Source organism: Puntigrus tetrazona, chromosome 25, assembly GCF_018831695.1.
Source record: "Puntigrus tetrazona isolate hp1 chromosome 25, ASM1883169v1, whole genome shotgun sequence".
Lineage (NCBI taxonomy): Eukaryota > Metazoa > Chordata > Actinopteri > Cypriniformes > Cyprinidae > Puntigrus > Puntigrus tetrazona.
Window position 1 is genome coordinate 15,451,198 of NC_056723.1, and position 130,691 is coordinate 15,581,888.

At 38.7% G+C, this 130,691-nt stretch overlaps 6 protein-coding genes across 10 annotated transcripts in view; 3 read left to right on the forward strand and 3 right to left on the reverse strand.

Moving 5' to 3' along the window:
• Nucleotides 1–4,875, forward strand: part of dusp8a (dual specificity phosphatase 8a) — a 36,314-nt gene extending 31,439 nt beyond the window's left edge. Inside the window, 5 exon segments of the mRNA XM_043227717.1 lie at nt 576–685; nt 687–743; nt 866–1,025; nt 1,263–1,386; nt 1,659–4,875. Coding sequence (XP_043083652.1) covers nt 576–685; nt 687–743; nt 866–1,025; nt 1,263–1,386; nt 1,659–2,712 — 1,505 coding nt within the window. The 3' untranslated portion in view covers nt 2,713–4,875.
• A 5,957-nt stretch (nt 4,876–10,832) lies between these two features.
• Nucleotides 10,833–45,738, forward strand: mob2a (MOB kinase activator 2a). 4 transcript variants are annotated; one of them, XM_043227654.1, is made up of 5 exons: nt 10,833–11,128; nt 40,004–40,167; nt 41,019–41,112; nt 43,365–43,489; nt 44,758–45,738. In XM_043227654.1, the coding sequence occupies exons 1-5, from the start codon at nt 11,112–11,114 to the stop codon at nt 45,030–45,032; spliced, it is 675 nt and encodes a 224-aa protein (XP_043083589.1). In that variant the 5' UTR covers nt 10,833–11,111; the 3' UTR covers nt 45,033–45,738. The 4 variants fall into 4 exon arrangements, with proteins under 4 accessions (XP_043083589.1, XP_043083588.1, XP_043083590.1 ...); XM_043227653.1 differs by lacking the exon at nt 10,833–11,128 and adding an exon at nt 23,336–23,487; XM_043227655.1 differs by lacking the exon at nt 10,833–11,128 and adding an exon at nt 25,741–26,126.
• A 1,381-nt stretch (nt 45,739–47,119) lies between these two features.
• kcnj11 (potassium inwardly rectifying channel subfamily J member 11) lies at nt 47,120–50,553 on the reverse strand. Its single transcript, XM_043227651.1, has one exon. It carries the CDS (start codon nt 50,222–50,224, stop codon nt 49,085–49,087), a length of 1,140 nt encoding a protein of 379 aa, XP_043083586.1. The 5' UTR covers nt 50,225–50,553; the 3' UTR covers nt 47,120–49,084.
• An 870-nt stretch (nt 50,554–51,423) lies between these two features.
• LOC122331105 (ATP-binding cassette sub-family C member 8-like) lies at nt 51,424–99,606 on the reverse strand. Of its 2 annotated transcripts, XM_043228562.1 has the most exons (40): nt 99,025–99,605; nt 95,690–95,852; nt 93,609–93,750; nt 93,075–93,196; nt 92,352–92,518; nt 91,052–91,294; nt 89,733–89,921; nt 88,817–88,981; nt 88,542–88,697; nt 86,227–86,361; nt 85,911–86,073; nt 82,008–82,048; nt 81,773–81,918; nt 80,245–80,353; nt 79,279–79,395; nt 79,104–79,176; nt 78,241–78,346; nt 73,286–73,318; nt 70,889–70,921; nt 69,724–69,822; nt 67,793–67,877; nt 67,297–67,377; nt 67,088–67,225; nt 65,182–65,307; nt 64,475–64,571; nt 61,557–61,804; nt 59,791–59,957; nt 58,583–58,652; nt 58,304–58,461; nt 56,213–56,305; nt 56,031–56,133; nt 55,804–55,917; nt 55,607–55,727; nt 55,349–55,479; nt 55,130–55,208; nt 54,940–55,048; nt 54,536–54,639; nt 52,757–52,890; nt 51,789–51,851; nt 51,424–51,681 (listed from the first exon to the last, which is right to left on the reverse strand). In XM_043228562.1, the coding sequence occupies exons 1-40, from the start codon at nt 99,046–99,048 to the stop codon at nt 51,544–51,546; spliced, it is 4,785 nt and encodes a 1,594-aa protein (XP_043084497.1). In that variant the 5' UTR covers nt 99,049–99,605; the 3' UTR covers nt 51,424–51,543. The 2 variants fall into 2 exon arrangements, 1 of the variants encoding a protein (XP_043084497.1); XR_006248130.1 differs by lacking the exons at nt 51,424–51,681; nt 54,536–54,639 and having other exon boundaries at nt 99,025–99,606.
• Nucleotides 99,607–108,670: 9,064 nt separating this feature from the next.
• On the reverse strand, nt 108,671–111,484 carry LOC122330390. Its single transcript, XM_043227339.1, has 6 exons — nt 111,326–111,484; nt 110,759–110,943; nt 109,871–110,025; nt 109,378–109,772; nt 109,093–109,295; nt 108,671–109,015 (listed from the first exon to the last, which is right to left on the reverse strand). The coding sequence occupies exons 1-6, from the start codon at nt 111,339–111,341 to the stop codon at nt 108,839–108,841; spliced, it is 1,131 nt and encodes a 376-aa protein (XP_043083274.1). The 5' UTR covers nt 111,342–111,484; the 3' UTR covers nt 108,671–108,838.
• Nucleotides 111,485–118,934: 7,450 nt separating this feature from the next.
• LOC122331306 lies at nt 118,935–121,142 on the forward strand. The gene is made up of 6 exons (XM_043228869.1): nt 118,935–118,950; nt 119,104–119,267; nt 119,874–120,028; nt 120,224–120,687; nt 120,786–120,990; nt 121,073–121,142. Exons 1-5 carry the CDS (start codon nt 118,935–118,937, stop codon nt 120,950–120,952), a joined length of 966 nt encoding a protein of 321 aa, XP_043084804.1. The 3' UTR covers nt 120,953–120,990; nt 121,073–121,142.
• The last annotated feature ends 9,549 nt before the right edge of the window (nt 121,143–130,691 follow it).

Genomic DNA, 130,691 nt, shown 5'->3' on the forward strand with positions numbered 1-130,691 from the left:
GTGCGTACATCACTGTCCAGACACCCAACGCCCTAGAGCTATGAATCAAGGGCTTGGTCTGCACCTGTGACCACCCTCATTCTCTAAGCCTGACGCAATTGTTCAGTTGAGGATATTAGGTCATCCAGGAAAAGGAGCTCCAGCAGACAAATGCCAAAACTGGAGCCACCCGCCTCTTAAAGAAACAGAATCCTTCTTTAGGCCAACTGGCCTTTGCTTACTTGATGGCTGTGTTTATACATGTACTGACCTAGATTGACATAATATTGTTCATCTGAATCATCTCTTGTTTAGGTTTTGACAAATGATGTGTGACATCACCATGCTTTGTGTTAGTATGAAAGGTTTTGACTTGAAATATGCCTCTTGTTATTACAGGTTGCTCTTTGTTAAGTTCTTTGTCCTGCTTGAGAGATTTTGAGTTGTATCTCTTGCATAATGACTTGTGTTACAACAATAACAATGTTGACAGTCGCCAAATCCAGCATTCTTGTTAGTCTTGTCTTTCTTTTATCTAATAGGTAAGGGGTCATTTTGTTTCCTAACACATTCTCTTTTTTTCTCTGTTTCTTTAGGTGGTTTTGCAGCATTCTCTTCCTGTTTCCCAGGCCTGTGTGAAGGCAAGCCAGTGGCCACTCTGCCTATGAGTTTGTCTCAGCCATGTCTGCCTGTTGCAAACGTTGGTCCCCACACTAATCCTGCCCCATCTCTACCTGGGCTCCCAAAAAGATGTTCTCAACAAGGTACAGCTCACTGTAACTGAGGTCTTGGAATGTTAGAAACTTCTAATATGTTGAAACTTCCAAAACTGGAGTAGTCACATTGTATAATTGTAAAATTGTAAAACTTGGTTCTTTCCACTCAGGATCTGATGGCTCAAAACGGCATCACATATGTTTTAAATGCAAGCAACACCTGCCCAAAACCAGAGTTCATCTCCGAAAGCCATTTCATGCGCATTCCTGTCAATGACAACTACTGTGAAAAACTCCTGCCATGGCTAGACAAAACCAACGAGTTTATTGGTAAGAACCAACTTGTGACAGTTGTAAGAGTTAATTTAGCTTCCTTTGACTGGTTGATTTCAAGTTGACATTAGCATGCAAAGTGAGTAGCACCCTCTGTGATGGTATCAGGAACAACTAATTTAATCCTCAAAACATGTTTGCAGAAATTTTTTTTGGGAGGCTTGTCACTGAAGAGGTATTTAGTTGTCTTTATATGTTTTGTGTTTGCTCACGTTTTTCCCTTCTCCTTTTCAGACAAAGCCAAGGTTTCCAACTGTCGAGTCATTGTCCATTGTTTAGCCGGCATCTCTAGGTCTGCTACCATCGCCATTGCTTATATCATGAAGACAATGGGCTTGTCATCAGATGACGCGTACAGGTAAACTCACTCAGACACCCTGCAGCTTAAATTGCACTGTCTCAGAAAGACATTTTCTGCTAGCTGTAATTTTATATCCATTTCCTGCAACATGTAAAATGGATCACATAGAAACAGTTGTAAACAATACCCATCGTGGCCTTCCTAAACACATATTTTTGTTCAGGCCCTTACAAGCTCACATGATGCGTCTTTGTGCTGGAGATGTCTTCCTTTCCATATATGCGGATTTGTCCTTAGGGTAATTGTTCTTACTCATCTTGTGTTTCCAGGTTTGTGAAGGACCGCAGGCCTTCAATATCACCCAACTTCAACTTCCTGGGACAACTGCTGGAGTTTGAGAAAGGCCTGAGATTGCTAAAGGCGCTATCCTCAGGTCAGGAGAAGTTGGAGCAGTTGAAGGAATTGTCAGAACCTAGAGGAGAATCTTCCAGTGATCCTGAAAAGGGTCGTTTGGAGGCTGAGAAGGACGGCACAGAATTAGACACCAAGCTACCTTCTCCAACCTCACTCCAGCAGGGCTTTAATGGCTTGAATCTGTCAGCAGAGCGTATTCTAGACACCAACCGGCTGAAACGCTCTTTCTCACTTGACATCAAATCGGTCTACGAGCCCAACCACTGCCCTCGCCTCACGCCTGCGCATACCGAAGATGTTCCCAAACTCTGCAAGCTGGACAGCCCAGAGGCCGGAGATGCCAATGGCGTATGCCAGTACTCACCTGTCAGCCCCAGTTTAGCTGAATCTACAGGCCTCTTTCCTGAGAGCAGCTCTCGACCTCGTTCGCGGAGGAAAAGCAAGCACAATGGTAGCAGCGCTGGAAGTTCTCCTGTGCACTCGCACTTCGGACACTCACTCCCCGCACACAAAAGTCCCAGTCTTGAAGACAATCTGAAGCCCTCCCTGCTGCTCAGCCTTCCCACTGTGGGCACCGGGCCCATGTGGACCAAGCATAGAGACACCGTACAAGCCACGACCCCCGTTACTCCAACAGGCGATGCCCCTTGGTTCTACAGCTCGGAGTCAATGAACAGTAACGGCGGTGGAGGAGGAGCGGTACACTTTCCTGCACTGGGATGCAGCAGCCTTCCTGGCCCATGCGAGGCTGTGCGACTGCGGGAGAAGGTGGGGGAGCCGCGGGACTCGAGGGGCAGCTGGCACGAGGATGCCCCCACTTCCAGTGCTGCCGATAAGCAGTTCAAGCGGCGCAGCTGTCAGATGGAGTTTGAGGAGGGCATATCGGAGACGCGTTCGAGGGAGGAACTGGGAAAGATCAGCAAACAGTCCAGCTTCTCTGGAAGCATGGAAATCATTGAAGTATCCTGACATCACCTGCACAGCCACTGGGGACTTTAACGCACAGACGGACAGGCGCCACTTATGAGCAACGAAGACTAAGAGTGGACCTGACAAGGCTGTGGAACATTCATATTAGTTCATAGACTTGTCAATAATGCCTAGTTCTCAGAAACTGGACTTTTTTTGTTGTCTTTTTAAGCCGGTGGAACCGGACGCAGATTGACTTTGCTTTGTCTTTCTACTGTTTTTAAGCCATAGCCATCCCCAGATGACAACGAGCTGAGACTGCGGTGGCAGAATCCCTCGTTTCCTCACTCTAGAAACAGTCCACCCTATTCCTCATAAAAGCTTTACCCAGCCTTTTGGTGTATTGAGAATCAAGCATGGCTGTTACGCTCACACTTGTTTCTTTTATTATGCCGCCCTGGACGTTACACCGCCACAGCACAACGAGTCAGCACAGACTAAGCCTTGGTGGTACATGCTTTTACTGGCTGAATGAAGGCCTCTTTGTGCGGTGCTCTTGTCCACCCTTGCTCCTGTATCCCAGCATTCACGGAATCCTGGAGGAGGAACCAGGCATGTCATGAAGGAAACGCATTGTGGGCGTTTTCCCATAATGTTCTCTGTCATTCTTTTGTTACCCAGATTTCAGGGTCTTGTCCTTCCCCTCCTGTTCCCAAGTGGTGATGCGCGAACTGTTGTGCAACCCACGTTCCTCTCACTAAGCATGCGTCAAGGCTGCTGTTTTCCTTACAAACAAATGGTATATGGACTATACACAGTGATTTCAATGGACGTTTAAAGTTTTTTTTTGGTCATTTTATTAGTTACAGTTGTAATTTATTCTACTGGTTCATTCTGGTAATGAGAAATAATATAAAGATTGTGGAGTTTTTATTTTTCCTCTTTTTCAGTGTTGATCTCTCTTTTTCTGTGATATTGACAAAAATACACTCGCAAAACTGATACGCAACTACAAGCAATATGTGTTTTTACTTTTTTTTGTCCTCCTTTTCCTTTATAAGGGAGTGCAGTTATTACCAGGAATTATCTGATGTTTAAATGCACTTTCTGTTGCTTTAAGAGGGAAGTTTTAGAACGTTCTCATTAAAAGGGTACCACAGCGCTTTACAAAAATTCATGTGTAACCATTGATGTCCTGCAGTGTGTCACAAACTAAAGCATTCGGTATGGCTTTCGTTTGTCTCTCCAGCCTGCTGGCTTGAATTATTAAAAGACTTTAATCCAGCATGAATATTCTAGAGGAATCTAGACAAATATGTATGATACCCCAGCATTGTAAAATGAGTAGCGACTCATTTTGATTTTCAAGAATTTGATTTTTGTATTAACAAGCACACAAGACGAAATGAAGGGAAAAAAAAAATGACAGGGACTCTAAAGGGGTTTGTCTGTGTCCCCCATTTGTTCTGCATATTTATGACATTATTTATTGTTTGTTTGGGTCTGATTGCGGGAGGATGTGTGGATGGATGTTGTGAATGACTGACAGAAGGACCCTTTGCAGATGCTCTCAGAAACTGGCGTCTTGGAGCGGCGATAAACCCCCTAACCTTTTCGTCAGCAAAAAAAGGATACACAACTACATGCTTTTGAACCTGGCTGATGGTCTGACAGTATAACTAGTTTTTATTGGATCATAAACTTTATATGAAAGACCAGTAACCGATAAGAACAGAATCTGCACTATGGTGACAATACATTCTGCTTGCTTTCTTCTCAGGGGAGCTTTAAATGAGTCAATTACATGTCTGAGCTCTGAGCTTTCTCTATTTATCCCTTTTCGTCATCTCTCTTTAGCACCAGTTACTCTTTCTCTCCTTCACTCTCCTTTTCCCTTCATCCTCTGTTTCTCTCAGATTGCTCCAAAGGTTAAATATAACACAGAAAGGGTGTGTGTGTGTGTCTGTGTGTCTGTGTGTGCGTGCAAATGTGAATGGGATTTCCCTCTCCATGGGAGATAGTTCAGCAATTTATTTATGTCTGTATTTTTCAGTTAGCTTTTCTGTATGGCAAATCTTGTATTTGTGCTGCTGTAAGTTTTTTTTCCTTGTGTGAGACATTACCTGTATTTCCTTTTCCTTCCTGTACTATAATTTTAAAGACATTGTTATCATTATTTAAAACATGTAATAAAAAGATGCAGGCTGTCCTTTTTTGCTGAAATTGTTAAATAGTTGGCAACATTATTATTATTATTATTATTATTATATTTTGTGTGAATAGCATCGTATCAACAAAACTAATTGATTTAGGATTTTTTAAGAGAAAATCTTGATACCTTAGGCTGCTTGACCTTAAAATACCTCAGGTTCTTTTGAAAAGCTTGTTCCTCCCCATGTACCCATTTTGTGACGATGAAACAAAATACAAACATTACAAAATATGAAAGTTTTGTGATTTCTTTTCTTTTGATTTTTTTTTTTCTTTTGTACTAGCATAGTTCAGATATTGAAAAAAAGATCAGATATTGAAAAAAGAGTTTCGTTTATTTTTGCATATTGTGAATAATTATTACTTTTATTATACTACTATTACTATTATTATTACGCTGATAATGTTGTTTCCACCACAGGATGAAAAATTGGTAATTGTTATATTTTATCTCAATTTATTGTAATTCATAGTTTATATTTCATAATAGCAATATAACTTGAGAAAAAATTACCTGTTATACACACACACACACACACACACACACATATATATTTATTCTCACATTCTGAGTTTATATTGCATTTATGATTTTTGTTTTGTATCTTGCTTTTATTGTTTTCTTTATATATATATATATATATATATATATATATATATATATATATATATATATATATAAAATTGTGATATATATAACACACACACGCTAGTTGTTATATATATAAACACTGATAAAAATGAATATTCTCTTTAAAGCCATTGTTTTCTAAAAGTGTCCATTGTCTTACAAATACTGATATTTAAAATTATTTAAATAATAAAAGATACTCTAAATGTGAAATTAAAACCACCAATAGGTAGCAGTAAGTCACTGCAAAAAGGAGCCATTACGACTGAAGCGAATCATTTAACCACTGATTCATTCAGGAACGAAACATTGATTCACTCAGGAACTAAACACCATCATGTTGCTCAGAGACGCAAAATAATGTTTTGGTTTTGTTCTGAATAATTTTTGGCGTCTAAAACATAAGTCTCTTAAATCAACTCCCTGTTTATGGAACTTTTTTTTTTTTTTAGGAAGAACTGATCTGAGACATGCAGTGGTTTCGCATACCTGACCTTTGTTGCAGTTCTGCATATACTGCACATGCTTCAGAGGTCTCTCGCGCTGTAACTCCTCGCCATTGTTCTCCTCAATAAAGGCCTGTCTTTATCGTCTGCCCCTGTGAAAGAGGAGAAGGTGGTATAAAACCTGAGCGAACACAGCACACTTAACAGCGCCGAGACCAAACCCAGCCGCCTACTTACAACACGCAGAGAGCGGGGTCAAGGTGAAAGTCAGCAGTAAGAAAGGCCTCCGTATAACCAGGAACGCTAAATCCATTGGGAATAGGAGGAAAAATTCCCCAGCTTCCCACTCGAGAATACCATTCTGTTCTCACTCGGCCCGGGGATTTTTCTTTCATTCCTCGCCTTGCTTTCGAATGCGAGCGCAGGGAATGAGAAACCGTGTGGGCCTCTGCGGCTATCGGCCCGTCGAACGCGTTAACAGAACAAATTTGACTTCGTGCAAACAAATGAAGGCATATGAAATGGGCCGCGGGTGATTCATACACGTAATCAGATGTTTGTTGAGTAAGTCGAGCGAGGCAGTGTTCGGAGGGATAATGATTACGGAAGCCCAGCTGACGATGAGCACATGATGACATGCAGTCGACACAAAAGACTCTCCTGTCTTTCCCCTCACATCACCATCAAAGCGTTCAGCGTGAATGCTGTGGCTAACGGATTTCATTCTAAGTGCTGAATGGCTTCAAAAAAATATTAACTAGTACAGTACGAAATAAGTGTAATTACAACTTTGAAATATATTTTTACAGTGTATATATTTATACAATATTTATACAAGTTGTAATTAGTTGTAATTATTTGTACATTTACTATTAATTTGTAAAAAACAAAACAAAATTAAAGATAACTGATGAATGTAAAAATGGTACAGTAAAAATTACGGTAAATGTACCGTTTTTTTTATCTTATATATATTATTTACACTAATTTTAAATCTTTAATGTACACATTTTTGTGGCCCTTCACGTTTGATCGTTCATTTTTATATTTCTGTTTCTTACTGTTTTGTTATATAAATTAAAATACCTAAAAACTAATAACTATTCAAATGTCTGGTAACGCTTTACAATAAGGTTCATTAGTTTGCATCAGTTAGTTAGTCCATTAGTTAACGTGAACTAAAAATAAACAAAACTTCTCCAGCGTTTATTAATCTTAGCCAATGCTAATTTCCGCATTTACTAATGCATTATTAAAATCACAAGTTGTGTTTGTTAGCATTAACTCACTGTGACATTAACTTACAATGAATTACTGTATTTTTATTAACTAATGTTAACAAAGATGAATAAATGAACCAATGTTAACAAATATTGTTTTCAAATATTTTCAATAACCTTTGAGTAAATTGTGTGCCAAATCGTGCTCTCGTTAAACTTCGTGATTAATTTCTTAAATTGTATTTTTTTTTTTTTTTTTTTACATTTCTAGTTCAGCCGGAAATATTCGTAAAATAACATTCGTGTGTGTTTATTCGGTCACTTCGCACCAAATATTATTTCTATTCTTCTAGCTGTTCTCATCAGTACAATGATTATTAATTTCGCTCATCTCTCTCTCTCTTTCTTCCCAGATCTGGAAAATATCTATTTCCGACATGAATATTAATAATAAAAAGGTTCGTGTGAAAGGCTCTTCAAAACCTGCTTCAAATGGCGCTGGTTTCTTTTCAAAGACTAATGGTGCATTATGCTATAATTTAATAAACCGAAATGAGTGTAGTTACAAGCTATTGGATATGAGAGTGACGGGTTCCACCGAAGCTGATTGTTCCCAGATGCAGCCGTGTTTTGTGCCAGACTGAGTTTATATATGGCAACTTATAAAACTGTTACATCATTGCAACAATTCTCTTCAATTGCGTTAGCTGGAGTCGGTAGGTAACTTTCCGTGGGATTTCTTGCCCCATTGCCTGTGTCCTCGAACGACCGTAAATCAAAAGCATGTGAAAATGTCTCTACGCTATAAAAGAAAAAAAACCACGGAGACTTACCATAACAAATTTTATAAACCTTCGGTGCCACAAAATTATGTATTCGTGCACTTTATAGCATTTTTACGCTGTGTTACTGTGGCTGCCTTCCAGAGTCAATTTAAAAAAAGGTTTTGCCATAATCTGAAAACAGCCACTACAATTCATCACATACCTCTTTACAAACCCGTGCAGTTATTTTAATAAGCGTTTGACCCTTGAGCGCAAAGTAGCAGCTTTCGGGTGCTAATGCTAATTGCTAATGCAATCTGATTTGGAAGTAAAGTGTGATTGTGTATGCATAACCGTTTTCGTATGCATTATTTTGCACCAAATATTTCATTTATTAACGCGTTTTTTAATTCAACCTCATTTAAAGCAAAATGATTTTTCTCAAATTCACTAAACTGTAACGTTTCTTCAAATCTTGACTTCAAACGGGGTCTTGACCTTCGAGATTGTAACAATTAAAATAATAGAAAATTTTAATCATTTTGGCCATAATAAGTGCATGAAAATGACTTAACTTTTAATTATTAACAAATTTAAATTAAACGTTTTTTTTTTTTTTTTTATCTTAAACATTCTTTGGAATTTAGACATCAAAGTAATATAATTTTCACTTTGGAAGATGAGCAAATTTTTTTATTATATTTTCTCAGTTTTTACACATACTACTGAACTCTGTTACCCGAGATATTGTAAGAAAAAAAAAAAAAAAAAAGATTTCACAAATATTTTCCTTTACGGTAACGATACATTTATGAACATATTTTGCTGCAAATTAGATGTTACCCATTCTGGCGTAGGTTTTATTATTATTATTATTATTATTTACACGCAACGTTTAACTAAAATGCATTTATTTCGCTTCGTAATTGACGTTTTTTTCTAGAAACCCACAAAATCGCCCAGATCCGCGCTGTATTAAACATGTTCCAAATGTTGGTCACAGGGTTGTTAAGTTATATAAACCTCAAAGAAATTAATAACAAAGCTCATATATATAATTTAGTTTGACCTAAAACTGGGTTAGGCAACTTTCATAGGGCATTTATTTAAAAATATGTGATGCAAGCTGCGTACTTAAGTTTTCTTGGCCTTTATATGCCGCTGCCATCTGTTGGTGGTTGGTAACCTTGTTGTTCCCGCTTTATTTGTCACCAAGGAGGCCGCACGGCAGTCATGCCCTATTCAGAGCACCTCTTTCTCCTTCCACACGCGTCAACGTCTGCTCTCCTGTGATTTCAATGATGCCGATGAAAGGAGACACCGTTTATAATTGTCAGGTGGGCCAGATGTGCTCCTGAATCGCAGGTAGCTCCGAGTCCTTCGGGCGCCGAGGCAGGAGACGGCCTGTCTGGAATCGGAGAGATGTGTATTGATTTGTGCGGTATTCACACGAGGTGAGCCTCCAAAGGGAATCAACCCCGTGCGCTAAGATTTCACGTAAGACCTGCTCATAACCTTAAAGGGATGGCTCTGTCATCTTCTACTCATCCTCACGATCAATACAAACCCACGTGGCTATCAAAAAGAGATGTTTAACGGCGTGTCCAAACTGTTCTTCTCCATATAACGACGACCGGGCCTGTCAGTCTCCAAAATAAGCATTATAAAGATACTTATTGGACTTTTATTATAAGACCTATACATGTTCTCGATGGTTTTTCGCACAAAGCTGTCAAAAGAACTTTATATGGCTACATTAATTACGCTAACTACTTTACTGGCGCCGATCGCCATTAAAACGGTAGCATTCCGCTAGTGCTAATTGAATTTCGCGGTTCACCGAGGTAGCCTAAATCGCGATTAGCAGAAATTATTCTGTGAGATATGAAGTAAATTTCGAGATTTCCTTGCTATTATTTCTAGCCTTCACCCGTGCGACTTCTTCGGGAATTGCCTCGGTCGTAAATCGTTTTATTTCGCGATTCTACTTAAGTTCCTCGTGCTTTAAAGACAAAAAAACATCTATAAAAGTGACTGCTTCGCGAGTGAAAATCTCTTTACAAACCACATGTTACGTAAAGACCGAACATCTGTTAAGAGGGAGGTTTTAGTTGGCACTTCAGGCAGGGATAGAATACGGTACTGAAGTGTGAAAACCTGCCGCAGAGTTAGCATAGAGGCTCTTCAACCCTGTTTAGCTAATTAAACACACCCATAGCCCCTAATTAAGCTCCTCAAGACTGCTTGGGAATACAGCAGGTGTGCTGGAAATGAAGTTTGCAGGACAGCGGGTCCACGGGAGCAGGGTTGAAGTAAAAATTGGGTAATAATGGAGTTTGCGATGACATAATAACAATTACAGCGCCATCTTTTGGTAGGATGAAAGATCGCTCTTCATTCCTTGACGTGACAACTTTGCTAGAGATGTTGAAAATATAATAAAAGAGATCAGTATGAAAAGAAACGCGCACACGCACACGCACACGCACACGCACACACACACACACACAAACAAAACTGTTCTGGAATATGCATAATTTAGTCTGACTTTAGTCTCAAACGCACGCCAGAAAGAAATAAAAACGAGATGAACGGTTAGAGTATAGCAATAAATCAAGTGTATGAATTAAAATATAAACGGGGGGATCCGAGGGATAAGAAGAGGTGTAATTAAACGCGCGCGTGTCTTTTGCGGGATGTTGTGTTTATTTCTGACAGCAGCTGAGGTGAACAATGACAGGCACGGAAGCGACGGTGGTCGTGTCTCAAACCCTAGTACGCTGCCTAGCTAGACAGTTTAAAAAAAAAAATTATTTTGGTTAATTCCGTTTTGCAACGCTGACAGTCGTCTCGCCGGGGTTTTGAAACACAGTCCGTGTTTACTTCCGGATTCCTGTAATCAAGCAGCAGCGGGACCGAGGCTTCGGACACCGAGCGCGCTTCATGTCTGCCTCGCAGACGTTAAGACACGAGCACCGGAGCACCGGCTCCGCGACACGAGCAGCGCGGTCCTGACAGCTGAGCACCAGATCGCCAAACCACAAATCAGTCAAAGTCCACGAGGAGCAGCTCCGCGGACAGCACCGTTAGGCTCCGCTCCAGAAGAACCGAATCCAGCCCTGGACATCATTTTATAAACAGCCGGTGAAAGTCACAGCAGAGCTGGCGCGGGTCGGCTCCCGGCAGCATGGACTGGTTGATGGGGTGAGTTCGTGTTCGTTATTTCAGCCACTTAGGAATTATCACGTGCACTTTTTAAAATAAATAAATAAAAATAAAGGTTCTTTATTGAGTTCCAAGAAGAACTTTGAACACCCGTGGAAGCAGACAAGCGTTCTTTAGAATTTCGTTTTGATTCAAAACGGTTGTTTAACCGTTCACTGTAAGGTTCTTTTGGGAGCCCGAAACGAACACCCTCTCCGGGCCTTTATTTTTAATAGCGCGCGAGACTTCACATTTTTTGAATAAATGCGTTTTTCCTAAAAAGCGAACAAGCTCCGAGACACGGTGGAATCGGCTCGCTGACTGTATTGAACCGCGTTGGCCTTGAACACGGGATGTTTTCTGCCGCCGTGTATAACTTTAAGTGGAAGCCGGCACCTTGCTGTAGTCGTGTGGTTTTCTTCACGACATCCTGCCGCGCGAGAAGCTACACCCTGACCTGTCGGGTTATTTCAGGTCGAGAATCAGTCGCCGGATGATCTATCGAGACGTTTGCTTTTTCACGTCCAGTTAGTTTTTGAGATTTTCTCGTTATATCGGCTAATGGTTGGGCGGGTGTCTATTAGGAGGTTAGTTTCACGTTAACCTGATGCTCTGTGTAAACTTCACTTTGAGTTATATCTTAATTTAAAGTACTGTAGGCTTGGTGGGATTATCTAAAAAGGGACGTTCACCAAAAATTAAAATGCATAATCGAAAATTGCTGCTTCTTTTTTTTTTTTTTTATCCTTTTGTCCAAAACAACACCAAACCCCATTGGCTTTCATTGTATGGGCAAAAACAAGAAATGTCTTCAAAAATATGCTTTTAGAAGAAATTCATACGGTTCGTTGATGACATGATTTTCACTTTTGGGTGAACTAACCCTCTAAAATGTAATTTTAACGAATTTAAATAGTCATTTTTGACATTTTAAAAGACAAAAAAAATTGTTTTTGGACAGACTTTTATATTTAATGTGATGGTATCCCGCAGGAAATGAAGACTATTCATACTGTGATTAATTACAAGCTGTATTGATATCACATTACTTCCTTACTTTATCTTATTATTGGGCACTTTTGGTTAAAGAATCTTCTGGTATCACATTTATTTTTTTTAATAAATAATTAGTTCTTTTAAACATAAAAATCATTTATTTTATGAGAATGTGTTTTATCTTCATGATGCTGTACTGATAGTGTATCAGGTCATTTTATACATTGTTTGATAGCATGCCTTAAGTTTTAGTTTAGTTGATATATTTTCCTTCAAGCAAGTCTGCTTTTCAATATCTATGGTTGTTTCATCTCAATTGCAGGTTCAGATCTGCTCAGAGTATATTTTTTGGGTTATTATTGCGCTTTTATCTGCCTTAAATTCAGTAATTATACCTCTGGCATCACATGTGCAATGCAACTCTGTGAGCCGTTTAATGCTAGATTATTGGTCTAGTTATTTGTTGATATACTTGTATTGAATTCTTTTTTTTCGTGCAGGATTGACTAATAAATGCTGTTCAGAGACTTCTGTGTAATATTTATAATAGATTAATAATAGATTTTATCTTGCTATTCTGATAAAAAAAAAAAAAGTCCTATTCATGACTCAGCATAAACAATATATATATATATATATTAATATAATATATATATATATATATATATATATATATATATATATATATATCAATACAATTCTAAGTTTAAAGTAAAAAGAATAAACAAAAGAATGAGCTTGTCTTAGAACTAGAACGATTAAATTAGGACTTTTTAGCATTTTTAAGTTGATTTATTTCTATTTTTAGTTTTCTTAATTTGTAAAGCAAACTTCTGACTTTATATTTCAAAAATGAAAGTGAAAAAGAATAGACAGAATTAAACCAAATTTTGTCTCTAAATGACTCAGAGAAACTGTACTATATACTCTAAGATCAATCTAGCTGCAAAATATCTATACACCACACACACCGTTCGAAATGATGGGGCAATTATTATTATTAATATTAGAAATGCTATTTTTAAAATGTTGTATTTATCTATTTATTTTCTCACATTTACTACTCATCTATCGTCTCCTTTTACTTTGATGTTTTATATTTAAATACTGTAACAAACGCCAAAAAAAGAAACTTGAACTTGATAAACAATGATTGATAACATCAAACATAATTTTTTTCGGTTTATATCTTGCAATTTTGTCGCGCGAAATTTGAGTTGTTTCTCACAATTGCGCAGAAAAAAAGTCAAAAGGTGCAATTACTGTTTTTATTTCTTTCCACGGCGGAAATAAGATTTTAATGCGGTATGTTTTAGTATACAGTGATCTGTGATTAATTTGATAACTTTATATTGAGGTGAAACTTATTAGCATGCATATTACTAGACATTTAACCATTTATTAGTGCTAATTAAGTACATATTAACGCTATTAATAAGCACCAAATGAAGAATTTATTGAGGGGGAAAAGCCGTAATTAATAATTAGGATTGTTAGGATTAATTTTATATCAGTATTTAATAATTTTTTTTATTTTTGCAAAAATCACCAGTAAATACTGTATATACCAGACGTAATTTTTACGAACTTTAGTATATTTCTTTTTCCTATTGTATAATATGGAATGTTGTTTAATCATATCTTCTAAGCAAAGTCAGTGTCTCGGAGAGTTTGGTAAACTGCCGTCTCCCATTGGTTGCGCGCCGCACCGCCGCTGCTCATTTGCATAAAGTCGAGGCTATCTGTTGCTCGTGCGGATCAAATCAGGAGCTCTCGACTTGCGACGCTGCCGAGCGGACTTCTCTCACCGACTCCCATATGCAAAAAGTAATATACTGTCATTTACATACACGACTAAGCACGTGCGAGATAAAACGTGCAGCGGGACGTCATTTTAAGAGCATCTCTCGGCTGTCTGACGGCGAGAGGTCACATGTGGCTTCAGCCTCTGGTTATAGACAGAAGGTCAGGCATTGTCCGGCATTCCTGTGGGTTTATGCCATCGTGCAGCTGGTTTAACAGGTCCAAAGACGGCGACCATACATTCACATTCCTATCTCATTACATAAGCATCCTCCGTTGAACCGCTGTTGTTGTTTTTGTCTGCTCTAACCACATAAAGCATCATGCTGGCCGTTGCAGACTGGTAGGCCGAATCCCTTCCTGTTTTGACGTCTCGGAAGCCATTTTGGCAGAGAAAACGGATTGAAACCCGCCGGCAAATTTAGCGTGAGAGATGACACGAAAGTCATTGGGTAGAATGTAGTTCAGGTCGGGGCTCGTTTTTACCTCGCTCTCAAAAGCCAATCGAATGTGAAGACGTAACTGTTTTATAAAGCGGCAGTTGTAAAAATCACTTTGTAGGTATTAATAAGGAAATCTGAATTTCGTTAAATAGGTTTTTCAGAGACATACGAACGAGATTAGTGCGGAGAATTTCAATAGTTATTATTTTACACGTTTTTACACTGAAGTTTTGAGTAAATGTTTTTTCATTTATTAAAAAATTGTACAGAATTGCTATGGCGACAATTATCATCTTGCCATTTACCAGCAATAAAACGTCATCTTTCACTTATCTGCAACTTTGATCTTATTTATCGCAATAACTTGTCAGTAATTATCATTTGTCAACAATAATGTCAGTTATTTATCATCGGTTATTATCGGTTTATTGGCAGTAACATAAATAATTATCATCTTATCATTTCTCTGCAATACATGTTATCGGTTATTGGCAATAACATCAATAATTACATTCAATAATTTGTCATTAGCATTGTATCGCTTATCAGCGTAATCAATAATCATCATTTTATGAGTTAAGATGCTAATTACCGACTTTATTGTATTATCGGTTATGGGAAATATCGGCAATCATTTTCATCTTAAAGGTTGTTTGCAATAACATGTCAATAATTCATATCTTATTGGTTATCGGCAGTAATGACAGTAATTATGATCTTATCAGTTATCAGCAATAATTATTAGCTTATCGGTTATCGGCAATAGCAGTAATCGGCAATTTCCGGTACGTTAATAACCATGTATTCTCTGTCAGGTTGGACTTCATGTGATCTGCTCAGGTCAGGTTCTGTTAGCATAGTTTTATAGACTTTGGAGGGCACTTGACACACATAGGATGGAGTACAGAACTTTTATCGGAGTGGAGATTTCCACTATGTAGAAAAAATAGCGATTACAGAAAGGCCGGAGGGAAGGAAGTGCTCTCCACTGGGTGGAGGGAGCCATTGTTTTCAGAGCAGTGCTTTATGGGAACCGTGTCAGTTTTTACAATAGCCACGACGTTTATTATTCCAGGTCGGGATTTTAGGACTGGTCAGCTTCGGTTATTAGTTATGTATTTTCGCTATATTGGCGCATGTAATGATGAACCGCGTTTAGGGGCTGATGAATGAAACTTTATTATTTGCGGTCTTCAGAACTGTATTTGACTTTTGTTTGGTGAATTATGGCCGTGTTTTTTCCTTCTGAAAGGTCCCCGTCTGTCCTTGGGGTTTGTACTTGTTTTACTTGGCATTGCTGCTTACTTGCTTGTTTGCTTGCAAATTCTATACTTAGTGAGGAACTGACAGCGCCAGTACGTTTCAAAACAAGACCAAAGTTTAGAAATATTACGAAATATTAAGCTTTCTACTGTATTTAAAACGTCTCTGAACTACAATAGTTCAATTAAATAGAAATAAAACTGGTGTGTATATTATGTATATACATGTATATGTCTGAAAAAGTTGAAAAAAGTATTTAATTATATATATATATATATTGATATATATATATATATATATATATATATATATATATATATATATATATATATATATATATATATATATATATATATATATTAGTTGTCTGATCATCATTTTTCTTCCGTTTCTTCTTTCAAAAACAAAAATCACAAAAATTCACTGCTTTGCTTATAAACGTAGAAAAATGGTTGTTTGCCAAAAAAGTCACGTGGTGCAACCACTGCAAATAAAACATGCTAATAATAAAACCCCAGCAAACCCCAATGACTCTCAAAATCCAAACTATTTTATAACAAAATAAGGGTTGTTCAGGTTGTAAAATGTCATGTGGTGCAACTGAAAAACATTTGAATTAATATGTGGAGATGTATGTAAAATAAGATTACCTTCCAAAAAGACGTTTATTGAAAACTACACAAGAAAGCCTTTTTGTTTCCATTAACGTCAACACTTTAATTTGTCATTCTCTAACAGATGTTGAATCAGTAACTAGAATCTGTATTTGATGTAGCTATAAAATACTGTAGACGAATCATTTGTGTTGTGGCCCGTGTGTATTTCGGCTGGTTGTGCAAGGCTGACATTTCTGTTAAAACCAATAACCTTTTGTGATTGTGTTGACCTATTTTTACTTAAGCGAACTGCTAGCCCGTAAATTAACATGGTTACTAGCACTGTAAACCACACAAAATGTCAATAAACTAGAGGTAGCTTGTGTAATGTTGGCTCAAACAGACTCTTCACAGCCTCCATCAGTCTATTAAAATCGAAAACAAACCCTTATGCCCTGACCTTTAGTGCGAGACTTTATGTCTTTGTTATTGGCTGCCGAGGAGGAATGTCCGCTGCCAGCCAATGAGCTCTGATTAAACAGAAGGTCACATGATCCTGCCTTTCTTTAATTTGATTTGGCCTGACTGAGTTACAGTATGTCTTGTCCTTCCAGTCATTCGAACTATTATGCTGTCATGACTATTAAAACATGATTAATAAAAGACAGGTCCTTTTGATGTTTTTGATAGTGGTTTTGTTAAAATAGTTACCCTTTGCGGTCAAATTCTCTTTTTGTCGCATTAAAAGTGATTTTAAGGCCTTTCCGGTGTAATCAAAAGCGTAGATTTGCAATTGACTACAGTTTAATGATTCAGTGAACTTACTGTACAAAAGTGTTTCACGGGTTTCCTTGTTTTAGATATTATTACATGAGCGGCATCTTCAGACTGGATCTCGTTTATTTTATTTTGTCTGTGCAGTGCGTTTCATGTCCGCAAACGTCACTGTCATTGAGCTCATTATGTCTTATATAATATAATATATCTGTGCGTTTTAGTTTAAGTGTTCTGGATGTTGTACTTGCATGTGTTGCATGTTAATTTTTTCATCAAGAGTTTCATTTTTAAACATCTTTTTTTGACTTCAAATTAATTTGAATGATACGATTTTAATTGTTTTTTGGAATCCAAGTCAATGCCACAAGTTTTTCTTTTTGGATGCCGTACTTATTCAGTAATTATTTCTCCCACGTTAGCTATCGACCTAAACCGTGATTTCGTAATCTGCAATCGGGCCTGAATTTTCTATATTTTGTGCATTCCCTATTAACGTTCATCCATAACGAAACAAAAACAGCTTGTTTATTGCGCAATATCACCTTTAGCTTCTCTGACTTGTGTGCTGTGTAATTATTAAAAGGAGGACTGCAACGCGTCCAGCAACTGGACGGCGATGTCAAGGTCAGATCGGTTCACATTCCTGCGCCGCTGGCACCGAGTCAAACCCGGAGCTCATTCACACAGCTGCAGTCGGGAGCAGAAGATCCCAGAGGTGCTGATATTACTGATCCACCCGCAACCTCGTACCATTCAGCACAAATAAAAGATTTCAGTCTCAACATAAATGGGTCTGCATTCGGGCGTCGTAGTATAAAGAGTGAATGGATGGCCAATCAATAAGCCGATGAGTAATTCGTTTCAATTGTGCATTTATTTATTTATTACTACATTTTAGTCATTTAGCGCACGCTTTTATGCTAAACGAAGACAACAGAAGCATTCGAAAGTAACAACATGCCAACAGGCTCGTAAACGATGGTTCTGTGTATTAACTCCCGCTCCTTTTGAAAACAGGCGATGGAGGTCGTATGAATATATTGCGCGATACAATGCCCAGCTTAAAGCCATCGTCAAGGTTATCAGGATGGAATGAGAGATAGAGTTGAGTGTCATCCGCATAGCAGCGATATGAAAAATCATAAGCTAGAAGAGAAGTTGTCCGAGAACAGAGCCCTGAGGCACACCACTAGTTCAAGATACCTTAAAGGACCTGTGTGAGAAGAGTGGAGTGCAGTTCCTGACATGGCTTTTCTCAATAGTTTTTTTAGTATATTATATATTTCAAGAAACCGCTTTGGTTTAGATACTACTTGGGCGATTAAATAAAATGAGCGCGTTTTCTTGATTTCCCTTCCTTACGTCCATTTCCACTCTTTGTAGAAGCGAAGGAATTCATAGCTAAGCATCTGAAAGGAAACCGTTTTATAAAAAGAGTGATAGGAAATGTCGAATAGGTGCGTAACGTCTTTTTCGCGTCTCGCTGTGGAAGTGGCCTCCGAGCTGTCACTATCGACGACAGATCTTGCTTTTTGCAGACAGGAAATATTCCACACAATAAGGCGCACTTAGCGAGTCACAATACGAATCCCGAATGAGCGAATAACACGCTGACTTTAAATGTAACAATACCCCGGCCTTGAGACAGAACAGACGTCCACGTATTGCATAGATCTACGTCAATGCTTTTTCACTTGATAACTCCGAATAAAAAACGCATTTACAGGAACCACTGTGCAAAATGTGCAGTGTTTGTGGTTTTTACTGCAGAACTGAACTTAATGTCTTTTTTGGGCAGTTAGTGTCTTTAGCAAGTAAAAGCTTGACAGCTGCAGAATGCCCCGAAATGACCTCGGACAGACCGTAACAACAACTGTGCATGTCTTGTTTTTTGAACCTTGAGGTTTCTGTTCTCTGTTAACTTCTTTGTGGTGTGATTTAAGTTGCATTTTCAACGATTAGTGTTTGTTAATCGGATGGTCGGCCATAAAATTGGTGTTCCTTCAGGGGGAATTATTTTTCGTGGACCAATTTATCGTGTCATTTTCTTTTTTAATCTAGCTGCATTTTAGTATTAGAAAAATGTGAAAATATGATTTGATATAAATAACTTTTTAAGATTTAGTATGTAGTAAAATTTCACAATACGAATGTTTTTACTGTATTTTCGATCAAGTAAAGGCATCCTTCAGCAAGCAAGAAAGTACTGCACATTTAAAAACGCAATGGTAAAATTATAAAAATAAATGAATCTAAATAATTACAACAGATAAACACTCTATATCAAAATAGCAATAATGACAAAAATAAACATTTTTACAATACAATCATAACATGTGATACTTCTTTTTGAACTTAAAGTCTTCTTATTCTAACTTTTACATGTAATAATTTTAATAGCGATGGACGTGGCACTGGTGGAAATGTGGTGGAAAAAAGCAGTCTATTTTCAGACATTTCAGTCAAAATCTTTCTCATGTCTGAAACGTGTTTTGGCAGAACCGTGCGAAACTCCTTGTGTCAGATGTTCTTCAGCTTATGATACAGAAATGAAACCATACGCGGTATAATGACTTCAAGTGTGATTCTCCAGATTGCAGGATATTGCAACGAGACAAAACATTTACGCTCAATTTACCCACAAAAACCCCGTAGCTCAGAAACATGAAGAAAACCACCTGATGCGAAGTTTCGTAATCATTCATGTATATGTTGGGAAGGATATTAAACCGATCGTTCACCCAAAAACTCATGTCACTTCATCCATACGATTTGTCTTCAAGCAAATCGATACGATAAAAATATGCAATATTTGCAACATGTTTGTTCCCTGCCCAAAAGTGCTATGTACTCTTCTGTACACCAGATGGAAGCACTTCACCTCCAATCATAGCTGTGTTCTCTCTCTCCGTTACTGCTACTGTAAAAGAAGTTCCATGCATGTTTTAGTCACCCGTTTCTCTTGTTTGACGCTTCATCTCTACGTTTCGAAACAAAGCAAAATACAAGTAACGGCTCCTCTCTCGAGTGGAACGTTCCAGAGGAGTGAGATGAACGCAGCCTCCCGCTGATGTTAACATTCAACTAATAGCGCATTCTTCAGCTATTTATCCGAACATAAATCGAGTTACATGAGTCGGCGAGCTTCCTCCTGGCGCCTCATAGCTCGCTGGGTCAGTCGGGGTTCGGAATCGGTCGCTTCGTCATTGCGTCCACTCTGAGGCCAAAATCTTGTTACGTTAATTAGGCCAACGAGGCAACAAATAGAAATAACATTTGACGTATTATTCTCGATCTTTCCTGCTGTAATTAGGCCTGTTGTGAGTCTGGGGTTCATCCGGGGCTGATGCGGATTGATCTGATTGTGTGTGATGAACGTCCAGCAGCGGTCAGTCTGGGCAGCGACGCTTCCGACTGTTTTAACGGCAGATTGTAAGATATTTTTGATGAAATCTGAGCCCCTTCTTATACGTCGAGGGCACCTAACACAAGCAGTGTCCAGAAAGGTAGTGAAGACTTTGTTAAATGCGTTGGGACATCAGTGGTTCAACCATGGTTTTTCAAAACTATGCCCAAAAAAAACGTATTCAGCAGTTCGAACTATCCCTTTAAGACCTAGGGGGCTTTGACTAGACTATACACGTATAATCTATATTTATATAATTCTACGTACGTATTTCTTCAAATATGTGACCCTGGACAACAAAACCAGCCATAAGGTTAAATTTTGCGAAATTGACATGTATACATCATATACGCTTTACATTTTGGAGATTTGAAAATCTGGAATCTGAGGGTCTGGAATCTAAACTTTAGTCTTTAAAGTTGTCCAACTAAAGTCTTACAAATGATCGAATTTACAGAAAAGCATCATGGAGCTTTACTTTACTTCCTTACGATCCTAAAAATCCAGTACAATGCATTGTTGGCTATTGCTACAAATATACCTGTATAAAGACTTGCTTTGTGGTCCAGGGTCACACACACACACACACACACACATCTTCAAAAGTTAATTGTCATTTTTATACATACCTATATAGTAAATAAAGATTTACTTCAGATGTGATGAAAGAACTTTTAACTACGCAGTGTTTGCTGTAGGTTGTTCTTTAGATCTCCCTGAGATGCATTTTTTGATGGGGACTACTAAAAATAACAAACGGACCTGGCAACCCTGGCCCTCTGTAGGATTTCTTGCGTGTGTTCATACTTTCGAGTGCCGTTGGATTTTATGTTATGGAACATTCGACTTCATCCTCCCCTGAGCTTTTGTCTTGGTCTTCCATCTTGTTCTCGAACATGACATTTACCTCATACCCTAGTGATGGATGGTGCTTGTGGGAGACTTGCGCTTGAGTTTTGTAAGAGTTTGGCAGACAGAATTTCCCAAATCCGTCTCTGAAATGATTCTGAGCATTGGTTCAGCCAAAAACTTGCCCTGTTACCCAGATACAGAGCAAACAGCCTGTGACATGCGATAAGAATAACCATCTTCACAGCTATGAAACCCGATGCATTGCCATTAAAGCACAAGAAACATCTTCCAACAGTTTAGCAGTAACCACGTGTCTTGCATTCACGAAACCGCTAAGTGTGTGTGTGTGTGTGTGTCCATGCCGCACAGTAAACACGGCTGGTCCGTCCTGGTGCACTGATGGATCTCGCTGAGGATTGCATAACTCTTTCGCAGACTGCAGCCGCAGGGATCGATCACTCGGGACGCAGCCGGCTAGCTGTAATTATAACGGCGGTCCCGCCAGCCAGCCAAGCTCTCCGCAAAGAGACTCACCTACAGAGGAACGCATTCGTCGTATTCTGTGCGACCGCCGCAAGACACGCACTGCAGGGTCGGTAAGATCACCCACGTAAGACCTGGCGCCCTTTCAATTCATGAATGGAGTTTCACCACACCCTACAGGATGCTAAATAGGAAACCGAACTGGAAGAACGGGAAGAGGATTTCATTAAACGGCATTCGATTCGAATTACACGCAGCAACACATGCAAGAGAACTTCAAGGGCCCAGTGTTTTATTGCTTTATTTGAGGTAATAAATTGCGTATACATTTATTACAAATCCGTGGCAAATCTCCACATGCACGATCAAATAAATGCATGGGGTTGATTAAGGCCGAAAGACGAACCGCATTCTTTAATAAACAGGCGTTAAGTAATAAATTCCATTTTAATTCATTTCAAATGCACGCTTATTGTTGACACCAGAAGTGAAAAAGTCATGAAAAACACGAACCTTGAAGGGAATAGTTTAACAAAAACAAAATGAAAATGTGCCGAAACTTCGCTCACCCTCGGGGATTAAAGAGGTGGATTATGATGAAATATGTCATTGCCAATGGATTTTATGCAAGTGAATGGGTGCCGTCAGAACGAGCAGCTGATGAGAAACCAGCAAATCCTTTCAAACATAAAGCGGCTTGTAAGAAACAAACGCGTATCTATTCCTAATATTGCTGTTTTGAGTGAACAAGTCATCTGAATGAGGAGGGACATATGCACTGCAAAAATATAGGCTGTGTGGTAGGATATGAATGGTGTGGCTTGTTCATTGGGATGTTTCTAATCAGCTTTTTGGACCGAGGATCCATTGGCGAACAAGTGACGCAATGCTACATTCACACAGATCTGTTCTTTTATATACGTGCATGTATGTGTGTATTTATATACATATACAATCTCTGCATTTCCTCTGAATATACAAAAACATTCTTCTGGTTGCTTCCAGAGCCCTACTGCTCTCACTTTTGGTCTGGGTCTATTATTAGTCTGGCACTTTGAGTTAAGTGGAACCAGTCTTTGCTGCTGTATCGGGTGGGGTCTGGCGGCTGAGACCAACCTAAAGTATATCATTATGGCTATTTTTAGCCCTCCGCCGATATGTCTTGGGAAACGGCGAAAACTTATCTCGCAGGAGGATCCTGTGAGCTTTCACCGTTTCGGAGGGGGAAGACAAACGATTGGAAGTTGGTGGCGTGAACCCCGACACTTTTCTTTCTCTCTCGCGTTACACGCACAAGCACGCGCGTTTGGCAGCATCTTTAAACGCGGCTTATTTTTTTCTTAAAAAAAAAAACGTCTGTCTGGTAAAACGTTCGCTCTTTGTTTGCCAGTTTCCCTCGCGCAGCCAAGCGTCCTCCGCGCCGCGGTTTCGCCAAAAGAAACGCATCCGAGACTAAACATAACGGGTTTTTTTTTCGCCATAAATAACTTACCGGGCACACAATGAAGAGTTGTTAATCCCCTTCTCATCCCCCTGTCTGATTTTAAGCCAGTCCTACTGAGGCAAACGGACATTAGAGGCGGTCTCGTGCTCGGGACTCCCATCTCTTTGTGTTTCAGCGGTTTACTGTAACACACTCCGTTAGCAGCTCAGTATTTTTTTTACAGTTCTGGATTTCATCGTCAAACTTTTATCGTCCAAAATGAGGTTCAAACGGAACGGCTCGTACACCTTAAATAGGTAAGCACTTTAAACGCCGGGCTGGCGTGCTCGCGCGTCCGTTGAGTCGAACGACTTCAAGTTTGTTTGTTTTCTCGCTGAATGTCGAGTTTGATTCTTCTGTTTATTTGTAACCGTTCGGAATTCATTGTCGCGTTCCATTCCGCCAGAACCACATGCGTTACGCGCTTCCGCGAGGTCACGCTGGGCGTTCGTGTAGTCCGCGTTTCCACCGCAGGACACTTAAAAAAAAAAAAAAAAAGCGTTTAAATTGACCGCGACCCGACAAACGCTCACTTTTAGTCGGGCTCGTCGCGGAACGCACGCTAGCATCTGCACGCGGATTCATTTCGCGGCGTTTGTTTAGTTGACTTAACTTATTGCGTGGTTTAAAACGCTTTTTTTTAAACCAACCATGGCACCCAGGCATTGTTGGGCTTGATTTTGTGGAATAAACCAGTAAACCTGTAAATCTGGCTTTTTTAGCGGGGAGGGTGTTACTTTTTCTTCCATTTCCATTGAGAAACCGAAACGAACGCATAGCATCATCCGTTCCTACTGCCTCCCGCAACTCTTTATTCACTGGATTCAGTGAGTCCAGCATTTGGGCTTTGAGTGACCAGTCCATTCACACTCGGATCATTAGGACACAAGACGCATGCACTCCCTCAGCTCTTTGTTTACCACGTTTCCCTGCTCTTGAAGAAAACGCAGTAGTCGTTCACTCATGCACTCTTATTCTGGGTTTGAATTGATTGCTTTATTCAGAAACGCTGAGCGCTGCAGGATTATTTTCTTGCCAGGTGAACATTTTCCTTGTTGTTGCTTCTTCTTGAAAAGGTCTTGAAGAAAGCGGTTGTTCTCTCTGCAGCTTTCTCGTCACAAAGGGAAGGTTCATATCACACGGGTGCTGTAGTCTCCAGAGCTTCTGCTCCGTAATCAGTCTGTGCTGCTAGGGATAACGTCATCGAGTCTGAGAGAAGATCACTGTGGTGGCTGCTTTGTTAATGCAGAGAGAGCTAAGATTTAAAACTGATGCTTGAGGTCTAGCTCCTCTCAGTGGTTTTAGATTGACACAATGGATGACGTAATGCATTTCTGTGGTTAGGTAATGGATCATCTTTGTGCATATTTACATGTATGCTGCAAAAATGCTTTTCTTAGATTTTTTTTGTCTTGTTTCCAACCAAAATACCAATGGAGTGACTTTTTGCTTAGAACAAGCAAAATTATCTACTAACGGAGTAAGCAAAATGATCTTATTTCAAACAGAAAACACAATTATTTTTTTTACCCCACTGGCAGGTTATTTAGTGCGCTATTATTTAGGCAGTTTTTTTACTTGTCTAGAAAAGGTATTCTAAAGAAACATTGAAGTAATTTTCTGACCGATTTAACTTATGTCAGGTATGTTGCAGTTTGATGTCATTTAATGATGCACGCGAGTACCGGTGGAGTTAAAATACTTAACAGATGTTCAAAAGTGATTGGTTGATGCATGAAAACCAATGTGTTCGTTTCTGAGAACCAGAGAGAATTCCGTTTATTGTGATGTTTGGCCTATTTGAAGCTCGACTGACATTGTTCCTGTCCCTGACTTTTGGGGGTGAACTAATCATTAGTTCTCTTGAGAAATAACCACGCATTTGTGACTAGTCTAGGCTCTGCAAATGAGAAAAAACAAAGCAAGACTGTACATGCTAGCCAATCAGGATGTGGCTCTCTGCCAGCCTCAACCAATGCTTTGAGTTTAGGACTAATTGTTTGTCTGAAGGGGAAATGTTTGGGATTGAGCTTAGAGTAAAACATTATTATATGCTAGAAGACCAGAAACTACTTTCTTTGATTTGTTTTATATTTATAAGAGTTTACGTCATTCTTCTGTTGTTTCCCTGTAACTCCTTATGCCAGAAGATTATCTATTTAATTTTTTAATAGCTTCGCCCCCAGAGTTGTATTTTTTCCCTTTAAATTGGTCACTTATCTCCATGTACCGACCCATGGCGAGTGTGTTTTTATTGACATTTTTCTTTAAGAGCGCAGAACGGGAAGAAAATTTCCCTAAAGGCACCGTTTGCAGGGGCTGTTTGGGCCCTTAAAAATTTCCTGGCTCAGAATATTCCTGCAGTGGGCCGTCATCGGTTTGCAGCGAGTCTATTTGCCAACCCAGCGCTCCCGCCTCAAAGTCAGAGCCAACGGGAGAGTGAGACAGGGAGGAAAGGAAGAGAGAGACAGCGGTAGAATAAGAGAGAGAGAAAGACGAGATGGGAGGGGGAATCTGAGGGTATCAGCAGAGAGGAACACACAAGTGCTGAGCAACTGTACGCGTTGTGCTCGCCTGCTGCGGACGCTTGTGTTTGTTTGCTGACTGAAGTGTTGTTCTGTCTGCACCGCGCCAAGGGAAATCGCCACCTAACAAAGCTCCGACTGTGTGCGGTCCAGCGACTGGAAACAGGAGAGCGAGTCAGAAAGTGAGAGGAGAAACAGTTTGGGGCTCCACTGCAGATCTGCGAAGATGCAATGCCAAGAGTTCACGCTCTGACGGATGCCGCTTACCTGTAGTACGTCTTAAAGCCGGCGCAACAGAGGACGGGACGATCTGATCGCTGACTTCACAAGCTGCATGGGGTTCTAGTGTGTTGTGACTGCTTCTTTTACAGGTACCGGTTTTTGGGATGTTTAATCTTCCTCTACTCCGCATATTTGTTCTCAGAAGTGCCTTGGAGTTGAGGATGTTATCGAAGCTTTGTTTATGTTGGGGCGATCGGTCCTAAGATGACAGCTAGAACTCTCTGTGAGAGAAAGAGCCATTATCTGAAGTTCAAAATCAATGCAGCTCGAGATTTTTTTTTTGTAGTGTGTGGGGGTTGCAGACCAATGTTGGTTGGGACACTGTGTTCCCAGCTTGCTTTTTCCCAACTGCTAAGGGCAGACTTTGCCCTCTCCAACGTTAGTTTCGACCTCTACCTCGAATTGGAAAGTAAAGCAAGCGGGCTGTTCAAAAGTTAGTGAATGCTAACAGACCAATGCTTGCTATTCACATGGATGGCTCGAGAGGTGCTGTTTCCTTTTTTTCCTTTACATATGGTTGTAGTTTTATTTTACTGCGGTGCTGCTATATATAACAAAAAGTTCCAGGGTTTTTCAAGGTTGCTCGTCAATGTGAAAAAATCCCAGATGTATTTGATTAAATAAGCTGAGATTGGTTTTGCTGATCTCTCTGTCCTTTGTTCTGGCCTCTTCACCGTTTCCGTCTCCTTTTAGACTCTTGTGTTGATTTACAGTCGGTATTTACGTTTGGCAAGCAAGAAAACCATCAAGCCATGCCTGATTTGGACGTGTATGTTGTCTGCTGTGGCTGAGATGTTATTGGTTGGCGGGTGTGGAAGGAGTTCACGTCTTTGTAGTTCAATGTTTTGTTTTATAACGCTGCCGTCAGGTGGTGTTGTTTAGTCTTTAAAATTTACGTTGCCAGTCGTAAGTGTCCTCAGGGATGTTGGTTTTAGACACACCTGCTTTCTGCAAAAAAAAAAACTGTTTAGCCTCCGTAGTGTCAGATGTTTAGATAGCAGCTTGTGTATAACCAAAGCTATACTCAATTGCAATAACAGCACTGATAAGTTGGCTGTGTGTTGACGGAAATTGTTGTACGTGACCACGCCAGGACTTGGATGAATGGAAAATGCATCCTTGCAAAGCACAAGCTGTATCAAATATAGTGTTGCTAAACTTGTTTAGGCGAAGTCCGACTCCCAAAATCCGTAATCACATCCTGTTTGGGATTGTGTAAACAGTTTTGAGTTATACTGTAGTTTTCCATTTAGCTTTTTCTCATAGGTGGCGTAGGATTTTGCATGGAAGTGATTTGTTATGGGAGTGTAAGTTTAAAAATATTCCGCCACTGTCTGGTTTTGGAGTATGCCGTTATCTGCTAAGCCATCTGACAGGGGCGTCTATTTAATCTCATGTGCTTTAATTGCCCTGTGTCAGCCAGCGGTTCCTTACTGTCTGCATTCTTCTCTAGCTTTGGGCCAATCTCCTGGGACGATCGTGTCTTGGGGTAGAAAGGCCAGACTTGAAAAATCTAAGGTCCGAGTTCATGGTCTTTGAGGTTTCCTTACAAATAAAATTGGCACTGTGAAGAGTAATTCATGTGCTATAAAGTAAGTTTAATTTTGAATTTGGAAATTTTGGTTGTTGGTATTGTGTTAATGTATTGGTAGGCATATTTGTGTTGTCTAGAAAGTTTGTTGTTGTGTCTTTCGACCATAAAAATAAAGACTAGGTAGGAGATACAAGATTGCACTTCAACGCTACTGTATGTCTTATTTACATTCAAACTGCATTAGTTTTTTTTAAATTATTAGTAGCAGTTTAAGTAGTAGCTTTGATTTTTGAACACTGATAAGCTTATGTGTACCAAGTTCTTGAAGGCTGTCATGTTTTGTACCATATTCTTATACCAAGTTTCTAGATAACATCTACTAAACCCATTTTATTTGGTGATCTCGATTAAACGCACAATTCTAGATGCTATACACTCGTAAAGGTGCTTAAAAGGTTCTGCACAGCGGTGCCATAGAAGAACCATTTTGGTTCCACAAAAAACCATTTAGTCAAAGGTTCTTTTAGGAACCATCTCTTTCTTTTTTAAAAAGGTTCTTTTTGGAACCTTTATCTTTAAGAGTGTCTAAATGCTACTTGAATGATTAATCTATATAGAGTTTTACTTTCAGGCATAAAATTGCATTCGAATTGCCTTTTATTTTTGTTTTTCTCCAATAAAATTGCACGTCTGCCAGTAATTTATTCCATAGTTTGTTGTCACTGAGGAATGTATTCAAATGATCTGTAGCCACCTCAGACCTCCTATTCCCCCCTGTCTTGCCCCCTTCCGTCTCTCGTGTGAAAATTACGTAAGCGCCTCCTCCCACTGCAATAGATGTGCTTGCAGTGATGCCTCGCTCTCTCGTTCTGCCTCAGCATCCCGAGCACCTGATAATGCTTGCTCAGCGTCATCGCCCAAGGTCACTTCATTCGTTTCTACCTCAACTGGAGACTCTGCACACATCCAGCCGTTTGACACTTAATCACATCAGCAAAGGATAAATGAATGCTTAAGCGGTGTAGGGCATAATCTGTTTTGGCAGTACTCCGCAAACCGCATGTCCACCCCTCCCAGTACCGTTTAATTACTCTAGAGATGTTGTTCGTTCTTGACAGATGTGCCCCTTTCATCTCTTTTGTGATTATCTTTGATTAATTGTGTTGAAATGGAGGGAGGTTACCACAAGACCATCGCCACGGAAGTCCTCGCCACTCCCTTGGCTTGATAGCATTCGCATCTCATAACGGGAGTGATGGGTTTTTTGCAGTGTTAAGCCTTTCTATATTTAGCTGAAAGGAGCTTCTTGTTGGAGGAGAATTACAAGGAGGAACGCAGTATTGCTCATCACAGCAGGTTCCTATTACGTAACATCCAGAGGTCGCAGCTGTGACGTCGTCCGGCTGGAAATGCCTCATTCAGGTGCAGTTGCATTCGCACAGACGCATTCAGCTGCTTTTGCGTATCAAGGTCACATCATGCGCAAGTTTTAAAGGTTAGCTCGTCTTGAAATCAAGGAATCAGTTGTGTGAGAGTTACATATTTTGAAGAGAAGTTAGCAATGAAGAGATTGATGGTCCTTTCATTGTTTGGTTAAGTTGGCCTATTGTATTTCTCTTTTTAATTATTTATTTTTTCGAAAAGAGCTTCATTTCTTTTAATGTAGGAGGTTTTACTGGAAGTGGTTTAGCCGTCTGTTGTTAGGCCAAGTACTTATGGAAATAGACTATCCTACCCCTTTCTGAATATTTTTAATCTCAAAAGGCGTGCCTATGGACCATTTACAGAACACAAATGGTCATGAAATGGATGAAACCACCAGTTCCAGTTTAATTGGATGTGGTTTATAAAGTTTGTGAGCCAATGTAGTTTTTATCTCTGTCAGGAAACTGTTCTAACAGAGATATAATCACAAAAATGTTTAAACCAAAAAAAAACATCACAGAATTTGCTAAATGTTTTTAAGGTAAGTGGTCGTAATCAAATCATTTAAGCTACATTTAAATAAACAAGTTTAGGTTTTTTTAACATAATTATTGCAACCACCATCATTGTTTTCAGTGTAAGGGTCATGGCTTCAAATAGTGGCAAGATACACTGAGTACACCTGGTTGGTCACTGACACTGAATCCAAATGTTCTGTGAATAGAGCAAATCATAGTCTGAAGTTGAAGTCTGAGCATCACACACCACACAATTTTCTACAAAATTTGTCAACACGAATCTGCGGACTGGTTCTGACTTGCGGCAGCCAGCATTGACTTTCAGTGGCATAATAACTTCATCTGTTTTATCTCTCACCAATTTGTAGCTGTGCCATCTGTACTTCTGCTGGAAAGCATGGCTGGCTAGAGTCTCAAGAAGGGCAACTTGAAAATGGTTAGCAAGACATGTTCAGGAAAGCTATTTTAATGTGACGTGAAGCTCTGAACCACAGCATTCTGTTGTTGTGGACTCAACATCCTCGGGGATGATACCAGAGGGCTCTACTGAGGTCTGGCTGGATGGGTTTCTACGAAACGGCCTCCTTCCCAAAGGCATCTAAGCTGCTTAAAAGTTTCCATGAGCCTCACACCTGAGCTGGGCTGCTGTTTACATTTCTACAGCCAATAAAAACATGAGGCTGAGCCCTTCACGTGACTATATGTATATTTTAGCTGAGCACGTACCACAGCGATGAGGGACTTATTAAATTAGGATTTAAAAAATGAAGAGTATAAACGGTGTCTGCGAATTGGAAAGCACTGAATGAATCTTTGGTTGCCAGTTTGTCTCTGTGAGGCTAAGTGGAGATGTTGGCGTAAACACCGGAAAACTGTCTATGATAGTGAAAGACCTGCTTGAGCAGAATCAGGAAATCATCACTTAAGGGCTGAATTACAGCTCCTGGGTGGTTTTAGAAAATGACTTGCCAAAAAAGGAGTTGGGACTAGAGTGAAACTAACAGCAAAGTGATTCGTGATAGCATCAAAAAACATTTGGAGTGCTTGTTCTGATGCTTAACCCCTCGAGGTCAATACTCATGAAAGTTGCTGTCTGAGAGACCCTGAAGGTCTTGTGCTGTGTAGCACAAACAATCATATGGCCGCTTTTCTCAAAAATGTTTCTTGTACAAACATGGCAGAAACACCACAGTTTATTTATTTAGACCCTAACATACGAACTTCTGTCTTGGTCCTTCTGTTATTCGGTTTAGAAAATATTAGCAAAATATCGGCCCAGTTTTGACTATTAGCCTTTCTTGATGGTCTAAACCCTCAGCAAGTTTTGAATGGCTGGAAATTGAGGAAAAAATGCTTTTTTGTAGTCAGTTGGTGTAGTTACTGTATTTACCAGCAGGCGCTAAATGGACCATGCTAACCAGCAACTTTGGTTGATGTACTTCTGTATCTCTCCAGTAGAAGGCAGTGAACTTAAAGTAAAAACAAGACTCGCATTCACTGTTTGTATCTCTTTGTGCTTTCAGATGGAGCTTGTGGTTTAACCAGAGCAATTTAGCATCACATGGTCTTTTTGTCTCTTCTTTTTTCTTTTTTTTTTTTTTTTTTTTACTGTTTTTGTTTCCTAGCCCACAGCTATTTTTTTTCTTCTCAATCTTCTAAAATCCTTCCTGGAACCTATGCCATCCATTTTAGAAGAAGCATTGGTGTGTGCCTGTGCACGTTTGTGACTTTTCATGTATACCTCATTACTTTACATAATGGTTGTCTACACTGATGAAGCTTGTCTCATCATCTTTCATCTTTTTGTGCTTCGAACAAAGACCTTGATTAGCTTTTCCCACCTCCTGAATCCAGGGATCAAAGGCTCTGCCTCCGTAATTACCAATATTCAGTGGCTCTTTACAAGCTGAATGAAGATTTTTTTTTTCTACTGCTTTTATTTCCTAGTCTCAATTGATATGGATTAACATCCGTATCCCATCTTTAATACTATAATCCTAATCCACTTGAAATCCTAATGACTGTGTTTATTTAAATCACTGTAACCGAAGGTGACAAAACGCATGATTAAGCCCATTTTTTTAATGACCAGTATTGCTAGCATGCATTATTAAAATTTTTGCTGTTATGTGATAATCGTTTTATAACCAGTGACTAATAAATGGCCAATCTTAAAATTCTATGTTAATATGCTAAAAATAAAACTTTAAAACTGCTGAAGAGAATTTTGGCATCAAATCAAACAATATTCCATTTTGAGATGTGCTAAAGCTTTTAACAGTGTTATTAAATAACTGTTGCTAATGAACAAACAATGATCAATTTAAATGACGTTTAAATTAACTGATTAGGCGGCTTCTTTTGTTCATTGGTTGACTAGTTATAAATGATCACTGTAATATAGAAGCATGTATACGAAACTGAAAAAAAATAAATAAATAAAACGAGGTCATTGTAACTTTTCTAATTCTGACTTTTTTGTAGAATTGCGAAGTATAAACGTATTATAAAGTCATAAATCTCGCAATGACACAAAATAAAGCCGGAATTGACAAAAACTAGCAATTCTGGCTTTTGTCGCAATTGGTAGTTTATATAATTTTAGTTTTTATTTTACAACTGTGATTTTGTGATTTGACTACTTTTCTCCAAATTAAGATCAAAACTTTCCTACAATTTTGGGTTTACATCACACAATTCTGAACAAGCTATTGTACAGTTCATCAGTTTAAACTTTCTTTTTTGCATTTTTCATTGCGAAATTTATTTATTTTTATTCGGTGGCAAAAGGGAACTTCCATATTACTCTGTAAGGATTCGAGGGTTTTTATTGGACAATTGCTGCACAGTTTCTTTAGAAGTCAGAACTGCAGCTACGAGCTATTTAGAGATTTTGATTAATCTGTTGAGACTCCAGGGTTTGTTTGTAGATTTGTTTGCCCCGTATCAAGATTTCCAAACCGAACCTGAACCTCCAACCGCTGGAATGCTGTGGTGTGGTGAAGCCTTTTGAACACGCCACAACACGCTTCCAGCTTCTTGCTTCGGATCGCCGTTTCCTTCATTTTCTCTTCGGCTCGCTTTCCCATTTTTTGCTTTTTCGCTTCACGTTCGCAGGACCGTTTTCTGTTTTATAGTACCCGGAAAGCTCTATATGTCATTTTCAGGGTTGTAAATGGGTATAATAATAGTCACGCTTGCACAATCGGTTTCAAAATCCGATTTTACACATTCCCGGAATTCGCGTACGCATCGGCCAAAAATGAAACGCAATCTCTCGAGCGAGATTTATTGCATGTTTGCACTAAAAAAAAACAAAACAAAAAAACAGATACGTTTCCTGAAAGGTTTTCTTCCTCATCCATCCGTCTCTCTCTCTCGCTTTCACTGCTCCCCGCCATGTGTTTTCTTAGCCGAGAGCAGAGCATGTTGGTGCATGCAGTCGCTTCGCAGCAGGAATGCGCGAAAGGATGCAGGACCATGTTAATAATGGCAATCATCCAAAATCTCTTCAGGACAGCGGGGGGGATGAGTAGAAAGACAACTTATGGTGTTGCAATAACTTGCTAAATGGTCAGTTTGTACCAAAAAAACCCCCACCTCTCTTGAAATTATTTTAACATTCAGAACAAAAAATAAAGCAAGTTTGGAAAGCATTGCTTGTGTGATCAGGCGTGTTCTTACAATGCTTGGAACGATTATTTTAAATGCACTAGATCATCAACACTGATTAATGAAGGATCAACTTCTCTACTCTTCAGCTACTTGAAATGACATTAGCAATCACAGTGGAAGTTCTCGCAGAGTTTAACGTCTTTTCTCCCACTGCGACAGGATTGTGGGTAGGTCCTTATCTATCTTGTTCATCTCGCGTCGCCCTCGGCATTTCAGCGGGGCTGGATTACTCATCTGCTGGATGCTTTAGCTCCAGGCCCAATGTACTGTGTCTGAGGGGATATTTTTTTCTGTTTGCTTTGTGTAAGAGGAATGTTCGTTGACTTTCTTACCGAACGAGTCGAGCGAGCCATGTGACCAATCGTATGATCAACCTTTTGAAAAAAAAAAAAAACAATGGCACAAATTGTAAATTCAACAAAAAAATGTATTTTATTTTATTTTACTGGACCTACTACTTTTATTATTTTTATTTCCCCAGCCTTCTCTTATTGAACGACTTTGGTAATAGCTGTTACTCACACTAACCTGATGTCACCGTCTCAAACATGATGTCTGGTCTTACCGAGACATGTTTTGTTCTATAATTGGTAGTTGGACACATAAGAACATGACTTAATGCTTAAGATTGAAAATAAAGACTGAAGAGGAAGCGCGCCCTGTAAATCAGTGACTTAATTGTGTTATCAGACACGGCAGATGCGGCTGGTATGTTGTTTCAGTTGCCGTGAATCAGGTGGTGAGTAAACATCTCGTGAAGTGTGTGGGATCAGACAGAGGTTTTGGCTGGGCCTCAGCTGACAGATACCATTTCACTACGCACCTCCAGTCCCCCGTGCATTTTTCCAAAAGAGCCACTTGCGTAACATTGAGATAACATGCTATTTTTACATTGAGAAAATTCGTAAATGTCGTAATTTTACTTGCCGTCTGTCGTCAGAGTACGTCAGACTAAGTCAAGCACTGGCTTCTTGGTTGTACGTTTTCACTGAAAGACAAACAAGAAGCCAGTTTACCAATAGCTTTTGCAACAACTAAGTTATGACTATGTTTAATGAGGTAAAAATACTTTTTTTTTATCTGTGTATTATCTTTTATTTGCTGGGAGTTGGGCTTGGAATTTGAAAACATCATTAAATAAAGATTTCCGTGGGTAGTGGGAGTTCATTTTTGTCTCTGACAAGAAGGCTTTTAGAGCTTAACGTGCCGTTTTGAATGATATTGTCGCTTTTGTGAAGGTTTTTCAAAACCACCACAACAAAGGAGGAGAAAACAAGTTGCACACCGTCATGTCACCTCCTTGTAATTACGTTTGCGCTTCCTCTTAAGCGTAACCGTGAAGAGGTCCCTTTTATTTGGAAGCTGCTCGCACCACATTGGCCGGAATAATAAAACACAATCTGACCGAGAGAGAACTTCAAACTGCACGTCAACCGCAGCACGCCCCGCCCACGCGCGCATATCATTGGCCGTCTTCAGGCGTTAACATATTATGCCCCGCCCGCCGAGCGTTCCGATTGGCTGGCCGTTTGGTAGAACGAGAACTTTGCAGCAAGAACTTTATATTCTCTCTCTGCCTAGTCTTTGAAAACATCCACGGAGGGGAAAAGGGAAAGACCGGTCAGTTCAAAACGCCTCGGACTCTCAGTCCGTCTTCGTCGTTAGCACTTCGGATATGCACTCACAGAAAACTCCCAGAAGCGGATTAAGTTGCAAGATGGTTCTTCAGGCTGTCGGTAAAGTTTTAAGGTAACGTGGCTTTGTTGTTTTTTATAAATCAAGGGGCTTCGCATGTCTGTAACAGCTGCATAAGCCTAAAGAGTGGCTAGATCATGAATAAAGCAACAATATTACGTTCATAAATATAGATGCGTGCTTGATTTATACACGTTTTGAGAGCAGATGTGCGGCACACGCAGCGAATGCAATTTCTTAACGCAGTTTTTAATCATTTAAAATTATTAGTCCACATTTAAGATTTTATACATATAGACGGTGATTATAGGAATGCATTATTAAAACTCTATATAAATAAAGCATCTAGTATTAGAAACCGCGTCGTACGCGAAACACTTTCATCGTAGGGCAGAATAAATATTTACTTTTTTTTTTTTTTAATTACTAAAATGGTTCACACAAGGCTCTTAATTATTAGAACAATGAAACATTAAGCTGATCATTGGTAATGGTTATTGTGTCATAGTGCGCAGATGATAATGCATTCAGATTGCCGTTATCCGATTGGTCGCGAGATATTGCGTGTTTGATGCATATTCATTAGCAAAGATGAAAGGCTTGCAATGATTCGCCGCTCATTTAAATTGTTTGAAAACTTAAAGTTGCTATTATACCCGGGAAATTTAGATATTGAGTGATTAGTGGGAAAACACTAATTAACTGATTTACTTTGGTGTATAACGGGAAAGAAGAAGCAGTACTGTAAATGTACTGTAAATGTATTAAATTATTGCATGCCATGGTGTTTTTTTTTGTCTTTATAGTCTCAAAAAAATGTAACGCCGGAAAAATGAATTTGCAAAGTTTGTGTTTGAGCGGGACGGTTTGCATAGAGCTCTCTTGAAGCCCCTCTTTGTTGTGATGCTGACGTCCCCATGGCGCTGCGGCTGTGTTTAACACAATACCGTCATCTCAGTGGCTCTTCACACACTCCCGATGCCCATGAGAACTAGGAAGCGCAAACATGGCTGGACGCACTCAGCTAAACACCAGCAAGTACTTTTAGCATCAATGCTGAAGGTCACCCTGTTTGTTCGAAACCGCTGTAAACGCTCCAATATAAAGTCGTCGTCTTGATTGTACAATAAAAATAGGCGCTAATTTTAATAATACCTAGAGAGCAGGATGGTCAATGTCCGAAATGATAGCAGTGTTACCTGATGAATTGTTCTGCACAGTTTTGAGTCACTTAGTAATTATTAGTTAAAAGCCAATGTCGATAATCACGCTTGCCAATGTTTTAATCTAACACTACCCGGAAACCAACTTTATCGATGATACCTTTGTACTCCAAACTTTGATCTCCACCAATAGAAAGGTTGGTTTCCTTTATTTATTGGATCAATGTTTTCAACGTAACTTATCCTTATATGATGAGAATAAACTCTATGGCAATTTTGGGAGAAACTGGCGAATTGGCGCGTTTCCATTTTTTTTTAATAAGGAATAACGTCTCCCTAAAGAGCAAAAAAGCCCCTAGGTGCTGGATTGTTTTACCACTGTTTACTGATTTCCAGATCGTAGTTTTGGTATCCATATGGCAGCTTTTGAAGTTTCCAGCCCTGTTCTGTTTGAGTCAAAGTGATTTAGGGATGTTTAGATGTTTTAGCCGCTTGCAGATGCTGGATGACAATGTGCACAGTGTGTTGCATAACGTCAAGACTCATGCGTAGCTCATCTTTGAGGTTCTGAACAGCATGCTGCGTTTAATAATCGCTTTTGACGAGGTGTTTACCTGGCATTGCTTTCAATTTTTTTTAATTGCTGAAGTTCCAAAAAAGCTCGTAATCGGTTTCCACACCAAACCAATGAACGCTTCACATGCTTTAAGATAAACACACGCCGTTTTAATGTTTTCAATTTAGTCACAATATGACATCAGGTCCACGATTCTCCCGTTTGATTCTGATAAAACCAAAAAAACAATAGAAAAGCATGAGAGTGCATTTAAGGATCCAGAACGCAATGTTATGTCAGTACCCCAATATAGCCGTTTTTACATGAAAAAACAGTTTGTGCGTCCAAAAATCTGAACGCACATTGTTTTATTTTAGCCTTCACGGGGTTTCGTAATTTTCCAGGAAGCACCGTTTTCGTGAATTATGTGGTGGAGGGCAAATTCTCAAGCCATTAGCTAGTTTATTTTAGGAGAAAGAAAAACTTTCTAGCTGCCAGCGGCCCTCCTGTTACACACACACACACATTTCATGCCCACTCATAGCAGTTTCGCAGATATCTTTGCCATAAAAGGTATTGTAGTTTCCAGACTCTCAGGCCAAGCCAAGGTTTTGACCAAAGACCTGTATCATCCACTTAAAAACCCATCTGTGTTTGTGTATCATACACGAAAATCACGTTTCTCAACCTAGCTTTACAGATTAGCGTTCTTGGCTTCACCTTGGTAGCGTTCACATTTGAGTTTAATCTGGTGTCACTGCACTTTTTAGGTATGCGCTATGATTTATTTGCAAACAAGCGTAAAATACGACAACAATAAGCTGTGAGAGGTTTCTAAAACGTTGACTTTGTCATCACTGCGCGTTCTGAAGCGAGCAACTCCTACATTTATTTAGAGGTCACTCCCAAAAATTTTTTTGGTGCGTATGTAACCTTTAAGAAATTGTATTGTCTTTCAATTGTGGATATTAAAATATGTTCTTTTATTAGAAGAGGGATGGGTTTCGCGGGAAGCGGAGTATTTGAGCTCAGCTGCGCGGATCCATCAAAGGATCTGGGAGATGTTCAGATCTTCCAGCTGGCTCAAGCCTCAAGTTCATATTCCTACCAGCTGGACCTGACAGCTGCCCGCTTGCTTGCTGGCATCACTTTCACTCGATAATGGTTGATCCTTCAGTGTCGATCCTTTTTAGCGATCCCGGAGCGGTTGTGCCATATTTGATCATGCATTTATATCAGGACAACTCTCTGAGAGTTTAGCATGATAACGTACATAGCAATGTTGAGGTGTTTTGTCTTGGAAGACCAGATCTGCTACACTGCTGCTGCCAACATATCTACAGACAGGCTGCTGCGAGCATGTAGGAAATACTGCTAGACATGTAACATTAAATAACCCCCATATATAGCGAACACGAATCGCCCTATAGCAGATTTATATAAAGGTGGAGCTGGGGAAGGAGGAGGGTTTCTGAAGTGTGCTACTACCAATTATTTGAAAACATGCCCAAGGGTTCACTTCAGGGTAGCACGTAAGAGGATTGTACGAAAACATGCAAATGAAATTTGTATAATTTACCCAACAATTCTCCAAAAAGTAAAATGGGGAAACGGTTCTGGTCGCTTGCTTAATTGGGACAATTCAAAAGATCCCACCCATTATTCTGGTTTCTAGATACTTTGGGTCCATTTTTAGATTGCGTTCACTGGATGTCGTTTTATTGTCCACCGTGTGCTGTTCTCATCATTCAGCTATTTTTTTTATGTCTGAAACACAGGTGCAAGAGTTCTGTAACGTTTCCTATTGTTCCCATTTTAATAATGAGCTGGCTAATTGTTTGGGGACGGTGTCATTGTTGAAAGAGGATCAGGAAATATCCTCTTTTTTTTTTATCATCTTGGACCACATTAGCAGTAACTTGCCTTATAGTGTGATTTCCCGTAGTGATTTATCTCTGCCTCTTTCCTGTTTTACAAGGAACACTAATACGGAGTAGTTAAACGAAATGACGTTCAAATAAAGTTGAAGTTTACCAGACTTCCCACGCTCCGACGATGTTTGATCGGACCGCGCTCCGTGATTAACCCTTTTAGACCTTTGACACGAGTCAATTTAAGACCTCGATATGGATGATAAGATCTTTCCCGCTCGGAAGCAATCCAGAATCCCAGACAAACCCTCAAACCGCTCCTTTGTCTTGGCTTCAATTCGAAAACAATGTTTATGGACTTTGGTCTCCGAGATGAGTCTCCTTCCTGGTCCTATGATGGATCGTTGCGTGTGAAAAGAGGAACTGGTGAAGTTGGTTAGAAATCTGAGGTTGGGAGTGAGCCGTTTACAGTGCGGACACGCTTTAGCAGGAAACCGTGTTGGTGGATGAGCTATAAATTTAGGGAGTTTCTTTTGCGTGATGGAAAAACAGCACTCTCTTAAAGCTGAAAGGAAGGAGCGAGCGGTAAAGAGAAGTCCTCCGTAAAAGTGCCTTGTTTATTCGCATAAACATTAATAAACCCAGCAGGAGTGCAAGGGAAGGATGCATTTTCTTTATAACCTGTCTTTGCCTGTACTCTTGTTATGAGCTGTTTAATGCCCCTGTAACCTTTGTCCCAGCCAGCTGCGGGATCTGCCACAGCAATGCGATTCTGACATTTACATGTAAAAACTCGCACTGGAAGTACAAGTCTGTTTTGACGCCCGAGTTTGAGGCCGACGAGAAATGTGTGTTACTCCAAAGAAGACGAAGAAGAGATTAGAAACTAGACTAGGAAACAGTTTTTTTTAAAAATCAGTTTTCTGGATCTATTAATTTATTCAGATTCAATCTAAAAAAAAAAACAATTCACACATACAGGAACTCTTTTTGACACGTTTTTATTTTCTAAAATGTAAATTATATATACATGGTAAAGTGTAAGTGGTGCAACTTTACAATCAGCATTTTGCTATTTTTTGTTAGGGGAAAATATTAAAATAGTGTCACTGACGTTGTCTACAAAGTCATGTGGTGCGACTAACATGCAGGAAAAAAAATCATAAAACAGGAAATGACATCATAGAGATCATTACAAATTGAATGAATTATTATTTATTTTTTCGTATTATTATTTGTGCATAAGGCCAGGTTAGTTAATTTCAAAATGTCATGTGGTGCAACTCCCCCAAAACTGAATGAAAAGTCATGATTTAGTTAGGACTCAAATAAATGAGTTTAAATTATATTTCAATGCGTTTTTTTCTTTGTTTGTACACGTACATATTTTACCCGATAATTGCACTAGGTGACATTTTTAGCCATTACATTTTTAAACATGTTCGCAAACAATTTGTGCATAATAACAGCAATGAAAAACGCACTTTACTTCACGCATCGCTTCTTAACGCGTCCCTCTTCTCTGGCAGGAAATCCAAAACGAAGCCCAATGGAAAGAAAGCACCCGCGGAGGAGAAGAAGCACTACATGGAGCCAGAGTACACGAAAGTGCGGGTCATGGACTTCGACCTGAAAGATTTGGTGTCGCTTCCCACCAAAGAGATCGACCTCAACGAATGGCTCGCCAGCAACAGTGAGTTCCCAAGCAAACGTTACAGCCCCTACGAGTGTTTGCCTCGTGTTTTGAGGCTTAGAGTCTTTGTCTTCAGAAATACCCTTCTGTCAGTCAGAGCGTTTTAGAAAACAGTCACATTTTTGTGTGTGAGCGCAAAACAAGTAAAATGTGCAAACGGTTTTATTATAAAGGAAAGTGCTGCTAGCTAACTAATGCTCATCTTCAGGGTTAGTGATTTGAACAAACCCCTACACATACGTATATGTTTCTAAAAAATACTTTTCTTCATGGGTTAGTGTTATTTGAACAAAAAAAACACAAACGTATATGTTTCTAAGGAAAAAGGTAACATTTTTTAAAAATAAATAAATAAAATGTTATTTATATATATATAAATATATATATATATATAATATATATTTGTATAAATGTGTGTATTTGGTATGTATATGTAAATATATGTGTGTATATATATATATATATATATATATATATATGTATATATATATAGTGTGTGTGTGTGTGTGTGTTTTTTCATACCAAAAATCATTAGGATAATATATCATGAATTTATTTCAAATTTTACTACAGTAAAAATTTGTGCGCCCTCAGCTCAGCTGCATCTGATAATTTGTAAGGAATTATCTATGATTTTAATCGTTTGTAACCAACATTTATAATCGACTCCACCATCTTGGATTTTTTTATTTTCGCAAAGTTTGGCACGGTGCATTCTGGGATTTCCCGATTCAGAAAAAAAAATTGAGCCATTTATAACTGATTCGAGAATACACAGATTGTGAAATGTCAAGGAAAAACTTTCTCGGATGTCCCCTTTTTTAAAAACCGTTTCTTTCTGTCCTTCGCAGCAACGACCTTCTTCAATCTCATTAATCTACAGTACAGCACAATCTCAGAGTTTTGCACTGGGGACACATGTCAAGCCATGACGGCCTGCAACACGTGAGTCTCTCTTTCTCTTGCTTCCTCCAGACGTGTCCTGGGGCGACAACCAGAGCCCTCTTTTTTCTTTTTTCTTTTTACGAGAAATGCTGCCGTATCAGATATTTTCCATTTTAAGACCGGATTCCAGATCGGCGTTTGTGTGAATCTGGGTTTGTGGGTCCGATTGGGGTTAGTGCATGACTGGAATGAAAGCTGACACACATTTCACCGAGGCCAGCGCTCGTTTGGCTTTCAGATGTGTTTTGAACGAGAGGATACAAGGGGACTGTTCTCAGAATCCCGGGGTTTTGTAAGTTTCTTTGGAGGTGGAACCAATTAAATGACCTTAAAGGCCTATAGTTAATGTTCTCACAGGCTGTTTGGGACGGTCAGGGGCCCAGACCCGGGATAAAAGAGATCACTTATACAGTTACGTTAGCAACACTTACCTTGCAGCTTTAGCCTCGATCAGCTCAGTGACATTATGATTTACTCATTACTTTAAGAGTGCGATTACATTTCTGAAATAATGTAATCTGAACATAGAGTATTTAGTATTAGTACAACAGTACTAATAATTATAATAATAATTATTATTTATAACATATAAAAAGCCATTGTAATTAATAATAATAATAATATTAGCACTTAAAACAATTATGTTATAAATATATGCACGTAAAAACAAACAAATATAAATGTAAAACAAATACATGCATTACTAAACATTTTTATTGATATAAAATACATATGCAAATATTTAGTATTTATTTATATATATATATATATATATAATATTTTTAATATGTAATAATATTTAATTATTTAGATTATGTCAGTCATTTTGTGTTTATTTGCTGTTCCCAAAACGGCCGTCATTATTATCATACAAAGCTTTTTAGAAAACTGACTTCCTATAAACTTGATTATGATGGAAATGAGCAACAGCATAGTAAGAAATGTCATTTATTTTAAGATTTTATTATTATTAATATTTATTTTTTATGACGCGAGAGCAGTTTTATTATCAAAGCGCTCAGTATTCGATCATTAAGGTCTTACCGTTTAAAACGAAACAGTCTGAAGGAGGTTTTCACGTAATTGTAGAATCATGATAGAAGTCAAACGGAAGGACGTGCCTCCATCTCCACATTCCCACAAGCAGCCGTGTTGACTTTAAATATGGCTGCCGGACTCGTTCGGCCTGTCGGGCCGGAGTGACGCCTGGGTGTGAATCTCTAAAGACCGACCCTGTAGAACCAGATGCATGACTATTCATCCTTAAAGGACGTGTGTTACCGACAACGGCAGCTATTACACGCTCACCTCAGGCATTCCTCTCAGGGCAGGGATCATCAAAACACCGCCGCTCTGACCACTGAGGAGTCACGTACTGGTGAAAAGGAAAGGGAGGGACAACTTAATAATTTTTTTTGTTATGAATTAATAAATGAAACAATAAATGAATAAAACAAATATTCAGCACTTGTTTTCTAAACGCATACGTATATATATTAAATCAAGTATATCGTCATTGACACAGGGGGGCGAAAATTTAAGAAAACCGTTTTGATTTGTGATGAATATTAAAGTAAACATCATTTGTGAACGTGCTGTGAACATTGTAACATTTTTAAATCTAAAATGAGGCATTTTATTTAAAATATTTAATATTTTATTTAAAATAAAATGCTGTAAAAAAATTCGATCACATTTTTGTTTACTTAATATATGTATATTAATATTTAAGTGTATATAAATACACACACATGCATGTATTTTTATATATATATATATATATATATATATATATATATAAATGTATATATAAAAAAATAAAAATAATATATAATAAATATATAAAATATATAAATATATAAAAAAGTAATATATATAATTATATATATATATAAATATATATATATATATATATATATATATATATATATATATATATATATATATAGAGAGAGAGAGAGAGAGAGAGAGACCCATAATTTATTTCTGGTTATTGCTTCTTTTGCTTGTCTTTTTTGCTCCACATTTCACAATATTTTTGTGCATCATGTCATTTCTTTTAAGCATCTCTTTAAGTTGACCGCTCGTCCGTTCAGTGGTTTGCGGTCAGTCCTGCGATCAGTCCTCTTTCCTGGAGGTCCTCAGGTCTGCAGCCCCTCAAAGCCGCTGCCGCCATCAGCACGCTTTAACCCGCAGAGCGCTCGCTTCGTCCCGGACCGGATTTCAACTCTCCTTCGTCTCTTTCTCTACAGGATATACTACTGGTACGACGAGAGGGGGAAGAAGACGAAGTGCACGGCGCCGCAGTACGTCGACCTCGTCATGACGTTCGTGCAGAAGTTAGTGACGGACGAAGAGATCTTTCCCACGAAATACGGTGCGTGTGAGCAGCGCCCTCCAGCGGCCGCAAGAGAGAAGGACCGGGGCGGAAATCTGTTAGGGGCGCCCTCTGGCGTTTGTTGAGAGGAATGGCGTTCATTTCAGAAAATACAAACACGTTCAAGTTTTGGAGATGAAAGTGAAACAGAAAGTAACAAGTAACGAAAATTTAAATCATATTGTTTGATTTAATGTACAGATCAGGGTTATTTTGTTTTAATGAAAAATTAAAGCTTAAAAACGAATTGTACAATGAAATAAAACGCACACATTTGTTGGACCTAGTTGCATTAAAAGCTTAAATAGTAAATAAATTCGATACAACGCAAGTTTATTTGTAAAGCGCTCTTCACGATTTTCAAAGTTTCTGCATTTATGTTTGGTCGTGGCTTATTAGTTGTGATTATTTTTGTTATAAAAATGCAATGCAATTGAAAACAAACAGCTAAAGTACGTTTTCTTTTCGACATTTGTCGAAGTGTTTGAAAAAGGCCTGCGAAAATAGCCGCGCTCGTAATAAATACCTTTTATTATTAAAAGATCATTTTTGGGGGTGAATATAGAAATAAAAAAAATACACATACGGGTCAAAGACGACAGGAAATTCACAAAGGTATATTTATGCCAATAGAAAGCACTTTAAATGTAAGTAAGGTGTCACTTTTAGGATTTCGAATGAGTTTTGGCAAAATAAAATGTCAAAATTTGGTTGAAGTACTGTTACATTGTAAACGCGGTATTTATGCAAAAATCAAACAACATGCTTATTCGGACTTGTACATAAAAAAACATAAAAAAAATAAGGGAGCATATTAAATTTTATTGTGTTTTAAATGTCTAAACAATTCTTACTGACAAGTGGGCCAATCCTAGGGTAGTGGCAAATTTAAAAAAATAAATAAAATAACAACTAATTAGTATTTGAGGTGAAAGTAATTCATCTTTTAATGTGTCATAAGTTGATTTTTGTTGACAGGATTGTTACATTAAATTATGTTTAATGGGTACATTTCGTAAATCGTAAAAAAAAAATGTGTGATGATTTTATTTTTGGCTCAGAAAAACCAAAACAAAATTGCATTTAATTTAAAACAGGACACTATATATATATATATATATATATATATATATATATATATATATATATAATTATTTTACATTTTTTGGTTTAACAATAAAACAATTAATTGTGAATGCAAACAACATATTTATTATTATTATTGTTATTATTCAGCCATGCTAAATGACACCTGTGTTTGCTTTCAGGCAAAGACTTCCCCAACTCGTTCGAGTCTCTGGTGAAGAAGGTGTGCCGGTATCTGTTTCACGTCTTGGCTCACATCTACTGGGCTCACTTCAAAGAGTCGGTGGCTCTGGAGCTGCAGGGACACTTGAACACGCTCTTCGCACATTTCATGGTGTTCGTCAGAGAATTCAACCTGATCGAGCCCAAGGAGACCTGCATCATGGACGACCTGTCGGAGGTGCTGTGCGCCCCGCTGCCGCCCCAAACACACGGCAACCACGCGACCGAGAGATGAGCCTCTCCTCCCGCAGGCGACTCTCCTCTCGACGGGGCCCCGAGGGGGCCCTCGTAACCAGCACAGATCGCTGTGAATGTTTCCCACGGGACGAAACCATCCGTCTCCGTTCTCGTTTATACAGGAACTCTTTGTATTTCACTTCGCGGTTTTATTAAGTTTTTTCTCGCGCATGCGCTCTCGGAGGTTTTCGTCTTCTTTTAGGGAATGGTGTTTCAGCTCGGCAGTGCCTTAGATTTGCAGCTAAGGTATTGTCGGTTTATATGCAACAATAACGTACGATTGACCTCTGGCTCCCCCTTGTGGAGGGAGCGACGTCCCGCGCCGACTCTTCGTCCTCCCCGCAGCCTTATTTCGCCTAAAACTGTAGCGGACTAGTGCAGAATCCTTTTTTTTTTCATATCCTAGCCGTCATAATCAGTGTCTTTTGTGTTTTCGAATCATTTCCGATGTACTAGTCGGCCTTCTACGATGACGTGTGAAGGTGGTAGGTTAGCGACAAGGATATCAGCGGTATCTGCGGACCGATGGTCGCTGTGTTGCATTGATGAGCACATCCTCCAGCGTCACGACCTTCATTATTTTTTTTATTTCACTTCTTCTTTTAAGTTATCAGAGGTCATGAATATTGTGGCAGCCCACGTGTGTAGAAAATGCACATTAAGTTGAAACTAAATAGATTGAAACTATATATATATATATATATATATATATATATATATATATATATATATATATATATAAAATTAAGAAAATCACAGTAATTGCCTTTTAGCGAGAGAGAATCTCTCCTTCTTATTTTATTTATTTTTACCTTTTTTTTTTTAAAAAAATCTATTTGCAGAGTTCTTCAGTTCTTGCTTTCTTTTTATGTATTTTAATTATCTAAGTTAAAAGCCACTTAATATTTTAAGCTCTGCGAAATATAATCGAATAAAAACAGGAAACGCCACATGACTTCGGTGTGTTGTGCTTATTTCGTGACTGAGACGTCTTTCTACACATCAGGAAATAAGTTGTTTTGTAAAGGAGTCGTTTGAATGGTATGGAAGTCCGTTTCAACTGCGATATGAAAAATAAAAAGATAGCTGCAACTTTTTATCTCAGAGTTCAGACTTTATTACAATTTTGCCTCGAAATTTTTGCAATTCTTTTTGTCTGAATTCTGAATTTCAATTTCTGAAAGAGTGTGTGTATATATATATATATATATATATATATATATATATATATATATATATATATATATATATATATATATATATATATATATATTCTGTTGTTTCCTGCCTTAGAATAAAACATTTGTGAGTTTTATTTCACAGTTTTGTTTTGTTTTCTTGTGATTTAAAGTTTCTCTTAAAATGTTTAGAATTTTTCTCAGAATTACACTTCTATACTTAAATTCTTTTAATCGCTATTATCTTTTTTTTTTTTTTTTTTATCAGGCTATTGCAACAGCTTCCGCAGAATAGTTTACACTGAAATCAGATGAAAACATGAAAAAAAAAAAGTGTTTAAAAAGTGTCATAACTGCGCGCGTGCCCGTGTTAAATTTAAATAAAACGCGCGTTTTTCCGGCGTCACGGAGAATCCTCGCGCTGATTGGCTCCCGCCCTTTAGACGCGTCATCATAGTAGTGCGCCGAAAAGACCACGCGACAAACCTCGAAGATGAATCAAGTTTCTACTTGGAGCCGAGGAAGCGGCTTTTCTGTCGGGCAGGTAAGATAATTTTCCTGTAAACCGTCTCAAAAAACAAACGAATAACAGTGCTATTAAACTGAATAAAACTCAACCAAACAATTAATATGTAGGTCAACTTAACAACTTCAAGTGGCGTAATACTGGCCATGACCACAAGATGGCAACATTTCTCAATTAAGAAGCTGTCGGGTATAAACCTGGAGTATTTAAAAGGCTCGTGAATATTGATTAAGGTAAGGCACCTGGAGGGTCAGGACGGTTGCCAAGCAACATCAGGATAATTGCATTCAGGTAAAGCAGAGTCGCCTAATTAATATCCATAAGGATAAGCCGTACTGCGGGAGAATAAGTGTTTGAAAGCAGTGAATGTTAAACGGGAAACGCGGTACGAATGAACAGGCTTGGTTTATTTCTATAACGAGGCAGGCATTAAACAGGGCGTTCATACGAGACGTCATGCTCGCTCGACGCACGTGCAGCCGCTCAACCCCCTGAGAGCTTCATTCAGACGTGCGTCTCTCAACAAGAGAGCTTTAGAGAGAGAAAACGCGTGCTTCCGTATTTCTTATCCTCACTAAAATATACAATATCAATATAGAATATTGCTCTAACATTTGACCGTAAATACAAACGCGGTAGTGCAGCATTAACCTCCTGAGACTTATTAAAGTGGACTTAGCTAGTTTTAGAGGTACAAAGACATCTCCGATTATTTAAAAAATGCTATTAAAATATTAAACAAATAGTACAATTGTTATTGAGTGACTATATAGAGAGCAGGCTATGTAAAAAATATAATTAACATTCAAATATTTGTATTTAATGTTAATTTTCATATATTTTTTATTTAATTGTAATAATACTTTATATCGATTTCAAATTAAATGGATGTTAAAAATGGATGTTAAAGATTACAGTAAAATAATAAATTGTTAGCTAATAAGCAGCATATAAAAAAATATCAAATAGAAAAATATTTCAAAAAGTAACAAATATTAAATGACATAAATTAATATTACCTATGTATAAATTAAATGTAATGTACTGCATTTACGTACCATGGTGGACGAATTAATTTGTTGATTTAGTTGAATTGGGCATTAAGAAAACTTTGAAACTAACTAGTTCCCAGAAAACTAACCTGCCACGGGAGGAATCTACTGAAGCATGAAAAATGATGGACAGACCTCAACCCCGTCAAGCAAACTGGAAAAATAAACCGGAACCGATCTGTACATTCAAAGAAAAGCCTTTGGCTTGAGTTGCAGAAGATATCGTTGCTACAAAAGGCTGACATACCAAAAGTTAGCATTAAAAGTGGATAAAAACAGCATCTTCATCTGATTTTTTTCCTGTGCTCAGAACAACCATCTGCAGGTTTCATGAGCGTTATGAACTGAAATCATGTTTTGAAGGCCAAAAAGGTCCATATTTTCAGGTCTGTAGATGTTCTGAAACTCTTGGAGACCACTATGTGTGTGTAATATAAACACACACACTATACTGCCAAAAGTATATGAAGGTTTCCGCTTCCAACCAACAAGTTTGAATACTTCAGTAATTCCCATGAGTGTGAGGTATGAAGCAAGGCTGAACAAGAAACCGTTCAGTCAGGGTGGAAGAACTTGCCTGGTCTGCAGAAAGCCAGCTGAACGCTCCACCGAATACCAGCGACCACTTCAGACGCGTCCAAAACTCTTCGACGATGGAAACGCAATTTTTAAATGCATTTCAGAATTCCGTTTCCATCTTTGTTGCCAGAGTTTTAGAAGTGCCTTTCTGTTTTGAATGAATCCCAATGTGTTTGTCCATATATAGTCCGCGTTTAACTTCACTCCAGAGGTTTCCACGGACCGCTCGAGGTCTTCCACGCTGACTCGATCAATCATTCGCCTTGTACGCAGAGAATAGAAACTGTTCCTATGAAATTAGAAGATTGTCCAGAACATGAAGTCATTAGGATATGAAGATGTTTCATGAAGATATTTCCTATCATAAATATGGTATAAAAAAGTGCATTGTGAGTAACTTCATTCAAGGCGATTTTCTCAATATTTCACATTTTTCAGATTCAAGATTTTCCAACAGTCGTATCTCAGGCCAAACAGTGTCTTATATTGTCCCAACAAACCCTAAATCGATGGAAAGCTTACTTATTCAGCTTTCGGCTGATGCGTAGATTGACAAAACTGAGCCCTGGTGACTGGTTTTGTCGTCCAGGGTCACATTTGCGCTCATGGAACTTACTAAAGAAGTCAAACCTGTTCATTAGAAGGGGGCGTCCCGATACGATATATATACACACGCCCTTTGTTTGGGTCTCAGGAGGTCAATGGCAGAGTTCTTTCACAGTTCTTTGGTGTTCTGGTGTCTGATTCTCCTCCTCACCGACGCGCCGCTGGTCTCCAGCGGTCTGAAGCTCTCCATCCCTCCCGCTTCATCCAAAGCACGCGCGCTGCAGCTCGGCGTCGCCACCTTCACCGTGTTCCCAAACTTCGAGTAGTCCACGGCGTACATCCCGTCCTCCTCGGACACCGTCGGCACGAACCTCTGCCCCCACAGGATCTCCTCGGACAGGTAGGAGGTCCGCGCTTGGGTGGTGATGCCGGTGGTCTCCACCACCCCCTCCAGGACGACGATCACCTCGATGTCCTCGTGCAGCAGATCCGCCGCCGATAGATCATACAGAGGGCTGCTTTTATCGATAACGTGGCTGATGATGAGGGGAGACACCAGGAAGATGCTGTTGGTGCCCACCGGGTTGTCCATCTGGATGTCGATCTGGTCCAAAGGCACGATCTCTCCTTCGTTGGTGACGGTTTTGCGCACCACCTGCATGTGCACCGTGGCGCTGATGATCATGCTCTTCCTCAGGTCCCCGAGGCGGAACATGAAGCACAGCTTGTCGTTCCTGACGGTGATGACCGCGTGCTTGCTGAAGATGAGCGTCTCCGCGCGCCGGTTCGCCTGCGCCGTTTTCATGAAGATGCATCCCAGCATGATGGCGTTGATCACGAGCCCGACGATGTTTTGGAGGATCAGTATCACGATGGCCGACACGCACTCCTCCGTGATCATCCGCCCTCCGAAGCCGATGGTCACCTGCACTTCGATGGAGAACAGAAAGGCGGAGGAGAACGAGTGGATGTCCGTTACGCACGGCACGAAGTCGTCCCCTTTCGCGTCCAGATCCCCGTGCGCGAACGCGACGAGCCACCAGATCATCCCGAACAAGAGCCAGCTGCACAGGAACGACATGGTGAAGATCAGCAGCGTGTGAAGCCATTTCAGGTCCACTAGAGTAGTGAAGACGTCCTGGAGAAAGCGTCCTTGTTCGCGGATGTTCGTGTGCGCGACGTTGCACGTCCCGTTCTTGGCGACGAAGCGCGCTTTCCGCGTTTTAGTCTTGAATTTGGGCTGCAGCACATCCTCCGCCAAGCGGGTCAGCAGATAATCCTCGGGAATGAGTCCTTTTCTGGACAACATAGCTGGTCCATGCTATAACGACTTCGCTTAATAACGGCCGCGTTATTAAGCCGTAACGCGGCTCGTGCTTTTTTTCTTTACTTCGCGCGCGCGCGCGCTCGCGGGAGGTGAGGAGGTCCCGCGGGAAGACGCCGCTTTTAGTGCTCCGGCTGCCGCTGCCTGTCAATTGAAACCTGATATTTTCTCGCACATCCTCAGATGTGACTTTGGGCCGGACAGAAAGACTCGTTCAGCACGGGGCATGCGTGCTAATGCGAACTTTAGCACAGTTAGAAACCGCTCTGCGTTAACAATTAAACGACACGCTACACTACAACCAGCGCTCCGGCTCGGAGCACACTGATACAAGAAAGGCTATCATCAACAATCATGTGCTGGACAGCTGTCTCATATTACAGCGTTACTTCTAACTTCTCATCATAAAGAGCATTATTAATATAATACAGTAATATAGATTTTTTTTTCTTATTTATTATTAACTTTATAGCCCAGTCTTTTAAAATTCTAATCATATTTGAACTTTTTTTAACCAGTCTCTAACCAGCATTATATCAGCTTTTTAAAAAACTATTTTTACCTAGGTGTTTTTTATAAAGCTAAAACTTATTTAAAGTGTGGAAGATATATTTTGTTATATTATTTATATTATTATTTACCTTCTTTAAAAAAGAAGAGTGTGTTAGTGTGTATATATGTATATGTGTGTGTGTGTATATATATATATATATATATATATATATATATATATATATATATATATATATATATATATATATATATATATATATATATATATAATTTTTTTTTATTTAATTTATTAGATTTTTAAATAATTTAAACACATTTGACAAAAGCATATATTTTAATTTTCAACTTTTTAACCTATTCTATTTACAAAAAGTATATTATAACCAATATTATCCAATAACATATATTATATTAATGACATTTTAACCTAACCTATTGGACATTAAACATACTAGTTAAGTTTTAATAGTTTTTATCTTTTTAATAGTACTAAAATTTTTCTATTATTATATAATCAGAATTATTATAGACAACAATCCTTTACTAAAGCACTTTACTCTGGATTGACAAAAAGTAATAATAAATCAGGATGTATACAAATTCTAATGCACTTCAGTTTCCAGTACTATAACCAGCTGACAATAAAAGGGGAAGTCATGAAAGCATACAAGTTGTTTATATATTTTTATTAATAAATGATTAACATTTTATTTACAAATGTGATGATAATCGCAGTAATAAATTATTCATTATTCGTGGTACAATTGCACTTTCAGTGGAGGGTCGGTGGTTTATTTGTCGGCTCTCACGAACGACGCAAACACACTGTCCTCTCGATTGAGGAGAGCCTCTGGTTTATCAAACTCCAGAATGACGCCTCTCTTCATCACAATCACCAGGTCTGCGTTCAGGATGGTGTGCACGCGGTGCTGCGGAAACACACACACAGGATAAATCACCTCTCGCTCACTAAAAGCATTCGCTCGACTTTAACAACAAGCAGACTGTAAATATTAAAATCAGTAAGCAAACGTACAGCAATGGTGACCACAGTCCTGTCGGCGAAGGCAGTCATCACTACTTTCTGCAGAATGCTCTCCTATTAAATAAAACACATTATTAGTATATAACACAGCATAATATAGCAATGTAATATATGATTTTTTTAAAAAATACTTTCATACTTTAGAACTAACCTAAACTTTATATTTGAACATTTTTATAATGTCATAACCTATTAAAAAGAGCATTAGTAATTTATTATATTTTGTTTTTAGAATAACAAGCTTTTTAGCATAACATAAAAAGAGCATTATAAATATTTCATTTTTATTTAGCATTTTAACCTTTTTTAACCTAACATTTAAAAGAGCACTAATATTATTTTTAAATAATTTAACCTTCTAACCTAGACTAACATTAAAAAGTATGTATATATTTCTTTACCCAACCTACTATAAAAAAACATTATAATATATGTATAATATTCCTTATGACCTTTGTTGATATTTTTAAAATAATTTCTAACGTTTAAACAAAATACCACTGTAATATATTGTAGTGCATTAATATATATCTTTTTAATTGTATTTCTCCAATATATGTATTTATTAATTATTATTACTACCATTTAAGTGAAGATTTACTTGAAAAGTTAACTTTAGTATATATTATTTTACATATTAGTGCTTTAATGACGGTTTATGTTCAAGCTAGCATGGCATTTTTCTGCTGAATTTTTGATATCAGTCTGTAGGTGGTGCATAAACACCAGCACTTCTCACACAGACGCTTTCCTTTCGGTATGAATCAGTCAAATTGACCATCACTGTGTGTCCACTCCTCTGTTAAAGTCAGTCAGTGCGTTTAGCAGAGCCACGCTTCATTTATTCAGAGAGATGAAGGCAGAGGAGAAGAGTGCTGGAGCATCGAGTGAATCGAGGTCTTGGCCTCTGGGCGGTTCACTCTACCTCTCAGACTCTCTAAACACACACACACACACACCGTAGCCATGTCTATGGAAGCAGTGGCCTCGTCCATTATCAGAATACTGCTCTTCCGCACGAACGCTCGAGCCAGACAGAAGAGCTGACGCTGCCCCTGGCTGAAGTTCTCCCCACCTTCAGTTATTATAGCATCTGAAACGCAAGGAGAAAGACTGAAATCAGAACTTTAGATTCACAGTCTAAAGGGTTTTATGTGTTCAGAGCGAAATGTTGGTGCAGCTGGTTTAATGTCTGGAGGTGATGTGATTACCAGCTGACCGCACAATTTAATGTCTTTTTCTGTCGAGAGGGGTACACCAGGTCATTCATTCATAAAATCTTACCCCATAACCCTACAACATTTGGCCAAATCTAATTAGTTTATTATCGAGTCAACAACAACATGAACTCTTTTTCATTATTAACCTAAAGAAAATAATTTTGGTCCCACTTTCTCTGAAGTGTCCCTAGTTCCCGTGTACTTAGTATGTAGGCACACATTGGTGCTTCTACCCTTCTGGGGGTGGTTACAGTAGAGCTATAGATACTATGTTACTAGATGTTTAAAGTGGGACCCTTTGGGGAAAAGATCCGTAAAAGACAACTACACCTTACTAAATTGTCCTATTACATATACGTTCAGAAATAATACAAGAAAAGTGCTGTAACGAATTCTCAAAAGTCAAGGTAGTAATAATGTTATAATACCAGCCGATTATATAAACTAAAAATATTGAGTTAAAACAGTAAACGGCAGCTTTCTGCCCATCACCATGATGCAAACACAAAATATCAGACACACAGTAGAAGTTCTTTACAGGTTTTTTTATTTGATTGCGCTACTTTTCCATAGTTGTTTTTTTTTTTTTTTTTTTTTTTTATGTAAACATGTTTGGTGCCTCACGCATGAACTAAATGTCTTTTTATTTCTATTCCACTTGTCACAGCGCGAGCGGTTAATCACAAGCGCGGTGGGATAATTTTCTCTTTTCATATTTTATTATTGATTTTATTCAACATCGCGATTCCTCAATTTCTAAACAATAAAGCGCTACTGTAAACCAACTTCTCTAGAAGCCTGTGGGCTGGGTGCAGGCCAGAAGATGATCGGGCTGATTTCTAGGTAATGTCCCGGATATCTTGGTGGTTGTAAAGATTATCTTATCAGATTTTCCCGTGGTGTGACGTGTGACTGAATCTGCTCGATACGATCTGGAGATCATCGCGTGAAACTAAACGATATCCGATCAGAAAGCACAGAAGCAGCAGAGATTGAAAATCTTTTGGTGTGTACCCAGCCCAGGATATCATAATTTAGTACAGGGACCGATTCTCACTATTATATAGTTGCTTATTAGCATGCCTGTAATTATCGTATTGGCTGTTTATTAGTAACTTATTAAAGCACATATTGTGCACAATCATATTATTCTACATCCTTAATACTTAATATAACAAAAACCTTACTAACAATTAATAAGCAGCAAATAAAGAGTATATAGAGGGAAAAATAATGGTTTGTTAATATCGATAATCATACCTTAAAATAAAGTGTGACTTTATCATCATGAATATTTTTCCATAGAAATATCAGCATCTGCACCAAATTGCATATTTCTGGGCTTTTTGATAAAATAGAGGTGTTTCTTCCTCCGTATTCTGATTATATTTTATTATTTGAGCCTGAATCAAAATCAGACATGAATTCATTCATTAATGACAAGATGTCCAGGTTTTAAGTGAACAATCTCTTTAACATGTCCTTTCTATCAGTATCTGGTGTGTTTCATCGTCTTACCTAGTCCTCCCGGCAGGGTTTTAACTACCGGCTTGAGCTGGGCGATTTCTAACGCCTCCCACAGCATGCTGTCTGTAGCCTTCATCTCCGGGTCTAGATTAAAACTGAAGAAGACGAGGTATTAAAAAAGCTCATTAAAAATTCAGCTTGCCCTAGAAATCCTACAGTGTTGAGGCTTTTAAAAACACTGAAACGAGACAAAAAACTGAGCTCACTCTGCTGCCGCTCTGGTACCCGAGAGAGAAACAGCCGTAATAAATAATACACGAATGCTGCTTTATGCTTGTCTGTCTTCTATTCATAATGTAGAGTTTGTGAAATCATATCTCATGTATCCGGTTCTAACTGATCGTGTTGTTCAAATGTAAATGACTTGCGTCAGTGTTTGATTTCATGAGACGCACCGGATGGTTCCGCTGAATAAGAAGGGATCTTGCAGAATGATAGAGAAGCGCGACCTCAGCGTCTGAAGAGGCAGCTTTGCTATATCGATGTCATCGATGATTATTCGTCCTGTTAAATTATACAGATTTAAAATCCATATATTATACATACTATGTAATTTAAATGACATTAGCTTGAAAAACGGGTCACCTTCAAATGTGTCCACCATCCGGAAAAAGGCTAATGAAAAAGACGACTTGCCACTTCCTGTTCTACCACAGATACCAACCTTTAACAGATCAACACAACAAACTTTATCGTGTTGTATTTTTTATTTTATTTATACATAAAAAAATATACATTTTATTGCGTTTATGCTACTAAAAAAGCAGTGATCTCTGTCTCTTTGCAGATGGCAGTCAGTTGTACCTTCTGTCCTGGGCTGATGTGGGCATTGACGTGTTTGAGGACCGGCTTCAGGGTGCTGTCGTACCTCACGCTCAGATTCTGGATCTGAATCTCACCCCGCTGTGGCCAACCCTCATGGACCTGAGACGCCGCTGAGAGAGAAGCATTCAACCAAAGAGACAGGAGACGTAAGTTATGCAGAAAACGAGAAATGGAGACAGATGCTGAGTGTACGACTGGAAGTGAAGGCTCGTATATCCGGTCTATAGCGATACTCACACAGCAGACCCTCGTAGTTTTCAGGCTCAGTTTTCAGCAGAGCTTTTATCCTCTTCACAGCTCCTAACTGTACCTCCATGTCTGCCAGGTTACGCACCATCCAGTTCAGATAGTTAGACACCTGAGAGATGCAATATACAGAAGTTATCCAACGTTACTGATGATCAGCGTGTTGAAATATGTAGGTGAGCTCTTACCATGAGGGCGTATGTGAGTCCCAGCCCCACCAGCCCCGTGGACAGATGATTGTACAGAGAGTTTGTGATGGACGCCACAGCTGCTATTAAAACAATACAAGCCCCGATGTACTCCTGCAGGAGATACAACAGTATAACAGTTACCCCTCGGCCTATTTTGGAAGCATTTATTTTTAACGTCGCAGAAACTGGAACAGACAGTAACGACTTGTGGCTGATAAACGCACCATTCTAACCTCCAGCCAGCGGTTGGCCGCTGTGAGGAAGAGAGAGGCCATGTTATTGGCATCTGTGAACTCTAGAAGTCTCTGTCTGAATCTAGGCTCATACCTAAGAAAGGAAAGTACCAGAAGAATCTGTTTAAATGGAGTGACTTTAACCAGAGCGACACAAGAAGACTTCTGCGCACCTGAACGCTCTGATGGTTGTGAGCCCCTCTACTGTCTCAGAGAAGTGTGAGAGCAGAGGAAGCTGAGTGCTGTCTTCAAGCTGCTGGAGATCTCTGCAAACACACGCAGGTCAGTTCAGCTAAACATCTTAAAAGCACAGTTCACTCCAAAAAAAAAAAAGTCTGTCATTTATTACTCACCCTCATGTCGTTCCAAACCTGAAAGATCTTTGTTAATCTACAGAACGCAAATTAAGATATTTTTGATGAAACCCGAGAACCTCCATAGACAGCACCCAGATCCAGAAAGGTAGCAAGGACATTTGGTTCAACTGTAATTTTACAGAGCTAAGGGAAGTTTTTTTTCTGACACGAAAGAGAAGAAATTTTATTCTTGTAGCTTCATAAAATTGTGGTTGAACCACTGATGTCACATGGACTATTTTAACAATCTCCTTATTGACTTTCTGGGTCTTGAATGTGTCGGTTGTGTTGCTGTCTATGCAGGATCAGAAAGCTCTTGGATTTCATCAAAAATATCTTAACATATGTTTTTAAGATTAGCAAAGGTAATACAGATTTGGAACGACGTAATATGACGTAATATGAACGTATATGAAGTGCTCTCTTAAGACACGAATAAAAACTTTTAGAAAAGTAATCTCTGTGAGTATATAACCTGTATATAGTCTGTACAAGTATATAACCTTCCTGACAGTAATCCATACAACCCCAGTGGATGAATCAATGAATCAAAATAAACCTGACTGCAAATGTGCGTTCAAGAGAGGGTCAGGTTTACGCTTGAGAAGTTGTTTGCATTGAAGCTCGCTCGAGAAGCTTCCACATCAGTTCTCGCATGAGCTTCATAGCAAGCTTTATACACACTTCACCAGGCTCTTACATCATACTTTACAAAGCACTGAAGTCACTCTGTTCAACTACAAGTCACTGCTTCCTGTTTACTGTCGTACATGCGTTCATGAGAGAGTCAAACGTACGTTAGTTTCACAACTTTACATCACACTTTACACTATATACACACTGTATAATTCATACTTTACTACATGCTAATATTTATGTCAAGCAAAAACTCGGTCTTACCAGGAATGATCATAGAACTGTAATAGTTTATAGTTTGTTTTTTAACTATAAACCTTTGCTTCCATCCAACTAATATACATGCATTTGTGGGCCACAAACTTTACAATGTAGCAGATTCTGTCTTTTAATTCATGTATGACAGTTAAGCGGTTTATAGATTAACAAAACGTTTTAAATATTCTATATTTATATACAGAAGACACTGATTTATGCCCTAGGGTTACATGAATTACTCCCATGATGGCTGTATGTGCTTTTTTGAGCATCTTTTGCAACTTTTGGGCAACCATTGCATCATTATAGACTGATTCTCTAAAAATCTTCATTTATATGTATATGAAGCAATAAAGACACATGCTCATAGGGTTGGCATGAGGCAGAGTAAATGACAATAGAATTTCATTTTTGGGTGAAGTACCCCTTTAAAGAAACATTCCACTGTTTTAGTTATTTTTTCAACTCCCCTACAATTAAACAGTTGAGCTTTACCACTTTCGAAACCATTGGAGTCTGGTGGAGCACTTTCAGCTGTGGCTTAGCATAGATCATTAAATCTGATGAGACCATTAGCATCTCGCTCAAATAATGAAGAGTTTATTATTATGCAATATTTTTCCTATTTACTACTTGGCTTTTCTGTAGTTACATTGTATACAAAGACTAAAAGAAAATGAAAAGTTGCGGCCTAGAAAATAGCAAACTCTTTGGTCAGTTTTTTTGAGATGCTAATGGTCTCATCAGATTCAATGATCTATGCTAAGCTGCAGCTAAAAATGCTATCGCCAGATTCAGGGATCAGCTGAATGGAATGGTACTGACATCAAATTTGTGACAATTCTTAAATTCTGTTAGATCTATCTAAATTAAAATGCATGAAATTACAAAGGAGCACATGACTGTCGCCAATATTTTGTTGTTTACATTATTTTACAATAAATCAATATTAAGCTATTGGAGAATGAAGAGTTTCAGTTCTCATGCATGTGATGAATGAATCTGATCGGTTACTTTGATGCTACTCTGAAGTATTTCTGGATGAAGTAGCAGGCGATGGCCAGCGGTGCGACTACGATGAGGAAAACCGGCGTAACGTATGAGATCACACCCAGAGCTGATACACACAGCAGCGTTGAGCGACTCAAACACTCCAGAGTGGAGGGAATGTGCTGAAACATGAAGAGACACAAATATTAATACGCAGTTGTTTAAAAGCTATCGCTAATGGCTGTTCTAACAGTCAACCAAGGAAGACGTATTGCCTCACGCAGAAATATCATAACATCATACCTGATCTATTGTATTGGTGTCAGAAGAGAAACGGTTTAATATACTTGCTAAAGGAGTTGTTTCAAAGAGCCTGAAAAAGAAGGATGAGAAGAATTTAATCGAATTTAGCTAAAGGCCACTTTTTAATACACAAAATTTGGATGATATTCCAGATATTCCAACTATAGCTCTGTACAAGCACCAGTCCAAAACTGTAAGGTCATTCTTCGTGCTTTCACGTGTACGGTTTGTTGCCTTTCAGAAGAGCTTCGGGTTTAAGAGCTGCAGTCCTCATCAACATTCACTGTATGTAAAAGAGCAGCTAGGACATTCTGATAAATACAGAATTTGGTGTTTCACAGAAAATACTACATTTATAAAAAATAATCATTTGCATGTTCATGCTTCTGTCAGACACATATAATTATAAAGATTAAACAAAATAATAAATTCAATATTTAGTAATATTAAAGTAAATTTTTTTTTTTTTTACTGCTGTAAAATGATTCATCTCGATTAATCATATCCGAAATTTAAGTTTTGTGTACATAATGTGTTTGTGCTGTGTATATTTATATATAAATACACACAAGCATGTAAGAAAAATATGTTGTTTATATATTATATATACTGTATTATACAAATTATATTATATATATATATATATATATATATATATATATATATATATATATATATATATATATATATATATATATTAACTACATTGAAAACATACAGTGTGTATATTTATACATATATAATATACATATCACATATATACATTATATATGTATTCAAATATTTCATGTATGTTAAACAAATTTGATTATTAAATGCAATATTACTATTTTTATTATTATATTTAACTCTTATTATTCATCTATCTAGCTAGCTTTTCACCAACTTTCGCCAGTTCGGGAGAGCTTCTCTAAAGAAACAGCTAGTTACAAATTAGCATATCACCCTGCTTTTCCATATGTCCTCCCATGAGCACTTAGAGCGTTACAAAGTCGCTAAATCCCCCAATCAACGTTTGCTTTGCTAAATGAGCCATAGAGAGGGTACACAGGCAAAGAGCTATAAAACAAGACTCCTAGCCACCCACCTCATGTCCTCTCGTCTAATACATACCCACACACACCGTGACTCAGTCATGACAAATTACACACACTATACAGTAATTATTCACATAAACGCCTAACAAATATAAAACGTTTAAAATGTACCTCATTGGAGCAAGAATAATATTATTGAGCAGATTGTGGTGGAGTTCTTTGGCCACGCGCAGGCCTGTCCACTCCACAGCCACCGATGTGGCCAGACACAGTACTATACCCAGACAGCACAGCAGACTGAACACCAGCAGGTATGACGAGTGACTGAAACCCAAGTCCTGCGAGGAGAACAAAGACACTTCAAAAAACATGAAAAGGCATATAAATGCTACGCCAAAAAACCTCAAATTTGTGCTATTGTTATGGATAAGTCATGCTTACTATTTTGGCCTTGTTTATTGGATTAGTTATTATTCTGAATTTAAAAGGCCTTGAGTATATCTACCATAAAAGCTGGATTTAAATTACACATCAAGACATTAAGGATTTTCTGACTGATGCACTGCGACCCTCCAACACGCTGTTGAAATAACAAACTGAAAGAAAATCAATTGGCAATCAAAACGACTAAAAGGCTATTCATTACTGCAGAACTCCAGCAGAGAACATCAATAATGAGAATTAACTTAAAAAGAAAATATCTAATTAGTGGAAAATCTAAATCAGGGTTAAGTCTACTTTGCGTTCTGCACGGCTTGCTTAAAATTCGCTGAGCAATTTCTTAAGCAGTGATGGAGAGCTGAGTATTGATCTGGTTTGTTACAATACAAAAAAAGAAATAAATAGGCTGATAAGATGACCTGCAGGGTCTCCGAGGAGCATGTGGAGTGGAAAAAATTGGGATTTTTTGCGCTTATCGCACAGAGCAGCTGTGTGTGAATCCCATGGGACGGTGAAGACATTTATGCAAAACCCTTTTGCTGCACCTGTGTGTCTTCAAAAAAGGCAGAACTCTGATGGACCACCGGCTTCTTCTAAGCAGCACAGTTTTATCCATCTGACTGAGTCAAGCTGAGGTTTATTAGATAAACGTCCTCGCCTCTAACCCTTAACAACTGGAGTCTAGCCTTACTGTGTTATCTGAGCTGTCAGAGCACATGCTAGCTCCAGGCTGAGCCCACCACAACATGCTCTTCCTCAGTGACAGCAATGGTCTATTAATAAAGTGATAAGACTGTCTCTTAACACCTTCTCTTGTCTTTTTCCTGTGTGCTATTTTCAGTTTTTATGTGCCTCATGGACATATAAAATACCAGTAGGGCATTACCAAATTGGCATATTTATCATGGAGACTTTCAATAACACAAGCAGCCAATCTAAGCTGTCCGAGGTTGAGGAACTGTGCCACTTTAGCAGGTGCAAACCATAAATTATGTAAATCTTCTAGCCTCTAAGCCTAAATCATTCAAGAGTGCATACTCTTTCCGAAGTAGAAATCAAGTATGTTTTCTTGCGGCATTTCATTTATTGTATACCTTTTAAATTCGCTTTGAAAGAAGAGCAGCAGCAGCAGTATGGTGTGGATATATCTGTGGCAGCTCAGCTCTATATATAGTGACTTGAAGATGTGGCGTCCTTGCCTGAACTCAGCTGAATGATAAAAAAAATTAAATTTCAGAACACATCCACCGATTGCGTAACCACCTTGGACCACTGGTAGCTCAAAGGTGTTTAGAAGTCAGCAAAGTCCCCAAAAAGTTATCTTTGGTGAGCTGTTTCGAACTGCCAAAAAGAACTTCATTTTGGCCTGAATTTGATCAAAATTACATCGTTTCAGTTCGTTCTTTTGAATTAATTTGAAGTATATCAGGGCCTTAACACTCCTGAAACCACCCAGCATTTTTTTTTTGTTTACACATAATATTGGCTATCTTTACCTGCACTAGGGAGCAGTTGTGTGCAGCTGCATCGATTTTGGCAGTGATGACTTTGGACGTCCAGTGAGCGAGCCAGTAGTCGATGGCCACCAAAAGAGAGTGTTTGAGGAGCTGGGACAGCAGGAGCAGGAGGAGCAGCAGGAGGCCTGCAGAGCTCAGGTACGTCCCACAGGATCTCCATGGGATAGTGGCTCTGTGCCTCATCACTTGAGACAGGTTATCTTCTTCATCACTCTCCACAGACTGTTCTAAATATAGGAAAGGAAAACAGAAATATATATCGATGGATAGATATTGTGACAGCTTCCCAGATAGACAGAGAGATGATGTGACAACTGGTCCCTTCTGACATTGGTATGAAATATCCACAGAACAATCTTTTGAGCAAGTGCAAACTTGAAGTGTAAATAGTGTTCTGCAATTGCTGCTCTAAATTTAAAACTCAGCGTCATGTCGGCATTTTAAAACCACAAGTGTAGGTGGATGGCAAAGGGGAGAGATATAGAAAAGAATAAACACGAGAAAAATGCTGCAAAGCCCACAGGCATGTAACACTTGGACCATGCCAGGAATACCCTTGAGTACTTACTAGCACAGCACATTAGCCATGATGAAGAGAAAAAACGTGCTACAACCCACTATGGTTTAAGAACTCAGCACAATCTCAATGCTGAGGAGACCGAACCATACCCACATTCATTATTCATTCATTCCAGCATGGTCTGGTCTGCCAGCAGATGATAAATGCTCTCGCTCTCTCTCCCATGCTACAATTAAAATCAGCACTGTTTAGGAAGGTAATTGAAATAGTGCCTGGAGAAAATTATCTGTTTTTTTCAATGGCAGTTAAAGCCAACTGACCAAACCCTGTACCATTGTTTGTTAGAGGATAATAAAATGGCGATTTAACAGAGAACACTATGTGTGCAGTGACTCTTCTGGAAGAGTTTCTAGTCACTTCTTCAAGCAAATCATGGAGTCTATTGTTTTGTAAGTCACTGCACTCAGAAGGCCATCCTTTCAATATAGATTCAGTACTGGAGTATATTGAAATGTGGCCAGCTGCCACATGACTGGAGCTCAGCCTATATCTGCCGTCTAGAGAATACTTAATTGCTGTGAACCATTATTTCCCTCCAGCCCATGAACACAGGAACTCTTTGATGCACTGAATCTAGCATTATTCTCAAGACTAATGCTTTTCAGCAGGGGGTCCAATCCTGCTCCTGGAGGGCCACTTTCCTGAAGATTTTAGCTGTAGTGGCACCTGCCTCCAAGTTTCTAGTAATCCTGAAGACCTTAAATAGCTGGTTCAAGTGTGTTTGATTAGTGTTGGAGCTAAACTCTGTTGGATAATGGCCCTCCAGGATCAGGTCTGGACACCCATGAATTACAGTTTTATATGCTGCCTCCAAGTCCTCCAGGGAAGTTCCTACTTGCAAATGATCAACTACAAACTTGAAAGTAATGTGCGTTTGCTGTGTAATTGATGCTGTAAGGCAGTGGTGTCCAGTGTTGCCCCTGGAGGGTGTGGGGTTGCAAATTTAATCATCTGTTTAAGCTCTGCTGATCCCTCATCCTAACAAAACATCACATTAAAAACTAGGGTAAAGTACATTATATGGGATGTTCGATGTGAACATGATGGCATCACTTCAATCATTAAAATATCTAGAGTGTTCAGTGAAGGAGATTTTTTTTTATTGAGAGTGTGAATGTTTTCATGGCTTTAGTTTTCTTGCTTAAGTCATTTGTGTAACTGCTATCTTTAGAGACTAGGTTTGCTGATTTTCTGTATTGTCTTTAAATGCTTTAGTTAAGTGGTCACTTCTGAGGCTGTGTGTAAAGTCAGCACCTTTAAGGACTTCTCCAGAGAGTCTATTAAATACAATAGACTACAGAGAATAGGACTTTGTCAAAAAAGAATCAGCCTAAAAATAAGTCTCCTGGGTTTTGATGCTGGGTTTCCTACAAGGGCTAGCGTCTAGCAGAGTATATCGCCAACCTGCTCAAACAACTTGAGTGAAAGTTTCTAGCTGAGGTCTGAAGACCTTGACTAGTTCAGATGTGTTTAATTAGATTTGGAGCTAAACTCTAAAGGACAGTGGCCCTCCAGAATTATAACTGGACACACCTGTAGTAAGGAGTTACTTTGGGAAGATGAACATGAAGAAATCAGCAAGAACAAAAAGTGTTTTGTTGCCAAACTTAATCAAGTTGGAAAATGTTCACAAATTATCCCGGTGTATATAACAAACAAACACACAAACCATAAAGCTTAAACAACAATGGTCCTATACTCTATACTATCCAACGCTTTTAAAGAGTTTAGCTCCATCTGTATTCAAAAACCTAAACCAGCTAATTTTGGCCTGCAGGAAGGAAGCCCTCCAGAGGCAGGGTTGGCTACCTCTGCTCTTTGCCAAATGCATTTTGTTTGTTGCAGTCAGAGACCTTTGGATGATGCCAATATGTTGCCCCGTTCCACTCAGAAGGATCGTATTTCTTAATTACAGATTCATTACAATGTTCAATCTAGGCTTGCCACCAAGACTAGAGACCTCAGCCATCTGTCAGTGCATCCTGACAGGTGGTGAGGGTGGGCATCCAAACATCTTGGCATCAGAACTTGCATTGGGTGTTGTAATCAGATAATTCTTTTTTCCAATGCTGCAGTCAGCAAAAAACTGCAAAAAAGAACAAGTAGTAGTACTATTCTCCTGTCACCCAGATCTTTAATGAAGATTTATGAGGATTCCTACCAAGGGCTTGCATAGTTAACAATGCAACAACCCATCTTTTTTTAATTGCAAGGAGCTTGCAGAAAGTAAATCTTTTATTGTATCAGGTGAGCATGTAATACAAACTCTGCTAAAACATCCCTATTAGTGTTTTGCTGCATGTTTGTCTACTCTTACCTTCATCTTCCTCCTCAGTCTTCAAAGCCTCTCTGGAGTACATGGCTCGCCTCAAGTTTTTTCTTTCTAGCACAGTCATATTTTCATCTACTGTCTCCTGGAACACAGAATAATGGAGATGGGTATTCTGTTCAGCATTAATCAAATGTCACTTTCATTCTTTATATAATTCTTTGCTGGAGTATTTGGGTTTCTGAAAGTGGACACTAACTAATAGTGTCATGAGATGACCTGTTCATCCCTAAATTGAAGGGGTCACCTGAGAAACTCTGAGAAACTCTGCAGATAAATTTGGATCAAATATTGTAGAAGATGAACATGAAGGGGCCCAGCACAGTTCCTTGGGGTACATCAAATCCCTCTTACTTAAATGTATTTTGAACACAAAATACAGTTTAATGTCCTGATGGGCAGGTGTGTTGGCCACTAGATGGCATATTAGACACTTGTTTAGAGACTTGAGTTCATTTTGTTTGAGCTTTGTCTAAAGTTCCATTTAACATGCTTTCTCTGCATTTGCTTTGTCCTGTCTTCTTGATTTGTATTTAGTCAGCATAAACCTAGAGATTAGTTTACCAATCTCTCAAACAATACAAACAAATGTCAACAAAAAGGTCAAGTGAGTATTTGTCATTGCAAAGCAAAGTAAATGAGCTTGCCCTTTAAATCGTATTCCTCTAGTATCTCATTAATTTTCTGCACACTACCTTCTCAAATTCTTTGTCTTGTCTGTGCATCAGAGTCTTCCACTGCTCGAAGAGCTCAGGCTGAGAATTTTGGATGTCTTTCAACGTCCCTTCTGTCTGTATGCTGCCATCCTTCATTGCAATGATCTACAAATGAAACAACATTCAATTATTACTTCATTTGCTGAATGAAACAAGGTGGACATTTTTAATGCCCCTTGAGAAATAAAGCTAATATTTAACAATAAGCTTGTCCCTTTTAATTTGTCATCTTAAAGTGGCTATGTGTAAAAAAACAGTGAGTTAAAAAAATCTGATTACTGGTGATTTATTGAGTGCCAGAAGAAGGACGACTTTAACAAAGCAATTCATCACCCATAGCCAGTGTGAGAGAGAGACGGGGTCTTTATTTATTTTTAATTAAGATTGATGATGGCAATAAATCAGCTTGAGAATTGTATGTTTCCTTAAAATAGATATGTTGTGTAAAAAAAATTGGAAAGTATTTACTTTTTTAATTAACTAAAGAAATTGTTGGAGGCAAACTATATAAAAAATAACCATATACGCAACAATTTTTGTTTCTAGTAAACATGCCTAAACCACCTTAAAACAAAACATCTTTCTATTGTACACAATCTAAGCTTGCATACATTGAGGTAAGGAAAATAAGCTTAATTATAGGATATTCTTATATACATCAGTTTGTAAGCTTATAAGGTTATTTTTATTTTGAATAAAAGAAAATTCCAGGTAATTACATAGCAATTACAAAAGACTGCATCTGTAGCCTGGTAATCAAAATAATGGCCCTACAGGTAATTTGCGCAATCACCTTTTTGACGTTAAATACCCTCTAGTGGCGTAAAAACAATGACAGTGTCATTTTACATTATACAGTTTTGTGTCTGCCATCATGAAATTATATATGACTGTCTTTACCAATGAAAATGCTTGCGAATATTTTACTAGGTGGCTAATTGACCACACTTAACCCACCCATAAATCTGTCCTCACCCAATTGTAATTTATAGTACATATACATTTTCTGAGCATGTTCGTTCCCTGAGATCGAACCAAGATAAACACAATGCTCTACCAACTGAGCTATTCATAAATGTTCCTATGGGTAATATTTCAGGGAAGTGGCAAACCACCTATATCAATTTAGATTAACTAACTGAACCTGCAATATACAGTAAAATCTGTGCAATTCAAACATATTGCATTTGTAAAGGAGAAGAAATATTCAAAATGTAATGTCTCACTTTTACTCTTTCCTACTAATGAGCTTAAAATCTAGGTGTTTGATGCACTGCAAGAAGTGTTTCCTGAGAGACATGTCTGAGTAGAGCATTTGTGCCTGTTACCTCTGTGTCTGAATGAATGAAAAAACAATCAGGTTAGGCAGAAGGGAATGATTTTCTTATTCTAAACCTGCACTGACCTTATTTTGGTTGAACAGTTTTGGTTTGCCTGGCGGTTTGATTTCTCTCATTGCAAGCACTGACCAAATGGGAATTTAATCAGATTTTTCTGTAGACCAGATGGTCTAATTTACTCAATACGATTTATAATGAAACATGAAAACGTGACAGAAAACCAAATGAATTCATCCTTTCCAACAAGCTTGTATTGTGCTATAAATTGTAATTGTATTGTGCTATTCATTCCTAGTGAAATCATTTCTTGGGCTCCTCAGATATTTTTTCTATAGATACTGCGTATAAACGACCAGTGATGAATGAAGGTGAATAATTCATAAGTATTGCTCAGCCTTTGAGAAATTTGACTTTTAAATTAGACTTCTCTTTACCTTTAGTCCAAGTCTGTTGTACCTAAGAGCAGTTTTAAACCTCAAAATTCTTATTTAAATAACTTTCTATGGGAAGAAATCTTTAAAAACGTATATTTGCGTATGAAGTACCCAATCTGCGTGCGGGAGGTACTGTAGTTTGTGTGTCACGAGCACCACCGTCCTCTTTTCCTCCCTCAATAGTTTCAGAATGCCCTCCTGCATCAGGTGATCGCTCAGGTGAATGTCCAGCGCCGAGAATGGATCGTCCTACGATAAAAGAAAAAATGAACTGACGTCTCACTTCACTGATTTGCATGAACGGATGTATCTGGACCTACCAGGAACACAACATTGGTGGTCTGATAAAGAGCTCGAGCGACGCCGATGCGCTGCCTCTGGCCTCCGGAAAGAATAATGCCCTGAAAAGAGCGAAGAATAGGAAAAGGAAGGTCACCAGGCTGTATTGATAAAACACCTCATTAGGAATGGGGTAGAAGTTGTTAAGGTAACTGTACCACACACACACACACACACGTGGCATGTGTATTGTTTGTTTTGACTCGGATGAAGCTTTTTAAATGAGGTGGAAGGCTGCTTTTAGGAACAACCTGAAAGCTATTAAATGTGACCTGAACTGAAAACCTGAGAGTAAACAAAAGATACTGTGCCATTTCAACGGCTGCCCGGATACTAAAACCTGAGGAATATGTATGTTTATCAGCGGAATTCAATATGACCCATCATAACCGAAACTCTGCCATCTGAAGTACTAAAGCCATTCCAGATGGCTGGTAATGAAATGCGTCACCAAAGTCACATGGGCGGCACACTGACCCTCTCTCCGATCTCCGTCTGGTCCCCCTGGGGCAGGATGTCAATGTCCGGCTGGAGAGAGCATGCTTCAATTACCGTTCTGTACCTGGAAACAACAGAAGATATAAGACTGAAGCGCAGCTGGCTAGACACTTAACACTATGTGGTAATCTAGCTTTATTAGTTCTTGAAATATTCATGTTGAAATAAAATTGGTGATTAATAATAAATGAATGATTCTCTGCATGGTCTCTGATATAACGGCATTTTAAAGCATTGCCACTTCAAATTAGTATAAAAATGACAGACAAAGCCACTGAAATTAAGCCACTTGAAAATGAGACCAAAAATTATTATCTCTTTCCAAATATCATTTGTCGAAACTATCAGTGTTTTAAGAAATGTGTATGTCCATAATAATGCAAAAATATACACAGTACATTCACAGCCAATCAGAACAATCGAAATGTGCAATATGTTGGAAACATGTGACTGTTGACCAATGAGACTTCTTTGTGTGAGTATTGAGTGCATTATTGCCCGCCCCCTTTTTCAGTAGCACTGGTTCTGGAAGTATTTTTTTCCTCATGCGAGTAATTAACAGAATTTTTGTTTTTAGGTGAACTATCCCTTTAATGAACGAAAGAATCCCATGAATCGCTGACGGATTCAATAGAACAAAATAACATTAATTATCAGTGTCATAGCTGACGATGGTTTGTCTGCAATGGTTTATTGTTTCGTTTTAAATTAGTTTTGATTCAATTTCCTAATGGAGAAATTAAATTTTTACTTCCGGAAAATGACTGTTACACTCTATCGAAAACACGTAACCAAGTAGCCCACTGTAACCACAGTTTTTACCAATAAATTGTACTATAAGATGATAATAGCAGAGATTAGCCAATCATAACAGAGTTCATTCAAGTCTAAAGGCCTGTTCACACCAACTATGAAGATAACGATAAAGATATCGTTCTAAAAATCATCCTCAATATTAAAGAATAGCAGAGTGCAAACCACAACGATAAAACAACCTTGTTGGAATCGCTTTCAGAACAGCTTTTTTTCAGCTGATGAATGAAGTCAATCAGAAACCATCCTGCTATAACGAATGTCGACCAACAGAAAGCTGCTTATAGTGTTGTGTGACTGCTGGGAAGTCTCTTTTAATTAACACCACTATAAGAAGTTGACATTTGGTTAAAGTTTTGCTGTGAAGTCAGGTGAACAAAATTCTATGTAAATTCATTGTCTAATTTCAATGTTAAATTGATATCCAATACTGACGTCAGCTGATGTTGATATTTGTTGCTTTTAGGTTGTGTAGTCAACGTTAAGTCAGCGTCAATTACTGGTGTCAACCCGAATTTCATATTCAGCCGAAATGTAACGTCTGTTCGACGTCATGCACAACAGCTATCTGGGGTTATATAGACGTCCGGTGCCTGGTGGGTTCTGTGCTTCATACATTTTTATACCACTGACAATGGACATTTTTTTTTGCCAAAGAATTTTGCTACTGTGACAAGCGGACTGTAAGCAAATAAATAGATCAATGCACTTTGAGTACGGACACCGCTGACACGTGTCAACCGCTGAGGCAGCTGTAAAACCGATTATGAGAAGCGGTGACTCACAGAGGCACTTACCGAGGGCCACATCTGTCTAATGACTGTCACTGGAGTTTAAAGAGGCGATAATGACTGAACGTCAGATGGGGATAGAGCACGCTTTTGTATCGACAAATGGAGACTAAAAAGAAAGAAGTAAACACTTGACTTCTGTACATCACCAGGGCAACTGGATGGAAGACGCACAGAAGGCCCATTAGACACAAACATTGGACCTAGATGCCATATGGTGGGGTTTTTTATGTACTGTATATAAATGTGTTGGCAACACTGAGATAATGATAATGCATCTAGAGAAAGTAAATGAAGGTCAGTTACCTTTGCTTTATTAAAGGCATCTCGAAAGTGATGTTCTCCGCTAGCGTGGTGTTTAGGAGCCAGGGCTTCTGGGAAGCGTATGCCACAGCACCTCTTTTCCTGTCAGAGGGGTTGCCATAACATCAGTGACCTCCTTCACAACACCAATGTTGCTCTTAAATATAAAAGAAAGGCTTGTTCAAGGTTTTTTTTTTATCTGACCTACACTGAGAATAATTATTTACATGAACAGTAGAGCAAAAATGATAACCATGTCACCATTTGTTTACCCTCATGTCATTCCAAACCTGAATTTTCTTGTTTTTACACTCGAAATAAAATTTGACCTGCATTTTATACTCAAGGATTCTGGGTACCCTAAGTCCATCCTAAGGCTTGTTACATCGGGAAAGCAAAACATATGGAGCTGTAATCACAAATGTGTGCAAAAAATGATGTGCTTGATGTTTTAAAGCCAGTGTTCATTTCTGTTGGAAACTGCAGTGATACATACTTATTGGTACGTATATTGCAACTTCCTAAAGAGGTTTTTACAATGTTTATTTAAAACATTATTTTTTTTTTGTTTTCATTTAATTTAAAGAATTTGGTATGTACAGCTAAATTTTGCAATGTATTAAAAAAGTTTTTGACCTAGTTTGTTGACCAATGAGATGTTTTGGTGGGTGGGGCTACACATTAAGGCAGACCAATCATTAATCACAGTTACACAAAACATTAAATAAGATGACAACAGTGTAATTTATGTGAAGATTAGCCAAAAATAATGGATATCATTTACATTTTAAAGATATTGCAGCAAAATAGACTTTAATTCTGAAAGTCAGAGACAGTCTTTTTTGTCAAATCTATTTTAAAAATCATTTTAATTTATTTTGTTTTTGTTTTCCTTTTATACATTAATACACTGTGCGCTTGCATTAAAAACAGCTTTGGAAAGACATGAATGAGGGCGACACATGATTGACAGGATGATCATTTTTAGTATACTGTTTGTTTAAAGTTTAACAAACAGTATCTGATGTCAGTGTCTCATGGTAAGAATTGACCTTTCTGATTAGTATTCAGAAACTGCTTTAAAAACAACTACATTTGAACTAGTGAATCAACTTATGCGCGCGTGTGTATGTGTGTGTGTGTTTGTGTGTGTGTGTGTGATACACACCTGATATCTCCATCTGCAGCTGCATCTGTGGGGCTGAAAGCACAAATACATAAATATCACGTTAAAAGGTTCCCCTGAAGCATCATAAAAAGACATTTACACAGACAAGTGTGACCTCTGCAGTGCATCTCTCTCAGCTCCACATTAAACCCGAAGCGCTGCTGCTGATGCCATGTAATAGGAGGCTGGAGAAGTGCTGTGTAATCATGTATGGCTCAATCGCAATGCAGTGCAGCTGAACCAATGAAGCTTTATATAGGGACAAGTGCAGTGAGAACTAGCCTTTATGGATTTGTCTATTGAGTATTTGGACATATAATGTCATGCTGACCTTGATAACAAGGCAGGAAAAGATCGGGAGTATTTGTTAATGAGAGATTATGAAACAATTTAAGGCTGTGTTTAGAATAGCATACTATTTTAAATAAATACATACTTTATAAATACATGATTAAATAACTGGATCGCGAATGTCACTCGCTCATGTGACAGTTTAAAATGCTTCCTATTGCATAACGAGTACAGTATTGCATACATACTTAAACGGTAAACATATATGGAGTGTATACTGCGCAGTATTCTCCAGGCATCCTGCTAACAACACCATTTCCTGTTTGAGCCGTGAGGAGAACGGATTGTGATTGCTTGTCGAGCTTTATTGGAAAAACTGCCCATCACAAATAAAAAAATCCAGTAGTAAGAAAATCACACAATTTCTAGATAACAGGCAGCGTTTTTGAAGTACTCAAATAGCTTTTTGAATGAAATAGCAGATGTTTTTAGTTTTTTTTTTATGTCCGGTAATAACACACCTTGGCTTTGTAATGTATGACATAGTGATGGCCACCGACAGTAATAAGAGATGTCTATTCTTGGCTGCCATTCCAGCTCAAGTGCCAAGAAGAGGACAGACACCTGCACACACTCACGCACTCACGCACTTACACACTCGCGCGCTGTTTTATTGATGACGGAGGGGACGGTATTACATTTTATAACCAGCACCAACTGTCGCCTGCTTTTTAATGGTCCTCCAAAGAGCTAATACCTGAGCTGTTCCCTACAGAGTTTATGTATTTAACAGACGAACCAAATGAGCCGACCCATTACAGCAGATAAGAAAGCCATTATAACTGCAGCTGTCTCTGTTGGAGGCGTGGTTTAGCGGCTAGTGTAAATGCTAACATGTCGCGCACATACAAAGCGACACAAATCCAGGTGGTGTCATTTCCTGTCCTCTCCCCACTTGCCATGTAATAAAGCGACCAAAAAATGCAAAGCAATTGTGTCAAAACCTAGAAGCAGCCAGACTAGACGCAATTTCCTCGAAATGGGCATTGCAGGATGCGGTGTTTTTAACAATTTGAGACAAGCTTTGTCTGGGTGACCAGTGTTCAGGGAAAAGTACTTTCAAAAGTAATGCATTACAATACTGCGCTACTTCCTGAAGAAGGAAGGAATCTGTTTTTGTGCAAGTAAATCTGAAAAATTAAGCACATTACATTTGATTTCCGGAGTCCATAAAACGATGCATTCGGCCAGCATTATTTAATTGCAGATAGCATTTTCTGGTATTTATACTATTTATTGCAAGTGGCAATTATCTGCACTTTAGTACTAAAGTACAGTATAAAACAGTATGCAACTTATTGAGTGTAAATGTTCATTTTAATTCAAATTATTAAATAGATGCCAATAAACCCTCCCTACACCTAATCCCTACCAATACTTTATTTTTTGTTTATTTCCTTCATTTTTATTAAAAACAAATGCTTTTCTGAGGTGATTTTAAATAAGAATTAAGAAGAGAAAAAAATTATGGCACAGAATGCACTATATATATCCAATCATCATGCTTTATACATTTAAGCTCAAAATGAAAGAACCCTGAATGTTTATCAATTCTGAATATATTCATGTTCTTTCATGCAAACTGTTTGACCCAATGCATTCTTGTACTTCCATGAAAAATGCATTAAATATTGTTTGAGAATTTTGCCAAAAACAAGGTGTCTTAGATGGTGAAATAATTTGCTCTCTGCCGTTTAAACATAATTGTGCAACTAACTTGAACTATGATTTTTCATGTTGTCTAGGTGGGCAGTCTAAATAAAATCATAAAAAAATCTCCAGCATATCTCCAGCAATAAAGCTACAGTAATGGCAGATATCTAAAACAATATTAGATGTCTGAATAGTAAATGTATTTGTATTCGTTGTTATTATCATAAAGCTGAGGGATTAATGGCAACAAACACAGAGCAAAGCATCAATGCACAGCATGACAAGACATGTCCACAAACCCTCAGCGTGCTCACGGTAATTAACAGACACTCTGCAGGACGCGCTAAATGTTTATGTTGGTGTTTTGCAGCTCTGCAAGACAAAAGAACCAACCTTTCATTTCCTTCATCATCCAGAGTGGGCAGTCTGCACAAGAACACAAGGAAAATAAGAACTCAACAAGGAAGAGAAATTAACATGACAAAGATATTTATGTGCACAGATTCTGATAAAAAAAACAAAAAATCAAACACAAATCCGAGTTAAAATCGGTAATAACTGTATGCTGATGATTCTGAAAGGCAAGATAAGTCCGTAACGTGCCACTGACAGAATTGAAATCAGCAAAACAAAACAATAGTGCCCTTGAAAGGTCAACAGGAATATAAATGAGAGCTTTTCTGCTGCAGTCTCTCTAAAGCTTTGTGCTTTCAAACTTGGAAAAAGAAGAACCAGAAACATCTCTGACCATTATTCGTTATCCCTTCTTAGGGACTGTTTTATTAGGAATGTAAAGTAATCTGTCGATCCACACAAGAAAGCAGATGACGCATGCGGTTCTAGGAAGGTGATTTTTAGACACCATACTGCGAGAAGTAATTAACCACCATGTGTTATTAAAGATGACTGATATTTGTAGAGAGGTGCTAAGCTTAACAATATGTTACGGTATAAGCGCCCAACACACAAATAAAACTCAAAGATGAATCATACTGCTATAGTATTATTTATTTATGAAATTATAATCTTTTTTTTTTTAACTGGAACTCTAAATACAATTTAAATTTAAATACGATAGCATTTAAATGTAATTTCATATTTAGATTTTACATTAAATATTAAACATTACAATTAATATATGAAATACTTTTTAATAATTATTATATGTCACGTCTCTGGACTCTGTTTATTGTTTTTGTCTCGTGCCATGTGCTCTCTGTGCTCTACCTTCCCTTCGTGTTAATTGTATAATTGTCTTCACCTGCTCCCTGTTAATTGAGTCAATTTCCTTGTGTATTTAAGTCCTGTGTGTTTTGAGTTCACAAGGTCTGATCGACGAGGTTACCTATGTGCTTTATGTCCTGCCTGCTTGCTCGCTCATATATATATTTATTTTTCCCGTTAAGAAGATTATTTTTCCTGTTTAAGTTTATTTCTCTTCTCGAGTGCTCCTTGCGTCAAACCACCAAACGTGACAATAGAACTAATTATATAAGAATGAATATTTTATTAAATAATTTTTTTTATTTTATTATCTCCAAGGACTGCTTAAAACTAATATTTGTGATGTTGCAAAGTAACAATAGCATCAAATGTTGTGGTAGCAGTAAATGTTTGCAAAAAAAAAAAATATATACACACTATATTTACTACTTCTGAAATAAGCAACAGCTAACTTGTGCTGTTTAGGATATTAAATGCTGACATGAACAGCTGTCTCGAAATTCTTGAGAAAAGAAGTTCTCTCGCCATCTTCTTTGTAAAAAAAAAAACAAAAACTGAAGGAATACAGAAAATTCTGAAACCATGTATTCTGGCTGTTATTTACAAAAAATTATTAGCACATTGCATAAACTGTGCATGAGCCCTTAAAACATCCAGACAAAAAAAAGGAAAAATAAACAGAAAAAGCAACTGTTTACAAGCAGCAGCCATCAGAGATCAAAGACAGTTTAGCTTATCTATTACGTAGTTTATTTACAATGTTTTGGACATGACGTGTAGAGATCAGAAGCCGTGAGAGTCATTCATGAGGCCATTTCTCTGATAAATGATTCAGATAAAAGAGAGGTTGCCTGATACTCTCTGATCATCAGCCAGAAAACATCGTACCCAACATGAACAATTACACGCAAAAACCATTTCCTCTCCAATTAGACTAGACCCAGTTAAAATGGTAAAATTTGGTGCTTGTTAGTATAAACATTTTCGAAACCCACAATTGACCTGCTTGAAATATTTTTGTGTGTGCTGTAAGGCTCTGTAGTCTATTTTTAGACATAGCACACACTTCATACTGGAGATGGTTCCCATAAAATGAATGGGTTTATCGTGAGCAGACAACTTCATCTTCACAATTGATCTTTCATGTCATTCTTTGGGATCTAAATGTCCTTTTAGGATCAGGTACTTTATGTATGAAAACACAAATGGCCTTTGCATTGCTATAGGCTCTGCTTTCAAATATCTGTGCTATTAAACTAGACGCGTCATCATTCAAGTTTAACTCATTTAAAGAGCCTTTGTTTCAGACAGAGATGATAATTCGATTCAGACGTAGCTTTATCATTTCACTGACTGCTTCCAAATCATGCTTCTATAGTACAGATAGGAGCATCTCCTTTATATTTGAATCTAAAACACTTTAAGTGGATCCGCATTGTCTGTCTAATCCCATTGTTATCATAAGTGGGCGCTTTGATTCGGGGCTCATTTGGTTGGTGGTTGCCAGGAGGGACTGGCACTTGAACAAACGGCCTCCGGTACTGCGCTTGACCCCCGAACCGCTAGCACCAAATCAACATCGTAATCGCTAATACGAGAGCACGGGCTGACGAACAGGTGACTAATTTGTGAAGAGGACTTGATATGATGGCGGATGGGAACTTGCCAGCCTCTCTTTGACCCCTGAAGGTCAGATGAGTGTGACGTATAGAGGGTTTCTGGTGCACATCAACAGCCTTGTTGCCCTTGATCTGCTGACATTTGAGCCATTGTGGGAAGCGCTGGCACATTACGACCTTGTTATTGCAATGATCTTTTTTAAAGGTGATCTGTCACTTTTTTTCATTTCGACCGCACTGCTGAAACGGTTTGCACGTGACTGGCCAGACGCAACAACCTTTGACACTTCGGGTCATGTGACAAACTTTAAAAATATTACACATCTGTATATACTGTATCATTCACCCACAAAATGGAAATTCGGTCATTAAGAAGGTATGTGTCGTAATCAGTGTTGAAAGCGGAAGACGTAACTTGTGGGAGAAGACCGGCTGAGTAATTGAAAATTGAAATCTGAAGTTGAGGTTTATTGATGCATTTTAGTATGTTTCTGGACCTGGATCATTTCAGTTGTGTTGCTGTCTATGGAGGGTTTTCATCAAAAATATCTTAATTCATGTTCTGAAGATGACAGAAGGTCCAGTCTGATTTCACGGCAATTCGTGCATATTTAATATAAGACCTCATTTTGCTAAATGACGATTCATACATATCGTTCAAGCAAGGTCATATGAATTTGCATGAAGTTGCCAATTCGTAATATATGTAGGGAAGGTCTTATGGGTTTGGAACAACGTGAGGGTGAAAAATTATTGACAGAATTTTCATGTTGTAAACTAGCCATTTATTTTGCATATTAATTATTAATTAATTTATATCACCAAAATGAGCTCCTTAAAAAAATAAAGAAATTACTAATGTAAAATATTTAAGTTAATAAGTAAATAAATAATGGTCGAAAGATTTGAAAACAGGAATTAAATTATTTAAAATATTATATTAAAATTATAGTAAATATATGATATTATTTAAAATGATATTAAAAAGCTAACTTAAACTAAAATAAAAATGAAAACCAAAAAAATCTTAAAAGAAAAACAAAACATAATTTTTAATAAATGCTCTTTTTCTCTTTCCAAGCAAGGAACGTTTTGAGCTCTGAAAGAGTAAATTGAAAATCTGATTCTTCATTATGACTCCAATGAATCCTGTTTCCAAAATTCTAGTTTTTCCCCCAAAATCAATCTGGATTTTTTTCTGGGTCAACCAACGGCTCACAAAATTGGGAATCAATACCAGCGGCAGTCCAATTACTTTACAGGGTCCTGCTGTGTTTTTCACAAGCCTCAGATCTTCTTTGAAATATTAACAAAAGCTGGTAACGCTATAAGCAACTTTATATTACCTAGAGACCGAGCGTAATAGTCTTATATAAGCTCAAAACAAAAAAACAGAGCCTCACTTAACTGACCCCTTGCCAATTTTATTCTTTATATAATAACGACTCTGAGAATTTCCATTCCCCAAAACATCCACAGTATCATTAAAGCAATTTCAAGCTCTTTATGAAAACCATTATTCTCGTTCAGAGAGCTCTCGCGGACGGATGGGATTCAGTCCCGTCAACACATCAATCATTTCAACCAGGCCTGGGTATAAATTAGGGTGACCGCTTCTGCCTTCGATTAGAGCTTTTCAATTAACAGCAAATTCCCATTTTTCGTCCTTTCCGGCACAAACCTGTGTTTAACCAGGAAATACAGGTGAGGGGAAAATGAACATTTGAAGAGTGATAATCATCTTATGACACATGCTGTCATTCAGGGCTTCAATGGGACGTGGATGCACGTGTGTATCTTTTATGCAACACGTTTGTTGTAAAAGCGTTTCTAAATGAGTTTCAGCAGACTTTTAAACGGAAGACACTTGGAAATTTCCATCGATAATTAGGATAGCGGTCAGCTACAGCTGTAAACATTTTTGGGCCATATTTACTAAATAGGGCAAATTAGCATTAGAGCTCTATTCCATAAAAGAGCAGATGGAAAGGGAACATTATGTGCGTGATTTTGTAGTAAACCAGACGATTTTCTACCAAGAGCGGCACAAATTACCACCTGCTTTGACATGCTTATTGTGGGCGTAAAATAATGGCGCAAATACCATTAATTTGAAGAGCGCAAACGTTAATAAATCACATAGCTTGATTGGTTTTGATACTCTTATCCCATACATTTTCCATCTCAAAGGGAAACTCCTGCAAATGCGTATTTAATAAGGTCAGGTGCGAAAATAAGCGCTAACCTTCACTGCATGCCTTCAGTAAATCCTGACGAATATTCCTCCCTCAAATCTTAAAGGAATATTCATATATTATATTTTTATTCTATAATTTACTCACCCTCAAGTATTTCCAAATGTAACCAGACTGTTTTGGGTCACCACTGACTCACAGTATGATAATTGTATGATAAAAAAAATCACTCTGAAAGTGACTCCAGCAATATTGCTCTTCATGCCGTTACTGTTGTGGTACCGAGCTTAAAAAAATTCTGCATTCTCACCTGTTCCACATCACGGTGCCGGAGATCTTCTGCATTTCATCCAGTGCGGCCAACAACAGAGACGATTTCCCACAACCCACCTGGCCCACTATCATAGTTAACTGACCTGCAGAGGCAACGAATGAAAGAATCAAGATAAATGGGTTTCACGGAGCAACAAAACCATAGTATGTTCAAATAACATGTCACCTAAATGGAAAATTCTGTGTTTTTCGCCAAATAATGATTTCAATTTCAATCGTTTCTACACACAAAATTACTTTTTGGCCTCGGAATATATAAGTACAATACAAGCTGTATGAACCTTTTTTAGAGCTTGACAGCATAAGCAACCATCTGTGTTTTTATTGTATAGAAAAGAGCAGCCTATTGTGTTCCACGTAAGTTTGGAATGTCGTGAGATTTTTAATTTATGGGTAACTATTTTGCTTGTGCCAGCGCGAACTGTCTTTAAAATGGTTTTGCTTAAAGCGCGCAGTGACGAATTAAGTTTTTTTTTTTCAAATATGCGTTTGAGTTTCCTATTTGTACGCAAAAGTTAACGGGGGAGAATATTAAAAAGAATCACGCAATGCGATTTACGTTCTGTACTCTATTTCTATATTCTTTATTTGCGCCGCACTCTGTAAATTATGTTGGTCGTTAAGACAAGATCTTGCGTCATTATTGTTCCTGCGGAAATTTCCATGTCCATCGGCACCGTTTTGGATTGGCTCTCTTTCGCTAATTTGCGCGGTTTAGTAAAACTGTCCCTGTATGTTTTAAATCCGTATAGAAGGGATCGGGAAATACCACAAGCCAGATTGAAAGCAACATGAGCGCCACCTACAGTACGTGTAGATGTATTTTTCGACAGGACTTACCAAAAGGAATCTTAATATTCACATTGGACAAGGTTGGGGTTCCATCAGTCCAGCTGAAATATCCATTCGCGATCTGGAATAGACACAAAGGAGACCGACTGTTATCCTCATTCATAATGGGCTCTCAGTTTCCTGTTTACTGGCTGAGTACAGAAATAACTGGCATTGGTCTCACCTTGATGCAGATATCTTCATCTTCCACCGCCAGCGGCTCATCCTCCTGCTCGCTCTGAAGGGCGAAGCTGTTCCAGTCTTCTCTGACGGGTCGCTTACGGTTCACCACCTTCAGAGGCTTTATCAGAGGTGAGAAAAACAACATATCTGATGAAGCTTTAACAGAGCTAGCCTCTCCGTGCCGACCAGTGCTGTGATACTACAAACATAAATGATGTATAGTCACAGTCATGAATAAAAATAACACAATATTGAGATTCTTATGGCTGGATTGCTGAAAGTGGCCAATTAAGGCTTATTAATGTCAAAAATTACATTTGACATTTAATCAGTTTTCCCCTGGTAAGCAGATAAACTGAAATTGGGGAAAAAAAAAAAGAAATTACAGAAATGAAAATATAATTTCTATGAAGCAATTAAATAATTTCAGTCAGATGGTCACTATTTATTTATTTCAAACAAATTTCAGTTACACATTTCAATTAACTTATTGAATAATTCAATTAATGATTTAATACATTACATTAAGTAATAAATTAAGTATATGTTCATTAATTAAATTTTTTGTCTTATTCACATTAAGTATTAAATTTCAGACATCAAGCATAAGTATTTATTGAATAAATTGACACAATGTATGAATTATTAAATCTTTTTATGTAAATAATGTAGTTCATTATATATTTTGTTAGCTTGTTTTACATTATCTATTCACATCAACTCCAGATAGAAGGTCACTTCAATTTACATATTTACTGAATAAATGAAAATAATCTAGTTATAATAAAATGTATTATTTGATTAATTATTTGATTAATTTTGAATAATAATTTATCTACTTATTAAGATTTAAAGGTCATTTTTCCAGTAATAAGTTTTATTGAATAAATACTTTGGGGTTTTTTTTTTCCTTTGGGGTCACATTGTTACATTTCATCTGCCATTATAGTGAAGTGACTTGACTCACCAGGGCTTGATACTTGTTATGATTGGTCGAATTGGGCAGGACAGTCGCTCTAGGCTCCTGTTCACCTCCAATCTCATCACAGGAAAAAAACTCGCTGAGCTTCTGAACACTGGCCAGAAGAAAACAGTACAGTATGTCACGCCGTATTCAGTCTCTACGACTTTCAACTCCGAACAGTCTGAAGTACAACCATGGACTAACGTGAAGGAAATAAATCCGGAGTTGAAGCGAGACTTAGAGAAGTCTGTATATTATTCTCTAGTCTAGAAAGCTTTGTTGCAAGCATATGATGTTGTAAAGTCACTGGAAACAGCTGATGCTATCATGAGAAATGTCGATCGCTAGCAGCCAGTCGGTGTCATATATTGCGAACGGTGGCACATGTGGTGTGTTTTCCAGACAGCTCTGATCTATGACCTGCTTGCGCTCTATAAATACAGCCTTCCCTCTCTAAATGTGTTCCACGCGGCTGGGTTGACGAGTCTGAACCCGAGACACATTTCTTCTGCGAGGAGAAGTGGCGCGCGGCTGATGTGACGTGATTTATCTCACATTGACACGACAAACACATGGGGACCATTCATTACATCCCTGGGTGGTTAATTAGATCTAAACCCTGAACTAGCCTTGTTGGCCGTGAATCACTTTCATATGAAGAGCCACTGCTATCTCAAAAAACACGCGCAGATTTGGACGTGAATTATACCGTGTAATTGGTGCAGAAGACGTATGCGTTATAAAAAAGGAAAACATGAGTTAAATGCTAAGCCTATAAACCTATTGTATCTCAAAGTTTTCATGCATGCTTTTATGCAAACTTTGCTATTACATTTTCTTTCATTTGATTGATACTTCATCAAGTCATTTGGTGTAATTGTAATGTTATAAAGGTAGTTGCTATGGAATATCTTTTCTGCCACTTAATAAAAAGATAATTAATCAATCTCTCTCTGTTCTGAGCTTTTTTCTTTAAAATTGTGATTGAGACTTTAAAGTCAATACTTCATAACGCTTATCAGTCGATCGTTACACTATGCAGTTTAAATTTGGTTATAATTATTTATGAAAAGATATAATGTATAACAATGCACATGAATAATTATATTGCATTATATCCTTTAATAAATCCGTATCCTTTATCCGTATCCTTTTTTTATCACCCAAGTGTGGAAAATAAACACATATGCAAAACTGTTTTTAAAAAATAAATTAAAATTAGCAATTAATCGCGTCCAAAATATATATATATATTTTTACATTATATATTTGTACTGTGTTTATTTATTACGTATATATATTAAAATACACACATACAGTATATATTTTGAAACTATTTACATATTATTTTCTTATATTTGATATTATATTTAAAATTGTGTTTAATATATAAACATATTTTATACATGCATGTTTTTGTAGTTATATATGTACATATTAAATTATTGTATTTTTAAAGAATCTGATCGCAAAGCTAGTTTGCTGCTATGACATAAGTCTTAATATTCAGTATAACTGGTTTGTAACTGACCTGACCAGGGCTTTGACGGTGGAGCGGACGACGCTGGACAGCAGGAAGAGAGGAGTGACCAGGATGTGGAAGAGCGAGAGAGAGGCGAAGGCTACGGCAGGAGACAGATCTGCGTCGTCCGACAGGTGAACGTGAGCCACGAACGTCTGAAACAAACACACGGGGGCTTTCGACTTATGCATGGGTTTATAGCTTCGGTAATAAAACAGACCTGAAGTATGTGGTTCATACTTACAACGAGAACCGCCGCGATGGGAATAGCTGTGTTCATGAATACTGTGAAGACAAACAAAACAGTACGTTTCACCAACTGTGCCTTTGTCTATCCACGTGTCCATGTGCTGTCACTTGATAGAATAGCAGCAGTAGTAATGTCCCAGTACAATGCACATATATGTCTACTATGTAGTCAACACTTATTGAGATGTAGTAGAGCTGTTTCGCATCCCTCTAGTGTCCAGGTGAGCAAGCGATTTCATTACAAGCTGTTTATAACACTGACAATGATGCAGCAGTATTATAAGCCAAGGCCTATGGCTCAGCAGACACCAATAAACATGATATATTTTGCCTTTAACTTGGATACAAAGCTCAGAGGACTTTTAACATACTTGTTCAATGTTGCTGTGGAGAAACTCATTTCCCAAGAGAGAAAATAAGTTTTACTTTAGTGTAAAATGTACTGTAATCTATGTTTTATCTGTTTTTAACATATACTGTATGACACTCATTATGACATATTATATGTATATTTATCTTTTTCACCTTGTCATGAATTTTATTTCGACCATCTATTTTTATAGAAAAATTTAAGAAAACAATGCAGATATTTCTAAACAGTATTTTTATGTAAAAGTATAATAAAAAATTAAATAAAATTAATTAACTGAGAAAAAAAAGTGCATTAAATAAATGATCACGATTAATTTCAGAAAAATATGCAATTAATTGGTTATTATTACTAATATTTATCAGTTCCACCTTAGACAAACAATTTTTCTCAAAAATATAAATGTAAATTTTATTTTAAAAGGTAAATAAAATCTAATCACATTAAAGATATATAAAATATAATGTATAAAATAAAAATATACAAAATATATTGCTAAATAATTTAAATTACATTTAAAAAAACATGTCAAATAAATATGTAGAAAAAAAATAAAAGATAATTAAATAACTGAGTAAATGGATCCGTTCAGTAAATAAATAAATAAAATAATTCAATAAGTACGTCGATCAATCAAATCAAATAAATCAATGAATGTATGTGTGTAGGGAGCCCTGAAAACTAGCTTTCTAGCTTCCAAACTACAGAGTGGAAAGTGCAATATCATTAATGCCCTCTCTCTTGTGAACAGCTTGAGTTGGAAGTGATCTACATTCAGAGTAAGAGACTTCAGCACATTCGAGAAGGAGCTGCTGACGACTACATGCCTCAGTCTCGCTAATTAATGAAGAAAGTTGGTCGAAAGTAAATCAGCAGATATCAGTTTATGCTATTAAGTAATTGCCGATAAATAAATCCTATTGGCAGCAGGAACGGATCTGATTGTTAGCGCTATCGTTTTCACAAATCTGCACCTTCACGTTCCATTAAATGAAGGCAAACGAGACTTGACTGCGTTCATAACTCATGAATGTCTGTTCAGATTTTAATTAGCACCCCGTGGACCAGCTTAAACCCCGACATTCCCTGCAATCCCTCATAGCTGATAACTACAAATCTCAGAGGTATTTCACACAGATAACGCACGTTGACAAGCAAACACATTCCTGATTCAGAGATGCCTTGGCATTCGCTTACACGTGTTGTTGACCCAGTTCTATCCAGATATTACTGACAGAACGGTGGCTTTCTCTTTACCTCAGCTACTGAAAGCACGTATATACTTATATATATACTACACGTTCATAATGAAACTATTTTTTACATTTTTGAAGGCCATGAAGAGACTGTGTGTGTGTGTGTATGCACACACTGCCTCTAAAAAGCTTGGAATCAGCAAGATTTTTAATGGCTTTTAAAAACATTTCTTATGCTGATCAAGGCCGCATTTGTTTGATCAAAAATTTAGCAAGAATGTAATATTGTGAAATATTATTAGATTTAAAAGAGCTGTTTTCTATGTGAATACATTATAAAACGGAATTAATTCCTATGATTAAAAAGCTTAATTTTCAGTAAAAATCATTCTAATATTTATTATCAATGTTAATATTTTGTTCAGGATTGTTTGATCAATAAAAGGTTAAAAAAACAGCATTTATTTAAAATATAATGGTTTACTAACAATATACACTACTGTTGAAAAGTGTGGGATCAGTAAAAACGCAGCCCTAGTCTCTTTAAGACAATTCATGTCGCTCGGCGGCCATCTTTGAAACGCCTCTCGGGGCATCCAAGTTCAGCTCCTATCTCTCAGTGGGGAAACATCAACAGCTGTGGGATAAATGTAGTGTCTTTTGCTGAAATAACGTTATAAAAAGCTTATTTCACAGTGCACGTACAATCCTGGACGCACATCTCAAAATGTTTCTATAGCAACCGACAATATCTGATTCACGGGGCTTCAAAATAATGGCCTCTAAAACCCTGACTGTCTTTACTGTTACTTTTAAATCAATTTAAAACACTATGAAAACAAATAATAAAATTAAAAAAATAACAAATAAAATATATAGCTACATAAAATGACCACACAGAACATTTAAAAAGTCTAAGAAAAGCGTCTTGATTCAATCAATCATTTCACAAAGCTTCGGGGGAGCGGGTGATCAATGCCAGCTATTAATAACATCTGAGCTCATGATCTTTCTGTCTTAAACGCTTTCAAATGAATAGTTAAAAATCAATATTTGTATGGGAGTTTTGTTCTATATTGACCGAAGCGTGCCTGACATTTAACCAGTACCAGTAGTAACTATCACCATCTCTCGCCTCGAGCAGATTCTGAGCTCTGTTTTCAGGAGAAACCACCTGCGGTCACCTGCTGACATGAGCATTACTCTGCTGTGAAACGCATTTACAACTCCATTTCATTCCAGTCGACGAGTTCCTTCCAGAGACGAGATAAAAGTATCATCCGACTGATTATATGCTTTGAGTTCTGTGCTCAAGTAGTCAGGAATTGAAACCTGTGGATCTTCTGCAAGGGAAACACGACTTCATTGATCCTCTGCAGTAAAATCAGTAGGGAAGAAAGCAGTGAACCCCGAGTCTCCTGCTGAGCAACACAGTTCTTCTGTATTACTGCTAATGCGGCAAAAATGCAGTGATAAGAGATGAGAGAGACGAGGCCTTTGTGGTGTAACCTTGACTTAAATCAGTGCCTTTAAAGAGATTTATTCATGTTTGCTAAAGATTGTATATCTTACCTCTATTTAAAAAAATATGTAGCTTTTTTTTTTTTTTTTTTCTTTTAAATATTGGATATAATATATCCGATATAATATATAAATATATATAATTTTTTTTTTTTTTTTTGCTTAAAAATAATTGCAATTTTGTTTTGGTTTTTTGATTTACTAAAATGTCAATCGTCAGGCATATTTGCAACAAAAATCAATTTATGGCACAAATATGTAATTTTTTGCAACCTACAATTAACATATAATATGCTTCTTCAAGTCAGAATAAGCATGTTGTTTATATTTGTACATAAATATTGTATTGTGTCACTGAATGACAATGTAACGCTATTTCAAACCAAATTTTTATTCTCTAGAAACCTTAAAAGTAGACGCTTTGCACACTTTTAATGTGCTTTCTGTAAAATCCCTTGTGATTAATTTCTTTTGATGCTGGCATTTATAATGTATTCGCATAGAAAACAGCTATTTTAAACTGAACAGATATAATTACAAATCACTTAAGATATAGAGCAGTGTTGGTATCATAAATATCAACACTACTGATTTTCTATGGAAGTTTTACACTCGATTTTGTCAAATAAATCTGCTACATTTGGAGACTATTTGCAGTGATGCCTGTAGGCAGTGATAACTGTGTGAATTTGGCCAGCTGGGAGATTCGCATTTTCATGTTCCTGCCAAATTTGCTATTGCTCACAGTTTTAACCAATATTGACTGAAAAATGGTCTTATTATTATCTGAGGTAACGGTGAATGATCTTACTGGATATGGAGGTGTAGAGGGCAAAGGTCTGCAGGCTGGTGAGCTCTTTGCCTCGGGTCTCCTCCACGCTCGAGCAGAAGATGTGCTCCCAGGCATACAGCTTCAAGAGCTTGATACCCCGCAGGAGCTCATTGGTCTTCTTCAGCCGCTGGCTGGAATATTCCTGGCGCATAAATGATACATTAGCAACAATGCTAGAGGCTCCTAAAATCTCCTGGGTCTTATTTGGGCTCGATATTTGACAGGTTGCACAAGCTCTGGCTTTCCTGCACGAATGTCATTTGGTTAAGACATTAAACAAAGCAAAGGAGCTCACCAATGTGCTTTTCTGTGCATCTGATAACTTGGTCGCCACAAAGTACTGCACCGGAGCCAGGAGGGTGATGACCGTGGCCCCTATCAAGGCACTTATTCCCAGGAGGTAGTAGAGGAGGATGATTCCTACTATGATCTGAAACCCAGAGGAAAATGTTACCCTTTTATATCCAGTAGGACATTTGTCACAGTAAGTGATTAAAGATAAGCTTTATGGAAGACTGCCTGGTATTTTTATGATCAGGAAAGCTCAGTGCAGGGTTTGCATAATTTATTTTTGATGCCAAGGACCCCACAGTGATGATTTTCCTTCATAAAATACCAAAAGAAGCTGTATTTTCAAAGCACATTTTTTGTATGATTATGTTTTTTAGCATTAAAATGATTAAAATACTACCTGGAAATTGTTTACTTTATATATATATATATATATATATATATATATATATATATATATATATATATATATATATATATATATATATATATATATATATATATATATATATATATATATATATATATAACTACTACTAATTATTATATGATTATAATTTTTTTAATTAAAATATAACTTTAAAATGTATATTATTATAAAGTATCTCTGCAAATGTGTTCAACTGGCAAGTTGTTTAAAGCAACATGAAAAATGAACAAAATATACAAATGTATAATAATATTATAATGGAAAATCTGAGCATAAGATTATTAAATGTGCAGTAAGTGAGAAAAGAAATTGTTGTTCATTGAAAATAAAGAAGGTGCCTTAGGGAACTAATCAAGATTTGCACAAAGGCGGTCCACGAGTCAACCCCAAGAGTGGAGTACGTGCCATGCAAAACGTATAGGGACTTCAACTTCCTAGTCTGAAGACTTCCTGTTTGTGAAATTCAAATGTGTTCGTGTATAAACAATGTGTTTCACAACAAAAGATTTCTAGGACCGTCATTACTTCAAGAGCAATTAAATGACTTAATTATGGGGCTTATTGAATTTTCACTCCGCCATCAATGAATGCGTTTTTATTTAGCATAAGTGAAACACTTATCATTCAAGAGCCCCACTGACAAAGAAACAGATTTCTACAAGTGACACTCCATTTTACACAGGCTTTTGAGGACAAAAATACTGTTATACAAAGACTAAAAATAGATCTTGCAGAGGTATCTGACATTTCACACTGCCTGCTCTCAGGAGAAACATGTTCAAAAGCAGCAGGAGTGTGAAGAATACTGCAACGTTTTTACATTAACCAACTCGTGTCATGTCATTCAGCGATAAGAGTCAGTCTGATGAGGAATCTTGTTGAAATTTTGACTGATATACTGGTCATTTATTTTACATTTGCGTAAGATTACATCCAGTAATACAACAAACAGGGGGCGTTCTTTTTTCATTATTGAGTAATTGCGTATTTGATTGATATTTGATAACATTTATATTTGCACTGATGTGTTGTTTTGCATTCCCAGTGAATTTTAATGAAGTTAAAAAAATAAAAAGATGAATCACAGTAAAAAAAAAATTCATTGAAGACAGCTCAAATAAAAATATAAAAGTATAAATGACAGCACAGTTATAAAATAAAGCAAAGCAAAACAACAACACAAAGCAATCAAATAAAGACAAAACAAGACAACCAAAAAACAATAAAAAAAAACAGAAATACAAGAACAAAACAATACGGTGCAAAACAAAAGAGAAAAAATCAAAACAACAAAAGACATAACAAAAAACTAAACGAAAACAAAACAAAAGCAAAGCAAACGAAAGAAGACAAAACAAGACAACAGAGCCAAAAAAACAAGACAAAAACTAAAAGTAAAAAACAGTAAAATGAAAAAACAAAAACACAATGCATTGAAAAGTAAACTGAAACAAAAAGGAAAACAAAGTAAAAGGGGGGAGAGGGTGTCTATTACACATTAACCAGTTTTGCTGCATTTCCCTCCATTTCCAGTGTAAGGTTTGTGATCTGTGCAGTCACTCATCTAAATTAAAAACGTACACACCCTATGAGAAAGCAGATTAATAAGTCTAAATCTAAGTTAAGATCAGATTTTAATTCAGAATTACTTTGACTCTTGCTGGGACTGGACATGTTGGACTTGAAAGCAACATTTCTTCCTAAGTGGGTCAAGCACAGATAACATCCCAGATAAACCCATATGAGGGAATATCTATTTAAAACAGCTTCTCTGAGGCAAACAAGGCAAAGCGACTGAAACATGTGACTCACAGCCCATTCACAAACTCCACCAATATTCCCCAAAGCGTTCCCCCCTATGGAGGAAGGGACCTCGTGAGAGGATTTACCTGAACTGGCATCGCGAACAGGTTGGGACACAGGAAGAAGAACCACATCAGCTGATTGGTGTCCACAGCGACGAGGTTACAGATCTGGCCCACTGTCATTCCCCCCATGGACATGTTGGAGGTGCAGAGACGCATTATTTTATTGAAGATCTTTGTCTGGAAGTGAAACCCGACATCATATTATTTACAGCGTTGGGTAACGTAATCAGATTACCTTTTTCAAGGAACTAGTGAAGCAATGCATTCAATTTATAACACGGTCACTGAGCGCTGACCTGAATGGCTCCCCTCAGATTGATTCCAGTCTCGATAGCAACGTAGTAGGAGGCCTGGAGGAAAGTCCTCTGGAGGAGCAGAGCGAAGAACAGGAGAACAGCGAGGACGTAGGCGTTAGCGAGAAACTCCTGGGAGGAGATGAAGTAGATTCCGAGGTGCTTCACCTGAAATACACATTTAGTGTTAGCCAAGACTTCCTCTAGTGAGAGGTTTTGACCACACTGTTACTCAGTTAATGCTACTAACTAAGTCTTTCCTTACTATGGTACTATCCTGTCACCAATCCACAATTTCATCTAATTAAACCAATGAAAAAGAAACAATAACTCTTCTCACTGCATTTTTAATTTATGAAATAATAAAGCAAATTTAATCACCACTATACAAAAGTTTGTCACTGACAAGTCAATACAGATTGTACAGAGCCTGAACGATATCGCAGCTATTTGTTTTCTCCTTTAAAAGCCACCTTTGGAAATGCCATAACCATAAATAATAAAAAAAATGTGGATTGTCGATGCCTCATAACAGTGTCTCGCCATCGCTAACTACATGTGGTGAAGTGGATTACATCACACAAAGACATCCAAACAGGCCAACATCTGACATCCGAGAGCCAGACAGTTACGCTGTTAAACTTTTCAATAATTGATGACGGCGGCATGACGATAAAACGCTTTGTAACACAAGATGAAAATGTTACATGAAAAGATGCAGCCATGGCCAGAAGCGAGTCTCCCACTCCAACGCTTTCTAACTCTACGCTCAAAATACCTCAGAGAACAAAAGACAACCACAAAAATACAATTCCAGCATCTTTTACTTTCGGGCCGACCGAAAATCTGCCTTTATTCTTGTTTGTTTTCTATATGTTCTATGACTCAGATGTGCGCAAAGGACATTGAATGTTGTTACCGGTGGCTGAATGGTGTGGTTCTCTTTACTGAGATGATGCACGATGCCGGAGATGCAGAGCGGCCCAGCAAAGCCGAGAAGGTCTGCCATGAAACGGTAGGTGATGCTGAGGAGAAGAGGTTTTCCGAAAGCCTGTCTCAAAGCCGTCCAGATCCACTTGGGCCCTTGCGGCTGAATGCCTTGAGGCCTCTGAATAAGTAACAGAAAAGTAAAGGCAGATGTGAATAGAACCAAGATTTTCATGAATGCACCTTACGTATTCAAAGAAGGAAGTCAAAATATTCAGTTTTTTTATCTCAACGTTTTAGATAAAAAAAAAAACTGTGATGAATGTTTGTGTATAACTTTGAGACAACCTTGCCAGAACATTCCCTGTGAGCACATTAGTGCATTTCTTTTATTAAGTGAAGAAAAACGTACGACAGGGATTGATTTTATCATTTGGGAATTGATTAGATGGGTGTTGCCCACGAATGTGACACGAATCCCGAACTGCTGCACTAAAGAACAGAATCCATCATATCTAGCATTTATTACTAACAGAGTTCACCACGAGACGTGACCGGTGTCACACTGCGCTCGTGAAAACTCTCACGATTTGAACTCTCACGATATCCGTTTACCTGGAAATGAGCGCACAGGCACGTAAGCACACACACAGCATGCTCTTTACTCCCACGAGAACAGAGAGGCTGAAGTCCTTCACCCCGCTGAGGGTCAAAAGGTCATTGCATTCACAGAGAATAAAAAACAAGAGTGTTCTGAAGACACGTACGCTCTAGACATGAAACTGAAGAGGTTTTCCACATCTGTCTTCCTGTGGTTTGTGACGTATGTGACTTTTCATCTTCATCATCAAACCCAGAGAGAACAGACACGCAGATGTTTTTTGTGTGTGTGACATCATTTACACAGCCAGACTTCAGAGGATTACTTATGAAATATTATATTAGCAGTAATTTAGTAAAATTTTAGCATGTCTTGTAGTCGTTGTAGCAGTTCTGGTTCCAGTCATTCCCATATTTTTTGCTTATTTTGCTTCTGCTTTTAGCCTATCTGTATATTTGCAGGCCAAAATCCTCAAACAGATTACAATTTTTATTTCTGGTGTTAACATTTCCATACTTTTGAAGACCTAATCATACCTGTCAACCCACCTGTTTTGATTTTTGTTGATTGTATTTAGGTCTAGAACCCCATAAAAATCTTCTTTTGCTCATTAGTAACACGTCCTAGCAATGCACTCTTTAAAGTCCCTTTTTTGTAAAAGGTAAAATGTAATGAAAGAATATATGACTATATATATTCTTATAACGTACCTTCTGAGCTTCAAAGGCCTCGCGGAGCTTCAGGTAGTTAGTTAGAGCTCTCATAGCGATTGGTAGCTTGCCGATGACCTTCAGATCGATGGGACGTCTGTGTGCTGCGGTGATGAAGGTGTTCATCCACCAGTATGTGCTTTTGGACAGCAGGTTCACGAACGGCTGCAGGAATCGAACCCCCAGGTCCTGTAGGTCCTCCGGGGGCTTCACTTCGGTGGGGTGTGCGAAACACATATATCGCTGTGGAAAAATAGAGAAAACACTGTCGAAAGTCTTCCAGTTGCACACGAAAGAAAAAGCGATGTTTCTACTCTCTGCATTGAAGAGCAGCATTTAAAAACAGTGATTTTCCTTTCATAATTCTCACAGTGTCATATAGTTTGACGAAAAAACACAAAGGCAAACTGTGTCTGGACTCGCTTCAGGCATTCTATAAATATTATAAATATCAAATTTAATTTAAAAAAGACTTTAAAATTATTGCAAATTCAAACTATTATATTACATTATATTACACAAAATATTATATATATTGCCATTTACAAAATGCAAAATTATAATATTATACTATTAATGATATTACATTAGGATTATTAACATATATTATAAAAATGAAAACTATATACATATTTCTGAAAATATTGGTATCTTAAAAAGGTTTTTAAATCATAAAACCAACTGATATGCTTCACACGTGCAAAGGCAAACAGTGTAATAACTAACTAACTAACTAAGAATTTCAATTAATCTTTTTTCCCCTTTTTAATAACTGGCCCATGATATCTCAAAATTAATTACATTAGTACAAAGATATTGCACACAAACATCCTCTGGTGGAACATGTGATCCATTTCATTTCATAGCTAACACCGCATTTATAATGAGATGCATGGCTATAATTAAACCAGTCGTATTTATTTTCAATTCAAAACCGCATTTTGTCATTTCTGGAGTTCAGAAGCACAAATATATTTTCACTGCATGGAAAAGAGCAGCCTGGACACTCGACTGAATATCTCCTTTCATGTTTTACAGAAGGGAAACGTCATCGGGGTTTGAAACAACAAGTGGGAGAGAAAAATACTATTTTCCGACAGAGAAAACTTCACAATCCAGATTAAAGACGGGATAGGATTCAGGTCTCATCTGTCGGAGACGCGATCAGACTTTTGTATTTTCCGAGGCTGCAATATATAGCGAGAAAATCACAGCTAGAGGCTGAAGAATAAGAGAAATCAAAATGGAGAATGGAGAATCGATGGCCGGGAATACAAATGACAGACACACAATCATTTACCCTCCTCAGGATGACGTTGATCTCCACGGCCAACAGCAGGCCGTACAGCAGCGTCAGTAAACCTGTGATGCCGAAACGCAGCTGTCTCAGGCCGATGCCGTGCTCTGTGTACTTGGCAAACTTGATCGTTTTAGAGACAAACGCCAGAACCCAGTAAATGAGCAGAGCTGAGGAAGAAAAAAAAATACATATAATGATAAATAACATCACATTCTCTATACACCTCAGCACCAAAAGCATCGGCCTCCGCTGGTTCCGCACAGCTAAAATGGCTTCTCACTCCAGATGTTCAGAGACAGGATGATAAATACGGTTAGTCTCTTTAAAATGTCCTGCCGTCCGCAAAAATATTGCAGTCGAGGTATGTGATTACAGGGCTGTGACTTCAATCTCTCGTCTAGACAACGTTCGGATGATTTGAAGTCATTGTGGAAAAACTCTTTTAGCCTGGAAACGAAACAGCAGTTGGAAAACAGCACTGAACAAACAAGGACCATTAATCTGTAGCACCGCAATGCAGCCGTTTTTTAGTAAAATGGGATCTGTGTGAATGCAGATGACTGAGTTCAATTGTTTCAAAAGAAGCAAGCTTCTGCAGTAATTACAGTTAATGAGGCTTTGCATCACACTTTAGAAAGTTATGAATTAAATGGGCATTTCGCATCACAGTAACAGAAAACTCTGTTCTTGATACGCAAAAGACACTATAAGGCTGGCACGCACTCATCAGTAGTTTGGGGAAGTTGGAGGTCTCTATGTTGTGGTAGTAGATGATTGACGTGATGGCGGCCATGAAGGCCAAACATGATGGCATATAGAGGTGCAGGTGGACCGACTGATTAAACCTGAGAAAGAGAGAGAGAGAAACAGTGTTAGACATCAACATTTACAATAGAATATGAATGAATGAATGATTTTCCATTATTTCATTGTCAAGATTTGAATTCATACATAATTATATTAATGAATGCATACTAAGTATTGGTACTTTTATTCCACATTGATTTTCTTTGATAAAAAATTAGTGTAAGAACATTATAATGTTACACAAAAACATTTATTTTGAATGCAATTAATCGTTACATCACTAATTAATATATATGTATACACACAGACATAGCTTTAAATGAAAAAGATGATGATGATTTTCATAAAGAAAAGGAAAGACGATGTGCGTAACTGACAAGAAAAACAAACTAATAATTTCTATTGAAATCGATTTTGTTTTGATGAGATACACAGACAGATGAATCTCACCCGTCGGACACGATGCCCTCGGCTATTTCACAGACGATGATGAAGAGCAGGATGAAGGTGAGGATCCAGCGGAGGTTGTGTCCGGGGAAGTGCAGCCAAGTGCTGTGATGAATGTGCACCTTGGAACTCTGACTCCCCCAACCTACGGTACAGTGATTAAATATCTGTACATCGCTTACAGCAACATAATTCTCCCTGACAGGACCTGATGTAAACGATCCTTGAGGAATAAATTATTTGTCTGTATATGATCATTTGGCAGGTGCTTTTATACAGACTGAGAAATTCCGATCTGAGCAAATATACTGTATCAGTGGATGAAGCGTCTTAAAATCAACGTCCTTTCTAGGTTGCTGTAATAACACTGGGACAGATTTTGTCTGTAATAACCTGAAGAACTGAATATTGGGGATATGAGCATCGGCTTCCTGGGGGTTTGGGGGAAGGGGGTACTGAAATCCCGATCTGAATCAAATGATTCGTGATACACCGATCAGCAGAAACATGGCGTCTGCAGGATGATTTTGTTTATCAAATATATGTTCCCAGAAAAAAAAGATGATTCCAAATGGTTTGTAAAATAAACAGTAGGTTGGTGCAGGTTAGCTTACTCTGACTCTTGTGGTATGGGAGAATCGAGCCGGGTTCTTCCTGTAACTCGACTCTCTGACAGTATGATGGCTTCAGCTGTACATTCCATCACTAAGGTCACATTGGTTTGGCTAAAATAAAAATGTTTCCCACAGAGGCTTGACAAACTCTGTCCCGGTCTCTCCATGTGGTTCTCCACACCCCATTTGAGGAAAAGGACTACTTGAGCTCGGATCAATTATGCAGTGTTTATGTTCATAATGAATTAGCCAAATGTTCATAAAATGAATTTCAAAGAGCTCATTAATCATTTCCTGTCTGTTTCTCTGATCCTTTCACAAACAAAACACTAATCAAAATGGTGCAGTACACCTAAATCTTTTTGATTCTCAGTTTATCTGTCTGTCTGTCTATCTATTTGTCTAACCTTTAGTCTGTTTATCCATGCTTCTATGTGTCTATCTGTCTATCCAGCTGTCTGTCTACCTGTGTATCTATTTAATCTATCCTTCAGTCTGTTTATCTGCCCATCTATCTATTTGTGTCAATCTATCTATCCAACTGTCTTTCCATCTGTCTGTTTATCTGTCTATCCACCCATTTATCTGCCCACCTGTCTGTCTATCTAACTGTATATCTTCCTTTCTGTCTATCTGTTATTTATCTTTCTGCGTATCTGCTAGTCTTTCTATCTGTATCCATCTGTCTATTTGTCTTTACAGCCATCGGTCTGTCTATCCACCCATATATCTGTCTACCTATCCATCTGTCTGTCTATCCGCTTGTCTATCCAACTGTCTACTAGTTTATATATCTGTGTGCATCTGCCTATCTGCCTGTCTTTCCATCCACCTGTCTATCTATCTATCTATCCACCAACCCATCTGTCTCTCTATCCAACTGTATGTCTACCTTCCTCTCTATCTGTTTCTACCCAACTGTCTGTCTATCTACCTGTCTTTCCATCTGTCAGTTTATCTGTCTATCCACCCATTTATCTGTCTGTCTATCTAACTGTATGTCTACATATGTCTTTCTGTCTGTCATTTATCTTTCTGCATATCTGCTAGCCTTTCTGCCTGTATCCATCTGTCTTTCCATCCATCGGCCTGTCTATCCACCCATATATCTGTCTATCTATCAATCTGTCTATCTGCTTGTCTATCCAACTATCTACCAGTCTATATATCAATCTGCCTATCTGTCCACCCATCTATCTTTCTGTCAGTCTATCTGCTTATGTATCTATCCATTTGTCCTTTTGTCTGTCTATCCAACTGTCGGCCTATTCGTAAGTCTATTCACTCATCCATCTGTCTGTCTATACATCCATCCAGTTTATCTGTCCATGTATTTCTATCTATCCATCTATCTATCATGATTAAAGTTACAGGACATAGTAAAATAGTTTAATAGAGTGTTCATTCACTCCATCCACTCAGTATTGCGACACAATCGTGCACCAGTTCTCACCTGTCTCTGACACTCACCGATGAAGAGGATAGGAAATGTGATGAAGAGCAGGAAGACGTGCGGCACCACTGTGAGGGCGTCCAGGAAGCAGCCGTTGTTGAGGACACCGCCGTCCACGTTGTAAGCGGCCGAGTTGTTGTCGTTGCCGCAGAACGCCAAGGACATGGTGGTATCGGGTCTCTGAGGCGATCCGGTACAAGAAAGACGAAACAGGAGGGAAAAAAAGAGGACAAGAAAGGGGTAAAAAAAACTCCTCTCAGAGCATAATCTGGGCACAGAGGAGCCGTTACATCCTTGCTGTAGGTGGAGGATATCAGCTGAAGTGAATCACTGCACAGGTAGAGCGCAATAACGGCTCCGTTTCTGCATGGGATGAGCACATCCAAACAGCTTCTCTCCGACAGGGGGACGCCTGCATTGGATTCCACCGGCAGAGCCACGGCTCACGGGCATGCTTTTAATAACCACCGCAGCTTAATGCCATCAAAAAACAAAAAGCATCTCCATTTGTGTGTGCCGTGCTGCGGCGATCAAGAGCTCAGAGTTGACCTTGTGGGAGGATAGCTGTATGGCGGAGTGTGTGCATGAGAGTGTGATGAGGTGAGAGAGAAGGAGGGAGAGAGAGACAGCGTGATGGAAGACAGAGAGAGAGAGCGAGAGAGAGAGAGGAGCGAAGGGAGGGGGAGATAGCAGGAGTGAAGAGAATTGCATTGCGGGCGGCATTGAAAAACCAGCACGCACGTCACAGTGAGGTACACGCCTGACATGAGACATCAAACATATTCATGAGCGCCGAACTGACTCACGGTAAACAAAGACTGATCGGGTAAGGCTGTCAGGAAATTCACAAGCCAAAGCGAACTTGCAGTGTGAGACGGCTGAAGGACGAAAGGATTTGTAACGGGGTCACGCAGAAATAGTGGTTTACTAACATGGCATGTTCAGTGGATAATGCTGATATCTAGAAAACATGCCTGATAAAGTGTTCATGTATAACACAGTTTAGGGAAAATAAATGAGGTTCATATTAAAATTTGGAACGCAAAAGTTTTGTTATCTGTGATCTGTCAGTAGATTTTGGAACAGACTAGGCTTTGGAAACCTAGACTTGTTTAGCTGATTCTGATCATCACGGAAACTAATCAAAACGAAAGAACAACTGAAATAACAAAAACAAACTGAAAATAGAACTAATTAAAAAAACAGAAGAATAAAAAGATAGAGAAAAAAAATTAAAACCAAAAAACAGAAATACAAAGCAAATAAAAATGAAAAGAAAATGAAACAAAAACTGAAAAGAACAAAAAACCACATATACACACACAAACATATTTAATATATAAATATATATAATGTATTTTATTTATATATATATATATATATATATATATATATATATATATATATATATATATATATATATATGTATATATAATTTTTATTATTATTATTTTTTTTTTTTAATAATAATAATAAAAAAGCAGATAAAAGACAGCAGGTCTGAGCAGAATATATTCATGTGCATCTCGTCCGTAAAGCCGGTTCTTTGATTACTAGTAAATCTAGATCACCTGTTGTCAAATGGAGCGGCATTTAATACACAGAGCCATAGATCACTGATGAGCTACGCAATATAATATGCTGCTACATTTGAAAAACAGGTGGAGATTTACTGCTAATCAAAGAACAGGCTTTACTGATGAGATGTGCATGAATATATTGTGCAATATATTGCCCAGCCCTACAAGAAAAAATAAATAATTTTTTTATAAAAATAAAAAAAAATATATATATATAATAACAAAATAGAAAAGCAAATAAAATAAAGTAAAATAAAAAATTTTTATTTTATATTGGATCAGACTATCAGACTATTACAACTACTGCATTACCCACATATAAACTGTTCTATTTTAAAGCCTAGGCTAATTAAAAAAAATCTAAGGCAATATCAGAATATATGTTGTTAAGCAAAAGTACAGATTGAAGAATTACACCTGACATCTACTACCTGACCCATGCTGATATTAAACCTGGAGCGTATGGCCTGCGATCCATCATTATTTCTGTCCAGAACTAAAACAACCCCTCACAAACACCGTGATAACCTTTTGATGTAGAGGTGAGAAGATAAGGCCGATCTGTCACTCGAACGTGTTAAAGAAGGATCAGACGGGTGGTGTTACAGATGCGCTACTTTTTTTCTGCCATCCAGAAAAAAACAAAGATGTCACAGTCAATTAAGTGAATGAATACGGTTAGCATCTGCAACCTGACTGAATGCTGTAAGAGCAGCAGATGCAGCAGACCAACGCTGCCACTTTATCACACAGTAATTTCATTTCCCTCAAAAAGCATTTCCCGAAGATTAAATGACTGGCATGACCCTATAATCTGCACCGCAGCAGGACAAATCAAAAGAGGGCCTAGAGGTATACTATTTCAGTCAATATCTAATGAATTCTACTTGCATTGTAGTTTGTATTGTGGTTCCCATAAACATCCTTTAATAATCACCTAGATTGAAGCGCTTAGCCATCAAGTTACAGATATACTACTGTATATTATACTGTACATTATTTGATTCTGGCCCAAAATAAATTCATAAATAAAAGCTAAATAGAATAAAAAGTGAAAACAAAATTAAATTAAATTAATATATTCATAAACATATATTAGTAGAGTAATTTTAATGAAAACTAGTCATCTTTCCCTAACTTCATTCTCACTAATAATCAGCGAGATATAGGCAAATATGTGCACCATGAAATTTAAAGATTAAGGATAATTGCATTAAAATCGATTGGTACAAGTAAGAGTTCTTTGTAATAAGATAATCTCTTTTGTAGGGCTTTTACACACGCGCTCCTTAAGACAAGAAGGGACTGAGGACTAAGCACAACAAAGCAGATTTCATTTCTGTGGAAAGCTGGCTGTAGTATATCGATTTTTGGGGTGTTTTGGGCTTCGCTCCGTTGAAAAGCGATCCTTTCCGAAGCAGCCGCGCATGCGCAGAACCTGCACTCGCCGACAGCCGCTGAAGTCTATCGCATCTTGTCACTACCCCCGCAAAAAAGCGTTAAAACGATAACGATGTGGAAATGTAGAAAAGAGAAAAAGTGGCCAAGTTAATGTATCTGTCATTAGAAACTATTTACATCTGTTGTCCCGTCTTTCTTTAATGTAGCTGCGGGTGTTATTGAAAAACTCACGTGGTTTTCCTAACAACTTCATCATGGGGAAATAGTCGAAAAGCTAAAAACTACACAGATAAAAAGGCTAACAGGTGTGGAGTTACCATCACCGGTAACGACGCTCACGTGAGCTATTAAGCAAAAAGAAACGAGCGTACCGGTCTGTAGCGCGTGATCATCATCTTGAAATTCCAGTTGTTCCCAAAACCTCATAAGACGATTTCCAGTCCGGTCCGGAGACCTCGCCGTTCAAAACGAGCGCCTAACTCACGCGGGAACAGGCTGAGGATAAAACATGACTGACGTTTTTCCGCGCCTTTGCCATAGGGTCCGTTTTTTTTCTCCTCCGGGGAACTGACCGAGGTCCTGAAAAGAGCCGTTAGAGAATCCGACCGTTTCGAATTCCCAAACATCGATTCGAAAGTTGCTCGCGCTCAGTTCGTCCAGCTGTCACGTACGCACGCACGCACGCGCGCGCGCGACGCGAGCGATCAATCGCTGACGCCACAGAGCCGCGCGACGACGACCGATCGATCACGCGATAGAAGAAAACACAGTGCGACTGATTTCAGCGCACCAGTTGAATTATTAGCGTGAAATTATAACACGGTCTTGCAACAAAAGGAGTCGCTTCGGCTGGAATGCAAGTTCCGTCGAGGCCGGGCTGATGAGGACCTAAAATGCTGCCTTGCTGCGTGAAAGTGACCCACTAATCGTTCGCGAAGCGCAGGCTATATGGGCCAAATTCGACAGGTGCTGAAGATATTGCTAGTGAAAACCCGCCAATCAGGACGTCGGATGAGGACGTCGTCATCACAGCACAACATATACCCCTCAAACAAAGAGCACAGATGAAATCAGACTGTATCTGAAACCAAACAGCCTTTTGCTTAGAAAACAACGAAATTAATCATTGCTTTAAGGGGAAGCGCATAGGCCTACGTATGTATTGGTAAAATGGCGTTGTGGAATAAAATCTTAAAATAAGATTAAAATGGGTTTTTATCTCACGTACACGTGAGGGGAGAAGGGAAGAAATCTCACTTTTAAAAAGGGAAATTAAATCCACAGCATACACTTAATTTAGCAGGTCGCTGTATGTGTGTGTGTGTATATATATATATATATATATATATATATATATATATATATATAGAATACCTCACTATATATATATAGAATGATATAGACATGGTAAACATGCATAAAGGCACAATTATTACCTTATTATTATTATTATTATTATTATTATTATTATCTGCTGCTACCAGGAGGCCATTTCTGGTAGTGCAGAATTATTGATACAGTATTGATACAGTGTTTTTGTATCATGGTTTGTTCTGGTAGTATATATATATATATATATATATATATATATATATATATATATATATATATATATATATATATATATATATATATATATAAAACACACACACACTCAATTCCACGCACAATGCAGACAAACATTTATAGCAACGTCATCATTAGGCTTATGTAACACACGTAACGTTTTGGTGTTTATTTTTGCAACTTATATCTTTTTTATGCAGAATGATACATATTATTTCCTTGAAGACACATATATAATATATGTGTGTGTGTGTGTATATATATGTGTGTGTGTGTGTGTGTATGTATATATATATATATATATATATATATATATTATATATATATTACCCAACCAAAAAGTATTTATTGAGATTACTGAGATGTGTTGCATATCATGGACAACTGCATCAGATACAGCAGTAAAGCGCATTAAAGCACATAACTATTATTCACTTTATCCTTACTGGCAAGCCGAAAATCAAATTGTGTTATTAAAGAATCAACATTAAGCCACTTTTATTTTCCGCTAAATGCAAGCATAGAGCGCTGCCAAGGCACAATCTTAATTCATAATGTCACTAAGCCTGCGTTCATAATGTCTACGCTTCGTGTATGTAAAGAGAGGATCGGTGAGCGCTGTTCAGGAACGGTGAGTGCACTCTAACGCCTCCGATTGGCCAAAGCGTTCCAGAAATCAACGCTGCTAGACGCTGCCAACGCGTGCTATGTAGACTACAGAACGATGAATAACAATGCATTTGTGTTTAGATACTTTATTTACAGATATTTAGCAGGAGTCGCGCCCATCAAACGATCTCCCGCGGATTTTGATTACGTCACAATCGAAGTAAACTCTAATCGAATTAAGACACGAGGAATACTCCTGCTATTGAAGTGCAGTACAGTCATATAGGGCTTTTTGGTCGGTTTGACGACAAGTAAAAGAGCTTCGACACCGCCGTCGTCTGAACGCACGTACAAATAATTAACCGGACTTGAAGCTTTTATTAAATTATATATGAAACACCCAAAACAGTATATGGCACCATTATGAAGACGAACTATGTGTTTAGATTCCGGAGGGGAGGTCGGATGTCATTATGCCATTATGAGGTGTTTTTACTAGAATTTTAAGGAAATTATTAATTTAATTCATTTTGTAGGCTCAAACTGAAGTTGTTGGGGGGTTTTCGTAAAATTACTTATTAGCTGTAAATTTGTACAAAAATCTGATTTTGTAGTGTATTCCACCCTTAAGACTCACAAAATAGAACAAGGACAAGACCAGAGCACAAACAAAGGAAGCTGTTGATAAAGACACGTGATATTTATATATTAATGCTTAGCGCATAGTTCATGCGTGGTTTTTCAGCTATGCAAATGTTGCCCTCCAAACAGTTAGTATGTTAGGGAAATCAAAGAAATAGAAATGGTAAACATTCTATAAAGTGCGTTTAAACAAATGATAATAATACATAATAATATAGCGATAACTACATAAAACTGGTACACAATGAATCAAAGCTGGTCACAAGCAGCCAAGGAATGAATCAGCAGCAACTTTCATGACGAAAACATGCTTGACTCTAAAAATACAAAGTGAATAGAAAGCAGCGATGATGATAAGATCGCGAATAGAGCAATTTTTTGTTAGCTCTACTTATTTGCAAATGTACATTTTTAAAGCTACATCTTAGCCTGCTGTTACGGAAAACAGTCAAAAGCTAACCAATACAATGTTAATGTGGTATTTAATTTGGTTTTCTCTTCTGACCATCACAATCAATCTTGTCTGGATGGTTTTACTGAATTAAGTAAAAGGCTTTGCAGCTAATGGAACTGCTAGACGGACCGATTGGATTCAGCAGACAATAGGACCGTCCACTAAGTAGCTGGGGTTAAAAGCTACACTCCCCTGCCTGATAGCAATCCTACAGGAACACGACTCACTAATCATATATGGCGCATATATTTTTAAATTAAAATCTAGGCAATCAATACAGCACAACATATCACCTCCTTATGGCTCAAAACAAAGAGCTCAACTGACATACCATAGCAGAAGGCAAACACTTTTTTTTATAATGCATTTTTCGCCAACAACAACACGGCCCAAATAGTAACTTACGTATGGCACGGTTGATTGTGTTTACCGACAGCGGTTTGGGTCCAAGTCAATGACCTCAATGGGCCTCAAAAACACAGGCATCTCTAAAACATCCCTTTTATAGCTAATCATGATGTCAATTAACTTAATTAGTTGCTAGATATTCTCCCACAACATTTCTTGCTTTTTCAGCCATCGTTGCCAACTTTTTAGAGCTCTGTAGCAGGCGTCAGATTTGACATTTAGCGTATAAAAGTGTACGATTTCTCTGTTTAAACATGTGTTATGTTTTCTAGGTTCCGTTGCAAATAAAATATCGGCTCATGTGATTTGAAAGTCCTTTAGTTTTCATTTCATCCAAATTTAAAATAATGTCCCAACATTTCCAGCGACAGCAGGGCGTTTGAGGAAGCGTAAAAATAATCGCCTTTAATCGCAAATACTATTTCTAGCTCGTTTCTTGTAAACCGATAACAGAATAAACACACGCACAGTATATTCTTTCGGTTACATGCAGCAGCAAAAGAACCGGTCAAAGCAGCAATAATCAATGCACGAGTCACGGCTTGTAACAATCACTTTGAACACGATCAATCAGAACAGCCTTGTGAAGAAGAGTATTGACTATTGCATTATTGAATCATTAGCATAACAAATCCCCAGCTCAAAACATCTGGGCGGGTTTCTAGATTGACAAAGAGATTGTCACGTGTCCACGCTGCAGAATCAGGGTGGCGCCATATTTAATTTTTTGACAATGGACCCTTCTTTTCAGACTTTCAGTGGACAAAGAAGATGACATGATCTAGTGCTTTTATTGAGTATTGTAATTGTAATGTCTCTCGCAGCCTCGTTTTCATCAGTGTTCACTATGGAGTCTAGCCTAAGGTCTATGGATGGCTTTTAGGGCTTTTACCATTGGGCTAGCGGTTGGGGGATGGGGGCTCCTCATCTGTACACAGGGGCACTGCCTTGGAAACCCTTTTTGTTTGCAGTGGGTCTGCTTTAGGGCTGAAGACATACAGCAGATGACAGGGTCCCTACTGAAAGCCATTTACACTACCGATTGCTTCTTTCATTGGCAATAGAGACAGACCACATAATGAAGCAAACTGAATTTAGGGTACACTTTGAGCTGTCATTGCGTGCGGTCGTATATCATATTATGAGAATTACGTACACTTCATCTTCATATTCCTTCGGTGGAGACCAGGTCGGTCCAGGTCTACGAGAGCTTGCATGGAGGAACGAACAAAAGAATGAAAGCACAATATAATAATACATGGGCAGATTTTTCCTCCCGTTTTTCATTTTCATTGACGAAAGGCATCAGCTGTGAATAACATTAGCCTGCAAAACCTCACCCTCTTAACATTTGACAAAAACAATGGCAAGATTTTCTTTCGGCTTCAAGCCTTCATGTATATTTGATGATGCTGGCTGAGAAATCATAATAGCAGAGGACCACGTTCGCTTTCTTGTGATTCACATCTTCCAGAAAAAATAAGAAAATATATGAATGCAAATAGCACAGCATAACATGAACTGTGCCAATAATTTGCAATAGCTTAGGGTGTTTTAACTTTCTAATAAAACACATAGAAAATGAACCATAACCACAGCCATGATAATAATGTAATTATTATGTAATTGTGCTCAATTGGTTTAGTGTAGCATTTATGTCATGTTGAAATTACGACAATTACTGTAACTGTTCGATTAAGACCCGACATTGTCATATTCACATTACTGTATTCTGAAATATCATTTTCTAAAACAGCGTTAATAACAATAACAGGACCCTCGTGATGACTGTAAAATGCATAGTAAATCACTACATTTCAGTCTTCTTCCAACCGTCACATCTCATAAGAAAATTGTCGCTGGTCACATTTTTAGCATTTTTAAAGCTTTTATCAACAATAGCCATCAATTATTGCCAATATTAAGAGCATTCGGCATTTCTAATTAATATAGGCATGTTATATTCTTATTTGATTAGGTCTGCATGTTGCACACAAGATATCCATTGGCTCGCCTTCATGGTTCGGGGTGTTTGCTAGAGCTTTCTATGATATCCTATACAATAAAAAATAAGATAAAACGTTAATATAAGCACAAACGGGTACAGAGAGTAACTGTTATTATGAAGGGTTACGGAACCATGGAATATGGATTAAAATCATCCACGTATTTTTGAAATCTCAGTAAAACAGAAAAGAAAAACAAACAGTGCTGTGTTTATTCTGAGAAAAATGTAAGTTGACAATCTGAGGACTCAGCAAATTAGTGCTCATTGATTTCCAAGAAAAGACAAATGAACACTGTATGTCTGGATAATTGTCACCTCTAATCCAATCAATGGCAGCTTCTACTTACAATGAATAAACTATTCAAGGCAAAGCCAGAGCTTTGTTAGTGCCTTATTAGTTCGGCATGGCCAATAAATCAATTTATGAAAAACATCTGATCTTTAAAGGTGCACTCGTTAATTATGTACAATAAAGTTCTGAAATACATTATAAAAAATCCATACAACCACAAAGTAGTGTCCGCTATTATCGTAGATGATCATCTTTTGGTGGCTACCATTTTTGAGATCACATGACCACTATATATGTATATATATATATCATGCAATATACAGGCTCTTTCCCATTTACTACACTCAAAACCATTGCCTTTCCATCAAAACAAATAATCTATCAATGTTTAACACCCACAGAACCAACACACTGGAAAAACACATCTGGTGATGCTCGCCTTCATAAAAAATGCACACTGGAATGTCATTTGGTGCACTCTAATATTATATAACCTTCAGTTTGTGCAGAGCACATGGGATCCACTCAAAGGTTGCTTTCATATCAACAAGACGTATGCGAGAAACAAGTATGACATACAGTGGGTACGGAAAGTATTCAGACCTTTTCCCAAAATAACTCATGGCTGTATTCAATCAAAAGGGTGCTTCTGCTAAATACTGAGCAAAGGGTCTGAATACTTAGGACCGTGTGACATTTAAGTTTTTCCTTTTTAATAAATCTGCAAAAATGTCAACAATCCTGTGTTTTTCTGTCAATATGGGGTGCTGTGTGTACATTAATGAAGAAAAAAAATGAACGCAAATGAAAATAGCACATGGCTGCAATATAACAAAGAATTTAAGGGGGTCTGAATACTTTCCGTCCCCGCTGTATGTACGCGGGACTGAAGTGTCATGGGAAGGTAAAAGCATAACGCACGCCAAAATAAGAGCAATATTGCAGTCATACACCTTAATATTTAACAACGTTTAACCAACAACAAACAAAGTTATACAGAAAAACATTACCATTTTGCATATGACATGAAAAACAGGTTTATAAATCAATCACGCACAGGTTTTTGGTTCATACACTAAACATGTGGTGTTCCTCATGATATTGCCCCTTTATTTATTATCAAAGAAAATAACTAAACTACATCCTCTAAGGAAATACTGTTTGAAATGTAGCGTACACTTCACATGCAGATATATACACTCGGACAGCTGAGACTTCACTCAAGGACCAGAGAGTTGAGAGAGAGGAGGGGTGTAAGACAAAGTAATGACGACAGACACTTGTTTCTTGGATTTAACGGACGTGTTGTACGTGACTATCCGAGCATCTCTGGGGGCTGGAAATAAAACACACAGGCATGCGCACACACACGCACACTAAATGCTTGCCACATCCAATTAGATGCCACATAAGGTTTGCCTCGCTATGGCAAATAGGTCTATTAACTGTTAGCTGCTATTATGCTCGAACGCTCTGATATTTTATGACCGAGTGGTAAAGATGGTGAGGTGATAGAGACAGGATCATCTGAAAGAAAAGACACATGGTTCCTTAGATAAGAGTGAACAAATAACACTGATAATTAGGCTCTTGCAACTGTTTCTCAATGCGTTCGCCGCCTTCTTTAAACTCTTCACAGCGTTCTCGTTACCACCTTTCAGAGGCACGGCGGGAAAAATTCAACTTCGTGTGAAGAGTTTTCAATAAATGACCAAAGTAGTGAGAAATAGTTTGTAAAAAGTTGTATAAGAATAGTTGTAAAAAACGGAAACAGTAGGAGTTTCATTATTTTATTTCTTCGAATGATTTAAACTTGCCAGGGTGTCGCTAACCCTGACCCTTTAACAATAATAAAGACCGAAGAAGCATCTCAAGACTCTCAAGCTCTACTCTCCTGTCCTTCTTCTTACACTCTTCTTACAGATTTGGCAAGCGGCCGTTCATTGAATTAAGGAGGCACAAGGACATCCTTTGTGATCAGACGGAGCAGGGCAGAGTGTCTCATAGAGCAGGTCTAGATCTGTCAGGCTGATCATTTTAGTCTCATTGTGTGAAAACCGTCTCTCTTTACACCCCTGTCCCCCTCCGTCCTTCTCTTTCCGCCTCCCTGATCAATGCAATCAGTAAAAGCAGCTCTATTTGGTCCTTGAGTTTGAAAAACTTATTATAATCAGCAACAATCAAAGCAATGAGTTGTAAAGATTCAGTAGCTTATGCATCATCATTATCATCATCATCATCATCATCATCATCATCATCATCACATGAAGTATGAAGGGTGGCTGTTGACCCTGGAACAACATTTCAATACAAAATATTAATCTTGACCATATCTCTACGCCTAAACCTAACCTTACGAGTAATGCCTAAAATCTGAGGAAATGATAGATGAATGATGTACAATGCACCAAACACCGACTGTAAGCATAAACTTCATTAAAACGATAAGCTTTATGGTCCTGCTAGCATGAGATGCGTTTTTTATCACCTGAACCAAAGGGATAAAGTTTCCAATAGCGATCATCAGCACTTCAAAAACCAAACCAAAAAATAGCACGCTTTTCTTCCTAAATGAACCTTTTTTTAAGCTAACAATTATCTTTAGAAAGTAATTAACAACGGTTCTGACTAAATATTACGTTTCATATACGAAGTGTTCATTTGCAAAACAGATAACAGATAAAAAAAATAGCCAACAAAACCCGACTGTAATCGCATGCTTTTGTAAAAAATAAAATTGCATTGATCATAATAGGACGTTTATATCTGCATAATTAAAATAAAAGCAAACGTTTTCAAATAGAGGACTAGTGAACAATAGATATTAAAAATAAAATTGATATTAAAAATAATTTTTTTTTATAATAAATATTGAATAACAAATGGTTCAAAAAAGCTGCGTAAATGTTTTGCAATGTTTCAATGCTTTTAGTTAAGACATTTGCCTGTATCATTTGTTTTGTGCATTGTTATGTCTAGCTTTGACGTTTTGTGCATTGTTATGTCTCACGGCCCTAACTGTTTTAAACGAGAACGTGAGGAAATTTCCTGATTTAGATGTAGCTTTTACACATTTATGATGCTAGTATCTAGGTCTTTGGCATTTATGTGTAATTTAAAACTGATTCATACTAAGCAAATAGCTTTCTTTTCCACACAGATGAAAAACAAAGCTATTTAGAGAGATAAAAGCATAGCAATTAATTGTATTAGCTCCGGTGACACACATTAGCCAACCTGAAATGTCCAGCGTCCAGTGAAGTGCAAAGGACAAATATGTTTAGAATCAGAGGATGAGCAGAATGTAAGAAGGATTAATGTGCCTCCTAGTGGAGACGAGATGCACTGATCATGACCGTTTACCATGTTTTTAAAGTTTAAAGTTCTCCATTATCAGTATTTGATATAAGGCAGGAGAGCGGACTACTACTTACACTTTAAAGGGGCTTTGCCACCATTGAGACTGCAAAAATATTCACAGTGCCCTTATGAAAGGTTCATATTTTGGTTTTGGGAATCACAAACAAAGGAATGACATGCATACAAGGTCAAAAAAACACTTTTCATTATACTATGGATTTATTTTTACATTATTTGTTCAACCACTCCCAAACAATTTGTTCAGTGATTATTCAGTGTTTGGTCGACTATAATACAAGGTAAGCTTTCAGATGTAAAATCTTTGCTGGATATTTTCATTCAGTTAGAGATGTGTTACACACTACGTGAAAAAAAGCAAAAAAAAATAAAAATAAAAAGGTTGGCTGGAAAAATCGATATACATTAGCAAATATTAGTGCTGTCAAACAATTATTCATAACGATCACATCCAAAATAAAAGGTTTTATTTGCATAATATATGTGTATGTGCTGTGTATATTTAATGTATATGTATATATATAAAAATATGTTGTTTATTAAATATATTTATTATACTAAATAAATACAGAAATGTAAATATTCTCAAAATATATACTGAATGTATGTGTAATTATATATATATATACACACTAGTTGCACATAGAGCACACACACATATTAAGCAAACAACGTTTATTTTATTTTATTAAGCATTTGAGCACTAATTTGTATGCATTATACATTTTGCCAACTTTATTTACTGTAATGTTTTAACTAAAACATTTTTTTGGCGAACCAGAATTATTATAAGACATGCGTGTCCCAATGTAGGACAAAGCCTGATTATTATAGATTATAAACACGTGGATGGAGAGGGACGCGAGGATCTAATATGTTTATCTCCTCATCGATAGTGTCAGGCAGAAAAGATGAGCTCCTGTCCAGGAACTTATATGCATCCTTATCCTGCAAGCTGTAGATGTTCAGTGCCTTCAGGCAGGATTCACCAAAAGCTTTCCAGTGCTGAAAGATGTAAGGAGAAAATTAATCGCAACAGAACCACTCCCAAATGCAATCCGTTTACTCAGAGAGCAAGTTACCTCTTGTGCTGAATCAATATTCGTCAGAAAAATCTCCTTTAATTCACTCTCCCCAATGAAGTGCTCTTTGGCAAAGGTCTCGTCATTGATGGCCTCCAGAATTACTTGTACTGATTTCCAGAACACATTATGCTGAATTAGAGATTGTTGGATTTGATAAAGCCACTTGTGGACTTCACTCAGATGGGTAATATTTTTCAAACCTTGAAAAACGATAAGAAGCATACAGTAATCACGAGAGATCAGCTTCTGACCAGTGAGAGCTTTTAAGTGAAAGAATCTCACCATTCTGTGCCTTCATGTTTGTCAAATTTAGCTGAGCATCAGTCAGCCTCGCTTGGATGTTGTGCTGCTGGCTTTTCAGGATTGACCACTGATCGAGGAGTTCAGCTCTTTGATTGAAAAAAGGTCTAGAAAACGGTTTAATGACTCCGACAAACAGCAGGAGCGACAAATCAAGCATTCTGCTAGAAGCTTCTTTGGAAAGACGAAAATGGTGTCTCTGTGCGATCTGCGTCTCAATCCGTCCAATTTCCTCTAAGGTTTTCCTCAGTTCCATCAGAAGATCATTCACCACCTTCTCCAGAGTCTCTATCTCCGTAGTTTTATTCCCCGCCTCAGCCTTTTCTTTAATCACATCACTAGCGCATGAACCCACGCCGTGAGCGTGTTTCTCATACCTGATGATGAATGATTTTAGATAGTTATAATTTCAGGTAATCACAGCAAACTCCGTTCTGAATGCTTTCAACAGCGTAACAATTTCTCAACACTTTACCTGTCCACAATCTCTTTCACTTTGCCCACAACTTCTGCGATACATTCTTTCGCTTCTTTCAACATCAGCTCAGTCAAATCGGTGTCATTTGTTTCGACTGCGAGTTTCAGCTCGGGTAACAGCCAAGAAACCATTTGTTTACTTGTGTCCACACACTGAAAGACAATTTCAAAAAAATGATTTGTCTGCAAGCAGATGCATCACGTTAACGGCAACTTCCAAAAGACAAAAAAGTACATTTTTATAAAACATAATTAAGTCGCACAATTACACTGGGACCCTAAGTTACAAAAAAAGCTAATATAAAGCTATCTTTGTACCTCATCTAAAGGTAAATAGTTGTGCCTTGAAGACACATATGTGGCCCTGGACCACAAAACCAGTCATACATGTAATATAATAGCTGAATAAATAAGCTTTCCATTGATTTATGGTTTGTTAGGATAGGACTATTTTTGGTCTATTTTGGTCGAAAATACTGAGAAAACCCCAGATATCTGAATTCTGAACCATCACAATGGTGTTTTTATGAGACCAGATTGGAGAAAATCACCTTTAAAGTTGTTCAAATGCTTTTATATATTTACAGTAGGAACACACTTTATATCAGGTGGCCGTACTTACACCAAAAATTAAGTACAATTTACTTATTGTGTTCATGTATATCCTAATGATTTTTGTCATGAAAGAAAAATCAATAAGTTTGACCCATGCAATGTATTTTTGTCTATTTTGTCTACAAATATACCCCAGCGACTTAAGGTTTTGTGGTCCAGGGTCACATATTAACTAAATCTGTCTCGCTTTCTTTGATGATATCTGCTTGTTTTACTCTGCTTCTTTGGTTGGACTTCAGTATTAGAATTGCTTGAAAAAGACTGGCTTTACCTTCATAAGAATAACCTCAGAGAAGACAAACAGTTGCTGTGTTTCAGCAGCACACTGCCTGAGAGTCGTTTGCAACTTGGGGAACTTGGCCAAATACAGGTAAGAGAGATGGTAGAGCAAAGCCGTGTGATCAGCAGACGAATGAAGCTCGTGTATTAAGTTAAGGTCATTTTCTACCATCATGTCTGTGGAATAACAAATGTCATAATTACTACATGGCACTTCTGCACAAACCTGAGTCAAATACAACAACATTTAGCACATATGCACCTGAAAATTTTATTGGTCAAAAACAAAGTTTTGCTAAGTCACTGTTACGCTTATAGATATAATGTGACTTTAGCCAAGCAGTGTTGGGAAAATGCATTGCAACATTGCATAAAAACTTGGTTGCTTTTTATGAAAATGTAAATAATCATCAATCACTTGCTGACTCAGATGCAGCCATTTTAATGACAGAAAAAACACAGACCTCTGTCATAAACCTTGGTCAAAAAATTTATTGATTTTCCATTTAGCCACGATACTAACTCAGTATTGAAAAACAGTTCACTAACTTTTACTCACCTTTGCTATTGGCCATGTCTCTTCTTCAAACCGTTCTTCCTGGTCTGTAAAAATGTGACTCAAGTATCTGGGGGAAAAAAACAAAAGCGTAACAGATGTTATCAGCACTTTTATACTCTATGAAGCCTCATGTCATAGAGTAGAGACCTAAACCTGAGCGTGACAGAAAACTGGGTGTTGTCTTTGGGTTGTTTAAGGAGGCGTCTCTAAAGGGATCGTTCAATGATTTGTTCGTTTTTTTTTAATAATTCAGTCATTTTTATTTCACAGAAAACACATTCTGCCGACTATAAGTAAAGTTATTCCATTCTCTTATATTTAAGTAATACAGACTTGTAAAGTTGACAGTTTGGAGACAATCACAAAAAAGAGTGTGCAGATATTAATCAGGCAGTCGACTGATAATCTAATGAGAGTTAGTTGACAAGTAGGTGCCATGTTCATTTTCAACAAAACATATAAAAGGGAACATCTAGTGGTTTCTGTATGGGCTTGTTGATGACTCAGATTTCATTTCATGCTTTGTACGAACTGCACAAACCTGCCTTGTTTTGGACCAAGTCCAAGGTACAGCAGCAGTTTGGGAAGAGCTAGAGATGTTGAAGAGCTTGCAGAAGTGGTCAGTTCCTATAACGCAACGCTTGTCGTTGCACAAGGCCTGCGTGAGGCACTGGTCCAGATTGGGTTATTGACGAATAATATTAAGATAATCTCACTTTCTGTTACAGTATCTCGAGATAATTCACTAAAATAATATAACACAAATCAATCCCTTGGGCTAATTCCACTTTCAAAGTCCATACTTTTGCAAAATTCACCAAAAATGTTAATCTTGGCAGAAATTATCATCTAGGCAATTCTCATGTGATTTTTCATGGGTAGTGCTTTTAGTACATTAGTACACTGAAATATCAATGACTGTTGTGAAGTGTTGTGAAGTTTTAAAAAAAAAAGCTACTGAACCATGCTTTGATTTATCCTCCCAACTTTCTTTTTTTTTTTAATGAAAACATGATTTTTACCTTGCTATCACTTATTTTGCAAGCATTGAAATCATAATATTTATAATTTAAACATTTTTTCATTTAAGCCTCATAGCAGTTGCTGGACATGTTTCAAGAAAACTTTGTGTTTTGTTGCACCATTAGACCATCAAGAGGTTAATGGAGAAACCATCTATTTATCGGTCTGCCTTTCTGCCTCTCCATCTGTGACTTTCAAACTTTAAAATATAAAATCATCAAGTTTTTCTTTAACTGTGAATCAAACTGACTTGGGTAAGCTTCAGGACTTCTGCCAGGCATTTCAGCAACGTGTTATTGCCTGTTATTGACTCATTTTTGATTTGTTCATCTCTTGATGTAAACCGTAAGTCTACAATTTCACAATTAGCTTTGGGCAAAATCCACAAAAAGTAAAAGTACAATATAGTATTTTGAATTTTAATACAGACCATAAATGGATCGATGAATACACCTGTAAATTGTAATGCAATGAGTAACAGTAAAGTTAAGGAAATGCAAAGTGTGATTAGAGAGTTGGTACAGGATGAATAATATCAGTCACAGAAGAGTCCTGTCTCTAGTCCTTTGAAAAACTTTTTTTTTTAATATTTGTATATGTTTTTTTTTCTTGATTTAACCCAGCACGATACATTGTATCATCTGTAATGAAAAAAAAACAAAAACAATGTGGACATATAGATGAAAAAACAGAGATATGCTCCATTTCCTCTATATTAAAAATGTACGATATACAGGTGCTGGTCATATAATTAGAATATCATCAAAAAGTTGATTTATTTTACTTATTCCATTCAAAAAGCGAAACATGTATATTATATTTATTCATTAGACACAGACTGATATATTTCAAACGTTTATTTCTTTTGATTTTGATGATTATAACTGACAACTAATCAAAATCCCATATTCAGTATCTCAGAAAATTTTGTTATTATTGTGAAGAGGAAGATGCGATATGCCAGACCTAACAATGAAGAAGAGCTGAAGGCCACTATCAGAGCAACCTGGGCTCTCTTAACACCTGAGCAGTGCCACAGACTGACCGACTCCACTCCGCATTCAGGCAAAAGTATTGAGTGCTGTACATGCTCATACTTTTCATGTTCATATTTTTTTCAGTTGGCCAAGATTTCTAAAAATCCTTTCTTTGTATTGGTCTTAAATGATATTCAAATTTTCTGAGATGCTGAATTTGGGATTTTCATTTAGTTGTCAGTTATAATCATCAAAATGAAAAGAAATAAACATTTCAAAATATATCAGTCTGGGTGTAATGAATGAATATAATATACAAGTTTCACTTTTTGAATGGAATTAGTGAAATCAACTTTTTGATGATATTCTAATTACATGACCAGCACTGTATCTCATCAGTAAAGCTGCTTTATTGAGAGGTGATGGAGATTCATTAATCAAAGAAATGATGTTTAGCTATAAACAAATTTCGGGAGGAGCACGCACTGATAATTAACGCGGCTGGCTTCTCGTTTCCTAATCACGCAATTATCCAACCAGAGCAAGAGAAGCCTACTATAAATTCGCACAAGCCTCTTACCTCGATATCTCGTTTCCGAGCATGGTATTCAGCATGTCCGAACAAGACCAATCACCAGAAACCTACGAAATCGAGGACGCCGAGAGCCTCCACGACTCCGCTGAGCAAGCACGCTAACGCCCAGCTTCTTCCTACCGTGCAGCTTTTTCTTCCGCTCCATCCGCAACAAAATGGACAATTCCGCTGCGTCAAGCACTGCAAACGCGAACATTCCATTCTCCCGCGGCGTTAACAAGGCCGAGCTTCTCTCGCTGTACTCAACTTATCAAACAGGCGCAGCTTCGCCAAACATTTCTCCTCCAGCCAAAAGAAAGGAAACAACTAGAAGAAGCCGTAATTCTCCCAGGGAAGACCCGAGAAGTCAGCATCTGCACCCGTATTAAGCCTCCGCCCACCAGGAGGCGGGCAGAAGGCCCCCAGCTAGTGCTAGCAAAGCCCAGGACCCAAACACCAGCAGCTCTTTCTCCAGTTTCCAGCAAACAACCCACGCAGCAGGCACCACGGCTCCGGCCCTCACAAGCCATCAGCCCCTAGCCTGTACCCACTCTGTTCATTGGATCAGTTGAACCCACACCAACAGTACTCTGCCCAAGTCTTTCCCGACCATGCCTGGCAACCAGCCCCAATCCACTGTCCGTTATTTACCAGCCTCAAGTTTCTCCTATTCCTCCAGGACCTAACTCGTCCAATTCTGTTCCCACAGCCCAGCCAGCCATAGGTGCCAGCACAGGCACACAGATGCCTCCACTGACGATCCCAGCCGTACCACCTCCTATTCCTCCTCCCCTCCCCTATTTTTCTGCTACCAGTCTGAACCCAGGTTCAGACCCCCCCATCATCTTTACACACCTATTCTTCTTTACCTCCCTATCTTTTCCACTCTTTTCCCCTAGATCCCCTGCCATAGCCGCCGTGAGCTCCAACCCACCCCACAAGTAGCTCCCATGAGTTACCCCCGCCATCTCTCCCTTGCCCACCACCCTTTCTCAGTATCCACTGCTAACCCCCTTCCTATGCCCTCAAATGCACGCGCGCGGACCCCATCCCTGTCTCCAATTCCATCAAAGCACAGATCCTTGCAGAAATCCAGGATGCTGGCGCCAGAAGCGCGGACCCTATGCAACCCTGGTGCTTCTCTTTTCACAACTAATATTCCAGTGAACCATCCTTTTAAGGTTCCTCCTCGAAGCCTCCCTCGACTCAATCCTACAAGCAGTTTCTCACAGAACCCTGCAATCTTACCTGACCGCTTGGAAATGCTTTAAATCTTTCCAGGCAAGGTATAACCTCCAATTCCCTGATTTTTCCCTGCTATCCATCACTTCTTTCATCTCCTTTCTTAACACCTCAAAAAACCTGCAAGTCAGTTCTATTAAGGGCTACTTGAGTGGTATCAATTTTTCCATAAACTCATCCACGGCATCGCCTCACCTCAAATAACCAATGCTCAGACTTCACTTTTAATCAAGGGCATCCAAAGAAGGCATCCCTCCCGATCCGACTCAAGGATGCCCATCACCCTTGAAATTCTCTCAAAATGCATATCCACCCTCCGCAGAGGCTACTCTTCTATCCATACTGCCCGCACTCTTGATGCAATGTTCATTCTGGCCTTTTTCGGTTTCCTCAGATGTTCAGAATTTACAGTCAACTCCAGATTTGACCCAAATATTCACCCCACTATTTACGACCTATCTATCGTAGACCACGAAACCGTATCCTTTTCATCAAACAAAGTAAAACGGACCAGACCAAAAATGGGCATTTCATATATATTTTTAACCTCCAAACTCCTACTTTTCCCCTTCAAACACTTCTAGCTTTCCTCCAATACAGAAATCCCAAACTAAAACTCCACTCGACCCTCTGTTCACAGATGATTCCAACCACCCCGTATCTCGATTCTGGTTCCAAAAGCACCTCAAATCAGTCCTATTTTACTCCGGAATCCCATCAAAAAATTTCTCCACACATTCCTTCAGAATAGGGGCAGCCACCACTGCAGCAGAGAAAGGTCTCTCCCAACAGCAAATCCAAACCCTCGGCCGCTGGTCTTCTAACGCATACAAAAGCTACATTCGTTCAGACCAATCACTCATCAAAAAAGCCCTCCAGACCCTAACCAGTCCCAACAGAACTCCAAACCTACCACCCCCTCAGGGGATCACCCAAGGCACGGCATCACTCCTTCTACAACGGCCAGCTCTCGCTGTATACGACCAAATACAAAATCCGCCACCGCAGCGGCCACACCAAGCAGGAACATCGCACCCACCGCCCTGGACCGCTCCCGCTATAAACAGCCATATTCAAAATCTGCCACCACAGTGGACATACCAAGCAGGAACATTGCACCCACCGCCCTGGACAGCTCCCGCTATAGACGTTTGTATACAAAATCTGCCACAGCAGTGGCAATGCCAAGCAGGAGCATCGCATGCACCGCCGTGGACCGCTCCCGCAGCAGATGACCATATACAAAATTCGCCACTGCAGTGGCCAGCTCAAGCAGGAGCATCGTACCCACCGCCGTGGACCACTCCCGCCGTAGATGACCCTATACAAACCTGCCACCGCAGTGGCCAACACAAGCAGGAGCACTGCACCCACCGCTGTGGACCGCTCCCGCCGTAGATGCTAATACACTCCCACTGCCTTAACAGCGGACCACTCTAGCTAGAGTACTGCACCCACCGCCGTGGATCACTCCTGCCATGCACCTACTGCTTTTAGCAGCGGACTGCAAAGCAGGAGCATTGCACCCACCGCCGTGGACCGCTCCCGCTGTACATGACAGTATACAAAACCTGCCACCGCAGTGGCCAACACAGGCAGGAACATTGCACCCACCGCCGTGGACCGCTCCCGCAGTAGATAATAGTATACAAAACCTGCCACCGCGGTGGCCAACAGAGGCAGGAGCATTGCACCCACCGCCGTGACCGCTCCGCGCCGACACGATAGCATACAAAACCTGCCACCGCAGTGGCCAACACAGGCAGGAGCATTGCACCCACCGCCATGGACCGCTCCGCCGTACATGACAATATACAAACCCGCCATCGCAGTGGCCAACACAGGCAGGGAGCATTGCACCCACCGCCGTGGACCGCTCCCGCCGTGACACGACAATATACAAACCCGCCACCGCAGTGGCCAACACAGGTAGGAGCATTGCACTCACCGCCGTGGACCGCTCCGCTGTAGATGACAGTATACAAAACCTGCCACCGCAGTGGCCAACACAGGCAGGAGCATTGCACCCACCGCCGTGGACCGCTCCCGCTGTAGATGACAGTATACAAAACCTGCCACCGCAGTGGCCAACACAGGCAGGAGCATTGCACCCACCGCCGTGGACCGCTCCGCCAGAGACACACTCGCACCCACTGCTTCTAGCAGCAGACCGCAAAAGCCGGAGCTTTGCACCCACCGCCGTGGACAGCTCCGCCAGCGACGGTCGTTCACACATGCTGCTATTACAGTGGACTGCTCTAAGCCGGAGCTCTGCACCCACCGCCGTGGACCGCTCCCGCTAGAGACGCACACTCGCACCCACTGCTTCTAGCAGCAGACCGCAAAAGCCGGAGCTTTGCACCCACCGCCGTGGACAGCTCCCGCCAGAGACGGTCGTTCACACATGCTGCTATTACAGTGGACCGCTCTAAGCCGGAGCACTGCACCCACCGCCGTGGACCGCTCCCGCTAGAGACGCACACACTCGCACCCACTGCTTTTAGCAGCAGACCGCAAAAGCCGGAGCTTTGCACCCACCGCCGTGGACAGCTCCCGCCGGAGACGGTCGTTCACACATGCTGCTAATACAGTGGACCGCTCTAGCCGGAGTACTGCACCCACCGCCGTGGACCACTCCCGCTAGAGACGCTCATCTTAACTCACAACATTTTCATGCCCATTCTCCTACACCCACATAATATCATCCTAATACCATTCCAATTTCAACTAACATATCCATGCTCATCCTCCTTTTTAGCTAAGCCAGTAGGTTTTTTTGGGGGCCGCTTACACGTGTTTTTGGCTGCTGTCTTAATTGGCTTTTTTGGGGGGCACTCAGGGATCGGGTCGGACACCGAGCCCTGTCCGCTTTCACGGACAAGAGGAAAAAACTCTGGACTCGGTAGTCCACCAAGTTCCGAGCCCTCTCCCTGACAGCACGCCAAACACGCTTACTTTTTACCGTTACTATGATTAATTATATGTAAGTGCGAACTCGTGAAACGGCTTTACTGGCGGGATGCGAAATTTCGAAAGCGAGATATCATGCAGACCTACTCTACATTAAAATAAGATTAAAAAAACAAGATAAACAAAACTGAAATAAAAAAATTTACTTCAGACAGAAATGTACTGGTAAATTATAAATTATACGGTATCTTCAAAAATGTAACTTATTTTTTTCTATATATTTTCCTGTACTTTTCCAGAGGTGTTTTTAGTACTGTTGAACAGTATAGTATATTAGCCAACACTGAAACATGATTACCTTAGGATTGTATTACACAATTAAACCATAAATGGACAGACCCTCTATGCATGAATCATAATAGAAAAAACAACCTTGAACAAAAAGAACAGTTAATCACACTTTAAGGAAGTAAAAGTACAATTTCAGAGGGTTTGTACAGCATGAATAATATCAATTATCATAAGAGGGATTACACAAATACAAGTCTCAGCCTGCAGCCCAAACGCAAGAATACCCAAAGGATACAGTACAAATTCAGTTCAGAAGTTGTTTAACATTTGGTTAAGTAATTTGGTTAAGTAATTTGGTTTAAGTAATTTGGTTAAGTAATTTGGTTAAGTAACTTGATCACAAACAATTTTAAGGAGGTGCCATAGAGTATAAATTCCCTGCGCTGATACAGTTAGTTATATTACACAAAGATTCAACATACAGGTAACTTTTACTGGCTTCTCCCATCCATCTTTTTAACAATTCTTTCTAATAGTGTTTTTCTCAGTATTTTTCAGAGTCTTGGAGGATAATCCATCACAGACAGAAAAAATGTCATCAAGCAAAGGTGAGCGAACATTTCTGAAGTTATTTTTACTGGTAAAATCCATTATTAATACATTATTAATACCGTTAACTGATAACTAAAACATTTCTGCACAAAACCATAACGTAGTAACTATAGCGCTTGTATTTCTACAGAGCTTATGATCATAAGTAGGCCCGACTTTGCTATGGAGCTTATTCCATCTGCTCGGCGACGGCTTTGCTCTACCACCTTTCTTACCTGTGTTTGGCAAAGTTCCCGAGTTTGAGAGGAAAATCAGAGCAAACGCTATTGAAACCCAGCTTCTCTTTGGGTCCTCTGAAGTTCTTCTGCTGAAGGTAAAGCATGTGTTTTAAAGATATCTCTGTAACTGCAACCCAAATCCAATATTTTCCAAAAAAAAAAAACAGAACCTTTTCTGGTTCCTCAAAAAACCTTTTAGTGAAAGAACTGTGAAGAACATTTAAAAGCTTGTGGAATTTAGTCTAATGGACTAAATTGGTTTTAATTACTTTTATGTTTTAAAACAGAGATGGCCGATATTGGTCCTGGTTATTAGTTCTTCAGATCTGATAAAAACTCACCCGCTTCTTTCTCTCCAATATGGTAGGAAGCTAAATGAAATGTGAAGGATGCTACCTGTGACAAGGTCCGAGTAACCTGCGACTAAGTGCTCTGTTAAAGACAAGTCGTGTGACATGATAGGTTGTCCCAAAGCTTGCCTACTCAAAAGTGTGTACTTTTTCTTCACCGAAAGAGTAACATACTTCAGGAAAGTAGTAAAAGTAGGCACATTGGGTCGCAACACCGTTTAGGGTTGGAGTCTTCTTCTCTGTTTTCAGTGTATCTGTGTGGTGGATTGGTCTGGCATCTACTAAAATAATTTTGTGTCGGTTTCGTGTATGAAACATGTGGAGTAATAAAGTGTTTTTGCTGTCTTTCAGTGTGCTGCCACAAGTAGAAACCTGGTTTCCGCACTTTTGCCCGGTCTGAAGGTTGCTGTTGAGAAGGATAAAAGCAATCTGGCCATTAAGTCCCTGGAAAAAGCAAAAGAATGGATGACTGAAATTATTGACAAAGTGAAAGAAATGGTAGAGAGGTAAAATGTTGAAAATTGTTGCTAAATATTTTCATGCTTGTAAGATTTGTTGAACATATCTGGATTACTTACATTATGGCTACTGGCAAAAGTCTTCTCTGTGCATGCCAACATATAACACCACCATGTTTCAGTGCATTACAAAAAATGTTTGTTATGTTTAAGCTAATGATCATTCTGAAATCTCATCATCAGATACGACACACACAATGGTAAGGTGGCTGCATGCACCAGCGATGTGATTGCCGTAAAAGATGACACCGAAAAAAAAATAGAAAAAAACATTCAGGAGATAAAAAACCTGAGGGGGGAAGTCACTGAACTTCAGGAGAAACTGAAGAAAATCACTGGAGAAATGAATAAAATTGATGAAACGATGGCACAGAAAAACCAAGAACTTCAGGATTGCATCAGAGAAGCTTCTAGAAAACGTAATCGTCTGGGTTTCTTCACTGCCCTAGTACCATTTGTTGGACCCTTAGTCAATGCGATTTTTAGTTCTAACATTAGCGGTGATCTGGCTGCAAGAATACAGGTGATATCCAATGAGTTGTCTCGACTCTCCAATGAGAAATCAAACCTGAGGAACCAGGAGTGGAAAATGCATGTCAGTTTGACCGATTTGCAGCTGAAGCTGGTGAACATGATAATGAAATACGGTGAGATGTTTTCACGTAATAGATCTCCACTCACATACAAATGGTCAGAAGTATAGTTAATGAGCACAACTGATATCTGCTTTGTATTGTTTCTAAAGAGTCGATACCCGACCCTGTCCATCTGAATGATGTCCAAATCTGCCTCAGTCGAATCCAGCAAATTCTGATTCAGATTAGGACTTTCTGGGAAACAGTGAGTGAAATGCTGGGGGCTCTAAAAAAGAGACGTTTGCCAATGAACACTTCGTCGTGGATAGTGACATGAAGGAGTTCTTTCTGACCTCTATCACCGAAGCACAACAGGTAACTTCTTCAGCTACAGCTTTACAGAAGTTCATTTCATCTTGATTGCATTGTGGTTCATTTTTCTACTTGACTCTTTCAGCATTGGAAGGACTTTGGTGAATCCTGCCTGCAGGCCAGGGACATCTTTAGTTTGCAGAAAAAAGAATCGTGTACTTGTTCCTGGAGATCAGCCCATCTTCACTGTCACCAAATGAATGGCAAAACGGTATAATGCTGTCATTGAGGAGCTGAACAAAATAAGTCCCGATCCTTTTACTCCCAAAGCCATTACTGGCTAATGTACAAGCTTAAGAAGTCTATACATACCTATACCGTTTCAGCATAACTGCTCTGAATAACACATTTGTTATATCTTATGGGGTTTTAAAAATCTTTATGTGAGCTAAGTCGTTGGGGATTTTCATTTCTCTTATACCATATCTGGTTTTTTTCTGTGATTAAATTGCTTTGGAATTCAAAATTATATATTTTTTTTTTGTTAGCACAAAATATACAACATTTTCTGATACACTGGGTGGAGAGATTCAGTCTACAAAAGAAATGTCAGTCATGCACGATTTGCAATTACAGAACATGAACAACAGACACATGAGGGCATAAATATACATGACATTTTTATGTATATGTCGCTTTCTATGCACACTGCTGCTTCCAAATGACGTGGACATCTCAAAATGCCTATTTCAATAAAATCTTTATTTTTGAGAAAAAAAATATGATCTGTGTGTGTCTGTGGACAAACCTAGGCAAACCAATAAACAAGACCAAGGACTCAAAAGTATAGCAGTTTGTTACTTTGCATAGTTTGAAGACGCAAATCTCATTAAAATATGAGAATGAGTGAGAATGTGAATTTTAATAATTTAATACAAAAAATTAAAAGCTCAACACAAGAAGGCTTTCCACAGAGATAAATACTAATTTAGGCTGTATCAAATTGAGCTTTTACACTATGCTATACATTATGCTATTTATGTTATAATTTCCTTTCAGTCTCGACATCAACTCACAAGTTTCACGATCACGACAGTTGTCGTCACAGCTAATCATTTGGAGATTGAAAATTATTTGATAAGCTATTCGAACGCTTAAAAACAAAGCAAAACACCTTGTTATTAATGCCTGTTTATTATTTTGCAAGTTACAAGTATACAGCTTTAAGACAGAATTTCCAAAACACAGATGAATCTTTTATAAATCATATATGCAGAATAACTGCATTTGCTTAATGTACAACACAAGTACTAAATTATTAGCCTTTTGCTAAATGACTACTAAGGAATGGCTATTGATTCTCCCTGTTGTCCGTCGTATTGATGCAGTGGTGGGTTTTTAAAAAAATGTCCTGTAAAAAGAGTGACAAATATAACAATTAGATTAATCAGGAATATGTTTTAGTGGGTATTGCACATCCACACAAGCGGGAAAGAAAACAAGGTTGCACACATAGTATGGAAACAAACTTAAATAAATAGGTCGCTGTCTATAAAACCTACATATTGTGGCGGGATGAGCCAACGACAGACACAGTGGGCGTGGCGTCAGGCCTCGGAGAGGCTTTTTATTGACAGAATAATATACAAAATAAAGTGTCCAGGGGAAAGTGTCCAAATAAAAGGGGATCTGGTGTCCTCGTCGTGCTCCGGGAAAGTGCAGGTTGAGGCCGTGTTCCAGGGGAAGGGTCCAGGTAAGGGGTGGAGTCCGGCGGTCGCACGCGCCCTTTTTCTGGTCCCGGGCGCGAGGGGCGGCGGCTTCTTCCGCGGGCGTCTCCGTCGCTTCTTTGCTCCGGCGGCAGAGTGGGATGAGCTGTGTGCTCACAGCCTGGACTACGGAGGGTCCCACGATGCACTTCTCGGACGGCGGGGTGAGGTCCATCGCGCACCCTTCCTGGACCCACGAGGACACCAGCGTGCATGCACGTGGGAAAAGACCGGTCTCCCGAGGGAGAGGCGCGTACGGCCCTTTAACGGCGACGGTAACGAGGCTAACTCACTCCAGGTGTGCCTCGTCACACGCCGCCAGACCTGAACAATACCACGCCCCTCCTCTCGACACACACCCACTCCCGTCGGGAGCCTGGTGAAGGGTGGCGAACAAAGGACGGGGTGATGGTGACAATAAAGAGGAGGGGCAGCCGACTCGTCACAATATATAAATATATATATATATATATATATATATATATATATATATATATATACAGAGCGTGGACAAAATTGTTGGTACCCTTTGGTCAATGAAAGAAAAACTCACAATCGTCACAGAAATAACTTTAATCTGACAAAAGTAATAATAAATAAAATTCTATAAATGTTAACCAATGAAAGTCAGACATTGTTTTTCAACCATGCTTCAACAGAATTATTAAAAAAAAATAAACTCATGAAACAGACCTGGACAAAAATGATGGTACCCCTAACTTTCACTGCAATCAAACGCTTCCTGTAACTGTCCATGAGACTTCTGCACCTCTCAGCAGGTATTTTGGCCCACTCCTCATGAGCAAACTGCTCCAGTTGTGTCCGGTTTGAAGGGTGCCTTTTCCAGACTGCATGTTTCAGCTCCTTCCAAAGATGCTCAATAGGATTGAGGTCAGGGCTCATAGAAGGCCACTTTACAATAGTCCAATTTTTTCCTCTTAGCCATTCTTGGGTGTTTTTAGCGGTGTGTTTTGGGTCATTGTCCTGTTGCAAGACCCATGACCTGCGACTGAGACCAAGCTTTCTGACACTGGCTAGTACATTTCTCTCTAGAATTCCTTGATAGTCTTGAGATTTCATTGTACCCTGCACAGATTCAAGACACCCTGTGCCAGACGCAGCAAAGCAGCCCCAGAACATCAAACAGAGCCTCCTCCATGTTTCACAGTAGGGACAGTGTTCTTTTCTTGATATGCTTCATTTTTTCGTCTGTGAACATACAGCTGATGTGCCTTGGCAAAAACTTCGATTTTTGTCTCATCTGTCCACAGGACATTCTCCCAGAAGCTTTGTGGCTTGTCAACATGTAGTTTGGCATATTCCAGTCTTGCTTTTTATGATTCGTTTTCAACAATGGTGTCCTCCTTGGTCGTCTCCCATGTAGTCCACTTTGGCTCAAACAACGACGGATGGTGCGATCTGACACTGATGTTCCTTGAGCATGAAGTTCACCTTGAATCTCTTTAGAAGTCTTTCTAGGCTCTTTTGTTACCATTCGGATTATCCGTCTCTTAGATTTGTCATCAATTTTCCTCCTATGAGCCACGTCCAGGAGGTTGGCTACAGTCCCATAGATCTTAAACTTCTGAATAATATGTGCAACTGTAGTCACAGGAACATCTAGTTGCTTGGAGATGGTCTTATAGCCTTTACCTTTAACATGCTTGTCTATAATTTTCTTTCTGATCTCTTGAGACAACTCTTTCCTTTGCTTCCTCTGGTCCATGTCGAGTGTGGTACACACCATATCACCAAACAACACAGTGATTACCTGGAGCCATATATATAGGCCCAATGGCTGATTACAAGGTTGTAGACACCTGTGATGCTAATTAGTGGACACACCTTGAATTAACATGTCCCTTTGGTCACATTATTTTCAGTGTTTTCTAGGGGTACCATCATTTTTGTCCATGCCTGTTTCGTGAGTTTATTTTTTTTAAATAATTCTGTTGAAGCATGGTTGAAAAACAATGTCTGACTTTCATTGGTTAACATTTATAGAATTTTTATTTATTATTACTTTTGTCAGATAACAGTTATTTCTGTGACCATTGTGACTTTTTCTTTCATTGACCAAAGGGTACCAACAATTTTGTCACGTCTGTATATATATATATATATATATATATATATATATATAGATAGATAGATAGATAGATAGATATATAGAGATATATAGATATAGATATATAGATATAAGAATATGTCACTTTATTGGTTCAGAGAATAAAAAAAAACGCTCAGAAGAATAATTTGTCATCAAAATTCTCCCTCGCACCGCAATGAACCCATGCCCACCAAGGATGGCGTGGCCCCAGCACTGACGTGGCTGGCAGGCTGCATTCTACATGCTGGTCCTCCAATCAGAGCTCCGTTGGCAGACGTCAAATTAAATGGACGGCCCTACCGGGTACTTCTCGACTCTACTCGACAAATCCCTGCTCGTTCCGTCACCATTGCTGCTGCTCCGGGCTCGTGGACAGTGGAGGTGGGGATACTGAAGGATCTGCCGGTTTCTGTGCTCATTGGCCGAGACTGGCCGAGGTTCGATCGCCTACTGGTAACCGTAACCCAGCCTGCCAGCCCCCGAGGGAGCCGTCGAAGGCAGAATCTGATCCGAGAACCACGCCGTCAACCAGCCCTTCAAGCCTCAGACAGTGGGAGAGATGGTGAGTTTTCTTTTCTGGATATTTTCCAACAGGAAGGGGGCTCCTTTGCCCGGGCCCAAAAAGAAGATGACTGCTTGAAACACTGCTGGCCACAAGTGAAGATTTTGGAAGGAAAGGATGTGCAGCCTGGGCCCCATCCTCTCCCGCTCTTTGTTGTGGAAAATGGCCTGCTTTACTGCGTCGCCGAGAGAAGGGGGGAGGAGAAGAAACTGTTAGTCGTGCCCCGCTACAAGACGAAGACTATTCTGGAGCTGGCCCATTCACACCCGCTGCCAACACCATCCCACGGATCCGGGACCGGTTTCACTGGCCAGGCCTGGACCCCGAGGTCAAGCGGTTCTGCCAAGCTTGTCCCACCTGCCAGCGCACGTCGCCCAGGACTCTTCCCCCCAGTCCGCTAGTCCCACTACCCATCATCGAGGTGCCCTTTGAGCGCATCGGGATGGACCTTGTGGGGCCGCTGCCAAAGTCTGCCCGGGGATATGAACTCATCCTGGTGGTTGTCGATTACGCCACACGGTACCCTGAAGCAGTTCTTCTGCGTAAAGCCACGGCCAAGTCCATCGCCCACGAACTTTTCCTGTTCTTCAGCTGAGTCGGCATCCCCAGGGAGATATTGACCGATCAGGGTACCCCCTTCAGGGTCCCGGCTAAGGGCTGACCTCTGCCAGCTGCTGGGGATGAAGCAACTCTTGACCACGATATACCACCCACAAACTGATGGACTCGTCAAACGTTTCAACAAAACACTAAAAGGGAGGTTACTGCGTGTAGCGGCTGAATATAAAATAGATTGGGACCTCATGCTCCCCTATGTGTTGTTCGGCATCCGGGAGGTGCCTCAAACGTCGACGGGCTTCACCCGCTTCGAGCTCCTCTTTGGCTGCCAACCTCGTGGGCTCCTAGACGTCGCCAAAGAGGCCTGGAAGCAGCAGCCGGCAGCCCACCGCACTGTGATTCAACATGTTCGCTGTTGGAACTTCTATTCTTGTTTCGTACTTTTATTGACATTATTGTCTAACATATCAATGTTGTTTTGAACGGTTTCTGTGTGTGTGTGTAAAGAGTTTGGTGCCTCACCCACAAAGAACAGGAAGCTTCCACCTTGCTGAGTTCGCACCCATGCAGATTCCATCTAACTGACATTTAATTAGGATCAAACACACAGAAACGAATGTTCCCTATTGTAATCTTTCCATGGGTGTTTCTCTTTCTGAATGTATAAATGAAGATGTGTGAGGGGCTGCGTTTCAGAAGCAAACTAAAGAGAGCTGGAAACAGTTTACTTCCCTTGCAACTGAAGCGATGTCACTTGCAAGTTTCACTGCATGTCGTACCATGTATGTATGTGACAAATAAAATTTGAATTTCAAGTTACACATTCGGAACAAATTCTTGTGTCTATTTTTGAGTCTTGAATTATTGAGTTGTCTTCGGGGTGGTAAAGAACCTTAAAAGGGCATTCAGACCCAACATTAGCCAGATGAGGGATTGAATCGACCGAGTCGTGCCGTTAGTCCGGGATCACATGAGCAAAGCCCAACAGCACCACTACAATCGGGCCGCCCAACCACGGGAGTTCCAGCCTGGGGACCGGGTGATGGTCCTCATCCCTACGGTAGCATGCAAGTTCCTTGCTACTTGGCAGGGTCCCTATACCGTCATCGAACGGATTGGCCCTGTTACCTACCGTCTGTGACAACCAGGGCACCGAAGAACCGAACAGCTGTCCCCGGCTGAGAGAAACTACAGAGATGTGGAGAAGGAAGCCCTGGCCATCAAGTGGGCAGTCCTGGAGCTGCGCTACTACCTCCTAGGCCAGAGGTTCACCCTGGTGACCGACCATGCTCCGCTACAATGGATGGTCCGGGCTGAGGACATCAATCCCAGGGTGACCCGATGGTTCCTCACACTCCAGAGGAGCGTCCCGGCAGGAGACGTCGTTGACCAGCGTCCCAGCGTCGCCCTGGCAACCAACGCAGGACACCTGGCTGCACTAATCACCAGAGATCGGTCACACCTGCAAATCATCAAGTTAGGGCTATGAAGCCCCACGTGGAGGAACAACGGGTTGAGCTATGACTCCATGGCAAGCGGACTAATGTTATTTGGGTGAGCTTCAGGACTTCTGCCAGACATTTCAGCAACGTGTTATTGCCTCACTTTTGATTTGTTCATCTCTTGACGTAAACTGTAATTCTACAATTTCACAATTAGCTTTGGGCAAAATCCACAAAAAGTAAAAGTACAATTTAGTATTTTGAATTTTAATACAGACCATAAATGGATCGATGAATACACCTGTAAATTGTAATGCAATGAGTAACAGTAAAGTTAAGGAAATGCAAAGTGTGATTAGAGAGTTGGTACAGGATGAATAATATCAGTTACCAGAAGAGTCCTGTCTCTAGTCCTTTGAAAAACTTTTTTTTTTTTTTTTTTATTTGTGTATGTTTTTTCTTGATTTAACCCAGCACGATACACAAAAACAATGTGGATGAAAAAACAGAGATATGCTCCATTTCCTCTATATTGTAAATGTACGATACACAGGTGCTGGTCATATAATTAGAATATCATCAAAAAACTGACAACTAATCAAAATCCCATATTCAGTATCTCAGAAAATGTTGTTATTATTGTGAAGAGGAAGATGCGATATGCCAGACCTAACAATGAAGAAGAGCTGAAGGCCACTATCAGAGCAACCTGGGCTCTCTTAACACCTGAGCAGTGCCACAGACTGACCGACTCCACTCCGCATTCAGGCAAAAGTATTGAGTGCTGTACATGCTCATACTTTTCATGTTCATATTTTTCAGTTGGCCAAGATTTCTAAAAATCCTTTCTTTGTATTGGTCTTAAATGATATTCAAATTTTCTGAGATGCTGAATTTGGGATTTTCATTTAGTTATAATCATCAAAATTAAAATCAAAATATATCAGTCTGTGTCTAATGAATGAATATAATATACAAGTTTCACTTTTTGAATGGAATTAGTGAAATCAACTTTTGATGATATTCTAATTACATGACCAGCACTGTATCTCATCAGTAAAGCTGCTTTATTGAGAGGTGATGGAGATTCATTAATCAAAGAAACGGCTTTACTGGCGGGATGCGAAGTATCGAAAGCGAGATATCATGCAGACCTACTCTACATTAAAATAAGATTAAAAAAACAAGATAAACAAAACTGAAATAAAAAAATTTACTTCAGACAGAAATGTACTGGTAAATTATAAATTATACGGTATCTTCAAAAATGTAACTTATTTTTTTCTATATATTTTCCTGTACTTTTCCAGAGGTGTTTTTAGTACTGTTGAACAGTATAGTATATTAGCCAACACTGAAACATGATTACCTTAGGATTGTATTACACAATTAAACCATAAATGGACAGACCCTCTATGCATGAATCATAATAGAAAAAACAACCTTGAACAAAAAGAACAGTTAATCACACTTTAAGGAAGTAAAAAGTACAATTTCAGAGGGTTTGTACAGCATGAATAATATCAATTATCATAAGAGGGATTACACAAATACAAGTCTCAGCCTGCAGCCCAAACGCAAGAATACCCAAAGGATACAGTACAAATTCAGTTCAGAAGTTGTTTAACATTTAGTTAAGTAACTTGATGACACAATTTTAAGGAGGTGCCATAGAGTATAAATTCCCTGCGCTGATACAGTTAGTTACATTACACAAAGATTCAACATACAGGTAACTTTTACTGGCTTCTCCCATCCATCTTTTTTAACAAGTCTTGGAGGATAATCCATCACAGACAGAAAAAATGTCATCAAGCAAAGGTGAGCGAACATTTCTGAAGTTATTTTTACTGGTAAAATCCATTATTAATACATTATTAATACCGTTAACTGATAACTAAAACATTTCTGCACAAAACCATAACGTAGTAACTATAGCGCTTGTATTTCTACAGAGCTTATGATCGCAAGTAGGCCCGACTTTGCTATGGAGCTTATTCCATCTGCTCGGCGTACGGCTTTGCTCTACCACCTTTCTTACCTGTGTTTGGCAAAGTTCCCCGAGTTGGAGAGGAAAATCAGAGCAAACGCTATTGAAACCCAGCTTCTCTTTGGGTCCTCTGAAGTTCTTCTGCTGAAGGTAAAGCATGTGTTTTAAAGATATCTCTGTAACTGCAACCCAAATCCAATATTTTCCAAAAAAAAAAACAGAACCTTTTCTGGTTCCTCAAAAAACCTTTTAGTGAAAGAACTGTGAAGAACATTTAAAAGCTTGTGGAATTTAGTCTAATGGACTAAATTGGTTTTAATTACTTTTATGTTTTAAAGCAGAAATGGCCGATATTGGTCCTGGTTATTAGTTCTTCAGATCTGATAAAAACTCACCCGCCTGTACCTTATTAATAACACTAAGATCTTGATTAGATTGCTCTTCCCAATGTTCATACTATACACCCTAAATAGAATGTGAGATTAGAATAAATATGTAAAAATGGCATGGTATGTTGAAAGAGTATACCCGGATGATCTACTTAAACTGTGAAACGCGAGTTTCACAATTTGTTGAATTACTGAAATAAACTTTTCCACAACATTCCAATTTATTGAGATGCACTTATATTTCAGATCAATTTTTGAAGTGTGGATCCTAAAATTGCTCACAATCCATTGCACTTTGTTGAAGGATCCGACCCAGAACTACAAATGTGAATAAAATTCATTAGAAAAACTACAAATGTGGTGGATGTGCGTGAGGCAGAGAGGTTTACAAAAAGGGGTTTGAGTTCATAAAAATCAACATTTCACCTGGTAAAAAAGTATCAACGAGCTGCTTCTTTTCTCTCCAATATGGTAGGAAGCTAAATGAAATGTGAAGGATGCTACCTGTGACAAGGTCCGAGTAATCTGCGACTAAGTGCTCTGTTAAAGTCGTGTGACATGATAGGTTGTCCCAAAGCTTGCCTACTCAAAAGTGTGTACTTTTTCTTCACCGAAAGAGTACATACTTCAGGAAAGTAGTAAAAGTAGGCACATTGGGTCGCAACACTGTTTAGGGTTGGAGTCGTCTTCTCTGTTTTCAGTGTATCTGTGTGGCGGATTGGTCTGGCATCTACTAAAATAATTTTGTGTTGGTTTCATGGTTTCGTGTATGAAACATGTGGAGTAATAAAGTGTTTTTGCTGTCTTTCAGTGTGCTGCCACAAGTAGAAACCTGGTTTCCGCACTTTTGCCCGGTCTGAAGGTTGCTGTTGAGAAGGATAAAAGCAATCTGGCCATTAAGTCCCTGGAAAAAGCAAAAGAATGGATGACTGAAATTATTGACAAAG

Bases quoted from the DNA above. Each gene is read 5' to 3' on its own strand.
- LOC122331306 (XM_043228869.1), top strand. The intron at 120,029-120,223 runs GTAAAATGTTGA...TCTCATCATCAG, and splicing joins GTGAAAGAAATGGTAGAGAG to ATACGACACACACAATGGTA. The intron at 120,688-120,785 runs GTGAGATGTTTT...TTGTTTCTAAAG, and splicing joins GAACATGATAATGAAATACG to AGTCGATACCCGACCCTGTC.
- LOC122331105 (XM_043228562.1), bottom strand. From the start codon at position 99,048: ATGATGATCACGCGCTACAGACCG. The intron at 67,226-67,296 runs GTAGGTCCAGAT...CTTTTATCGTAG, and splicing joins CCACCAATGTTGTGTTCCTG to GACGATCCATTCTCGGCGCT. The intron at 54,640-54,939 runs GTGCGTCTCATG...CGTCTTCTTCAG, and splicing joins TTATTCAGCGGAACCATCCG to TTTTAATCTAGACCCGGAGA.
- kcnj11 (XM_043227651.1), bottom strand. From the start codon at position 50,224: ATGTTGTCCAGAAAAGGACTCATTCCCGAGGATTATCTGCTGACCCGC.
- mob2a (XM_043227652.1), top strand. From the start codon at position 34,865: ATGCACTCACAGAAAACTCCCAGAAGCGGATTAAGTTGCAAGATGGTT. The intron at 34,939-40,003 runs GTAACGTGGCTT...CTTCTCTGGCAG, and splicing joins GCTGTCGGTAAAGTTTTAAG to GAAATCCAAAACGAAGCCCA. The intron at 43,490-44,757 runs GTGCGTGTGAGC...GTTTGCTTTCAG, and splicing joins GATCTTTCCCACGAAATACG to GCAAAGACTTCCCCAACTCG.
- LOC122330390 (XM_043227339.1), bottom strand. The intron at 109,296-109,377 runs GTGAGATTCTTT...TCGTTTTTCAAG, and splicing joins AAACATGAAGGCACAGAATG to GTTTGAAAAATATTACCCAT. The intron at 109,016-109,092 runs GTAACTTGCTCT...TACATCTTTCAG, and splicing joins ATATTGATTCAGCACAAGAG to CACTGGAAAGCTTTTGGTGA.